Here is a 144179-nt window from a genome sequence, read left to right as displayed (position 1 = left end):
GCCATTTCCTCTATTTCCAGAGTAACAATCTGACAGATTCAGTACAAGAGGCAGATGGTGGGAACAGCAACTGGTGGAGGGAAATCCTGAGGGAAGGGGACAGGCAGACTTGTGGAGACAGACAGAGGCAGATGGATGCCTCATTCAACAGCCTGGGATACATTTCATCCAGGCTTAGAGACTTATCTACTTTTAATCCAATGTCTTCCGGTTCCACACACAAGTTACCACTATGGTCCTTAATTGGCCCTACTTTTTCCCCAGTTATCCTCTTATTCGTAATGTACTTGTAAAAAAAACTTTGGATTTTCCTTTATTTTACCTGCCAATGTTTTTTTCATGCCCCCTTTTTGCTCTCCTAGTTTCCTTTTCAAGTTCCCCTCTACACATTCAATACTCCTCTAGGGCTTCCGCAGTTTTGCACCCTCGGTATCTGCCATAAGCTTTCCTTTTTCTCTTTATCTGATCCTGTATATCCCTGTTCAGGGTTCCCTGAATTTCTTGGTCCCACCCTTTATCTTTATTGGAATATGTTGGCCCTGTACTCTCCCCATTTCCTTCTTGAATGAGTCCCACTGCTCTGACGCAGATTTACCTAAAAGTAGCTGCTCCCATTCCACTCTGGCCAAATCATATCTGATCTTATTAAAATCGGCCTTCCCCCAATTTAGAACTCTGATTTCTGGCACATCTTTGTCCTTTTCCATAACAACCTTGAATCTATCTGCAATCACTATCTGCAAAATGCTCCCCCAACTGATACCTCTACGACTTGCCCGGCTTCATTCCCTAAAATTAAGTCCAGGACCACCCCCTCTCTTTAGGACCTTCTACGTACTGGCTTAAAAAGCTCTCCTGGATGCATTTTTAAAAATTCATTTCCTCTAAACCTATCACAGTCTGACTAATCCAGTTCATGTTGGGGAAGTTGATATCCCACACTATTACTACTCTATTATTTTTACATTTCTCTGAAATTTGCCTACATATCTGCTCTTCTATTTCTCTCTGACTGTTTGGGGGCCTATAGTACATTCCCAACAAGGTGATTGCTCCTTTTTTGATTTTCTGTTCTACCCACATTCCTCCATTTGAGGAGCCTTCTAAAATGTCATCCCTCCTTACTGCTGTAATTGATCCCTTGATCAATATTGTGATACCCTTTCCTCTTTTACCTCCTTCCCTGTCTTGCCTGAATTCTCCATATCCTAGAATATTGAGCTGCCAATCCTGCCCCTTTCTCAACCATGTTTCTGTGACAGCAATGACATCATGCTTCCATGTGTTAATTTGTGCCCTCAACTCATCAGCCTTATTCGTCAGACTCCATGCATTAAAATAAACACCACCCAACCTTGCCAAAATCCCTTGTGCCTTAACTGGCCTACCATTTCTATGCCTTCCAGATTCACTTGCTCTGTCATCTAATTTTGGCTAAATTTGGTTATTACCATAGGCTGCATAAAGAATCTTTTTCCTCACATTCCCTTGCATCTCTTGCCCAAAACCTTAAACCTGTATCTCCAAGTCCTTGTGCCATCAGTTAAGGGTAACAGCTTTTCTTTGTCTACCTTATCTATGTATGTCACAATCTTTCACATCTCTGCCAGATCTCCCCTCAACCTCCTTTGGTCCAACGAAAAAAAAAACAGATTCTCTCACCTAACCTAAATCCCTGGAACCATTCTGGTAAATCTCCACCGCATCCTCCCAAGGACCTTTACATCCTTCCTAAAGTGTGGTGACCAGAACTGGAACACAATACACTCATTGTGACCTAACCAGTTCAGCAATACATCCCTGCTTTTTTACTCAATACCTTGATGATGAAGGCAAAGATCCCATATGCTTTTCTAACTGCTCTCCCAATATATCCTTCCAGCTTTGAAGATCTCTGCTGGTGAACCCCTAGGTCCCTCTGTCCCTGAACACTCTTTTGAACTGTGACATTTAGTCTATACTTCCTCTCCCTTTCCCTTCTGGAAAAATGCATCACCTCACACTTCTCTGTATTAAATTCCAAATGCCTCTTGCCTGCCCATTCTGCTAACCTTTCTATATCCTGTTGCAGTCAATTGGTATCATCCTCACTGTTTGCCACATCCTCAAAGTTTGGTAATATTTGCACATTTTTGCAATTTTACCCTATATTCCAATATCCACGTTATTTATACATATATATATATATATTCTATATCTAAAAAGCAGCAGTACTCGCACTGATCCTTGGGGAACAACACTACCCTCCTCCATTCTGAAAAACAACCATTTACCAAGACCTGTTTTGTTTACTATCCTTAAACCAATTTTTTATCCAAGCTTACAATGACCCTCCTACTCCATGAGCCTCAATATTTAACCAGCCTTTTATGTGCTACGTTGTCAAAGGCTTTCTTAAAATCCATATAGGCAACATCCACTGCATTCCCTTCATCAATCCTCTCTGCTATGCAACCAAAAGAATCAATTTGATTAGTCAAGCAGCAACTATTAAATAAGATTTAATCAGACAGGTGGGAAAGAGAGACAGAAATGTGAAGACAACCTGGCTAGACATACATAAGAAACAGCCAGAGGGATAGAAAGAGAGACCTGTGGATACAGATTGTGGGAAGATAGATGGGGGAGAAAGAAAGAAGCAGACTGGGAGTCAACTGGGGAGAGGCAGACTGGAAGCGAAAGCAGATGGAGGAGCTGGATGGGGGGACGTGGAGAGAGAGATGTGAGATATACTGGGGGTATGGGGGCAGAGTGAGTGAGAGGGATGGGTGGAGTCAAAGAGAAAGAGAAGCATGAATGGAGAGATAAGTATTTGGGGGCCATATGATGGGGAGACAGATGGAGGATATACATCGCCAGGGAAGATGGTTGAAAGATGGAGAGACAGACAAGGAAAGGATAGGGAGAGAGGTGCATGGGAGTGAAAGAGGGATATACAGATGAGCAAAGGGCAGAGAGAGGTGCAGAGGTACAGGGAGAGACAGAGAAATAGGGAGGCACATGTGGGGAGGGTAAGGCACAGACATGTGAGATAGACAAAGGATGAGACGGTGATAGAGACAGATGGGGAGAGAGACATGGCTGAGGTAAGACAGACATGGACATGGGAGACAGAGAGAGAGACAGATGAGGTAGACGGACAGAGAGGCGAATTGGGGAGACAGCGAACCAAGGGGCTGGTTTAGAGAGAGACAGAGAGATGGGGCACCAGGCAGGAAAAAGACAGCAAGAGAATAAAAGGGTAGATGGAGAGATACAGATGTGAGGAGAGAGATGAGGGGACTGAGCGAAAGTGACGGGCAGGGGAGAGAGAAAAAGAGAGAGAGAGGCAGACGTGGGCAGCTGGAGAAAGTGGTTAATGGTGCAAACTGATAGGGTGGGAAAGATGGGACAAAGAAGGAAAGTAAATCATATCATGGACACACAGGTGTAGACAGATGGGTGATATAGGGTATGAGCTGCAAGTGAGGATAACGTGGGGTGAGATACAGGAGGAGAGAGAGAGATGCAGACAGTGTGGGAGGCTGACGAGGAGACAGCACCACATGTACATGTGGGAGACAGAGAGTAAGACAGATCACCACAGACCGATACCACATGGACTGCAGTGATTCAGGAAAGCAGCTCACCACCACATTCTCAAGGGCAATTAGCGATCGGCAATAAATGCTGGCCTAGCCAGCAATGCCCACATCCCGTGAACGAATATAACCTTTTCTGCCGATTTACTCCTGAGAATTGGACTCTCTGTCCCTTCCTGTTTCAGCCTGTGTATTATTTCCCATATTAATAGCTGTCTCTCTTGTCTTGTCTCTACTCTTTAATTCACCACATCTTCTGAAATTTGATCCCTTGCCTCTACTATTCAGTATTAAATCCTCTCTACTTCCTTAGTTAGGCAGCTCACAAGGACACCTGCCCCAGCACAGTTCAGGTGTAGACCACCCCAACGGTACTGTTCCTACTTTCCCAAATACTGTTGTCAGTGCCCCACAATCCCCACTTCTCCCACACCAGTCTTTGAACCACACATTAGTTTCTTTAATCTTATTTGTCCTATGCCAATTTTAGAGAACAGGCCATCCTCGACTGGGTATTGTGTAATTAGAAAGGAATAATTGGCAATCAAGTTGTGCGAGGCCCCTTGGTGACGAGCGACCATAATATGATAGAATTCTTCATCAAGATGGAGAGCGACGTAGTTGATTCTGAAACTCGGGTCTTGAATCTTAATAAAGGAAACTACGATGGTATGAGATGCGAGTTGGCTATGATGGATTGGGAAACGTTACTTAAAGGGATGACGGTGGATAGGCAATGGCAAACGTTCAAAGATCGCATGGGTGAACTTCAACAATTGGTTTTTCCTGTCTGGCGCAAATGTAAAATAGTAAAGTTGGCCAATCCATGGCTTACAAGGGAAATTAGAGATAGCATTAGATCCAAGGAACAGGCATACAAATTGGGCAGAATAAACAACAGACTTTAGGTTTGGGAGCAGTTTAGAATTCAGCAAAGGAGGACCAAAGGATTGATTAAGAAGAGAAAAATGGAGTACGAGAGTAAACTTGCGGGGAACATAAAAACTGACTGTACAACTTTCTATAGGTATGTGAAGAGAAAAAGATTGGTGAAGACAAATGTAGGTCCCCGACAGTCAAAAACACCGGAATTTAGAATAGGTAACAAAGAAATGGCTGACCAACTAAATACATACTTTGGCTGTCTTCACAAAGGAGGACACAAATAACATACCAGAAATGTTGGGGAACACAGGGTTTAGTGAGAGGGTGGAACTGAAATAAATCAGTGTGAGTAGGGAAATGGTGTTGGAGAAATTGATGGGATTGAAGGCCGATAAATCCCTAGGGCCTGATAATCTATATCCCAGAGTACTTAAGGAAATGGCCCTAGAAATAATGGAAGAGAGGACTCACCTCGACCTCAGGACCCACCTCGACCTCAGGACCCACCTCGACCTCAGGACACCCCCCCTCCACAGCCCCGGACCCACCTCGACTTCAGAACCCCCCTCTCCCCCCCACTTTCCCGGACCCACCTTGACCTCAGGACCCACCTCGACCTGAGAACCCACCTCCACCTCAGGACCCACCTCGACCTCAGGACCCACCGCGACCTCAGGATCCATCTCGACCATTGGACACACCCCCGCCCCAAACATCGGACTTCACCCCCCGATCTCTGCATGCCACAAATGTCAATCCCCACCCCCTGATCTTCAGACACCCCCACCCATCCCGACCTACGGAACACCGTCCCCCCTCCCCCCCTCCCCTTCCCCCTCCTCACCCACCCCCGTACGTATCACAACTCTGACCGACCAACGCCTGGAATCCCCTCCAACCTCCGATACCCTCCCTGACCTCCCAAGACCCAGAACCAGCCTTTGGACGCCCTCCACCCTCCACGACTCTGGTCCCTCCCCCAAAAATAAGACCCGTCAGTCGTCCAGAACCCCCCCCCCCAGCCACACACCCCACGACGTCGGACACCCCAAACCCCAAAGCTCCCCACCCCACCAACACCGGAAACCTCCACCCACCGCACTCCCCCCCCACACGCACCCACACCCCCGGCATCCTGATGCCTCACCACCACTCCCCGACCTCTGCGTACCCCCGCCCCCCACCCCCTGGACAATTCCAAACCCTACTACACCCGGGCACTGCCAACCTGCACCCCCCTCAGACACCCTCAAACCCCCCTCAGACACCACCAAAACCCACACCAGGCACCCCCATGACTCAACCACTACAACCAACCTCCAGACGACCTCAACCCCAACCACCCCCAGATACCCTGAACCCCCAACCCCAGACACGGCTGAACCCCACCCCCAGAATCCGGACACCCCCAACACCCAGCCTCCCACGGAGACCCGAAATTCCCAACCTCACCTCGGACACCGTAATGCCCGACCCCTCAACCTCCAGACACCCCAATCCCCCAAGTCCCCACAGGCACACCCACCTACCCAGACACCCCCAATTCCCCAAATCCTTTCAGGCAACCCCCACCCACACAGACACACCCAATCCCCCAAATCCCCACAGGGAACCCCGACCGACCCAGACACCCACAAACCCCCAAATCCGCACAGGCAACACCCACCCACCCAGCCACCCCCATTCCCCCAAATCCCCACAGACACCCCCCACCCACACAGACACCCCCAATCCCCCAAGTCCCCACAGATAACCCCCATCCACCCAGGCACCCCAAATCCCCCAATTCCCCTCAGGCAACCCCCATCCACCCAGACACCCCCAATACCCCAAATCCCACAGGCAACACCCACCCACACAGACATCTCCAATCCCCCAAATCCCCACAAGCAACTCCCACCCACCCAGACACCCCCAATCCCCCAAATCCCCACAGGCAACACCCACCTACCCAGACACCTCCAATCCCCCAAATCCCCACAGGCAAACACCACCCACACAGACACCCCCAATCCCCCAAATCCCACAGGCAACTCCCACCCACCCAGACACCCCCAATCCCCCAAATCCCCACAGGCAACTCCCACCCACACAGACACCCCACACGGTAGAGTTGCGAGCAAAATGAATTTAAAAAAAAACATTATCCGTGTTAAGTTCTCCATTAAGCTCAGGACTGATGAGGCTCGCAATCTACTATTGCAAATTTAAAAAAAATATATATTTCCTACCCAATGAATTAGTGTTGGATTAATAGTTACTAAAGTTAGAAAACTACTAACCATTTATCCAATACTTACAAAACTGAGTAACGTTTCCCTCGGATGGAACGTCCTGCGTCCTAGATACAAATGAGTTGAAAATCCTGATACAAAGTGACATGGAGCATAACGAGATTGAGACTTGAGTCCTGATATCTCATTAAATACAAGATGATCCTATGTAAAAAATGTTGGGTATAAGGAAGAGGCTGACAAATATTCATGTTCACGTACATAACATGCATTAATTGCGTGTCTAAGGAAACTTGATATTAATTTCAAAATCTCCGTAAAAAAAAAAATCAAATAACTTTCATCGGTTAATTCCCGGGGAGATGTGAGATCTTTTATTCTCCTCATTTTTCAGCGTGCAGTTGATACTTATTATAACCATAATTATAATCTCAAAGCCAATATTGATCTATCTCGATTTAAGTTTACTATTTGCAAAATTTACAGGAATTCCCAGAAGTCCAAAGCTGAAAACACGATTTAAAATCTTTCCGCTCATTACAACTCACATCAGTCACACAGCACTACCGCTGACGAATACAGTTTTGAAAAATGTGCGCGTTATTTCAGTCGGCAGCAACTGCAGGTTTTACTGGGTTTCTACAGTCAGTGAGTGAACTTCCATCCCAGAATGTGATACATGCTATTCTAAGAGTGACGGCGCTCTGCTTCGAGCAGGTTGGCCTTAACAAGATTTGCAATTACACTCTGCTCTGTCTACAAGAGCCGCAGGGGTGAAATTAAACTAACCCTCTCGTTTATTGAGTTGGATTCTGGATGAAATTTAAATTTGATATGAATATTGTCGTGATGTCAAACTTTTTGTTCAGCAGATGGAAGCTGCACAATACACGTCACAATTGTAAATCGAATTGGATAAAATAATTGTTCTATTAAAAGCCAAATGAACCGAAAATAAAACAGACCATAATATGTCTTCAATGAAATGTCTAGAAATTAAATAAGCCCTTTCAAATTTCGCTCCGCCTGAGACAACCTGTTCCAAATTTGAACAGAACAGGCCTGCTTGTGTAATTTGAACTTAATCTGCGTTGGGTCTGTGAAAATCCGTCTGGCTAACATCAGTCTCCTTTCTACCCTGTGCAGAAAATGGTCATTAAATTACCGATACAATCAGGGTTTCCGAATTTAGACATTTTTTTCTGTATCTTTTCTCATTAAAGGAAATAGCCAATGTAAATGATTTCCGGTAAATAAAATAGTTATCTGATAACAGAGCTGGAACGTATTCCCTGTCAGTGAAACAAAATTGATTTTTGAATCTTCGAACTAGAAAGCAGCAAAAAAAAATTGCACGTCCCGCTGCAAGGAGATCGAAAAAAATCATAATCCCCTTGATCCCCTTAACACCACACGACTCTGTGTAAAAGTTATCGGCAATGTGGAAGGAGGAGGAGAAATCATGATCATTTCCTTGAATCTGTACATGTAAAATCAATGAAGTCAAAGCACCAACTTCATATCAAATTGTCCTAGTTATGAAGAAAATTGAAGCTAATCCAAACTCAGAGCAAATAAATATAAACAAAAAGAACTAATTTACCTGTGTTAATATTTTGGGATTGCAGTCAGTAATTTTACTGATGATAAATATTATTGCAAACCATATTGATGCTGAGAATGCTTAATATTTTATCATACTATATTCCAAAATTCTAGCCCGCCCTCTAATGCAGAATAAATTATTTAATTGTTTCTTTGTTTCGCTGTATCATCAGGAGGGTTGACAACATTTCCATTGAGACATCTGACTGATAGAAACATCTGCATTGGTTCATTCTGCAGCTCTGACTAATATTCTGTACTCCGTGAGTTAATTATCCCCCAGATCTGATACTCTCCATTATAACAGCGATGGGCTCGGCTCCTTATTTGCTGAATTTAATTAACCAGTTTAGAATGCAATGTTCACCCTTCTGTTCATGGACAAGAGGCGCAGAGGTCAAGAAAAAAAAACTGCTGGGAGTGTGCTCACTTTCGACCTTACGTCACCACGTCTCAGTTGCAATTGGAAATACATTAAACAGCTGTAAAAAATAAATAAATCCCAGTTTACGGACAACAAATTCACTGGAGAAAATTTAGCGGTTTGTACTTGATGAATTTAAAATTAAACAAATGTGCAAAGCATCTGCTAACTCAGAATTCCACACAATTAAACTAACTATTTCAAAACGCACTTCACGCAATCCCAATTAGTAGCAAATTTATGGAAAGAATATTCCAGTTTTCCGCAAAAACATTATGTTTACTCCTGGATTTCTGATAATAATTTGTGGACCAATTTACATTATGTGCCTCCAGCAGTTCTTTGATTTACAAGATATTTTCCTTATATCAGCGGCAATACCAGGCGATTACTATGCATTCATTACTTTTTAAAAAGTAAACAGATTGATGGAACCATATGCACTTTACCTTGTACCTGGCAACTTTGCAGCGAGGTTTTCCCAGTCAGTAAACCAACATATGTGATTGCAAATTAGATATTTATACAGCAATGGAAAAACACATGCTGGAAGCAGCAAAAAAGCTGAACCAAGGCATCGACATGAAACTCAGCAAATAATATTGGGCAGCTGCAAGGAAATGCAGGAATAAGTTTCGATATCTCAATTACCACCTCATTGGAGCGTGAAAGAAGTTAGAATATGGAATAAATTTCAGCCAATTAACTGATGACATGATTCTTCAAAAGCAAATAATTTAATGCAATATGTACGCAAATTATGGAATAACATTGATAAAGAAAATTCCCCAAAGATTAAATAAATTGAAATGCCAATATATTTGGAGAATGCACTTAATCATAACAAAACATTATAATATTAATTGTGTTCTTTATTCTTAACGTTAATGTACACAATTTAACGAACTTGCAAAACACTCAGGCAGAGAAAGATGTTATTAATGCTTTCGTGCCTGTCTCTATATTAGATGAAATTCAGACGGAAGTTCGACGAAACTGTGCTTGAGGAAGAGAAGCAGGGTCCTCAATAAATTCATCTGCTGTGGGAATTATGTTCAATTTCGGATTTTAATGTCTCTGATGTAAATATCAAGTGGACATTGAAACTATCATAATAAGATGTAATATGTTCTATATATAATTCAAAATGATCGATTTCGAAAGATATTGAACTGCCTAATAGAGTCATAAAACAAGATTTCAGCTCAGTAAACTTGCCAGTTCAATCTTCAATTCATACGATATGAATAAAGGACGTAACTAAATGTATAACTCCCGTTTTCAATAAATAACGCCCCGACTCCAATACTATCTGGCGGGGAAGCCCTCTGAACGTAGTTTCCTCAGCCGGGATGACTTTCAACTCCTGTCGAACCAGCCGGCACAGGAATATCAGGTCGCTGCCGATAGAGAATGTGGACCTTAGTTCACGGGCGAAGCCATCGCAATTTACAGCACAGAATGAGGGCCTCTGATCAAACGAGCCTGCGAGGGTCGAAAAATAGCTTCCGCCTAATCCCACTTCCCAGTTTTGACTCCTTGCCTTGTGAGCTGCTGCACTTTCAATGCGCAACCGAACATGTTATAAATGTGCTGAGCTCCCATCCTCTCACTCTATATTATTATCCATCAATATTCCACGAGACACCAGGCAGAAGAGCGAATATTGAAAACAAGTCCACAACTGCCTTCGATAACATCCCAATATTTTAAGTAGTAAATACCAATCCCTGTCTTGATATTGTTAATTGTTTAATATTATTGGAAGCCTTAACAGAGAACATAATACTGATCATTGGTAATCACTCAACGTGAGTCAGGAAGGACCGCAGCAGCCTCCCGGCAGTGCGTTCCGGCGATGGGAATTGAGCATTAACCGAATGCGGTGCACTGATGCTTGGCTCTCCTTCCAACACCTTCCGAAAACTCGGCTGAGGCGGCAGTTAATTTCTTGAAAACAGTTTGTACAGAGGTGACTTCTTTCTTCCAATTAACCGATAGATGTTGTCATGTAAGAGCTCTAAAATGCCGCCTAGCAAATCACAGTAATGCGATTGAAACGGCCCATTAATGGATACAATCTATCCATGTACCATTCCTACGCTTCTTTCCTGTGAGGAAGGAAAGGAAATGAGTCACCAAACTGTACGGGATCATTGAATCATTGACACTTACAGCAGAAGCTTACAAAAGCAATGGGCTCTTACACCTGCTGCGTCACAACTGTTGTTTTTCCTCCATAAGTCTGAAAATGAGCCGTCTTGTAGTACGTGCCCAATTGCCCTCCAAAAATCCAAGGAATATGATTACACCCTTATTTCTAATAGTGCATTCCAGATCTTAAAAAAGTTGCTGTTTGAAGAGCTTTCTGTTCAGCAACCATGTTGACAATTATTTTATGTTCATACCATCTAGCTAATGACACACAGCCAGTTGGAATACTTATTCCTACTCGTCCATCTATAAAGTTCAAGAATATAAACGATTTCCACCAACCTCTTTATCTGCGTGTGTGTGTTGATGTATGTTTTTCTGTGTTTCGCTCAGCCTGCCTTGCTCCTGGCTTACTCTCTGTGATTCATTGTCTGTATTTCTCTCCGACGTTCTCTCCAACTATTTGCTTGTTTTCAGGACTTTCTCGTGCAATAGTAGAAAAGAAACAAAAAATGTGCGGCTGGAGATGTGAATTAAAAAAGCCAGAATAATTTGCAATCATTTCATTATCTTTGGCAGGAATCGAGTCACGTTTCATGTCGACATGACCTTTCAACAAAATCAGTTCTGGGACACATGTCAGGTCACTGCGACCTCAAACGTTAACAAATTGGTTACTGAGGGCTTTCGGATGATAAAGAAAATTCACTTGAAAATTAACAGACATTGTAAGACAAAGAGGATTATCGTATCCAGCTGGAAGTGGGTTTTAAAATGGAGAAGAAAATGCCTGCAGGCAATAATACATGGAAAGAATGAACACCATGAATTAAACGGGGTAAATTTTCTTCATCATTCTAAATATCAGAATCAAGGTGAGCAGCTCATTATTCTCATGATTGATATTCGGTTTTGTTTGATTGTTGTAAGGTTTTATATATTAAACTTAGTGTGATGTACTCTCTGCAATCTCACTTTAATCTATGTTTGAGCGAGAAGAGCGTGCAGGAACTTGTGCCGTATGTTCAACAATTTAATAAACAGATGGAACAATAAAAAAATACTTGTCACACCGGTACATTTTCTCTAGAGGCCTTGTCACCTGGGGAAAGCGATAGGCACAATCCACTCAAACATATATTTCCAACTTCTCTTTCCAAGGTGCAAGGCAGAAGGACCCAGTTTAAAAGGTTCTCAGGTAAATAACTCTGCGTGCATTTTTGGCGCTGTGTGTTTGTACTCTTTTTTTTTGTGGCTACATAGTATATGAATTATTGCACTGTCTGTAGTCCCAAAACCAGAATAATTTGTCAACGATGTCGAGGGGAATTTGAAGATGACTCTATGTAAGGAAATTTTGGAAACATTTAAGATTCAAACAGCTGAACTGAGGGATAAAGCAAACTATTGATATTGAAATAACCCTAAATCTAAGCATATTGTGAATCTTCATTGGCTAAATTTATTGGGGTTCATTATTGTCACACTTTGTCAAATGCTTAATTTAAGAGTCAGTTGCTTGATTACCAATATCACCAATAACAGAGACCACCATTATTACTTGTGCAATTTTCCCCGAACGTGCATCTCGGAAAAAGGCCGCTCAGGAATCATTCCCTAAATACAGCAGAAATGCACTTGCACCTGTTTCAGTAAACATTGCCAATCATTTGAATTGAATAATGTTGCCATCATTCAGCGCGATTCTTGGAGAGAAGTAGAGCCCACAGAAATGTTTGTTGTAAAAATATGTGTTTTCTAAAGATGAGCAATTAGTATTGAAGATGGCTGTGTGCAAACTCAAAGCAGCTCGCAGCCTGTAGAATCACAGAGCGCTCGCTGTTTGTTTTGCTGTTCTGCTGAGCAGACAGGACACACCTGTCGTTCTGGTTATGCCTGCACACGCATCTTAGTAGCTGCTCGCTTCTAATGTTGACTTAATGCTACTGGGCATTGAACATGTCCAAGCCATTGAATCGGGCCAGTACATCTGCGTAACATCACTAATTCACGCGAAGAAAACCAACATAACAGAATGTCGCCAGCAAATAATCGTAACCAGTATCATAAATAGTTGGTCAGGGACCAAAATGTCGGTAATCTGTCGAGAGAATCCGACGTGTGAAACACACATCACGTCTACCTTGGTGGGTTTAACAAACTATTGTATTTTCTGAGGATGTGGAAATCTACAGCCATAACATGGGAAGTTTCCAACTCCACCACCCACAACACCAAACCCCTCACACCAGCCTCCACGCCCCACCGCCCTCGAACCACTGACTGTTTAGGATCCTGTTGAAATACAGAAATTTTCCAGTAAAGGCAGACTCCACAGAGCAGTCCTGGGCACCCCTTTACAAAGAGTATTTGGATCCGGGCTAAAAACACCTCGGATAATGAGCATGTCTATTTTGTTTTGATGCTGGATATTTTTAATGATTGTGGCTCAGCGTATATGTGTTCTGTCAGTTTTAATTCTAATAGATGGCTAGATATGATGACAAGTGAAAAAAACTGGGGTATTTCTGAGATGTTAGGTCAGTTTCAGAGCACTAGGTTAGCTTTATCTACATTGTATTCATATATTAGTGAGGGGTGAGTTGATGGAACCTGGTCACTTTGTTAAGTGATGAATTCTAAATCAGTTCCTGGGTGCTCAGAAAATTGAAGATTTGGATACTGAGCTGAATTTTTGTGGCGTGTGAGGTATTATTAATATCTTATATGCTGGTTATTGTAGCAGTCGTGTGTGCGTCGAGTCATTTTATGGATGTTGATTCGGCAATGATTCATTGTTATTATATGTTATTTGCATATCCCGGTTGGTGTATCTTTCTAAACAAAAACAGAATTACCTGGAAAAACTCAGCAAGTCTGGCAGCATCGGTGGAGAAGAAATCAGTTAACGTTTCGAGCCTTCATGGCCCTTCGGCAGAACTGCAGCATAGTTTCAACAAGGGAGAAATATAAATTGGTTTAAGGTGGGTGGGGGGTGGGGGGGGGAAGAGACACATTGAGGGTGTGGTGTGAGCAGATAATCAAAAGATGTCACAGACAAAAGGGTCAAAGAGGTGTTGAAGGTGGTGGTCTTTGTCTGAGAAAAGTGCTAATTAAGAATGCAAGACAGGATATTCAAAGTACAGCTCTAGTGGGGGTGGGGTGGAAAGACTAAAGGTTTTAGTTTTAGATTTAAAAATAATGGAAATAGGTGGGGAAAGAAGAATCTATATAAATTATTGAAAAAAAAGGGGGTGGGGGGGAAAAGAAACGGGGTGGGAATGGGGGGAGGGGGAGTTTAAGATCTAAAGTTGTTGAATTCAATATTCAGAGGGCTGTAAAGTGCCTAGTCGGAAGATGAGGTGCTGTTCCTCCAGTTTGCGTTGGGCTTCACTGGAACAATGCAGCAAGCCAAGGACAGACATGTTGGCAAGAGAACATGGTGGAGTGTTAAAATGGCAAGCGACAGGGAGGTTTGGGTCTTTCTTGCGGACAGACCGCAGGTGTTCCGCAAAACGGTCGCCCAGTTTGCGTTTGGTCTCTCCAATGTAGAGGAGACCGCATTGGGAGCAACGAATGCAGTAGACTAAGTTAGGGGAAATGCAAGTGAAATGCTGCTTCACTTGAAAGGAGTGTTTGGGCCATTGGACGGTGAGGAGAGAGGAAGTGAAGGGGCAGGTGTTGCATCTTCTGCGTGGGCATTGGGAGGTGCCATAAGTGGGGGTTGAGGAGTAGGGGGTGATGGAGGAGTGGACCAGGGTGTCCCGGAGGGAATGATCCCTACGGAATGCCGTCAAGGGGGGTGAAGGGAAGATGTGTTTGATGATGGCATCATGCTGGAGTTGGCGGAAATGGCGGAGGATGATCCTTTGAATGCGGAGGCTGGTGGGGTGATGTGAGGACAAGGGGGACCCTATCATGTTTCTGGGAAGGAGGAGAAGGCGTGAGGGAGGATGCGCGGGATATGGGCCGGACACGGTTGAGGGCCCTGTCAACGACCGTGGATGGAAAACCCCGCTTAAGGAAGAAGGAGGACATGTCAGGGGAGCTGTTTTCGAAGGTAGCGTCATCAGAACAGATGCGACGGAGGCGAAGGAATTGAGAGAATGGGATGGAGTCTTTACAGGAAGCGGGGTGTGAGGAGCTGTAGTCGAGGTAGCTGTGGGAGTCGGTAGGCTTGTAATGGATATTGGTGGACAGTCTATCATCAGAAATTTCGACAGAGAGGTCAAGGAAGGGAAGAGAAGTGTCAGAGATGGACCATGTGAAAATGATGGAGGGGTGGAGATTGGAAGCAAAATTAATAAATTTTTCCAGGTCCCGACGAGAGCATGAAGCAGTACCGAAGTAATCATCGATGTACCGGAGAAAGAGTTGTGGGAGGGGGCCGGAGTAGGACTGGAACAAGGAATGTTCCACATACCTCATAAAGAGACAGGCATAGCTGGGGCCCATGCGGGTACCCATAGCCACACCTTTTATTTGGAGGAAGTGAGAGGAGTTAAAGGAGAAATTGTTCAGTGTGAGAACAAGTTCAGCCAGACGGAGGAGAGTAGTGGTGGATGGGGATTGTTGGGGCCTCTGTTCAAGGAAGAAGCTAAGGGCCCTCAGACCATCCTGGTGGGGGATGGAGGTGTAGAGGGATTGGACATCCATGGTGAAGAGGAAGCGGTTGGGGCCAGGGAACTGGAAATTGTTGATGTGACGTAAGGTGTCAGAGGAATCACGGATGTAGGTGGGAAGGGACTGGACAAGGGGAGAGAGAAGGGAGTCAGGATAACGAGAAATGAGTTCCGTGGGGCAGGAACAGGCTGACACGATCGGTCTGCCAGGACAATTCTGTTTGTGGATTTTGGGTAGGAGGTAGAAGCGGGCCGTCCGAGGTTGGGCGACTATCAAGTTGGAAGCTGTGGGAGGAAGATCTCCAGAGGAGATGAGGTCAGTGACAGTCCTGGAAACAATGGCTTGATGTTCTGTCGTGGGGTCATGGTCCAGGGAGAGGTAGGAGGAAACGTCTGCGAGTTTCTGTATCTTCCTGTTTGGCACCTATGAATATAGCATCAAAATGTATCACATAGAATACCCCCAAGCAAGATTACATTTGCTATTTTTTGTTTTGCTTGATCAGTGTTCCTACATAATGCTGAAGGATTTAATGTTTCACTTCTGATGACGGCTGTAATTCCGAAATATGAGAAAGTTCCCCAGTCACACACACATTCGGAGCAGTAATGTATTGCTGCTTCCCCTAAAAATCAACCACCAATCATTATCACTCCCTGCCTTCTGTACCCCTGGCGGATTTTAGATCAGGTGATATTGCTACTTTGAGGACTATGTGGCGTTTAGAGACCCAATTTATCAATGTTGTTTCATAATCAATGTCGCCAATTGCTACTCATTTAATCCCACTTTAGCAAACATCTGTTCCTCAATAGAGCCACATGCAAAGTACTAGTTTAGTACAACAATGATGCCCTCTGCCGACAATGGAATGTCTCTTTATTAGTCCCGAAACATCTTGAACCACACTTCAAAGGCCATTAAATGAATGTGACTAATGATCAAACCACTTTCTCCTTACTCCTCAATAGTCCCGAACTTTCGGTTGAAGACACGCAATGACTTTGCCTGATGTGCATACCGTTTTCTAATTGGTCCACAATTGTCCCCGGCTTTCCTTCGAAGGCTATGCAACAACCTTGCCTTTGTTGACACAGTTTTAGCTTGTTTTTTGAATTGGCGGTTGATGATTCAAAATGCTGACGCAGAGCATTCATACGTCCGTCTCATTGGTGTGAGTCAGTCTGTAGAAAATGAGTAAGATTAATGAGAGAGCCTATTCAGTTACTGGGTTCATATCAAACCCATGGATTGATTTATTATATTACTGATACATAGATCTGAGTGCTATTTGAGTACTCAATGTTACCGGATATTTTAGAGGGTCTTTATTATTTTTTTCAGCTCAATGAGTCATATAATGAACCCTAAGTTTGTATTAAGTGATTATTCGCTATATTGGAATAGTTCAGTTAATTGATCACATCACTCAGCAGGATTTTTTAAATTTCATTTTTAAATGAGTACAAGATTAAGTACATTGGCAGGGGGTCGGGTTGATATTCTTGAGTCACTTTGTTGTTTTTGGTTCAGTTTGCCATTGTTCATAGGCTTAAGGCGCTAACAAGTTACCTGGAACAGTGTCAGTTTACGGGTGTTCCGTAACGTCACTGGTTCATATTGCAGGTTCACAATATGTGAGTTGAGCCAGTGCAGCTTGATTTTAATAGTAGTGCTTAATTTTTTTATTTCAACAGATAAGAATGTGCCTTTATGGATTATTTTGTGCTGGAAGAACGAGATTTACACTTTTTAGATTGCTCGAAATTAATGTTGTTTTATTGGTTTAAAGAGGGCTCGTTTGTGGGGAATTTTCTCTATTTGCCGAGTGAGGCAGTTAATTGTCAGCGGGTTAGTTCAATGGCAGTCGGGTAGCAAATGTCTCTGTGTTAGTTTGGAGGTGATCGAAAAGTTTAAATGCAGTTCTTAAAATGGGGCAGCGCATCAGCAGTCCGACCATTTCTGGCTCTTCAATCATCTTGCGACGTGGATAATCTTTTTGTTTTTGTTTGCTTTGCAAAAACATGACCAAAACGTTAGTATTGCGCAGGTGTGAAGGTTTTGGATCACTTTGGGGGATGATTACTTATTTGCCAAGTGTCCGGTTACTTTCTAATCACAATGTTACTTTATACATCATGATGCCAGCTTATGGCCGAGTGTTACTGTATAGTCAAACCGGCAGTTAATTGAGTTTTGGCTTTTCTATGAGCTTGGATTATAATCACAAACTAAATCAACTTGTAGGTTTTTTTTGTGTTCAGTCATTTACAATAACACATTATCCATAAAATGACAAAGTTGACGCACTCAATATGGCGTACGTGTCTGGCATAGGCATCAACCTTGCAGAATCTGAGCACCAACTCTCAGACATTTCTTATACACCCCATCTGGACCATAACCACATCAAGAGGTACAATCAAGTCGTAGATTCCAGGCCTTCCACCGAACTCAAATCCAAAGAAGACCTTCCCCCTACAGCCTCCAAACTTATGGTGCCCCAACTCTGTACAGCCCACATTTCGCTTCTTAATATAATCCTCTCAAAAAGGACTGTCCTGTTATACCCACTAACTCCACCTTTGCCTCCCCCGGTGAAATTATTTCTTCATATTTGTCTTGATCTTTCTCCCCATGGTGTAGAAGCCTCCTACCCAGCTTCGTGATAACTCTGTCGCCCTCAATCTCGTCATTAATTTCCAGTTGCCTGGCCCTAATCGTCACACTTCACAATGTACATCCTATCTCTCCAGACCTCCATCCGCCACACTGGCGCTTTGAAGGCTCTCAATTTCTTCAATGAACAGAGGGCCGATCAGTCCACATCCACCCACGTCCATCACAGCCTGGCTGAAGTTTATCTCTCATTGAGAAAACAAACGTTAAATTGTTTTTACTTTCCTTTCGTCAAATAAGAATCACAGAGCCACACAGCTGAAACATTGCATTGAAGAACATTCGGCCCATCTTGACTGCTTCGGCACTCTGGGCATTTTATTTTAGCGTAAACCTGCTGTCTATTCCCCGTAAACCTTCACGTTTGAGAAGGTCCCTCAGGGAAGACCAGTAGTGAAGGTAACGTCGCACAGGATCAGAGTTCAGCTGGCAAGATGGATACAGAATTGGGTCGGTCATAGAAGGCAGACTGTAGCAGTGGAAGGGTGCTTATATGAATGGAGAACGGTGACTAGTGGTGTTCCGAAGGAATTGTTTCTGGGACCTATGCTTTTTGCAGTATACGTAAATGATTTGAAGGAAACTGTAACTGGGCTAATTAGTAAGGTTGCGACGACACTAAGTTTGGAGGAATTGCAGATAGTGAAGAGGTTTGTCAAAGGATTCTGCAGGATATAGATCGGTTGGAGACATGGGCAGAGAAAAGGCAGATGGAGTTTAGTCCGTGCAATTGTGAGGTGATGCATTTTGGAAGGACTGATACGGCTAGGAATTATAAAGCAAATGGCAGAAAACTTGAGTGCATCGACGGGCAGAGGGATCTGGTTTTACTGGTCCACAGGTCACTGAAAGTGGCAACGCAGGTCCACAAGTTAGTTCGGAAGGCATATGCCATTCTTACCTTCATTGGCAGGGGTATTGAGTATTAAGGCTGGAAAGTCATGCTGCAGATGTATAGAACCTTGATCAGGCCACTCTTGGCATAATGCGCGCAATTCTGGTCGCCACATTACCAGAAAGATATGGAGGCGTTGGAGAAGCTGCATAGTAGGTTTGCCAGGATGATGCTGGCCTGGGGATTACTAACTATGAGGAGAGGTTGTAGAAACTCGGATTGTTCTCACTAGAGCGACGGAGATTGAGGGGCGACTTGATGGAAGTTTATACAACTCTGAGTGGCATGGACAGAGCAGATAGTCAGAAGCTTTTTCCCAGCGTGAATGATTCAATTAATAGGGCACATGGGTTTAGGGGGAGAGGAGGATACTATAGAGGATACGTGCGAGGCAAGTTTTTTTTACGCAGAGGGTAGTGAATGTCTGGAATGCACTGCCAGAGCAGGTGGTGGAAGCAGGTACGCAAGTGGTGTTTAAGAGGCAGCTTGGAAAATACACGAATAGGATGGAAATAGAGGGATACAGAAACCAGAAATGCTAAATGTTTTAGTTTGACAGGCAATATGACGGACGCAAGGTTGGAAGGACGAAGGGCCTGTTCTCTGTGGCGCTTTTCTTTTTTTTTGTTCTTTGCGGTTTCAATTGAAATAAACATCCAATAACGTCTTGAACGCCTCAACGGAAGCTTCCTACACAAAACTTCCAAGCAGTGCATTCAAAACCCTAACTTTTCACTATTTTAAAAAGCTTTTTTTCTCACCACACATTTGCACTCACATAGGTGGGGGTATAGGTGGCAGCATGGACCAGAATTACATCTGACTTTTTCGTGGGGGGGGTGGTGGGGGGTCATGTTAGACGTTTCTAAATAAAGTTCTAATCAGTCCCTATCCCAGGCTTGATTCTTTTTTCCGGAACATTGATGACCGTTTTGCTGCGACTTCATGCTTTCCCATGGTTAAAATAAAAACAATCAAAAGTGCTTCCAATTGCGGAGCTTTCTCACCTTCACATGATCCAACTCCGATTCTTCCCTTCCGTGGCTTCTCTGTCTCAATTGCTGGCGATCGGCTGTGTACTAATATTATATGCAAACCCACCGATTTCCACAGCTGCCTCGGCTGCACATCCTCACATCCTGCTTTCCGTAAGGACTATATTCCAATATCCAACATTCCTGCCTCTAATATATGTCATGATATTAGTTTTCACATTTAAAATCCCAAAATAACTTCCTTCTTCCCCAGCCAAGCAAGCTCCCACCTTTTGGCCCCTCGACCGTGTCCGATGCATATCCAGAACTTCTGCATTCATTATTTCCCCTCCCATCCTGAAGCCAGGATGTGGTTCCCCTCGCCCTCCTTCTCCACGTTAGCAGCCTGCGTCACTTACACGAAATGTAGCTTGAGGTCAGGAGCAAACTTATCATCCCTTCTCTAATCTGGCATCATTCCAAAGGAACATTTCTCTCTGTGACCACTTGGACCAACCCGCAAACACCGCTAAACCAGCATTGCCGTTCAACCGCACTCTCACTTTCAATAGCTGGAGGTGTAATACCTACAACTTTACGTCTTACCTCTTTACCATTAAAGCCTCAAGTAATCCCTCCAGGTGAAGCCGTGATTTACTTGTACTTCTTTCAATGTAGTCTACTATATTCACTGCACACAACGCTGTGTCTACATTGGGAAGGCCGAAATCAGAGTGAGTGTACTCTTTGCGAAAATAAATCAATGTTCTATGTCAGACATGAACCTTACCTTCCTGACGCTTGCTATGTCACTTCACCAGCTTTGCTCTCATGCTCAAACTTCCATCCTCAGTTTCTGGGAATGTTTTAATGAAGGCCAATGCAGGCTGGAAGGACAACATCTTCAGTTGCAGTTAGGCAGCTGAAAGCCTGTTGAACTCAGCATTGAATTTAACATCTTCAGGCAATGAATTTTGTTCATTTTTTCTGATTTAATTCTACACACGTGCAAGTCTGTAACTTGTTTTGTTGTTGTTGTTGTTGTTGGTGTTGCTTTCAGACAGAGCTAGCGCGTTTGTTCCGCCATTTCCTGCTAATTCGTTACTCTGGCTCATGTGCTATCGGCACCTGGTCTAGAACTAATTATTAAACTTCAGCATTTCCTTGTCGTTCCCTTTGTCTTGTGTTTCAGTACATCTTTCTAATGATATTTCTCCTGCCCTCTCACATGTCCCTGACCTCTCAATTTGCGCTCCTGTCCCTTCTTTGTTTTATTAAAACAACATTAAACTGATCAGATTTCCACATCTCTCCTGTTCCTACGAAATAAGTAATATTGGACTCCTAATTTTATCTATGTTTCCCCCTTCACAGATGCTGACCAACCATCAGGTATCTTTTCACGTATTTTCAGTTTTTATTAAAATTGCAATATGATATACTCTTCATTATTTTCACAGATGACGAGATATAAGTTAACCATAAAACGAAGTAGCTTATCTGTTTCATCTGTGATAACAGTGGTTGGGTCATATTTTGAAAGATGCTTTCTGAAGTTATGTTGATCGCATGATAGCAGGAGTAGATCGAATTGTCGCTCTGATGTAACACTCGCTCGGCAATGGTGAAGTGATGAAAATCTGAGATGGACAAGCGAGCAATATTTGAGGAGTCGAGAGATCTCTGCCAATGTTTTTTTTTTGTAGCAGGTGGCGGCCAAAATGAAATAAGGCCACATGTAGGAAACAGCTTCATTCAGAGAAAGACCTGTATAGAAGAGAGAATAGACAGAAGGAGAAGGAGGCAGTGGCGTAGATGGCTATTTTTCAGTCTTTCTGATGCAGCCTTCCTCCACAGGGAGGACTTCTCCTCATTCATGGAAACAAGCGCCCACCTCCGGCAGCACTCACACAGTTAAATATTACCAACACAGAGATATCTCTCCACACAGATCAGCCACCTCTCCCACTCTTACACAGAAACAGCCACAGGCTGAGTTTCTTCAGCAATAACAGACTCCGCACACATGCAAATTCGAAGCAAGAATATGTCATCGGACAATCTAGATCATCGCTGATGTTACTGTGGACTCTACTCCACATTTGACCTACCCCCGATCAACTTCGGCTCCCTTGTTAGTTATGTATGCATTTACACCTGCCTTAAAAATAAATTACACAGGCCCTGATGCCACTGCTCGTTGGACAAGAGAGAGCGAAACGTTCACGAAGATCTGAGAGAAACATTCGTCACACCTGCGTCTTAAATGTGAGAATCCATGTTTTTTTACTGATACACCAAGTTCTAGGCTCTCCGAAGAGGAGAGACGTCCATTCACCATTCACCCTGTCAAGTCCTGTCAGGATCTTATATGTGTATGTCCACTCATCTCTCGTTCTTCGAAATTGGATCCTGCCCAAGACTGTGCAAACTTTCTACGTAAGATAACTTGCATTTCCCCATTCCCTCAAAAAACAATTAACGTATCAATGTTAGTTGCCTTCTTTTCAAAGTGTGCGGTAATGGCAGAAAATTGGGTGCACAACACATCATTTCAAAATTTGACAATGACATAAAGGTTTGAAGTGATTACTTTGTTAAAACGATTGAGGTCAGTTTATTGAGAATCATGTGTATATTTTAAAGAGGGTCCGAGGCAGAGAGGGCTGCTTTGTTCCCATAAATATGTGAAGCTGACAGACTATGATGTTAAAGCATACAGTCCTTCTGTTTTATAGCAAGAGAGGTGAAGCTTAAGGGCAAAACAGTCATGACAAACACGTGAGCAGCAATAATTCAGCATCAGCTGCAGTGCTTTGCACAGTGTTGAACAGAACACGATAGGAATGACATGAAGGTATTACAGAGGAAGCACAGACGGTGGTTCAAAGTGGAAGAATTCAATTACCTGATTAGGTGGGTGAAATTTGATCTGCTCTCCTTGAAGAGGAGGCGATTAATTGGAGTTATGATATTGGTGTTCATAACAATGTGGATCCTGTGCAGGCTGTACAGGAAGAAAGTGTTCTCCTTCGTTAAGTTTATAGACACTGGGAATAAAGCAAGGGCGAGCACTTCTGATCTGCAACACAATCCCTGAGATTCAATCATCTCCAAGTAACCAGTCCGGAGTGTGATGGTGTACTCTACATTTGCCTGTGTCAGTGTAAGTCTAACAAAATTCGAGAAACTTGGCAACATACAGGACAAAGCAGGCAGCTCTTTGTTTGCCTTTTCCACGAACATTCATTACATCCACCATCGACGCAAATTGGCAGCCGTGTGTACCATCAACAGGAAGGACTGCAGGCTCCACAAACCTCCTTGCACAGCACCTTAGAATCTCATGCCCACTACCGCCTACAAGTGCAAGGGTAGCAGGCAGATTGGAAGACCGCCACCTCCATTTTCCCCAGCACGACACACCATAATGACATGGAAATAAACCGCCATTTAATGACTTTCGCTGCGTCAAATTCCTGGAATTCTCCCTCACCGCACTGTAGATGTAACTACACAACATGGAATTCAGCGGTTGTAGAAGGCAGCTCAGCACAAACGTCTCAAGGACAATTAGGAATATGCAGTAACTGTTGGCGTTGCCAGCGACACACAAAGCCTATGGATGAATAAATGGTTAACAGAGAGCACTGTGGACACAAAAACCCCTACTTCACAGCATCACCATTAACATAAATGGAACAGTCCACTCACAGAACAACCCCACTTTCACACGACCCGCCCACCACTGACTAAGCTGTTAGAGGATCAAGTAGCAGCTCAAGCTTTACCCACCGCCCCCCAAACCTCCTCCCCAACACTCCGATCCACCTTGCTGAGTTTGCTCTTCTGTGATGATGATTCAGTCAGTCACCACCATCACCATCACCAGGCTCCAGTGTAGTTGGGCGAGGATCTCACACTGCTGGATGGCCATCGTTCGAATCGAATTTTCGCCCTTTTTGGATTAAGGTTGAGGGGGCGTTTTACATCGTTCAACAACTCCTCTCTGATTTAATCCGGGTAAGAATGTGAATACACGTGTTGGTGCAATTATTGTGACGCTGCAGAATTACTGCTCTGATTTCTGTTATATTAACAGTTTGTGGAAATTCGGATAATTGCTATAAAGAAGGTAGAATGCCGTTAACAGAATTAAACTGCCAGAAATTCGGAAAATTAAAATGATGGAATTCCTTCGGCTCACCAGCTCTAGTTCCTAGCGATCCTCTTTCTTATTGCAGCTCTGGAGGCTTCGTTGGATTCTACTGGAAACCACAATATGTCTGATCATTGGGAGATTGAGAAGCAAAATCGGAAGAACATCAAATATAAGGATGATGTGGGTGAAGTAACAATACATTATCAAGTTTACATATTGGTTCCCGTATAAAGTCCCATGAGACCATTTTAAAGCAGCCACCACGCTCACTGTTCCAAAAACCACAGCTTCAGTTTTCTCGGTCCAATACTTTGTTCTCACTTTTTCACAACAAATGGCCACAAATCGGTCAAAGTTGAAAGCGACTGTGAACCATATGGAAAGTCTGTTGCTTCAAAGGACAAGGTGATTATGAGGTAGCACACAGGAGTAATTTTCAGGAAGTAATATAGGAAATAAAGCGCCCCTTTCCATCGCAATATCTCTTCAGGTAGAACGATAGGGAGATCGGTCACAGCCTTTCCCAGCTGGTGCCCAGTGAGACATTTGGGCAGAACGCATTTTCCCCGGGAAAGGATCTCAATCGCCGCCAAGTTAACTCGGAGAGGGGGAAAGATAAAGCATAGCAGTTATTGTTAAGATGTGGGGCCACAGCAGGAGGTGGCACCATCTGTGGTGGTAGTTAATACTTTATCGCAGCATCATCCGATTCACACTGTTTTTTTGAACCTTTGATTGGGTTTTATTTTTAAAAACAACAATGATTCATGAAATCTTGATAAAATTTGTATCAATGTTATCGATTCCCCAGAAAGGACAGAGTGACTCTGCAGTGCAGTGCCAGCCGAGAGGCGGAAGGCATTTTACACAGGCGGAATCCAACGTCTGAAATTGTCATTTGTGCTGGGTTCGAACGGGACGGAATTCCTTGCGACAACGTTTATTACAGCTGGTTTGTTCTACTGGTACAAGCGAATCAATCAGTGCTTTGCTCAAACAGTCTTTAAAATAAAATAAATAAACTCACACCAGAGTGAGTTGAAGGTTCTGGATACCATTGGAAGAGTGATTTGGAGGCCTAGACTGTGAATGATATATTTAGGAAGAGAGAGGAAATGTCATGTCCGAGCTGGAAGGAAGACTGGAGCTGATGGATTTGGCAGTTGGATAAACTGATTAAAATCAGAGTAGGATGAGATAAAAAGGGATATCTTTCAGCAGAATAATAGTGCAAACATATCTTTAACAGTTCAGTTAGCGCAATAAAGCATCATTACCTGTGCCCATTTGTGTTATGGAACCAGTAAGCTGGGAACAATAATTTTGTGATCAATTCCCTCAGCACATTTTCTTGAGCACTAAATTTAATTATGTTTTTGAAATCATGTTTTTTTCAACCAAATTGTCAGATGGTATTTAAATCACGATGGTGAAGCTGTCAATTGTCATCATGGAAATGAAAACATGACCCTATTATGCCTAGCCTGCAGTAAGGAAGGAAAATGAAGCTTCAAAAAAAAACTCTCTTGAAGGCTTGACAGTTTTACCTCACACCGAGCAGATCCACCATGAATCCTCACTATATGTGGCACCATCATTTGTGCAACTTAAAATCAGTTTTGTCTCAATAATTGTTGTGAGCATATCAGCCGTCCAACCTTGTGCATGTTTCACACTGATGATAGCTTTAAGTTATTTTGTCCTCTCTCTCTCTCCAACCCTCTCCTCTCTTTTTTCAACGATGAATTTAGCCATTACATCCTGCTTCTCCATTCTATTAGCCAGCCAGATTTCAAACGTTAGTATTCACAATCTGTGCTGTTCAGCCGCGGTGAGCAGTTTAACATTTTGAGCAACAACGCATGTCTCCAACTGTTTATATCATATACAATGCACAGAAAAATAATTCATGAACGTTCCAAGCAGACCTCACAAAAAACTAAATAAAAGCATTATCTTGCAATTGTAAAGTACAATGCTGGATTGTTCCACGATTCAATTAGCCGGAAGTCAATTTCATCTATGCTCCCGATAAGTTCACACTTAACTGGAAGGAACCATCGCCGGACAGAAGCCGCGAACATCCCTACAAAAACAGTGAACATTATACAACGCCCCATCAAAGTGCATCACTTTTCAGCATGGTCCCGTTACAGTGAAATCATCCGAAATGCATTTGCGAGAAAATATGAAAGAGCGAGCAGAGAGTTCAATCGTAAACCTGAAGCTGTGCCGTAATGAAACAACATTCAACAGTGAGAAAATAAACAAAAGAAAAACATTGGAATCAAAGCTAAAACGGAAGAATGCAATTGGAGATAGAGGAATTTCAGCTGCTTGTTTTAGAAATGGAAACTGTGATCAGCCTAATTCTAAAGCACTGGAAAAACGCTTATCAATATAACCCAAGACATGTAGCCCCATAATAAGACATTGTTCACACCTCCCCGTGGCCTCATTCGTGCTGTTAGCCCAGAAGCACGTTCCCCATACAATGATACAAAAATTAATCAGCATTCATAACTTTTCAAAGCATTTTCAATTATGAATGCAGTGAAACCCCTGCTTGCACACGAACAAGGAGAGATCAAATCCACAGTGGGGCAAATCCAGCTTGGGTATTGGCAATTTGGTGCACAGTGGGAATTCGATGTGTAGGGGGCGGCCTGTTCTTTGTATTTTTTGCCAAATTCTTAAATTTTCAGAGGGAGGGTTTTGCCATACTGCATCAGTAGAGACTATCATGGAAAGAAATCAGTGGTAAGTAGTGGGTAAGTTATTTACTATTTTAACCTCTGATAGTTTAAGGTGTTTTTGTTGTTTTTAGTTTGTATATTCTGTAGTAACGAAGATCAGGAAAGAAGGGCCCAAGAGTAATTGACTTAAAATGTTTAAATTAAAAGGATTAGGCATGGCAGGAGCCGTGGTGCCGTCCTCGTGCTCCATGTGGGAAGCCGGGGATATTTACAGTGCCCGGGAGCAGCATATGTGAAGGAGGTGAGTCCTCCTGCAGCTCCAGGAAGTGCGGGTTTCATAGCTGGAACTTTGTCTGGAGCCACTGAGGAGCATCCGCGAGGATGAGAGCATCATCGACAGCACGGTTAGAGTGGTCGTCACACCGAAGATGAAAGGACTTGAGGATGGAAGGGATGGGTGACCGCCAGGCAGTCCAAGAGAAGCAGGCAGGTAGTTAAGGATCCCCTGGGGTCCCGCTCGCAAATCGGTATTCCATTTTGGAGGCTGAAAAGGTCGCTGGGTCGCCCAGGGCGTGCAGACAGAGCCAAGCTTCTGGCGCCACAGGCAGCCTGTCTGAACAGGAGGGGGGAAGGGAGGAAGTAACATTTTAATAGACGATTCTTATGTCAGGGCAACAGATAGGCGCTACTGTGGCCGTCAAGGTGGCTCCAGGACGGTGCCAGGGTCCGGGATGTCAATGAACGGCTGCAGGGAATCCTGAAGAGGGGGAGTGAAAAGGCAGTGTTTTTGGTACAATTTGGTAACAATCACATAGGTAGAAAGAGGGATGAGGTCTTGCATCAAGAATTCAGGGAATAAGGCAGTAGACTAAAAAGCAAGACTTCTCGGGTTGTAATCTCAAGTTGGCTACCAGTGCCACGTGCTATCGAGCTCAGATAAGGAGAATAACGCAGATGAATACGTGGCTTTAGCGTTTGCGCAGGAGGGAGTTTTTAGATTCTGGGAACACTGCAACCCTTTCTAGGGAACTTGGAATCTGTACAACGGGACAGACTACATCTGAACCAGAGCGGGAATAACAACTTTACGGGTGGGTTTCCTAGTGCTGTTGTCAGGATTTCAAACTAATTCGGCAGGGGGATGGGACACAGCGTTATCAGGATAAGGACACATCATAATACAGTACAGAAATAAAGTCAGAGGAAATACAGATGCATTAAGCTTTCAAGGGAGTAAGGCAAGGCTAGATGGCCTCTACTTTAATGCCAGGAGTATTACAGGTAAAACGGATGAGTGAAGGGTGAGGATTGAAAAGTGCAATTGTGATATAGTAGCCATCATTGAAACGTAGTTGAGGGAAGGGCAGGTTTTCCAGTTCAACATTCAGGGATATGGAATGTTCAGGCGAGACAGGGGAGGGTTTAATTGAGGAGGAGGTATTGCATTATTAGGTAAGGAGTCAGTTACTGCAGTAAGGAGATATGATATCTTGGAGGGGGCATCGAGTGAAGCTTTGCAGTTAGAGCTGAGGAATAAAAAATGGGCAGCCACATTGTTAGGTGTTTATTATAGACTCCGAGATATTCAGCGCGAAATTGAGGAGCAAATATGTGCAAAATTTGCAGAGATGTGTAAAAGCAATAAGAAAAGGTTAATTACATTAGGTGATTTCAACATTCCTAGATTTCAACGATGGAACAGGAGAAAAGTTGATGCACAGAAGGAGGCCATTCGGCCCATCTTGTCCATGCCAGCGCGAGGACATCCACGTTCTCTTTCTAAACCCACCTCACGCCACGAGTCGCATAGCCCTGCAACTAACAGCACTTTACATGCAGATCCAGGTGCTTTTTAAAATAGTTTAAATATATGAGCAACAAAGGGACCTTGGCGGGCGTTTCCATAGATCTCTGAAGGCAGAGGGTCATATTAGTGGAGTAATGAAAAATGCATACAAAACACTTGCCCTTATCAATCGATGAATAGAATGCAAATGCCGGGAGCACATGCTGGAGTTCTATCGAACCGTATGTGGGCCACAGCTTTGGCATTGTCTGCAGTTCTGGTTGCCACATTATAGGAAAGATGTGATTATACTGGAGTGGGGGCAAAGGAGATTCACCGCGATGTTGCCTTGGAATAAATATTCAGGTTATGAACAGAGGTTGGGCAGTCTTAGGTATTTTTCCTTGGAGCAAAGAAGACTGAGGGGCGACAAGATCGAAGTGTACAATATTATGATGGGCATGGACATGGTAGATAGTGAGCAACTGTTCCCCATAGTTGTAGGGTAATTCACAAAGGGGCCTCTGTTCAACGTGAGGGGCAGCTGGTTTAGGGGGTAATGAGGAAAAAACTATTTTTAACCAGGTGACGGTCTGGAATGCATTGCCATTACAAAGTATCTGGATGAGCACTTGGCAGACCATAACTTAAAAGTCTATGGGCCAAATGCTGGTAAATGGAATTAGATAGGTAGGTCAGCAGTTTCTCACCTGTCGGTGCCGCCTCGATGGGCCGAATGGCCTCTTCTCGATTTCTGCTGGTCTGGAAACGGCACCTCAAGAAGGAACTCTGAAGGAAACTATTCAAGTGGCCCCCGATTAATACGCGGGATGAGTTCCCACCAAGAGAAATATGTTTGATTGTTGCTCGAAGTCACATTCACTTAAACAAACACATTCATTCAGCAGCTTTGAATTATTTCATTCAAGGCAGACATTTCGAAATACAGGACACTACCTAATTCAGAACTATCCTGGCAAGAAATTCATAAGTCTGCACATTAAGGGCTGATCCCAAAAAAGGAACAGGCACTTAGAATTTTGTTTCATTTTTGGATCCTTTTCGCTCCTTCAGTACTAATTATAAATATGACTGGTATCGCTGTATTACACTAAGTCATAGAGCAGTGGAACCAATAACTGTGTGTCCCTGACACGGGGACATGTAAATATAATATTTAGGATCCCAACCAAGAGTTTGTTTTGAAAGATATTATGCGCAGGCAATGACATTGTCCCAGTGACATACCCTTTCTTGCTGCTTCGCTGCAGAGTTTTTCTTCTTCTCCTTGATCAGAAAATTATCCAAGCAAAATTAGAAGTGTCCTTTTTACCAATGACCAACCATCCAAACTTTATCTTCTGTCAACAGGTCCCGCACCAACGAGGTTCCGCTCCCTCACGACCCTTCCTCTCAATCACCCAATCTTTGTAATTTCCACTGCCATACTGGACTAGGGCTACAATCCCAAGAAGGGTTTCGCCTTTCCCCACCTTGACCCTCGTTCCTAAGCCTGTGGCAAACCTGCTTTGATCTCTCCAAAAAACAGAACAATGCATTATTTGGGTGGGGTTTAATGAACATTATGTCCTGTGGCGTCAGCGTCTCTGGCAGGTTGAGCCCTGCAGTTCACAGGTTGTCATCAAGAACTGATTACCTCCTTAGCCTGCCGCCCAACTCAAACCCCCCCGCTCTTCCCCCCTACACAAAATAAAACACACACACGCACACACACACACATACAGACGCAAACACACACACAAACAAAATTCGCTCCCCTCCCAAAAAGTAAAGTTTCACTCACTCTGCATTCACGGCCTTGGCTTCCTGCGGGGACCGCCCCTAATGTTCGCTACTCCCAACTCCCAGCCTCCGAGCCAAGTGGTATAATTTAAATTCCGCCTCCCTTGTTTGAACCTCCCTTTGCTTAACTGCTACCTGCCTATTGAACCCAGTCCATTTTTATCTCTTTCCAAATCTCCATTCCCCATAACTTGAAAAAGTGCACGAAAAGCTCTACCTGTGTGAAAACTCAACAGAGTTTTGTAACTGTCGGAAAAGCTTTAGGAGGCTGGATGTTATTCCCTTAATATACAAAGTTGTGCGGTGGTGTGCTGGATTTCTTCAGCATTCTGGGTAAATCATGCATATTGGTGGATGTTGAGGCTCTCGGGTCGACCTCATATTCAGCTAATAGTTGTTAGGGTACATCTAGTATTCTGATTTGGAAATTCACTTCCAGTTTCCGTTACTCGGGAATGATGTAAAGTTATGAGAAAAAAACAGGCAATGCTGGAAAAGTTCAGCACGCCTAGCAGCATCTGTGGAGAGAGAAACAGAGTCATCGCTTCGAGCCCGTATGACTCTTCTTCAGAGCTGAAGAGAAGTGGGACCATGATGAAATTAAAGCTGTTTAAGGGGATTTTGGCACGTGAATCGGGATAGAAGGCCAGCGATAGGTGGGGTCAAAGGACAGATTGACAACAGTGTCAGAGCTACAAGGACACAAGGCATCTTAATTGTAGTAGTACAGCAAACAGCGGTGCTCATTGTAGCAAAAATATAAGAAATCAGAATGTGATAATAGCAGGGAAAGAGTAGCATTGAGTGAAAGAACAACATGTAACAAGTAACAAATGACGCCTTTGGGGATGGTGTTGGGGGAAGGGGCAGTGGTGCGGGAAAGGGATAGATAATGGGAAAGAAGGGTGATAAAAAAAGTTTTACAACCATGGCCAAATGACGAAAATAAGTAGAAGAAATAAAAGTGAGTGTAAAAAAAGGGGATTATACATGTGGGTAAATTTAATGGGCAGAAGTTGTGAACTTAATCTGAAGTTCAAACAGCATAAGGTGCCTAGTCAGGAGATGAGGTACTGTTCCTCCAGTTTGCTATGGGTTTCAGTGAAGCATTGCAGGAGGCAAAGAACGGACTTGTGGGCATGAGAGCAGAATGGGGTGTTGAAATGGCAAGTGGCTGCGTTATGCTTGTAGACAGAATGGAGGTGTATTTCAAAGCGGTCATCCAGCCTGGATTTGGTATACGTTGTGTAAAGGAGATCACATTTGGAGCAATGAATGCAGCAGACCAAATTGAAGGAGGTGCAATGGAAACGCTGTTTCACCTGCAAGCATTGTTTGGGCGCTTGGATGGTGGTGAGGGAGAAGGGAAAGTGTCAGATGTTGCAACTTCTGAAATGCAATGGAAAGTGCTGTGGGAGCGGGACGAAGTGTTTAGGGTGATGGAGGAGTTTACAAGAGTATCGCAGAATGAATTATTCCGATGTGATGTTGACAAGGGGATGCATGGTAACTGTGTCAGGTGTGTTCATCATGCTGGAGCTGGCAGAAATGGCGCTGAAAGATTATTTGAATGTGAAGAGAGTATGGTGAAAATTGAGGACCAAGGGAGTTCCATCATGGCTCTGGCAGGGAGAGGATGGAGTGAGGGCAGAAGCACGGGAGGTGGTGAGGGCCTGGTTAAAGGCCCAGTCAACCACAGTGCCTGAGGCACTTCGGTTAAAGAAGAAGGGGCACGTGCCCGAACTTCCGATTTTTATTGTGGAATCAAGGGAACAGGTGTGAAATAGTCGAAAAAACTGGGAGAATGGGATGCAGACATTACACGAAGCAGGGTGCGGTTTAGAATGTGTGGAGGATTCTTTGAGAGTCGTTGGGCTTGTCATGAATATTGGTGAGCATTCTATCAACAAAAATGAAGACAGAGGAGTTAAATAAGGGTCGGGAATGCCGGAGATGGAGCATGGGAGACGATGAGTGGAAGCAGTGGAGTGAAGATCTCAAGAGGATAAAAGGTAAGTGACAGTCCTGGAATCAACGGCTTCATGTTCCGTGGTGGGACCATGCTACAAGCGGAGATAGGTAGCATTTTCTCCGAGTTGGCGCTCAGCTTCTGTGAGGTAGTGGCCAGTGTGCCTGATAACAATATACCACCCTTGCTGGCAGGTTTGCGAACACAGTTAGGCTTGGACGTAAAACAACGGAAAGTAGCAAGTTCAGAAGGAGACAGCCTAGTGTGTATGAAAGGACCAGATAAATTGAGTTGGCTGATTTCGCACTGATGATCTCAATGAAAAGATCAAGAGCAGGTAATATACCAGAGACAGTTCACATGGTGAAGGGAGGATACTCGAGGCGGTAGAAGGTGTCCATGCAATGGGTGGCGTACTCCTTGCCCAAAGAAGTGAACACAGAGTCGAAGGTAGAAGAAGAAGAGTTCAGCATGGGGCCGAGCCCAAAATAAATTGTGGTAAGTAGGTTAGGTCATGCAACTGAGTCATTTGCTGGGTACTGAAAGTTCAGTGTCACAGAGGGGAAAGCCAGAGAATATTGTGAATGCATGGCAAGGGCTGGGATTATGAGACGGGATGGGGTCAGAGGGACAGGACGGGTGTGGTTTCTGGTTATCAAGTACTTGTTGGAGCTTGTGTTCCTTAACACCTGAAAAGAAGCTAAAAATATTCCTCTTAACTTGTCAGATCAGACGAAAAATAAAATCAATCAGGGGCCAGGGCAGTTTTGAGTTAGGATGAGTCGATGCTGATGGGGCGGGAGAGCACGTGTATAGATATGGCAGCACAGGACACTGATTGTTGAGCTTTGGATGCGGACAGAAGTGCATTCCGGGCAGCGTTGTATGTCCTGGATATACCTGTAATACTGAGTGGTTTCGGAACATGAGGAATGAAAGTCCAGGTGGAATACACATGGAGAAAGATGGAGGTAGACACGCTCGCTGAAGAAGGAAATGTGGCTGTGAAGGCGACATTTGTTAAACAACTTATCAAACAAAAGGAGGGAAATAGAAATCATTGGAGGAGATCAGAGAAAATTTGACAAACAGGAGGCCTGTCGGAGGGAAGATCAGCACTTTGTTAAGGAAGGCATTTCTGGAAAAGCATTGCTAGTGATTTAAACACTGAGTCCTAAGCAAATCACTGCGGGTGCTTGAAATCTGAAACAAAAACAGAACAGACTGGAAAAACGCAGCCGAACTTAGAGCATCTGTGGGGTGGGGGGGGTGGGGGGGGGGTGGGGGGGGGGGGGGGGGGGGGGGGGGGGGGGGGGGGGGGGGGGTGGGGGTAAGCTGAAGTTTCGAGTTTGCATCTCTCTTGTTCGGAGCTAAAGCGAAGTAGAAATATCAGGCCATTTAGATTGTTCAAAGTGGGTGGAGCAGGTAAAGCTGGATAGAAGGCCAGCGATAGGTGAGGGCAAAGGAGAGACTGATAATGATGTCATGAACAAAAGGACAAAGGGAATGTTAATGTTACTGTTACGTGCAAGAAATGTACTAATATTGGCAACGCTCAGAAGGCACTTTGAACTGCTCATCGTCTTTCCAGCAAGTAACAATAATTACGACAGTTTAGGATTCTGGTAGAAACAAACCAAGTCATTTATTCATTCTCCAGGGACTTTCTGATCCAGCGAAGCAGCAAATTGTTAGACCTTCCATTAATTAGATTAGTGTAAGTTCACCTATTTTATCTGCTTCACGCAAAGTTTTTTAAAGTAATAGCTCGTGGATTTGCCGAGACTTCAATAGGTAACATCACCCATTGTGCAATGGACATGGGGTTCATTGAAAGCCAAAATATTCTTGAAATCTCTTGCCATTAACATTCTTCTCCACTACCACACTTGACACTGTTATTTCTTGACAAGCATACACCGATATATTTGATTGTTCCTGTTACCTTTTTTTGTAAATACACTTGAAGGGCGATTGGAATGGAATTCCTAACAGCGCCAGTACACAGAAGGGTGCGGACCGCGCGATTGCGAGCAATTGAACTCATCGAGAGTCGGGAGATCACCATTGGTATCTCGCACTGTGAAGAGGTCATAAGGACCAGTTTGCGGCAGAAAGCAACCACCTGACAATCAATGGCTTCGTTATGAACATCACAATAATTCCCCGGATGATGACCTGGGATCAAATAGAAATTTATACTGAAACCAAATGCTAACACTGAGCCATCCGGAATCCAGTTATGAAGTGCAAATCTGTCAGGGATTTGCAGGTCGCAAAATATGATCAATTTTGGCCTTTAGGTAAAGTGAGATCCGAACGGTTAGGGAATATTGGACTGTGCCTTGTGTTGATGGGTTACCTTCAGATTCCTAGTCATAGGATACTTACTGAATCACCAACCAAACTGCTCACGCACCTCCTATTTTCCTCCCTTAGAGCCCAGGGAATGTTTAGATTAGAATAAAAACAGGAAATTCTGGAGAGATTCAGAAGGTCTGCCAACATCTGTGGAGAGAGAGAAACAGCTCCTCTCCTTCCAGTGCTTGGCCTGATCTCCAGCCGAGACGCAACACATAATCAGTCAGAGATCCACAGCACAGCTTTCACCACAGATAACAAGTTTCGGCAAATTAACTCTGGATGGTGCAGATCCACGAATGTTATCTTCAACTTGTGGAAACAGATGCAGCAACAAGTGATCAGCTTGTGGATCTGCCCTCCTCCTCTGCGTGTCTGTGCTGCAGAACTGAACTCGTCAAATGTTACTGGATGTTTGTGCGAGAGTTATAATAGCCTGAGCCAGTTTCCTTTTGCCTGGATGGTTTGTTTTCACCCTAAGTTGCAATTTTTGTTTCCTCATGAACTGGGAGAGTTTACTTTCCTTTCTTTGCTGCCATTTGAACCTCTCTCTTCAGTGCCTGATCTGATCACGGGTCTGCCTCAAAAAACAAAACCTTGGCATCTCTGCATTTGATCATACTCTCTAATTTATTTATTTATATATATATATGTATATATAAATACAAATATAAATACATACCACAACCCATACAGATTCTCCAATCCATACTGTAACTAACATAGAGAAACAAAAGCTGCACCTTCAAAGGATACACATCATCCAACTGGTACCTATTCTCCGACCGGTAGGTGAGTTGCAGGCTATCCGTGAGTTCCAGGCTATCTATCGCCAGGCGTCCCTAACTACACTGACACTTCAACATTTATGGAGTCTGCAAACAACGCAGATTCTCCAAACAAGAACTATCCCCCAGCCGATCCAAACTCGACAACAGACTAAGAAACATCAAACATTGAAGAACCTCCAAAAATCTCAAAAATTTCAAATGATAGTCCTCGTTCAACAAATCGACAAATTGCAACTGAGACAATCCTCCAACTCATACAGACCCTCCAGCTTACACAGAACATCGAAGTAACACATCCCAATGAATAGAAACAGTTCCTGAAGCTGTCACAAAGCCTCCAACATATACAGCTGATTAAAACAATACAAACACTCCAACTAAAACAGACCCGACACCCATCGCCGAACCTGCAACCATTGCAGGTATTCTAACAGAGGAAAACACTAAAATTGATAGAGACACTCTAAACAAGGGAGATCCTCAAACTGTTACTGCCGCTGCACTGCTAAATTCACACGAAGGCCGTGAATGAAGTCGCTAGTGAGAAAGTTGATATACTGGTTTCAATTTTCCAAACTCCATAGATTCTGTGAAAGTTAAATTAGGTTGTATAATAGCGCATTCTCGATTTCCTTTTGGCTTTCATTCTCTCTGCTTTTCTCTCTCTTCCCCATTTCACTACCAGTCTCCCTGACGCTGTGCCTCTGCTTTCCTTTAACTTGTCCTCCAACATTCCCTTCCACTCTTTTTCGTTTTTTGACACGCACTTGTTACTTTGTGCTCGAACATACTCTTCCGCTCTTTTCTCTTCTCTGTTTGTAGATATTATCCTGACACATCCAACTCGCTCAGTCTCTCCCTCCAACAATCATCTCCCTCCCTTTATCACCTAACTGTCTATCTCGACCCCGACCCTAGCCTCTGTCTTCATCCTCTGTTTCTCCTTTGACCTGTATTTTTCATCACTTACAAGGAGTAGGAGTGAGGCATTCGGCTCCTCGACCCTACTCCGCCACTCAATCAGACCGTGGCTGACATCTAATTAACTTCAGCTTCTATTTCCTTTCCATACCTTGTCTTCCCCTCACTCCGGTTTTCGTCTGTCCCTGTTTCTCATCTCCTCTCCTCCCCTGTCGTCTCCACTCCGCTCCTCTCCTCTACTTTTCTCTCTCATCTCATCTCCTCTCTTCTCTGCTCCTCTCCTCTCTTCTCCTTTTTTTTCTCCTTTTCTGCGTTCTCTCTCCTTCTCCTTGTGTTTCTCAGTCTCTTTGCCCCCCGCTGCATCCCCAGTACAGGTTCACAGTTGTTATTGCTCAAGAGGTTTCTCTCCCTCTCTCTCTTTCTCTCTTTCTCTCTCTCTCTCTCTCTCTCTCTTTCTCTCTCTTTCTTACACTCTATCTATCTCTCTCTCTGCCTCTCTCACTCTGTCTACCCCCCTCTCTCTCTCTCTCTGTCCCTCTCTCTCTATCTGTCCCTCTCTCTCTCATTCTCTCTCTGTCTCATTGTCTCTCTGTCTCTCTTCTTTCTCTCTCTCTCTCTTTCCCTCACAGTCTGTCTCCATTTCTCTCTCTTTCTCTTTCTCTCTTTCTCTCTGTCTCTGTCTCTCTTTCTCTCTCTCTCTCTATCTCTCTCTGTCTCTGTCTGTCTCCCTTTCTCTCTCTCTCTCTCGCTGTCTCTCTCACTCTAATCTCTCTCTCTCTCTCTTTCTCTCTCTTTCTCCATCTCCCTCTTTTCCTCACTCAATCTCTCCCCCCTCCATTTGTCTGTCCACACACCGACCCTCCTACATTCCTCCCTCAATCCGGCCAAACCTACACAATTACCGATGTCATTGATCGCTCGGGTATTGCTGGAGTTGTGGGGTGGGACACGCTTTCGAGTAAGTATGCTTCCTTCTTCTGCAAGAAGATGAATGAGGCCCAGCCATGGGTAACATTTGTGAAGCTGAACCACTCGAATATCGGTTTGGCAAATGTCAATTCAGGCTTGGAACTCTCGGCAATGCATTCCATAACCTCCAAATTACTGAAACTTTCTCCTTGTCAACTTAGAGGCGTCATATTCTTTCTGATAAAAAAAAAAAACACTTCTTTGACCTGCGCCTTTCACCCAACAAGACAACTCAAAAAGTTTTACTGGCAATGAGGCATTTATCGAAAGTGCTGATTTGATTGTACTGTAGGAAAACCAGAACCCAATTTGGAATGAACAAAATCCCTCAAACAGCAATGTGACATTGTGATATCATCTGTTTTCCGTGCAACTAGTTAATGGATACATGTTAGACTGAGGATCATTGGGGGGAGCTCGACTGCTCTTCTTCTGTTTAGAGCTGCAGATTCTTTCAGTCAAGCTGACGGCGTAAACTCTGTTTCAGTTTCATAATTATTCTATAGATAAAACTGCAAGAGTGCTGTGCTGCATTTTACTGATCTTCTGATATCACCGCCTTACTTCAGTACATAAAATACAGCAGTTCAACACTCTTTCAATCCGGATGCTCAGTGTATCCAACGGTCATTGAGCATTGAGCATCCAACAGTCCAAACATCTCCCAACAATCTCTTTCTGACAGCGCTGAACGTGCTCAATAATGGGATACAGGAAATGCAGCACTCATAGTGCTGAACGACCGGCTTTGCGATCTCGCTCGGTTCTGAGATTAAAGTGAAACACTGTGCGTGCTTGAAACATAAAATTTTAAAAAAAATAGGAAATGCTGGAAATTTTCATCAGTTCTAGCAGCATATGCGGATAGAGAAACAGAGTTAACGTTTTAAATTCGTATGACTCTTCTAATACCTAACTAACGATCTAATTAGCTAATTAACTAACTAATTCTATGAATGAATGAGTGGATGGATGTAACAATGAATGAAGGAATGCATGAATGAAAGCATGAATGAATGAATGAATGAATGAGTGGATGGATGCAATAATTAAAGGATGAATGAAAGATTGAATGAATGCGTGGATGAAAGAATGAACAAAGGAACGAACGAATTACAGTTAAACGTGTCATTGAATAAAGCATCAATTATCCTGCTCAAAATTGAGGTGATTGAAACGTGAAGAGGAAATCATCAATTAACAGCCAAAATGCTGCGGATGGTGGAAGTCTGAAGCAAAAAAAATGGGAAAACTCAGCAGTCCTGACAGCAAATGTGGAGAAAAAGACAGAGTTAACGTTTCGAATCTGAATGACCCTTCTTCAAGTCATTAATTTTCGCACTGGAACTAAACACTAAGAAAATTTGTTGTATCTATTGGAGGTAGGGCGGTGGGGGGGTGGTGGGGGGGGGGGTCATCTCAGCCAAGGACATCGCCTTAGGTTATTGTCAACTAAATCCAGCCAAACCATCTTCAAATGCTTCATCAAATGTCTTCACGACAACCTAAGGAAATTATGAGGATTTTCACTGATAATTGCTTTTTTCAGTAACATCATTCAGCATAAAAGGAAATGCCAGTCAATGGCAACAACAGATTTGTGTTCAATATTGCACCTCAATGACGTTCAGTCTTACTCGCTCAACCGCACACCACAGGAGCACATTGATATCACTGTTTTCCCCCTAAGGATGCTCTGCATCAAATCGCCTGGGCTATTTGGAAAGATCCTTCCAAAGCCAGGATGCTGAAGTTAGGGATTTCGAAAGTGGTAATAACGTTAAGCAGCAAAGAGAGCTGTTTAGATATTTTTTTCTTTGTAAATGGTCATTGCAGACAATTATGTGGCGTTAATATCACTTGCTAGTTATCAGCCCAAAACTGAATGCTCTTCAGGTCTTGTTTCATGAGGACAACGAACGCTTTTGCATCTGACGAGCAATGAATGAATCTTAACTCCACGGAATTAGCCGCGTGCTTAACAATTATGCGATTCCCCACTTGCCCCTTTCAGCCACCATTCCTCGTTCTTCTGCAAACTCTCTCTTTCCCCTTCTCCCCCTTTGTGCCCTACCCACTCTGACATGGTATCTCAGAAGTTGGGCGGATTGTCGTCCTTCTGTCTCATAATGCCTCCCCGAATCACATTTTCCTTCTCCCCTTCCCTCGCACAAATAGTCTTTCTCCTCGTTCATTACCCCATTGAAGCTTATGTCCATATCGCAGAACGCTTGCTACCAAGCCAGTAGACCGGAATGGTTCCTCAGTCAAAATCCAATGGCAAATCACGAATAACTAAGACATCATTGGGTGAACATTTTTTTTTTGTTGTTGATTAAAGCTTCTTGTTACATTCAGCAGGTTTTTCCCTCTTGCATTGTATTTCAGGGCCTTATATCTGCATATCAAGTTCAATAGAATGTGTTAGCAAATTGGAGATTAATGTTTAGATTTTCATAACGTGCTACCAAGCATTTACGACACAGTAACAGTCAGTTCGTCAAAGCAGGCCCAGGCTAATCTTTATTCTTCACAGCAGCTAATTATTTCCTCTCTGCATATCACCCCATCAACGTATATTTCTATTTATATCATCCTCATCAAAGAATGGTAAAACACCGCGATGTGGAACTGTTTTAAAATATAGTTCCTTGGATGTATACATCAATGGCTGGACAAGCAATTATCCCCCATTCTAAATCTCCCTTCTTCAGAGGGGATTTTTAAGAGTCAGCCATAAAATTTTGCTCCTGGAGTCAGATGTTGGACGTAGCAAGTGGCAACAGCAGATTTCCTTCCCTAAGTGACACGAATGAACCAGGTGTGTGTTTACGACAATCAACATTTTCTGGAATGTACTGAAAACACACTGGTATCAGCCTCTTTTTAGAATGATCTGTTTCTGTCATTATAATACTTTGTTCCCCTGTAACACCTGTAACTACAGATCCGTAAGAAATTATCGTCAGAGTGCCCTCAGCATGGCTGATTGTAGAGGGTTACCTGCGGCTCGTTACTTTACACAGCTTATCTAACTTATGTACAACAATGTGTCAGAGTATTGTTGAGAAATAAACATTGACCAGGAACAGGTGCAGCCAATAAATCACGTGGTTTAAGAGCAACTCAGAACCTAGAGTTTCTGCAGAAAATAACTTCCCAAAGAGTCCGAAAAACAATGTTCCAAAATCTGCAAAGCTCAAGTCAGGAGTGTGATGGATTGTCCCCCAAATCCTATTTAAGTCCAGCTTGAAAGAAACGCAAGAATTTCCCCAAGAAGAATTACAAAACAGCCTGGGTCAGCACTACGCTAAACACTGCTAGAAAAAAGCTGTGGCCCCGCAACCATGTCATCTTCAATGCAGCCTGTACCTCCGACAAAATTATGTTCATCAAGATGCCAAACATACTTGGAAAGCAAATTAAAAACCCAAGATGTTGACGTCCGAAAAGGACAAAAACAGCAGCTGTATGCGGACACTAATAGCTGCTATCTCCCGTCCAAGGCATGTACCTTCTACACCTGGAAATTAATCAGTCTTTTAAACATTGAAGCTGGGCAAAAAATCCCGGCAGCTCACTTTCCCGTCAACATTTCCAATGGTATACCCAGATCACTTGGACTGTAGCGGTTAAATAAGTGGGCCATTTGCGATGATCAATACATTCTGGCTCTTCCATATTCTTTCCACTAAGGATGAGGTAAATAATGGAACATTGATAGACAGATAGTTAGACTGAAGCAGGCAGGTTTATAACTAGAGCAATTAAATTCTCTGTAAGCATTGCTGTTGAGAAGTGAATAATCAAGAACCTTGGAAACGAGTCACAATCAGGGACTTTTGCTGATCACAAATTATTCCACAAAAACGCAGGTCTAACTGTAGAAAATCCAATTGCCTTTGCTGCATTTAACTCCATAATTGAGATTGCTGATCATGCCATGCAGTACATGTGTCTTTCAATCTAACTGTGTCCTTTCACATTGTAATAGTCACCATCAATTTGCAAAACGTGCACCTTCAATTTTAACAGTACAAAAACCAAATCATGAAGAGTGGGCTTTTTTTGTCAATGCTGATTGTAGCAGCAACAAATCTACCCACCATGCACCGCCCAGAGATGTCGTCCTTCCCCCACCGTCTCCTTTCTCGTCGCAATTTTTTTCACACCTAATTTTTCCCTGTTTCTCTACCTTCTCTATCTCTCTCTCTCTCTCTGTTTCTCTCTCTCTCTCTCTCTCCCACCACTCTCCCCTTCACCGCCCGCCTCTCCCTCTGTCTCTACCAATATTCCTCCCCAAACCGAAGTTTTCTCTGCGGGAAGGGGTCAGTCTCCTTTCCTCTGTTATTCTATTCGAGTTTCAGTCAGCTCAGACCATGGAGTGAACACAACGCTGTTCATGAAAGCACAAGTATTAGAACCTGGAATGTCTGGCCTTTTCCGAAAGGAGATGAATAGATTTGTTGTGATGATCTGTAATGTACACCCTAAAAAGGCGATGGAAACAAATTCCGCGGAATTTAAGAGTAAGGAAGCCAGTCAGTCCAGCTCTTTGTCGGTTTTTATTCTCCCTAAGAATATTCAACAACAGGGGTCGTACAACATATTTTCCATTCTTGTTCAATGTATAGGATATGACTTCAGGAATATTGAGCTAGAATGATTCGAAAAACCTATCTATTCTACTAGTGTACTTTCACATTCCTGGTGACTGTGTTACAGGAAGAACGTGATCAAATGAGAAAGCGGACGGAGGAGGGAAATGGGCGATTTTGTCACAAATATAAAATGATATCTATGTGGAAAGATTTCATGTGTTGGGGCTGTTAAAACATCACAGACTATGTGAAGGTTTAATTGAGCTCTACCAAACTATGATGAAGTTTTATTGTGGCAGATATAGTGGAGAGGAAGCCCATATTTCTCATTGAAACATTGTCAATAACGAGGGGGCGTATACATAAATCAAAACATAATGAACGAATTAGAATTTAGTTGAGGTGAACTACTTTCTGCCACAGGTTGGTGAGTATCCGGAATGCGCTGCCTGGATTTATTCTCGACGCATAACTTATCATCGCATAACAAAAAAAATCATCTGAACTATCGAAACCTTGGGGCTAAGGATGAGTGTTGAAAATTAAATTATGTTCCATAGCTCCATTCTGGCCAATAAAAATCATGGTTGGAATGACTCCCGACTGTGATGTACTTTTTATGTTATTATTTTTAATATTTGTATGAGAAATAGTGGAAATAGAATTCGATGCGGTAGTCGTATTATTGCTGTTACGATGATGATGATAATAATTGTTATCATCATCGTTATTATTATTATCATTGTTATAATTATTACTATTAGTATTATTATTATTAATTGTATTAGTAGCATTAGTAGTGGTATTAGTAGAACTAGTAGTAGTATTAGCAGTAGTAGAATTAGTGGTAGCAATAGGAATAGGATGTATAAACTCTAAGGATCTGAGCTTCGCTAGAAACTCCGCCATTTTTTGTCCACACCTGACTGCAATTTCGAAGGTTGACCACATTGATGTACCCCATTAAGTGTAACTATGGTGCACTCTCAGTGATTTAAGGGAGTATTCTCAAAGATGTTGGTGCAGTGACAATGAAGACATGGTAATATGTACACTAGTGATGATGCTGTGCGCCTTCGAGCGCAACATGCAGCTAGTTGTGGACTCATGTTTCTGCTGCCCTTGAGGTAATTGTCGAGGGTCTCCATGCATCCTGTGGATGGCACTCCTTGCTGTCAGTGTACGCAGGCGGTGGAGAATGAGAATGCTTAATGTAGTGAGTAAGGCACGCTTTGATTCCAATCCTCTCGAGCTTGTTATGTGTTGCTTGAGCTTGGCTGATCTAGGAAAGTCGGAATTAGTCCATGGAAATGAACAGTTCCTACTTATTGATGGTTGAGCAAGCATTGGGGATGAAGGTGATGAATTACTCGCCACAGTATATTCAAGCACTTACCTGGACTTCCGAGCACAATATTCATATTGCTCGCCGGTTATGGAGCTACATATTAACATTCCTTAGCATATTTTAGGTAGAAGATTTGTTGGTGTTGATGTCACTGAAATGTAAGAGGAGATGTTTCGAATTAATTTTGTTGGAAATTACCTGGAACCGGCATGGTGAAATAGTCTGTTGCCACCTATCAGTCAAAGCGGGAAAGTTGTCCAGACATTGTTTTATATTGGAATGGATGGCTTCAGAGCCTGTTGAGACAGGAATATTGCTGAATATTGTCCAGCCTTCGGCGGAAATCAAGACTGATAGCTTTGTGTTGGAGGGACGATATTTATAAAGGACCAAACGATGTTTGGGCCTAGGAGACAAATGTGTCCAATTACATAAACGCTGCCCTGGGGTTCAGAGGGTTGTCCACCGTAAACAGAAAGGACGCTGGTTTTTGTGTGAGGTGCGACTAAATCCCGTGCAGAGTGCGCAACACCATCCCACAGCCTCACTTCGTATAAATATCCCACCAAACTCCACGCCGTCGACTGAATGTTTTGACTGAGATTTAAAGAATGTCCGAAGCTAATTATTCAGAGAAAACTTTTGGCAAAATCAATGATCACATCGCATGTACCTTGCTTTCAGAGGAGAACTCGTATCTACGACAATTATTTAAAATATTTGTTTCCAGGCAAGCATTTGTGATGCGAGGGGGCTTCTGGAGGAAGATAGGATCAAATGCTTCATCACTGTCATTTAATAATCCTGGAAGTGGATTGGTCAGCGTGGACGAGCCTCAGAATGTTAGTTGTTTTATTACCTACGACCATTCTCGATAGATGTGGCAGGCCTACAGAGTTTTGAGCTGATCCATTGGCTTTGGCATAGCTTAGCTCTGCACATTTCATGCTGATTCCGCAATTCAGCATACAAGGAGACATGTGCTGTCACTTCACCGTGTTGGCAGCTCCATTTTAGTTGTATGTGGCTGCTCATGACTCATGTCGTTGAATCATGAACATTTTCCTTTGAACGATTGGTAGAGTGAAGTAGATTTCGAGGCTGCATGTTCGAAAAATGTGGATGAATACTATTCTGCTGTCGTGATGATTTATATAACCTAATTGATGTCCCAGTACTGAGCTGTCATATCTGCACTGAGGAAGAAATAGGAGAAGGTGTAAGCCACTCTGACCTTCGGGACCTCCCGCCAACCAATGAAATAGTGGGTGATATTCGCATTCAACACGATTTTCCTGCATTTTCTTGTATCCCTTGATTAACTTTAGAAACCTATTGACATCGGTCCGTTGAATACGCATTGACTGAGCCTCCACAGCCCTCTAGGGCAGAGAATTCTAAAGATTCTCCACGCTCTCCTTTCAGAACTGCCTCCTCATACCTGTCCTAAATGGCCTGTTCTTAATTGAGATAATGCCTCCCCTGTTTCTCGACTCGCGATCCAGGTGAACAATCCTTCCAGCATCAGCCTTGCCTAACATTGTTAGATTTTATTTTGTTTGAATGCGATCGCCTCACACCTTCTAAACTCTGGATATTAAATGTATTTTTTATTTAATATTTCCTCATATGACAATCCCTCCATTTAATGAATTAATTTGGTGAAACTTCGTTGCCATTCCTATTCTGCAAATATAACGATTAAATTATATAAATAAATATTTTACCTTGCACTCAATTTTTTTCCTTCAAAAGCCAATGTGCTATTTAGCTCCTTAACTGCTGGATGTGCCTCCATGTTAGCTTTCAGTGATTCATGAACAAGTATACCCAATGGCACACTTCCCACTCTCTGAACATTTTAGCAACACACGGTATTTCTCTTTTTTTCCGATGAAGGTGGATAACATCGTATTTCTGCACATGGTATTCCATCTGCGGTACCTACACCCACTCGCTTAGCTTCTGCAAACCACATTGCATCCATCTCAAAATTGCGATTCCGACCTTGTTTTGTGTCATCTGTAAATTTGGAAATATTGCCTTTAATCCACAGATCCGAATCATTGATATTGATTTTAAATAACTGGATCCCAGGGAATTAATCTTGCAGTTCCAAATTAGTCACAGCCTGCCGACCTGAAAATATTTAATTATTCCTGGTCTCTGTTTTGTGACTCTTAACCAGTTCACAATGCAGGCTTTAATACCACACCCCCTCCAACCCCCACCATCGCCCCACCCCCGCAATTTCATGCATCTAATTTTGCTTACCAGCCTCGCGTGTGGGAACTTACTAAAGCCTTTCTGAAATTCTAAACATTCCACTTGCAGAGCATGACCGTGACCTGTTCTGCTTGGGCACATTCTCAGAAAATTCCATCAAATTTATTAATCGCGATTTCCCTGTTATAATTCAATGCTGACTCGGGCTAACCCTCCGATTATTTCCTCGGTCTATAAAGTTCACATTCTCCATTAGGAATACTAGAATTTTCCTTACTACTGATGTCAGGCTAACACCTGTAGTTCGCCATTTACTCTCTCCTAATTATCTTAAATAACTTGGTTACATTTGGCACATTCCGATCAGCAGATTTCATTCCAGAATCTATCAAATTTGAATGATGATCGCCATTGCATCTCCTATCTCTAAACTTCATCTTTCAATTTATTTGGATGCAGAACTTCAACTCAAAGGGAACCATTTTTTTTAAAGGCCAGTAATTTCTCCAGTTTTATTTTCAAGACGAATATTAATATCATGAATTTCCTCGCTAAGAGTAGTCCCCCGCTCCTCCAGTGTTTCTTGGAGGTTTTAATATTTTCCTCCATAAAGACATGCACAATATATTTGTATAGCTTCTGGGTCATTTCCTTATTCTGCATTATAAATTCTCAATAATCCTTAGGTAATGGGCCCATATTTGACGTTTATTCACAAGTATTTTCCTTTATGCTTGCCTGTAGGATGTTTAACAATCTATATTTTAATGTTTGCCGCTACTTTTGCCTTATAATCTTTTCCCCTTAATTAAGCCAGGTGTTGCTCACGTACCAGTGCAGATTCGATTGGCCGAATTGCCTCTTCTGCACTGTGTTATTCTGTGATTCTGTGAAGATTCTCTCTGTTTTTGTTTCCCCTTTGCGGAATTTAAAATGCTTCCAATTCTCAAGCTTACCATTTTTGCAAATTTGTACGCTTCTTCCTTTGACTCAATGTAATCCTATATTTAATAAATTAGCCACGGCTGAAACACATTCCTTGATTGGCCTTATTGCATTAAATGAATGTATTTTTCTGGTAAACTATGCACGCGTTCCTTAAGTGTTAGCTATTGACTGTCTATAATCATGCCTTTTAACAAAGCTTTGCAATAACAAAGTCAACTTGAAGATCGTGCAATCACATATTCCTTTGCCTTTTAGACGAATATCCCATTGAACAAAAACACGTTGTGAATCAAGGCGTTGTTTTTTTGCGATTTATGTTCTCTCTTTCCTAAAGGGTAGTTACAAACAGAAGTATTAATTCGGACCATTAATTGCACGATACTAGATCTAAAATTGCCAGTTGTCGAGTTGGTTCTTCAACGTGCAAGTTCGGGAAACCACCTTACATACACCCCAATATATCTACCTACACAACATTAGTACAGATTAGCATTTCCCAGTTTATTAGACCTCGAACATCCTCATGGTTATTGATATAAGCCAGGAAAGAACAGGCCAGTGAGTCTCAGGTCAGTGATAGGGAAACTGTTGGAGAAAGTTCTGAAGGAGAGTCCCTGTTTCCACTTGGAAAGGCAAGGTTTGCTCAGGGATAGTCAGCATGGCTTTGTCAGAGTGAGGTCATGCCTAACAAGTTTGATTGAGTTTTTTGAGGAGGTGACTAGATGTGTAGCTGATGGTGGTGTAGTTGAAATAGTTTAAATGGATTTCAGCAAAGCTTGTGACAAGGTCCCACATGGGAGACTTATAAAGAATGCAAATGCACATAGGATTCAGGGTTATTTGATAAGGTGGATTCAAAATTGGTTAAGTTGAAGGAGGCAGAACGTGATGACATAAGGATGCTTTAGTGGCTGGAAGCCAGGTCCACCCAGTGGCGTACCTCAGGGATGTGTGCTCGGTCCACTATTTTTTGTAAATAATATGAACGACATAATTGATTTTGCGGGGCTTAGGATTAGTAATTTTGCGTATGACACAAAGATTGGCCGGGTGGTTAACAGTGAGGTTCAGTATCTTGTGGTACAGTAAGATATAGATGGGATGGTCAAATGGGCAGATAAGAAACAGATGGAATTTAACCATGAAAAGTGTGAGGTTATACACATTGGAAAGATGACTTTGTCAAGGAAGTATTCAATGAACAAAATGTCACTAGGAAGTTCTGAGGAAGAAAGGAACCTTGGCGTATGTTTCCATAGTTCCCTGAAGGCAGAGAGGCACGTTATTGGGACTGTGAGAAAGGCATATGGGAGACTTGCCTTTATTAAACAAGGCATAGATTAGAAAAGGAGGGAGGACATGTTGGAGTTTTATAGAACATTGTTGAGACCACAGCTGGAGTACTATGTGCAGTTCTGGTCGCCACATTATAGGAAGGATGTGTTTGCACTGGAGATGGTGCAAAGGAGATTCACCAGGATGTTGCCTGGGATGAAACATTTAAGCTCTGTAGAGAGGTTGGATAGACTTGTGTTGTTTTCGTTGGGGCAGAGAAGACTAAGGGACGACATGATCGAGGTGTACAAGGTTATAAGGGGCATGGGCAGGTTGGATAGGGAATAGATGTTCCCCTAGTTGAAGTCTCAAGAGGGCATACGTTAAAGGTGAGGGATAGGAAGTTTAGGGGGGGTGTGAGGAAAAACTTTATTTTTACCAGCGGGTGGTGTCGGTCTGTAATGTGCTGTCTGGAAGGGTGGTGGTGGCGTGTTGCCTCACGTACTTTAAAAAGGACCTGGATGAACATTTGGCACGTCATAACATTCAAGGCTATGGGCCATTTCTGGGAAATAGAATTAGGCTGTTAGTTCTGGTTGTAATCGTGTGTCGTTGCAGACTCAATGGGCCGAATGGCCTCTTCTGCGCTAAGATGCTGTGATTCCGATTCTGTGATTCCGTGATTATGGTATTATTCTTGTTACACGCACTAAAAATATCCTGATTTATTTTATGATTTACATTACAGTTGCTGTTTCATGCATCGTTTTTGGAGCTTGCTGGTTGTTAATTCCACCTCAGTTAATTCCATGCATTTATGTTCGGATCCAAGGTTATCTCTCACTATAGTATTAATACTGTTTTATTAACTGTGCTATCCACTACATCTGCCTGTTCTACCTGAGTGTTCAATGCCATTCGATAATCAGGTCCCAGCCTTTCTTTCCTTGTAGCCACGTCACTGCAGATTTTATATACGAGCTGGAAAACGTCAAACACAAACAGGTAGTAGTGGGGACAGGAAAGAATATAATTACTGTCACAATTTGGATAACAGACAATGGAAACTATTCATTACTTCAGTTTTACAAAAAAAGATATGTACCTTATAAACAAAATATGCCCCTTCAGTGACTCCTGCAATTTGACATACATAGCAGCACAGTTCAATTTCTTTTAATGCATTGCCGTGTCTCAGGCAGCCTTGAAAACCAATTATGTTCATAGTTCTTACTTCATATCAAACATTAGTTTGCACTTTGCAATACAGCGACCAAGTAGAGGGCACAACAGAACAGGTAGCAAGATGCCACCTTCATTTAAACAACAGAACATGTTCGAATAATTTCCGTAGTTCTGGCAGCATCTGTTCAGATAATAAGAACTCCGTTTTTTTTCGCACTCTGAATTCCAAAGAAGAAACATGTTGGATGGCAACGTTAACTCTGTTCCTCTCTCCACGGAAGCTGCCAGTCCTGCTGAGCTTTTCCAGCATGTTTTGTACTTATTACAGGCCTCCACTGACTGCACTAAATTGCTTTTAAATTCCATACATAATTTGCCACGTTGCTGAGTGACAGATCAGTACAACGTCTAACTTTGATACAAAATGGCTCATTAGTGAGTTGTAGTAATATCCGCATGTTCAATGAATGCAGTATAGGAAAGCAGAAGCAGTACCACCAACATGACTACTTCACCAGGATGGAATTGTTGTTGCCCTGAAAAATGAAAAGTGAACAGGGAAAGAGTGTTCTGCATGTACCGCATGTGGATGAAATATATTATTCCTCTACGGGGGGCTCTGCAGTTTCATACAGAAATAAAGCTGAGTCCCGGAGGAAAAACGGTCCACTTATGATTAGCGAAAGAGAGCAGGCGACAAAGAAAGTGCATTTCCTGACGTAGTAGGTGCAAATTGCAAAGACAATAAAATAATTGATCTTTAGGGTTGTGGAAAGTGGGTATAAATGGGAGTCTAGCATGATGCTGATGTAGAGGAGCAGGTCGAGGGCGGAAGTGCAGGATATGGGACCGTCATGGTCGAGATCCCTGTGTGCCCCAATGAAGCGGACTTATGGGGAGAGCAGGGAGGAAGGAATTTCTATAGTAGCGCTGTGGAACATGGCCCAATTAATACAGATGTGATGAAGGCGGAGGAATGTGAAAAATCAACTGAGAAATTACAGGAAGCAGAATGGCAGGAGTTATGATAAAGATTGGTGTGCATGGTGGTAGCATTGTAGCATGCACTGCAAGCAGTCTATCCCCAGAAATGGAAATAAGAAGTCGAGGGAGGAAGCGGGAGGCCTCACAGATGAGTCATGCATAGGGAGTACAGGAATTGAATTACTTTATATAATAGATAGGTGGTCTATTCCCAGTCAACACCAGTAAAGTAAAGGCAGAATAACATAGCAATCAAAACATCAGAAATAACGTTCCCTTCACGTAAACACAGGGATAGCTAGGACTCTTAAGAATTTCAATATAATTATTCTGATTTCGTTGGAGAAATGCTGTAGACGCAAAGGTGATTTTTCCAATGAGAGTACAGTTTCGACAGATGAAGTTTGCTGCTGTTACAAGGCAATTATTTGGACGGACGTATATGAATAAAAAAGATGGGTCGTATGCGTGGCGGGGATGGGAGCAGCGGTGAAGCAATCCACAGAATTCCTAGTAAGGTTGGAGGGCAAATATCCACTTGTAATCTTGGTGAATAATAATGAATAGGGATGTGGGGGAGATTGATGCTACCTGTTCCGAGAAGAGACAGAGGTGTATTCTGTCAAAATGGCTTCTCCAAGTATTGTGCTGCACTGGATATGAACGGAAAGCTGAGAGATCGTGGTCGTGGGGCACGTGCCAGGCTGTCCTTAACAGAAGCTGAGGTGTTAGAGGGAATGGATTTCCAACTGAGTGATAGAGTTATAGAGCGACTTAGTGTATTGGTGAGGGATGAACTTGCAGAAGGATTGATTGTTCCGATGTGGTCTGGAGAGGTAGAGGGAATGGATGTCATAGAACAAAGAAAAGTACAGCACAGGAACAGGCCCTTCGGCCCTCCAAGCCTGCGCCGATCATATTGCCCGTCAACTAAAACATTTTGCTCTTCCGGTGTCCGTATCCCTCTATTCCCATCCTAATCATGCATTTGTCAAGCTGCGTTTTCAACACCTCTATCGTACCTGAGCCTGTGGAGTTCGCTGCTTCATGAATTAGTACAGGCCAAAACATTGCATGTTTTAAAGGAAGAGTTGATATAGCTCTTGGGGTGAAATGGATCAAAGGATATTGGGATAAAGCTGGAGCAGGATATTGAGCTGGATGATCAGCAATGATCATAATGAATGGCGGAGCAGGCTCGAAGGGCCGTATGGCCCACTCCTGCTCCTAATTTCTATATTTCTATGTTCCTATGTTTCACTTAAACTCTCTCCCTATCTCTCTATCTCTCTCTCACATGAGCAAAGAAACACACACTCACACAAACACACATATAAATACACACAAAGTCAGAACACGCACACACACACAAAAAGTCACAAAAACGCACAAATGCACAGACATACATATGAATGCACACATAGTCACACAAAAAAGGATGCACACATGCTCACAAAATTACTTTCACAAGCAGAGGTACTCATGCTCACCCACAAGATCTCACAAGCAGCCCCTGACACACAAACACACAGAAAAGCACACACGCACAAACTAACAGCAATACACATAAATCAGGTACATAAACACATGTGAATTTTCACATTCGCAGAAATTTTAAGACAAACGCACGTTCTCACACACAGTAATATAGACAGGAATAAACACACACGCCTCTCCCTCTCTCTACCACACACACATTCATGAACACACAAATGAACATACACACGCATGCACACGCAGGCACATACACACACATTAACTCACGCACACAGCCAATGAATCAACCAAGGACTTTCAGGCACCAATATGCAGGATGATCCGCCAATGCACATCACCGTGTCTATACAATCAGATGGCTCCGCGAGCACCTATCCTCTGCGAATCCTCACTTCCTGTGACCTCAGCAGCCCCAGCTCCACATGCCGAGGAGGGTATCACTGCCACATAGCAGGACCACTAAAGCAGGCCGGGCACCTCCAGGTCTCGGCCCTCCAGAGGCCGCCCGTCAAGGTAAAGACAATCAACAGGCTGTGTCCACCTCTGATCTGGATTTTCGGGTCTACCAATACGTATGGGCAGAGTTTGGGAGGTTAGGGAAATGGACTTGCACAGCCTGGGCAAGTGTGTTATTCCCTTCTACTTCACTAGTGTAAATTACCTCCCTAGAATGTGCCTTCCCTGTGTCTCCTTGTTATGATGAGCAATGTTTGTGTCACTCGGATGTGAAATTGGATTGTCTGTATAATTGCAGCAAGAAATCCCCCCTCCTTTACTCGAATCCTCCAGCTACGAAGGCCAACACACCATCCAGCTCCCCCACCGACCACTGCACTCGCATGCTTACCCTCAGCGAACGGTGCACAAGGCCACCCATACCTCATTGCACACTCCCCTCACTCAATTCAAAGCCATTCAGATAACGATCTGCCCTCACATCCCTGCGACCAGAGTGGACAAACTCACAACCATCGCCAGAAGACTGCTTCTGGCATGCAGCTGCCCACCCACTCACCCTGTCCAAATCACACCGAAGCATCTCTGCATCCTCCACACTGCTCAGCCTCGCAACCAGCACCATTTGCAAATTCAGAGACACCACGCCCAGCTCCCTCATCCAAATCATCGACACGCACCGTGAATAACTGGGATCGCAGCAATGACCCCCACAGCACCGTTGTATTCACTGCCTGCCATTCGGTAAAAGACCTGCTCATGACCGCTCCCTGATTCTTGTCTGCCAACCAGTCTTCTGTCCATCTCTGACTCTGTCCGATTCTGCCACTGCTTCCCAAGGGCTCAGCTAACAAATATTCCAAAACGGAATCGTGAATTCTCCACAGCACCGATGTCAGGTCGACTGGTCTACAACTCCCCGCCTTCTCTCTAAGTCCCCTTGCAAATTTTGCCGTTCCGTTAGGTAAACTCCAACCCGCAATAACTATACCCAACACTATAGAATCTCGGAAGATGACCACCAGGGCATCCACCACTTAAAGGGCGACCTCCCCAATGACACTGGGACGTAGATCATCAGGCCCCGGGATTCCACGGCTCCTCAATCCCATCAATCCCCCCAACACCAATTCCGTGCCCATACTGGTCCCATACAGCTCCTCCCTCTCACTCTATACCCTGCTCCCCAACATTTCTGGCACGCCACCTGCGTCCTCATTTGTGAAGTCAGAACCAAAATATCCATCTAGTTGGTCAGCCACCCCTCCGTTCCCAATCATAAATCCCCTGCTTCTGACTGTAAGAGACCTGCACGTGTATCCACCAACCCTTCCCTCCTCTGTAGAAGCGTTAACAGACAGCTGATATGTTCCTGCAAGCCTACTCTCACACTCCACCCTCGCCTAATTAATCAATACCCTGGTCTTCCCCTGATGAACTCTAAAGTGCTCCAAATCCTCATGACTTTTTCTTTTTTTCCCCCCAACTTGTCTGCCTCTTCCTTGGAACCAACACTATCCCCAATTTCCCCTGTAAGCCATGGTTCGGACAACATTTCTATCTCTCCCTTGTGCCAGACATGAACAAACTACTGTTACAGCCAACAGAAGCGTCCCTCAATATCCGTCACTGCCCATCCACCGTCATCCCTCCAAACAACGTTTCCAAATCCAGCATAGGCAGGCCGCACCCCATACCATCGTCGCCTCCTCCATTAACTTTCAGGGCCCTTGTTTCAGAATCAAATACGTCACTCTCTATCATCATGAAGAACTCCACCATCTCATAGTCGCTCATCCTCACTGTTGAAGAGTGAAAGTGTAGAAGGACTGGATGTCCGCGGAAGGAGAAATGTAGAGGGACCGGATGCCAGGGGTGAATGAGGTGGCCTGGACAGGCTAGATGTCCGACTGAGTAATGGGAATGCAGACTTACTGTGTGCCTGGCTGAGGGATGAAAGTTTAGAGGGAAAGTGCATGCTGTTGAGCGTCGGATGTGCAGAATAACTGCATGCCCTGGTGATGGATGGAGGTGAAAAGTGACTGCCGGTCGTATTGTGGGATGGAGGTGAAGTGAGATTGGTCTTCCAGGTGAAGATGAAGGGGTAGAGGTTCTGAATACCCTGCTGGTAGACGGAGGTGCAGAGGGAGTGAATTTCCTCGTGAGGCATGGAGAGGTGGAAGGACTGTGTGCCCTGGAGAGGGATGGAGATGTGGAGGGGTTTGATTTCCTGCTGGGGAATTGAGGTGTAGAGGAACATGATATCCTGGTGAGGGTATGTTGCACAGAGGCACTGCAAGTCCTGGCGAGTGATGGAGGTAAAGAAGGACTGAATGTCTTTCTGAGGGATGTTGGCATAGTGAAACTGGATGTGTTGTTGAACAATGCATGTTCAGAGGGACCAGTTGTATCTCTGAGGTATGTGTGTGTAGACGAACTGGATGTCCTGATGATGGATGGATTTGCAGGGGGACTGAATGTCGTCGTGATGGATGAGGCTTAGAGGGATTGGGAGACCTGGTGAAGATAGAGTTGTAGGGGGATTGGCTGTTCTGCTGAGGGAAGAATGCATCACTTTTTTATTCTTTCGTGGTATGCGGGAGTCAGTGGTAAATTCAGCATTTGTTGCTGATTCCTAATTGCCCTTTAATTATAGTGTTGTAAGGAAGGGAATTCCAGGACCCTAAACCATCGACAATGAAGGAACGGTGATACAGATGTAGTTCAATGTCCTGGTTGTTGTAAGGGAACTGGATGTCCATTGTGAAACATAATTAGTGAAGGCCAGGATACTGGATAAAAACAAAAAAACTGCAGATGCTGGAAATCCAAAACAAAAACAGAATTATCTGGAAAAACTCAGCAGGTCTGGCAGCAGCGGAAAAGCCAGGATACTGGAAATGGTTAAACATGTTGCGTAATGTCGGAAGAGAATTTTAAATGTCTTTCCAAAGATTAGTGATAGGAAGAAGTGGGAATGATGTGTCGGACAGCGACACCATTTTTATAAAGGCATTTGCGTGGTCTTGCATCACTAGCTAGGCCACTATATCCTGCCCATTGCCAATTGCCCTGATATTTATGGTGGGAGCCAAATTCCTGTGGTGTAGATACATTCTCTGTGCGGCTCGGAGGGATTTCCAGTATTTTTGCCCATTGGCAGTAAAAGAACGAAGAGCGTCTTGAGTGTTACGGAAATTTGGAAGGATGCGGAATATGCTCGAGTACAGTGTGGCGTGAGGGTGAATTAGTTTTTTGTGAGCATAACTCCAGCGTACATGGCGTGTCGAGAGTGTCTGGGGAAGGATGGCTTGATGTCAACTGTTGGTGTCTCGCTACAGGTGAAGACTTGGACGAAATTCCAAACTGCTGGTGATTCCGATCCGGCAGCTGGAAGATTGGTCTAAAACACCAAGTGCAATTATTTTTCCACCAGCCTTTCAGAGAAGGAAGAATTTTGGCCCTGAGCGTACAGAGCACAGCAAGTTCACAGGGACAGAACACAGAGTGCTAGAGCTGAGGTTTTACTTAATCACTACGGCGCATGACCCTTTCACAGACAGGAAAGATGAGCATTGTTTCTCTCTCAGTCTATGTTATCTCATTATTTGAACATTTTTTCTCTATTTTGTGCTGTATTTATTATAATGGTGGCCCTCAGCATGTCGTCATGCCTGATACAATGGCCAACCTCATGGAACTATAATAACTGCTGCTGGGGATAGTGCACGGTGATTTGTTTCTCCTGAGTCAGTTAGTACTGAGCTCCAATGATGGGTAACTGAATAGTTATTTTTTAGAAATAAAGTATTGGAGACATACTGAATTCTGATTGTTTTCCTGCCTCCCTCCAGACTCGATAACCCGAGAGTTATATGTTGTGCTGTCAAGCAACATCGTGTTGTTTTGAGCTGCTTTGAGAATGCAGCTCTCTGTGTACCCAATATGTGGCAGTCTAGAGAGAAAGTACATTAAATGGATGGAAAACAGATATTCCATTTATTTCTCTGTTCTAATCCTTCTTTTTAAGGCATTTGGGAAAAAAAACAAATCTTAGAAAATGGAGCTGAAAATAACTTGTAATGATAGTCATCGGTTCTTCGATTCTCTTGATGGGTTGTATTGTCGATACAGCGGAGTGTGGTACAGTTTGAATATATACATGAAAATGCGCGAAAAAAATCCCTTTGTCCTACAATTCTGATTAGACAGTATTTATTCATACTTTTTAAGATAAATTATAGATTTAAGAAACGAATCTAGATGTCTCCACACAAGGTAACGTTCGCTTTTTTTCTCATAACATGTTTATGTCGGAAAGGTAAGCATCTTCGAGATGGATGTATTTTTTGAAAACTTAAGGGCGTTCCCTCAGATTCTACACAGCGAGTCACACGCCTGGGGCTTCGCATCCTCGATTTGTCGATGTATTTTACCTGAAAGATGGGTTAAAATAGTATTGCTTTAGAGTGAGTGATGCAACTATGTCTACCATCATCGAAATGAAGGCCATGCATTCATTTTCTTCTTCAGAATATTTCCAAATCAACTAGATTTTTGTTGTTGTTGTTGTTTCTAGAGAAACAAAAAACAGCAAGTTCTCATTGATAATTTCAGCATCATTAAAAGCATCAGAACAACTCCATGTAATGAGATGGTAAAAACCAGAGAGGGCTGCATACTCCCCAACTATGCGGAACAAGCTTGTAGCCGGTAATGAAGCATTGGCTTTACCAGTTTAATGTATATGTTGTAAAGTTTGAGCAACACCCTCACTGCTTTCTGGGGACAGATTGGGTGGGCTTGTGAAGGTTTCACAGAGGACATTGCCAATCATATCAGGAATGGGAGGGGCCGATAAGGCGTGATCAAAAATAACCTGAGTGTTATGCACTTAGGATGAACATATTATTGGTTAGTAAAGGGCTGAGAGCGGGTGCATTTCCGGTGCCTGGTGTGTGTGTGTGCGCACGAGTGAGCATGTGCGTGGGTGTGTGACAGCAGCATGAAGAGGTTAGAATTTATTTATTCATGAGTGAAAGAGAAATGGTGTTTATTTTTGCCCGGGCTGTGTTGTGCCGCTGTGAGGCAACAGACGACGTCCTGCAAAGTCCGATGTTTCATGTTAAGCACTCGACGTATTGCCGCTTGGGGTCTGAACAAGTGAGAAAATCACACCCAACAGCATTAATTTTATTAACGAATAAAGCCAACTCGAGCCCAATCAGTCTAGTCTCCATCATCAGTAAAATCAGAAGCGTCTCATGCTTAGCAATCTCCTGCTCAGTGACGATCAGTATGGGTTTTGACGGGGTCACTGAGCTTCATTATTATTTTCGGCCTTAGATCAAACATGGACAACAAATCTGAACTGCCAAGGTGAGGGGACAGTGACTGCCTTTGAAATCAAGGCGTTATGTGACCGAGCGTAGCCCGAGCAAAACTGGAGTCTTTGGGATCCAAGGGAATGAAAAAACAAACTCGCCGTTGCTTGGAGTAATATATACCACAGAGGAAGATGGCTGTGGTTTTTGGAGGCCATGCATCTCAGTTATAGGGCACCACTGCAGGAGTCCCTCAGAGTAGTGCCCTCGGCCCAGTCATCTTCAACTGCTTCATGAATGACCTTCCTTTCATCAGAAGGTGAGAGGATGGGTTGTTCGCTGTAGATTGCACAATGATCATCACCATTCACAACAGCTCAGGTTCTGAAATTGTCCATGACTAAATGCAGCACAATTTACACAATATCCACTCTTGGGGTGACATGCGACAAGTAGCATTCACTCCACCAAGGTGCCAGACAATTACGATATCCCACGAGAGAGAATCTAACCAACACCCCTTGACATTTAATGGCATGCTCATCTCTGAATCCTGCTATCAAAATCTTGGGGCTTACAATTGACCATCAATTGAACTGGAATAGCCAGGTAAACACTTTGACTACAAGAGCATGTCAGATGCTGGAACTCTGAGGCGAGCAACTCAACTCCTGACTCCAGAGAACCTGTACATAATCGACAAGGCACAAGTCAGGAGCCTAATGGAATAGTCTCCACTTGACTGGACGATTGCACCACTAACAACACCCAAGAAGCTCGTCAACGTACAGAACTAGGAACTCTGCTTGATTGATAACCCTTCCACAAACATTCCCTCCCATCACATCGACGAATAGTAGCATCAATGCGCACCATCTGTAGGAGGCACTGCAGAATCTCACTAACGCCCCTGTGGCAGCACCTTCTGAGCGCCGGACCAGGGCCATTTAGCACGACACGGGTGTAGCATACATGAGATCACCAACATTTGTAATGTCCCTTCAAGTCACAAGCCTTTCTGACTTGGAAATTTATCGCCTTTCCTTCTGTGTCGCTGGCTCAGAATCCTGGAATCCTGTGTCCAACAGCACTGAGCAGGTACCTACAATAGCGGGGCTACAAAGAAGGAAGCTCACCACAACCTTCGCAAAGACAATTGTGTTTGGGCAATAAATGCTGGCCAAGCCAGCGACGCCCATATCCAATAAATTAATGAAATAAATGGTATCACCTCAAGAGGAGCATACACCAAACAAATGTTTGTTCCATCGCCAATATGAATGAACTTTAAAACAGATCCAGTTCATTCCGCAAATGTGAGCAGGTGAGGGAAGGAATACTCAGAAGTAATCATCTGCTCCGAAGTCAGTGGCGGGAGGTGGAGGAGGCCGATTTCTCCCAGAAGGAGGAGGAAAATCAATTCAGGGATGTTTCCAACGCATCCCTGAAGATACACAACTAACCCCGTGACTTATCTGAGAACGCTGTTGGCCGCAATCCAACAATCACAAACGTGCATATACTAAGTCGAGATGATGGATGGAGCGCACAACCCTTCGAACAACCTGTCTACCCAACCTTTCAAGCAGCGCGTATCCCGTTAGTGAGAGACTCCGCAGATCATCCAATGGACTATCAGGCATTTCAGAACCGATATAAGCAGAGAGTAAGAAAGTCACCAACAATACAGAGGACAGGCTGAGGAGATAAATAAATCTCTATCTCACCCAGAATTCACATATCACCGCCGGCACTTTCCCGTGTGAAGAAATCATCATGAACACGGTCCAGCAGCAAGTGATCGCCCTTACAATCATTGTCTGTAGTCTTAGCATCGTCGTAATCGCGGAGAGCTGGGAGGAACAAACGACTTTCATTGAGATTAATTGCTAACAATGAACAGTTAGAATAACATTGAGATTTGTCAACAAAACAATCAGAAGAGAGGACAGTGGTTCTATTGCGCTAACAGGGGAGGGAGCTTAAAGTGTGGAGAATTTTTGGAACCATTCGCGTCACAGTATTTTTATTTTATGTTTTGATGTCACGTGTCTCACTGACCCAATGTTCTCGACAGCCTGCGTGCGTATTTCACATTTCACAGATTACTGGGCCTTGTGATGAAACTAACAAGTTGATATGTACTCTAAATGAAACTATTTCATGCCTTTATATTATTGAGTACAATCACGTGATCTTGATATGATATTGTATCAGCCTGAAAGTATTTTAGAAGCGTTTTTATCTAAAGTCACTGTAATAGCTGATATCATCGTCCGTGCAACTTAACTTGTATTCGTTCTTTTTAATAATTCATATTCGATTGTAGATCTTACTGAGTGTGAAGGATGAAAACCAGATGGTCGGAAGTAAAAGTTTACCCACCCTGAATACTGGAGGAGTTCTCGTCAGGATTTTGCGATCCAAGACTTTTGAAATGCAAAACATGGCTGGTGTAATATTCGATATGATTGAGCGAATCAATGGAAGCAGAAACTGTTAAAGAAAGGGGAAAAAAATACTTTGGTTCTTGGAGGAATTATTTATGTCATTATAGTGTCATCACGGTACAGATGTAAACAGCCCTTTGGAGTAGAGGTTAAAATAAGTAACCCCCTCCCCAAAACTCCGCTTTCCATTTCATTATCAGAGACGTTAAATCCGTCCTATTTGAGGGAGGAGAAAGGAACTCATGGGCAATGGAACCAAAAAGAGACCAACAAGCATTTTTTGATCCTTATTTTCAGCATTTTTGGATTCCTTTTGCTCCTAACACGGTTTCCATTCTTGTAAAGTGCTTTGAGCCTCATCAACTACTCCTCTATATCTTTAAAAATATGCTGACCAGAACCATAAATTATACTCCAAATTCCCTCTAACTAATGTTCGATCGAGGTTCAACAGAATAATATTGTTATTTAAGCACATCTATCCAGAAATAAAAGATAGTGTTTGTTTTGGCTTTTTACAGCCTGATCATTCTCCATCGATTTACTTTCTTTATTTATTTCCCTGAACCCCTGCATTCCACGATTTTAACATTTAATTCGGATTCATTGTTACAGACCGAAAATTAATTCTTAGTTTATATACTAGATTGTAATTCCCCATAATTACTTATGTAGATATTCATTTGCCAATCGTATGTGCTTTGCCGCAAATTTAATAATGTATGTTTTTAAAATGCTTTCACTACCCCCAGCCCAACACAATTTGTTCAATAGTTATATTTAGAGAAAATATCATTTTTATCCAAAGTCTGAATCGTTCAGATTAATTTAGAACAACAGTAATCCCAGCAGAGACGCGTTTTAAATACCCATTCCCACTTTCCTTCCTCAACATAACTACCTTGTGTACCACTCTCTGTTTCCTGTCTTGCAGGCAGCAGTCTACCCGTTCTCATAGGTGTCACTTTACTGCATATAAATGTGATGAATACGAGCAAACAGTGATTTCAAGATCGCCAGATGTCCAAAGCTTTTTACAGCTAATGGATACTTGTGATGTATCATCACTATTTAAATATGGGAAATGCAACAGACAATTTGTACACAAAAAACTTTCCACAGGCAATCACAGCGATGTGCTAATTAGCAGATAATCTGACTTTGTGATTTTGCTGAAGAGATACATATTTGTCAGTATCCCAAGGGCTGGTCTAAATTCTCCAGGAGAAGACATTTTGGTCACCACTTAAACAACGACTCTGAAAGAGAACAGGGCCAAGAAGGCATCAGCCGCTCATTTGTGCACCACAGTGTCAGCGTTGAAATTTCTGATCAAGTACTGGAGTGGAACTGGATGCCGGAGGATATTGATTCAGAGGCAAGATTGACACCCACTGGGCAATAGCTGAGAGGTTAGCACTTGTCTTATCCATCGAAATATTAAGTGCACAGTTCCAAAATTATTTATCAAATCCACAGATTTTATGTCCTCACTGCTAACCTTATCTATGCTGTTAACTTTTTCAGCATTTTGCTGAAGTTGCTAATGTGACAGTTCCCATTATGGAGTATTTGCTGACTGCGCTTTTGGTTGTTTGATGCGAATTTGGACCCTTTTCCTCCTTTGTATCAATTTAATTAGTTTTTCTCCCACCAACGTTCAGATAAAGGATCATTCTTCCCTGGAAATTTTCCTTCTCCATATTTAATTGTACATTTAATATTAATTATCTGCCAGGATCGTGGCACTACCACTGCTTGAAATTAATTGGTTAATCACTGTAATTGTGCCTCTGCTATCTTATAATATTTTTCCATAATGATTGGATGCAAATTGTTATGACCCGTGCTTTTTTGGTAAGATTTTTTTTAACTTTCTTTTTAAGTTGATTTTAAATGAAATTTTGTCACTCCTAACCTAATTTTCCAAAGTCATGCCCTCTTACCCCTGGTGAATACTAAAATAATGTTATTGATTAATATTTCTGATATTTCATGAATGCTGCTATATTCTTTCAGTTCCTTTTTGGAACACGGTCATACCATACTGACCGACCATTTCTTTGTGCCGTTAAATATTATACTAACTTGCTAGACGGTCAACGATCATTTCATTGATTAGTCATTATTATCACCGTAATTACATTTGTCGTCTTTCTTCGTTTTCTCCCTTATGCTGCTTTGCCACCACGCCGCTTCCCACCATTGTTCTGCTTCGCTATTTTATCATCATTTCTTTTTTTCTGTGTGCTCTTGTTCCCAATGGTTTGCCCCAGTATTTATCATATTCTTATTAGTTATTGAAATATGATCCCCTGGATTCGGTTGAAAGTAGTTTGAATGTATTTTCTTTTTCATTATAGATATTCATAATGTTGGATCAATTAATCCCGAATGTGATTCCCGGCCCCTGAGATCAGCGGCCCTGTAGACTATCATAGTTGGGGAGAGTGGATTGCATTTTCTGTTCAATAATCCTCTCTTTGTATAATTTAGTCAGTCAGCTACCTAATGGAGGCAGTGAGCAGTCCCTTGGGAAGTTGGAAACACCGATCTGCTCCCTATTTTCTGCCAAACGGCAAAACACCCTTTGAGCAACACAGAATTTTGGGAAATTTGAGGAGCTCATCACTCTTCTCACATAACAGAAGCACACGGAGATCGGAAACTTTCGCATGAGTAAAGTGAGCGGAATGCCTGTCGGGCCCATTCATTGCCCTGACTTTTAAAATGGGTAAACGGAAATGGAATCCCCCAGTGCGGATTGGCTTTGCAATGGAAGTTACAAACCTGAGCCACGGGTCAGAGCGGGATCCTTGACAGGCGGAATATCTTCAATTTCTTCATAAATTGCTTGGTACAAATCAATTGGTGTACCCCAACTGCCAGTGACATAACCTGATGGAGACAATGCGGAGGGATTAACAATTTCGTTTTACCTTTGTTTAATAATAAAAGTGTTTGCAAATATTAACACAAAACTGATGGCGAAAGTGAATGCAGAAAGTCAGTGAGCTGGCTATGAAGGATCTTTTGTTAAGTAGTTTTTTTTACGAGAGAGCACGTATCCATACGTGTGTGTGAGAGAGATAGAGAGAGATAGACGCTATGTGCGTATGGCTGTGTCTGTGTGGGCGTGTGCGTGTGTGGGTAACCGCATGGACGCGTGTTCAACTCCACCAGACTATGGAAAATGTAATTAAGGTCGGAAAAGACGAAACTAGGCGTTTTCGGGAGAAATGAATTCCAGCTGAAAACTCTGTTGTGAGACCCAAGGGGATATAGCTGAAGAGAAGCTGGGGAAAATGACTGAATTCTGCTGACAGCATCAGGTTGGAAAGACGAGTGAGGAGCTGACGTTTCTTTTATGTATCGCAACAGTATTAAAATTAATTTGCTGTGCGCATCGAACAGGAGTGTTATGGTTGTTCAGATCAGAGTAGTTAGTTAAGTCAGGGTACACAATATTCATAAACTGGTGCTTAAAATCCCATCAAAGTCTCCTGCCTCAAAAGTGTGGATCGATTCTGGCTATGGAGCTCGAGATTGGGCATCTGGGCAGGGAAACGGAAGGACTGGACGGACACTTATTGGATAGACTTCGATTGACGGAAACATCATGACTGGGCGCTAAGTCTAAAATGCTACAAATAACCTTCAGATCGATGGCTACAACAATTGATTGACCTTCAGACACAGTAGCGGTGGAACAATTAGGACTGTGAATGTGGACACTCAAGTGCCTCTTCCATTTAAATGACACATTTCACTATTTTACCGAGTACTTTGAACGAGAATACTCGCTAAATCGGTTAACATTAGTTTCCAACATGACAAGTGACATTCAATGGAAAAGGGCAATAAAGTGAGTTCTCGTCGGCGTATCAAGCATGAAGGCGCCTGAAAAAAAAACTGGAGCCAATAGGATTCAGGGGGAAATCTTCGCTGCTTGAAGTCAGAGTGAGCACAAAACAAGGGAATTGTGGTTGTTGGAGGTCAATCATCTTTCAGTAAATGCACATTAATACAGGTGCTCCTCAGCATAGCGTGCTAGGACCAACGATCTTCACCTGTTTCATCAATGACCATCTCTTCATCTGAAGGTCATGAGTGGGTATGTCCGCTGATTATGGCACAATGTTTATTACCAGTCTCGAATCCTCAGCTACTGCAGCAGGCCATGTCCACATCTAGTCAGACATGGACCATATCCAGGCCTGACGTTCATAGTGGTGAGTAAAATGTGCGCCTCACTAGTGCCAGGAAATTGCCATCTACAACAAGGTGTGATCTAACTGTCAGCCTTTGACAATCAGTGGCATCACCATCACTGATTCCCCCGCTGACAACATCCCGGGGGTTTCCATTGACCAGAAACTGAACTGGGCTTGTGATATGAATGATGTGGTGACAAAAGCAGGTCAGAGGCAAGGAACGCTTCTGAGGAACTCAACTCCAGACTAGGCAAATCGTTTCCATCATCTACAAGGGACAATCAGGAGTGTTCCTGAATATTCTCCATTTGCCTGTTTGAGTGCAGCTACAACAAAACTCTAGAAGTTTGCCCCAATCCAGAATAATGTTTTCCGCTTTATTGGCACGATATCCACAACCAATCACTCTCTTCACCATCGACTTATAGTGGCAGGAGTGTGTACTGTTTACAAGATGCACTTGAAGAATCCAGCAAGTCTACTTAGACAAGACCTTCCAAAACCACATAAACAACCAAGGATAAGGACAAGGGAAGCAGAGACATGGGAAAACAACTTCCTGGAAGTCACCCTCCAAGTCTCTCACCATTCTTATTTGCATATTTGTCGCCATTCCGGCATGGTCGCTGGGTCAAATCCTTACACTCCCTCTGTAAAAGCACTGTGGGTGTACCTACGCAACATGGATTGCAACGGATCAAGAAGACATCTCATCACCACTTTCTCAAGGGCAATTATGGATGGGCCATGAATGCAGGGCTGCCAGCGAGGCTCATTTATCATTCATGAATTGAAATAAAAAATAAAAATATCCGAGAATTAATGTGAAGTCAGTGGTAATATTTGAGCTCACCTTTCCTTGATGATTGTCTCCGCATTACCACAATTAGTGCGATGAACTCACAGATCAACAGGATCCCGATTGTTATACCGATCACAAGAGGGATGGAAGTGATATTGTCTTCATGTTCTTAATGAAATGTTAAAGAAAGATTCAACTGGGACACAGGATGCTATGTATTGATAAATAGTCCAACATTCTGAAACACTAAGATTAACTTCAGAATTTTTTTATAAAACAAGCAAATGTCAATCATATCAGATCATTCTGGACATTAGCCTTGACATGAATACTACTTATTCATAAGACCAACCTGCGGGTGTGAATGGAGAAGCAGCCGACGACAATTCGGGACCTATGGGTTATTATGCAAAAAAAGATAGAACTTTAATTTAGAAAGTGATCTGTTGTTCATCGTTTACGAATTCATGAGACATATTGAGCGAACATTCACCAACCGCCAATCTCCCGGCCCCAACCCGCCCCGTTCTGCACTACCCTTACCGGAACAAATCACACTGGCGTCTTCCTTGTGATCACAGTCAGGCTGAGCAGACGCTGAAGAAGGACAATCGGAGAGAAAGGATTCGCTTCCGGTACACCTCACCTCATCAAACCACATGTCACCTCCACCCTGGCCAAAAGCGGCCCCTCCTGCGGCAAGTAGAGCAGAGCCACAACCCAGCTGTCTGCAGACAACATTGGCATCGGCCATATCCCAGGAGTCATCACACACCGTGCCCCTGGTGTTTTTGTACAGTATCTCCACTCGTCCGGAGCATCTGCTGTTACCTCCAATCAGGTGCAAACCTACACCCGAATCTGTCAATGATAATCAATCACTATTATTTCTGCACAAAAATACAGGTATACAACTCAGATAATTGATATAATAAAGCCGATAGATCACCTGATTGTCGAGCAGAATCCTTTTCACTTTCGGGTTGGTCCTTCGTTATCTTTCCTCCTGTTGGGGAAGGAAACGTGCTGACTCATTTGGACATCAATGAATGAAATAAAACTCTCACATTAGAAGGTTTGTTTTGTTACCTGAACATAAAACGCCTGCATCTTCTCTGTGATTACAGTTGTGTTGTCCCCACGGGTCTGTCCGACACTGCCAAATGGTCGACTCGTGTGAAATACATTCTATCTCATCGAGCCAAATACGTCCTGATCCTTCTCCGAATGACCGAGCGCTATACTCAATAGAAGCGAGAGGGCCGCACTGTAGCTGTTTACAAATCACCTCAGCATCATGGCGATTCAGTGATTCCGAGCACACTGTTCCCCAGGTCCCATTGTAGAACACTTCCGCCCTCCCCTGACAGCGATGCTTTCCATTCACCAGCCGCAGCTCCTTGTGTTCTATCAACGAAATAAGAAATCTCCAGATGTTTCCAGTGATAAATTGAATCAAGTCAACAGTGCCCCCTTAACCCAAGTTGCGCCAGATGTGCTCACCGAATAGAGATAATTATTCCAAAAATGTAACAGTGATGCATGTACAATCCAATTATACAATCAAGGATAATCAACGCAGATTTCAAAAGAGCGAACTCTATATCTTCCAATTAATTGAATTACTTGAAGAAGTTTCAGAAAGATTATGTGGAGATAATAATATCTGTGTAATCCACATGGATTTTGAAAACAATAACTTTCGAAAAATTTTCAAACAGCAGAATTAAGGCTGAGATCAGGGAAAATGAAATTATCGGCACAGTATTAAAAGAAGAGCCATCAAACAACAACGCAGGATTTCACATAGAATAGCAGAAGATGGAGCCTGCTGTGCACATGGATTAATGCTGGGGGTCACATCTGTTTAAGATTAACATACTACACTTGGTATTTGGAATTGAAGTAAATGTTCAAAATGCACTAGGATTTGCAGTTAATACCAAGACAGACTCCACTAACTGCAGGAAGACGTTCAGAGACGGCAGGATAGGCGTGTCAATGCCGAAATTATTTCAGTGCTGATTAGAATAAAGTCGTGCTTTTTTTGGACGAAGAAACACAAGAGCCAAAAAAATTGCGATTTCAGCTTTTTTTTTCACCCTCTATTACCCAGATAGAAGGAGAATGTGGAACATGGAACATGTACGTTTGGTGGGGCGAATTGTGGTGATGCCTTGAATGTGACGTTTGATAAAGACACGAGAGGAAAATGCAGAGTGGAATTCAGCTCATGCCAGATGAAATGATGTAAGATTATGAGCAGAATAAGCAGCTGTCAGACGCGTTGAGCAGAATAAACCGTTGATGTGCAGTTTCTGCGCTATTCAGTAAAATACCAACTGTGTGAATCTTCTTGTATAAAGGAAATGAGTTCATTTAGCTCACCCGTACCTGAGCACATAATCTTCACATCTTCTTTATGAGAACAGTCGTGGGAACCCCAATATGCAGAGGGACATTGCCAGAGATACGATTCCTCCCCTGAACACTCCAAGCCTTCCAGCCAAACTGGACCTGAGCCTGGTCCACAAGAGGCAGGAAGTGTCACGTCCAATGCCTTTCCGCAATGCAGCTGTTTGCAAACTACGTCAGCGTCTGTCAGATCCCAGGAATCATCACAAACTGAGCCCCAGGTCCCGTTGTAATAAATCTCCACTCGTCCTGCACATGGGCTTCCACCATCTGACAGCCTTAACTGTATGTGTTCTGAACCAAAAAATACAGTATTTATCAAGAGGATTCGATTACGCATTTATGTCATAACCCAATTGAAACTATTGAATATTATCCAGCAAAAGTAATTTAAAAAATATTTGACTTGACTATGACAGGTAACTGTTTCTATAGTTGAAACCATGTATCTCTAATTATTTGAAATTTATAGTGTGGAATGCACAACTATTTCAAATATTCCCACACCTGACTCCTACGATATTTTGGATTGCAGTTCACATATTGTGTGCTCAATGCTGTGTGCCCTGTTTCAACCTCAATTAAACTTTTTTGTATTCATCGTTGCACACAAACTACTAATGAACTTCAATTGTACACAGTTTATTTTTCCCTGCACGCATCTCGAACCCTTATTTCACTCGATTTCTGAATATCTCGCTATTTTATATTGATTATATTGAAAGAAATGCTGTAACTCCTCAGGAGGTCTGGCAGCATCAGTGGAAAAAGAAACCAAGTTGACTTTTAAGAAAGACATTTCACAGAAGCTCAGCCTTCTGCTGCTGAAAGGCCTGTAAGTACCTGTGTTTTTCAAGGATGGAATAATCCAGAAATCCCATGAGCGGCCTCTTGCCCTGACCAGTATGTGAACTGCAATTCTATGAAAACGTTGTTAAATTAACACAATTTCGCACCAAGCTGTAAGGCTCCTCCCGACACCACCTCACCTCCGCCTCACAACACCCCCCGACCCGCGCTAACAACACACTCTCCCAACCGTGCAGTCAGAATTTCCTGTCTGAGAGATAATTGAGAATTCGGTCGTTAATAAATGCACAGCTAACATGCAAGTGCTGTTTGCTGATCAGTTCTGTCCGTGCCCACTCTCTCCACGTTAGCCCTCCAGTGTTAAGCAGTTAGGTTAAAAGAACTCGAGGAACAAGTGACGTATATTCACACCACACTCCTTACTAGATATTTCTATGTATGTTCCTGTAAAATTGAACTATTTATTCACCTGAACACAGAACTCCGACGCCGACACTCTCATTGAGAGAAGAATTCATTGCAAATGAGCTGCAGTTGCGGAGATGCAATTCGTTTCCTCCACACTGGACATCATTCACCCACACAGGCACTTCACTCTCTCCATAATTTGAAAAGATATAAGCGGCAAATGCGACACCACATCCTAGTTGCCTGCAGACCACGTTAGCATCATTTATTTCCCAGAGGCTGTCCTGCACTCTGCCCCAGCGACCGTTATGGTAAATTTCCACCTGACCATCACAGCGGCTTCCCCCATTTGTCAATTTCAATGACCAACTTTCATCTACAAGAAGAAAGCCGTTGAGAGCAAGGGTTAACGTTCAAAAAAAGAAAAATGCACATTTGATTCAACATAACCGGGGCAATAATTATTCAAGTAAATGTTGTGACCGTGGTGCCAAGGTGAGGCAGATCACTGGGACCCTGCTGAGCCCTCTGATGCGGGAGGGTGAGCAGTGGCATTCGTGCTCCGTTAGTGGAGCAATTTCAGAGGTAGGAAGAGGGGTGTAGTCCTGCAGATGATTTTTAAGGATATTGCAAAGAATCTAGTAAATTGCCATCAACGGAATAATATCCTAATAATATTAAAATATCCCAGCACAACGCACGAGCGATAGAACTGATGAACGTCGCCGGATAAACGGTGCATGAGAGCGCTAATGAAGCTCATGTGACTTTGTGATCTGCTCTCATGGACTCATAGACTCAGTTCTGTGAAGAAAGGGCCAATGGATGTTTTCATGTGTTTCAGATGAAAAAGTCCGAGGGCAATGTCCGTCTGGTTTGTTTGTTGGACAGTTCAGAACTAATTTGGCTGGGATTTGGGAACGGGCAGATAATGTTAGAGAGAAAAACCAAACTGCACAGAAAACTAGAAAAGAAAGATTGCAATAACGGAGGAAATAATGTGGTGTTATTCAGGATAAGAGCAATAGGGGTTGTATAAGGGTTTCAATTATATTTACCATTCAGGTGTGTGTACATACATTGTAATAAATGATTTCCGTGACGTGCAGGCTCTTTTGCAGGTGCAAAAATGGAAAATTGACTTAGACACGTGCAGGACGATGCAAAAACTCCAAGGCTCCCTGGCTGATTAAAGAGGTGGGGATTAAGGTGATGCAGAACAAAATATATGCATAGGATATTGAATTTGGATAATGCAAGTGAGATCCAAGATTAATGTACAATATCCAGACCGTATAAGAGTGTCCCACTAACATAAAACGTGATCTTACAGTCTTATATAGGCACAAAACCGACACCAGGAAGTACATCGGTATATAAAGGCTGATGTTTTGGCTCAGCTGCTGAGTGAGCATTTTGAGTATGTTTGTGCCAAGGAAGAAAACGCTGCTCAATGGTGGACAAAGAATAGGTAGAAGAAAAAAAAATGGAATGGCTAGATATTTATAAAGAGGACGAATTGGCTTGGGTAACTGATGTTGAATTTGACACGACACATGGATTGGATGAGATGTATTCGAGGGGCATGACCTGAACTGAAATCGCCAGATAATGGTCATAATGTTCCCATCCTTCTTCAATGCCGATAACTGATGTTTCCAAATATTATACCCTTGTTCAAGAAAGGGTGTAAGGATAAATGCAGTAAATTCAGACCAGTAAGTTTAATATTGTCTTTGGGAAAGCTTTCTTTCCTTGGAAAATATCCCTTGGGGCAGAAGTAACAGCAAGTTGAAAAAATGTGGATTCATTAACAAACTAGGGCGGATTTGGTAAGAGACATCGATTTGCACAGACTTGCTAGAGTAAATAAATGTGGTTACAGAGAGTGTTAATGAGGGTCATGGGGTGGATGTGGTTTTGATGGACTTTCAAATGACCTTTGGCAAAGGGCCACGAATGATGCTTGGCAGAAATGTTAGCGCCTGTGGAATAAAAGGCTAAAATGGCTGCTTGGAGATGGAATTGCTCTTTGAAAGGGACAGGATGTCGTGTTCAAGATTTCTTCTTTTCCAGGCCAGAGGAAAAGAACATTCCACCCGGATAGCAACCCTAATTTTCCAGTAATATATATAATATATATTATTCCAGTAATATATATTATTGGTTGTAAGAGGAACAATTTATTGTTTTTTTTTTCACGGAATTTTTAAGTGTTGTAAAATGTTGAAAGGATTAAATTCAATCGAACACAGACAAGCTGTTAGAACGGGCCGGAAAGTTCCAGATGAAAATTAGCTGAGGGAAGCATTGGTTGGCTCACTTTTGTCGGAAGTAAATAAATGTATATTTAAAGTTGATAAGTGTTTTTTTCAAAACTACCGGATGTCTCAACGCAAGTTACAGGCATTTATTTGCATTGTGTAATGTCGACACTGTTGCAATTTAAGGAACGCCGCAGCCATAATGGGCGCAGTAAAATCGCACAAACAGTCATGTGATAATGACCAGATGAGCTACATTGTTTGATGTTGATCAAGGGATAACTTTAGAAAGGACACCGGGGAAGACTCCCTCGTTTCCCTCAAAGTAGAGCCATGGTTCACATTTTTATTAACATCCACTGATGCAGATATGGCATCGATTACCCCTCTTACCTGGAACACGAAATATTATAGAGGGCAGCATTCCCACAGCACTGCACTTCATTCACAGACTTGACTGCTCTGGTAAATAACTTGAGTCATTCTTGTACCTGGCCTTGTGCTTTAGAAGTGAGAGTGTTTTTAAGTGAAGTAATGCTGGCAGACGAAGGACGAGTAGAAGGAGCAATAAAGAACGGGATCATTTCTAAATGAGTTTCAGCAGCTGATGAATCTCGGGTGCATTTCTACAAACAATTGTACTTGACAGCGCAGGTTGGGAAAAGGCTACTAAAGTTTTGAGTTCTTTGGTGTATAACTGAGGCACTGAGTACATGGCAGGGAAGACGTGATGATTCATGTCGGCCTCATCTGGAGTAATCCTTCCATTTTTGGGCTACAAACTTTAGGGAGGGTCTGAAGGCATTAGAAAAGATGCAGAAATGCTTCATAAGATCATTATGGTGATGATAAACTTACTTTTTCTACATAGTTTTAGGGAGCTACGAATATTCTAATTGGAGAGGGAATGCTCAAAACCTCCGGGATCTGGACAATGTGACACAGAAAAATTATTGCCAATGGCGGAAGGATCATGAATGATCAGTACAGATTTATGGTGCTGGACAAATTGGAAATGGTGACGTAAGGATGCTAATTTTGCATGGTGCAATTAATCAGGTCCTGAAATGCACTGCCTGTGAATGTGGAGGACGAGGATCTGCAATGCACTGACTGAAATTGTAGTGAATGCGGAAATGCAATGCAATGTCTGAGAAAATGCTGGATTACGATCTGCAATGCACTGTCTTAGATTGTGATGGATGAGGATCTGCAATGCATTGACTGAGAATGTGGGTGATGAGGACCCGGGATGCAATGTACGAGAATGTGGTGGATGACAATCTGCAATACACTGTCTGAGATTGTAGTGCCTGAGGATCTGCAATGCACTGTCTGAGAATGTGGTGGATGATGGTCTACAATGCACTGGCTGAGAATGTGGTACGTGAGGATCTGCTTCACGCTATCTGACAAAGTGGTGGATTAGAATTTGAAATGCACTTTCCGAGAATGTGGGGGGTGAGGATATGAAATGCACTTTCTGAGATTGTGGCCTATGTGGATCTGCAATTCACTGCCCGAGATTGTGGGGGATGTGGATCTGCAATGCACTGCCTGAGAATGTGGGGGAATGGAGATCTGCAATGCACTGTCTAAGAATGTGGGTGTTTGATGTTCTGCAATGTACTGTTCGAGAATGTGGATGATGAGGGTCTGCAATGCACTGCCTGAGAAAGCGGAGGATGAGGACCTGAAATGCACTCTCTGAAAATGATGATGATGAGGATCTGCAATTCATTGTCGGAAAATATGGTGCTTGAAGATATGAAAAGCACCGTCTAAGCATGTGGCGGCGAGGATCTGAAATGCACTGCCTGAAGATGTGGTGGATGAATCTCAATCGGAGATTTTAAAATATATGTGGTCAGATAATTGCATGGAAAATAATACCGGATTATTGTAAATTACATGGGTGTGTGAGTGGGTGAGATACTTTTGCAGAGAACGTGCACGGACAGAACATGCTGAAAGGCCCCTTTCAGTTCTGCAGGGAGATTATTTTAATCCATGATTACATCGACTGAGAGGACTCACCCGAACAGATGACACTCGCGTCATTTCCATGTGAGCAGTTAAAATCTTCCCCGGATGTAATCGGACAATCTGTCAATCGGGATTCATTCCCGCGGCACCTGTAATTTTCCATCCACACGGGGCCAGTTCCCTGCCCAAAGTAAGAACCCCTCGGGATTGCCTTTACAGCCCCGCACTGAAGGTGCTCACACACCACACTGGCGTCTTGTAAACCAAAGTGAATATCACACAGCGTCCCCCACTGCCCTCCGTGCAGCACTTCCACCCGGCCGGAGCACCTGTTCTCACCACCAACCAATCGGGGTCCATGCTTCCCTGTTTTTAATAAAAATAAGGACGAAAACATTTTGTAAATCCACATTTGAATATAGACATGGCGAAAGGTAAAAAAGGAAAAGATGAAAATGGATAAGTGTGTGTTACACTGCACTGTTTACACATCTTATTCTTTGAAACTCACCAGACTACGAAAGCCTATAAACGAACGTGTCTATTTGCTCAAAGTAGAGAGTTCATCCAACAAAAGCTAATGGAATTTTGGACTTTGTCACAACAGCTTTGAAATACCAAAGACAGGACGTAACGTTTCAGTCATACCCAGTATTGGCCAGAACCAACCTGTATAACATATGTCAGATTTGGACAGGGCACTCCGGAAGAAAATATTCGTCTTGGAGGTAATAAAGCGTTGATATGAAAGATGTATAATGTAATTAAGCATTGTATTATGATCCCAGTTTGAACAAAGATGACTTGAAGCTATTTAATCTGGAAGAATTAGGGCTGATAAAACTATGTTAAAAATCTTATATTGATTTCAAAGATTTGATAAAGAGTCACGGGTGCAGTAATCCAGACCAAGGCCACTCAAAGGATGAATTTGCTGTTGCTGGGGATAGGAATATATTTGACAAGGTTTGCATTTATTACTGGTTCCTACACTCCCCTGCAAAAGCGATTGAAATCCATTCTCTTGAACTGCTGATGTGGGCAGATTGAAAGTAGACTTGCAATGCTGCTACTGATTTAATCCCACTATTTTGAGCGAGAAACCAGAAAGGAAATTTTCTCCTAATTATTTACCTCATTTGGGTCAATTCATTGAAACGCCTCTCTAAAATAACGCAACCACAGTTAATTAATGATTCGCCTACGTTTGTAATTAATGAAGTCTACCTCAGGTTTGGCAAACAGAACACGACTTGAGAGTTCTTTCGATAATGGGTGTTCTGGCAAATGTGAATGAAGAACCTATGCATGGTGCAAGCATTAATTTAGCAATAATAATGTGCTATTTTCAGATAACGTAGAAGTTACCGACTTACACATAATTGTGTTATTCCAGAATCATAAAAAAGCGACAGTGAACTATAAAGAAGTGCTTGGGAATGATCATGAAAGAAGGAAATATCAATGGCTTTTTCTCCGTTTCTGAAAAGTTCACCAGAAAACTTTTTATGTCATTCGGATTCGTTTTACTCACCGGAACAGCTCACACTGACATCGTTCATGTGGGTGCAGTCGTTTTTAATTACTGGAGAGTTAGGACAGTCTGTCAGGCTTGTCTCATTGCCTTTACATTCAAATTTATCGCTCCGTTGAAGTCCAGTGCCCTTTCCAAAATAAGCCCCTTTTGCCACGGACACAGCGACTCCACACTGAAGCTGATCACAAACCACACTGGCGTCATTCCAATCCCAGTGAAGATCACACACTGTTCCCCAGGTTTGGTCGAACTGTATTTCCAGTCTGCCCGAGCATTGGGAATTCCCGGAAACGAGTCTGGGAAACCTGTGATCTGAGGAAGAACAATTCATGATAGTCGCAATCATTTTCAATTTTGTGCATATCTGTTTAAGCAAAACCTGTCATGATGACTCCTGATAAAATTTTCATTCTGGCATAATCGCGATTAAGCTAAACCCTACATTGCTCCAGAAGTTATTGCTTGCAAAGTGGCCATATGCAACCTTTAACATACTTATTGCTACCTCAGTACGGTGTTACAAACACGCACTATATCTACAGAGGGAACTTAGCTAAGCATATACTGAAAGAGATGTGCACTTTGACGTCAAACAATGTCTACTCTACCCGCAGCCAACTTTCTTCAATCCCAAACCAAAATAAAATAGTTCCTTAGCACTTGAGAGAAAGAGAAAAAGTTTCTTGTTGAGGCGACGGATGAGGCGAAGAATAAAATGAAACTGGGGGCACGCGCTTTTTGTTTTTCTTCAATCCCATATCGCTCTTATCCCGATTCCCGCCCTGAAACTATAGACCGAAATGCAGCCTATGAAGAACAATGAAATTCTGTCTACACTAAATGACAAAAAGATAATACTACCCTTTCCCTCCAACCATACCATCTTTCACCCCAACACACGTGCACACCTTCGAGGTGCAGTCGATAGATCTCATTAATGAAGACCACCCAGAATTCGACTTTTCACAGCTGGTATTACATTGGCACTAATTTGCAAATATAAACTACATCAAGTTGCATCCAGGCACCTCCCCTCCCCAGCCCCATCTATCCCTGCGGGAAAACATCTGATCACCAAAAAAAATCCCTTTCCCTTCCATTCTGTATATTCTATCGGGTTGTATTTAATAATTTTAATACAAATCTATTCTCAAAGTCCCAATTTATCTACTTTTACTACCTCTGGCCCCTCACGTTTCAATCCCTTCTCTTGAAATTATAAGATGTTCTCTTCACAACATCTACTTATATGGAAGCGACAACAGCTTTCTCTTCATAATACTTTCAGGGAGTAACTCTTCCCTGGCACCTATTGCACATACCGTGAAAGGCAAGAAAATTAGTCGGATAAATCCAGGAACCCTGACTTGTCCTCGAGTGTTTAGAGTCCCCCATTTGATCTGCTGGCGTTTGTCATTTCGTCAATGGAGCACATTGACGAACACAGACACGAAATAACCTCAAACATTAACTGTTTGATTCCACACTACCTTCCTAGTGAAAAGTTCCGAACACTGGAAGCGCAAAGCAATGTTAAGAGCCCTTTTGAATCTGTCAGTAAAATGTAACGGTCACATACAAGGGGAAATAAATGGCTCGTGCTATTTTAGCATTTTTAACATATTGACAGCTAGAATCAAAAGGAACCAATCACCGGATAACCATGTACAGTTCTGGGAACCAAGCCTTGGTTTGAATACGCTGATCATGTAAGGAGTGCATTTAGAGCTCCCCAGAATGTTCCTCGTCTTTCAAGTGTAAACTTGAAAGGACAGCTTATGTCGATTGGTTCTTGTTCCCTTACATCACCTTTTGATTCCCGAAGCTTTAGGGAGCCTCTTAAGGCTATGATCGACGAGCAAATAAATGGGGAGACAGTGATAGTCCAACAATATTCTCTCTCATCGTCGCTCGGCCCTCACATCTAGTTTAATCAGGACAGTGAGAGGCGATGAAGAAGCAAACTCATTGCAACCGAATAGTCTTCACGGGCCTTGGCAATTAATGTCCAGTAACCTTCCATCACGTAGCCTAAATTACATCGTATAATGTAGGGGAGAAGAGATAAAAACAAAAATGACCATCAATAATTAAGGGTCATTTGATCCAGGACAGCAATTGCACTGCCGGATGCATTCAAACGTTTGGATAACAGAGTATCAGATCGCTGCCTTCTATAATGGTTACCAACGTTGTTTATGGATCGTTTGGCCATTAACGAATGTCGTCTCTGAATATCGTTTCCACAGTTTTAGTGCCAAAAGCTACTGGTGTTAAACGAGAACATTGTCTCTCCACAGGAACCTCTTACTCAAATCATTGGTTTTGGCATCTTCTGTTTTTTTTTTAATAATTACATCGTTTCCTTTACATTTAACAGTAGATTTTCTGTACTGTCGTGCAATAGAGAGAAAAAAAACAAGCTAATTCCGTGAGAGACGATGTGGAGCTAGCGGACAGCGAGCAGAATTAATTCCAAACTGCATAGCAAACAGAAATCAATGATTAGGGATTGAGGGTAGATATTCAGACCAGTACAAAGGTAGTACATTGTGTTCCAGCAGGACGGATGCCAGGAACAATATTGTTTACCGTTTACAGAAACAGATTATCCACAGGAAACAGTTCAAAATTAGTCTGTGAAGTCAAATTCGAAGCTCAGTTGAAACTCAGGAAATCTGTGAGGAGGTACTTACAGGGACAGAATAAACAGTAAATGCAATAAATTCACAAAATGTGCACTTAGTTTGCAAATGAATGTTATAATAGTGAAGGGCAATGCAGTACTTTTGTTAGAATTAATTCAGAGCTCAAGTATTCATTGGAAAATGAAAGTGCAAATTAGTTAGATGCGCCATCGGATGGATCTCAGTCTCGGCCTTCATTTTTGGAGGGAAGAAATTAAAAATCTTGATAGTTTCATTATATTTCGGTCAGCCCACTCTTGCGCTCCTGGCATATTATAGTCCCGCCGAAGTCAATGGACATTTGAATAGCTCACCGCCATTTACACCCACGGCACCGTCGCAACGGGGCAGTCAAATTCTAAGAGATGCGAGAAAAGTTGAAAGTTATTTAATTGGATTTTGACAGTTCTACGAGGAAGGTCGGGGGAAATGAAATTAATTGCTTGGGTACATTTGTTTTCACTAGGGAAGGTAGCCCGAACACTGAAATGATAAAGATCTTTATGACGATTGAACGAATTGACAGGATAGATGATCGTTAACTGTGGTCTATGGCCAAACTTGCAAACATAAAAAAACTACTAAAATTTGCAAATGCATTCAGAAGAAATGTTTTTTTACCAAACGGTTGTTAGAATGTGGAACTCCTGGCCACAGAAGATGAGGTGGTTGACATGGATTTATTTATGACTGATGAACAGATGGGGGAGAATGGAACCTCACGTTATATTGATGGAGATAGAAAACGTGGTGTTGATTTGGCGGGAGGGTAAATTGGTTGGGGAGCGGGGCAGGCTCGATTAGATCATTAACCCTGAGATTGACCGGTTGTCCTATGGAGTAAGTAGCTTTATCGTCGAAAATGTGTGATTCTGTGTAATGTTTCCAACAGATTTACAGATGTGAACTTCGCTAACACGACCTGTATTAAGTGTCCATCCAAGTTTGCTTGAGAAGATTATTTTGTGTTTCATAAAATAAGCTGCCTTGTGTGTGGTGAACGGGCTACCACATTGCTGTTAGATTGGGAGTTCATGGAATTTGAACCAGCGAGAAGAAGGCCGTTTCTTTGAGAGATGGAGAAGAGAATGTTTTTAGAGGGGCTGCCGTTCCCCCTGCACATAATTAAGAAATCAGTCTTATTACCCCACTGAGGAAGACAATGGTGGTTGATGGCGGTGATTAAACACCCAGTCAAAGAGAAAACTTCGTCTGGGGATGGGAAGTCTCCTGAACAGTGCCTCAGCAGCGCCTATACAGGTCAAGTGCAGTTTCCACAATGAGCAATGATTCGGGAAATAAGAAACTCTGGTGAGACAGTTGAAGACCGAAACTCACAAAACATTCAGCCTCTGGCCTGCTGAAGACGCCACAGCATTGGCATTCGGTATTGCAAATGAAAGTTCAGTCAACGGTTTTCCCGGAGTTTAAGATGGTGATGGACTGTTTGATAGTAAAGCAATTGAATGTTAATTGGAATCTCTCATTCTTTGCTGTCGTTAGCCGTTTGCAGACACCCGTGTGGTGCACTTATTAATTGTCATTTATCATTTGAGGCATGGATGTTGTGCAGGATTTGCTCTGTGTGCTCCTGGGCTGCTTCCTAATTTGATGAATTGCGAATGGAGCCGTGCACTGAGTAGTCATGACCAAACAACTCGTCTCCTGAACATATAACGTTAAGAAAGACATGACTGAAGCAGTTGAAAAAAGTTCGACATCGATCAGTAACTTAGAAAATGCAGTTTCCGTTTAATCTCCATTGAGTTTAGTTTTAAAAGACTGATTCAGTTTTATAATTGCTGCCCTTTGCAACAAAATCCTACAAAGTGTTAAATTGCTAATGAATCTGTTCTGAGGATGGCCAGGTTAGGTCCATGTGGTCGGATTTCTTGGGTGCGGTGATGGTGAACTTTCCCCTTTCTTCCAGTACTATAACGCTGTTAAGATTATTCACTGCAATTGTGCCGTGCACTGCACTTAACATATTTGTTTGAAATGCAGCACTTCTTCCGATCTCAATATAAATTACATATTGAAACGAGTGGACTGTGCAGTTAACATCGGGAATCTGTTTGCAGATTAGACCCGTGCTGCCCCATGACTTAGACTCTCCCTACGCACAGAAACCTTCCTCCCCAATTCCCGTTTAACAACCTGTAAAATATCAGCCCAAATATTCCGTACTAGTGACTCTCGGAAACCTAAGGAATGGCAGAGATGAGCATGCGGCCCCTGCGGAAGTATTGGCGCCTTGAACTATGTGTGAACAGCCCGGGAAGTTTCAACTTCATCTGGGGAATTCCCCTGCTCTCTGGGAGACTCCGCAATGGAGCTGAATGAAAGACACGTGCGCGCTCCGATGTTCTCCCCAGGGTCGTTACACCAGGGAATTTATACAGGGAGGGAGAACATAAATCAATGATCTAACAGCCGGGCAACTGAACAACTGGACTCTGCAATCGCTCTCATTCATTCCCCCAAGAGCATCCCGAACCATCCGGGCGAGTGGCGAGGGAGAGGGTAGAATGCGTGCGGGATTTTCCGGACATTCTTCCCTATCCTCGGATGGTCCGGGTCACCTCACAGCAAGAAGCCAGCAGTGATATAAAGCGGGGTGCAACCTGCCATTCCGGTGTGAGCTTATTTTTTTTTTAAATTAACACAATTATTGACATGAATTTATGACACACAATGACTCTGATTGAATATAACATTAACTCCAAGTGGAATATCCTGCCCTAAGTCTCATTCTTCAGAAATCGGCTGTCCGAAAATAACATCTCCACCTTTATTCCAGGGGGAAAAAATCAGACCCGGCGGGCGATGAGAAGCAGAAGAAATATTTGTACCTGAGCAGATCGCGCTGGCATCATTGTCGTGTGGCCAGGAATAGTGACCCCAGGAATATGATTTACAGTCTCGCAGGGCGGCCTCGTTCCCGCTGCACTGAACATTCTGCGTCACAATGGGCCCGGAGCCTTCCCCAAAGTGAGCCCGGCCCGGTGCAGAGTCCGCGGTCCCGCAGCCCAGCTCCCGACACACAACGGCGGCGTCCTGCAGGTCCCAACTGTTACCATACACAGTCCCCCACTGTCCCCTGTAGTGAATCTCCAATCTTCCTGCGCACCGACTGCCCCCATTCGCCAGTCTCAGTTTCACCGCCTCTGTAAAATACAATAATAAGCGCAGAATTACAATCCATTAAATCCGCGAGACCCAGCTAACCGGTCTCCACTTTCTGCAGTTCAGAGCAGAAGAATTTGGAATATTGGCCTGTGCCCAATCTCCCATTGAATCCCGATTTAAAAATAAAACCTCTCAAACACAAGGGTATAATTGTATTCAACCCTTTAAACGAGCCGGTTATAAGTGGGAGAGATGCCCCTTCTGGGGCAGTTGGTCGATACGTTCAGAATATATCCAGTCCCCGGAGATCAGGAGATGGACGTGACTATAACAGCGAACTCACTGACTGGCGGAGACTGAGGTCCATTCAGAGCACCAGAGCACAAATGCAATCTCCTTCTCCAAGCCAGCCCTTCCCTACCCCGCCCACCGGAACTGGAACGTCATGTAACCTCTATCTCTGTCTGGATGGGATCGGCAGCAGTATCAGTGGTGATTGACATTCCCATCTCCGGGACCCAAGTCATGGTCGCTCTGCATTAGGCAGCAATTGTCCCTCAACAGTGTTTAAATATGTTCATTGTCAGAGTGCAGGAAAAATCCCATTCCTCCCTGACAGGCACATGGAGAGCGAGTTAATCAATGATCAAATCGGTACCGCAATTTTCTCCTACAGTTAGTTTTAATTCACGTAGATTGGACAGGAAAATATCAGATAATATGAAAATTAAGAGTTATTACCTGATGGATCAGCCTGACTGCTCCCAGTTCTGCCTGAAATGAAATGTTGAGAATTAAAGTTTCATGGGTTAAGAGGACGATGAAACGGCCAGAAACGTTATTTGTTCAAAGCAACTGCGAGAATATTTTGTCATTTTTTGAACACAATGTTTTCAGGAACTTTATGATAAAAAAATTCAACAAACACCCACGTTTCCATCATTATCTGAAGGTAGATTTACCGTCGCTTTTAGGAAGAAATAATCCAGCGGTTTGTGATTTCATCTGTTTTCCACTCCTAATGAAGCATCCAGTACAGGCTCAGGAGCAAGTTCATGTTATTAACTGGTCAACGTTTACCCAGGAGATCCCGAGAATACCCCATTGCACAGATCACCTTCTCACCATCTAAAGTCCCTCTAACATACTATCGATGGTATGTTTACCTCACTCACGCTCGGTGCTCGAAGACATGGTGGCCTGCATGTTTATTGGTCACTTTCCATTTGTTGGTTTCACACCATTGACTTTGCGTTAACATTTTCCAAAATTGGCTCGGGTTTTTATTTTAACCAGGAGGATATCCTGGTATCTCTATATTCCCTGTTTGACGTGTTATAGAACATCTTACATTGATTCCCACCCTCAGTTGGATTTCTGCAACCCCTTACATGATTTCTGCCAGTCCTGCACAAAGCGTGCACCTACCTAGAAAATATTACTCAGGAGTTTGTTGGAATTGTCTGTGATTGTCTGGGTAATGGAAGTCGCAACAATACTCAACAAGTTGCGCACCAGCAAGTTCATAGCAACCCCCTTGAGCGTCAGCCCAAACATGTCCTCTTTAAGTACCTCATGTACAAGGTGCACAAGATATAAATGCGACCTAAAGCCTGATACAAAGCGACATAAAGGAATGCAAGTTTGAGAGTTGAGATCTGATATCTCATTAGCTACAACATGATCTATTATAAAAACATATGAAGCATGTGGAACAGGCTGACAAACATTCAGGTTCACAAAAATAATATACACATAAATTTCTGCCTTAGGAAAGTGATTTAATTAAAACAGATTTCAGGCCCCCAAAAAGATACAAATAATCAAGCATGTTTACAGGTTAATTCCCGGTAAAATGTGAAATCATATGCTCTCCTCACCTATCAGCGTGCAATTAATACTCATTTTACCATAATTATCCTATCACAACCAACGTTGATCGATCGCAATTTACAATTTAAATTTGAAAAAAAAAAGTCATTGTCCATCATTCCAAAGTTGAAAATAGTATTTGAAATCGTTCAGCTCATGAAAGCACACAACAGTCACAAAGCTCTACCACTGATAAACATATGTTTGAAAAATATGTGCAAGGGTTCAGTTGACAGTAACTGCAACTTTAACATGGTTGGTACAGTCAGTCATTGACCTTACATCCCAGAATGGGATTCATGCTTCTCCAAGAGTAAATGCGCTCTGCTTCTAGCACTCTGGGATACCGGCTCAGTTCATAGCACCCTCGCCTTTGAATCAGAGGGTTGTGGGTTCATGTCCCACTCCCGGAAAACCAAGAACTGTGATTGTACTCGAAAGAGTTGTGACTGTTGATAACTCGAAAGAGTTTGAATAGTTACGGAGCAGTCACTCTTGGTGGTACAGCAATAGATAGGAGCTGTGGCTCAGTTCATAGCACCCTCGCCTTTGAATCAGAGGGTTGTGGGTTCATGTCCCACTCCCGGAAACCAAGAACTGTGATTGTACTCGAAAGAGTTGCAATCTGTGACTGTTGATAACTGGAAAGAATACCGGCTAGCTCAGTCGGTAGAGCATGAGACACTTAATTTCAGGGTCGTGAGTTCGAGTCCCACGCTGGGCGCAATAATATATATACTCTGGGATTAAAAAGATTTGCAATCGACTCTGCTTTGCCTGTGCAAGAGCCGCAGGGGAGAAATTAAAACTAACTGCCTCGTTTTTGGAGATGTATTCTGGATTAAATCGAAATGTGATATCTATTTGTTCAGGTATTCAAAGTTTATGTTAAGCAGATGCAAGTTAATATTTAGATGTCACAGTTATTAATAGAATTGGATAAATTAATTTCCCTGTTTGATGTCGAATGAACGGAAAATAATACAGTCCATAATATGCACTCAATGACATTTCCACAATGTAACTAAACAATTTCAAATCTCGCTCCATCTAATCGCACGCATTTTAAATTTTAACAACATTGGCCCTCTTTTGGGGATTTAAACCTGATCTGCGCTTGGTTTGTGAAAATGATTCTGAATAATATTAATTTTGTCTTCTGTCTCCTTTCTGCGCTGTGCAGGGAATGTTCGTTAAATTAGCGACACAATTAGAATTTTAGAATTTAAACTTTTAAAAATATTACTTTTTTTAAGAATTAAATTAAATAGCCAATGTAAATATATTTCGGTAAATGAAAAATGTATCTGATAACTATTCTCGAATTTATTCCCTGACAGTAAAACACAATTTATTTTAGTTCTTTTTACTGACAAAGCAGCAAAAGAAAAATAATCCTCGCCCCGATGCAAAGTAATTAAAAAAAAAAATCCAGAGATCCCCTTAACTCTACTTAAAAGTTATCGGGAACGTGGAAGGAGGCGGAGAAAACTTGATAATTTCGTGAATCTGTACATAGAAAATGAGCGAAGCAGAAAATACAACTTCATATCAAACAGCCATAATATTGATGAAAGTAAAAGCTAAACAAAATTCTGAGCAAATACGTAAATATAAGAACGTTTTTAGCTAATTTATTGTTTGTAGATTGCAGTTAATAATTATACATATGGTAACAGATAATTAAAGCAATGTTGATGCTGACAATGATTAATATTTTATTATACTCTATTCAAAAATCGTGTCCAACACTCTACTGCTGAATAAAGCATTTGCATGTTTCTTATTTCAAAGTATCACAAGTAGGTTTGACCGCATTTCTTCTGAGGAAAGTCAGTTACTGGAAATCTGCATTGGTTCATTCACCAGTGAGTGCTGCCCTGACCAGGATTCTGTACTCATTGAGTTAATTTACATTCCAGAATTTGATCCGCTCCTTTCTAACAGCGACGTTTTACGCTCCTTATCCACTAAATTTAAATAACCAGGTTCGAATTGCATGTTCAGTCTGCGGTTTCTGTACAAGAGGGGCAGAGGTCAAGATAAAAGCAAACTGCTGGGACTATGGTCACTTTAGACCTTTTGACATCCAAGTCTCAGTTGCAATTGGAAATAAGTAAAACATGTTAGCCCAGATAACGGCCACCAAAAGCAATGGTCAACATTTGGCCTTTTGAACTTGGCGGATTTAAAATGAAACAAATGAGCAAAGAGACTACTAGCTCAGAATTCAACACAATTAAATTAACTATTTCATCCCAAATTAATTACCAATTTAAGGAAAAATATTCCAATTTTCGACAAAGAATTTTGTTCATTCCGGGATTTGTGAAAATATTTTCCGGAGCAATATATAATACATGCATCCAGCAGTTCTTTGATTTAGAAGACATGTTCCTCAAATAAATTACTATGCCTGGAGTTTAGTGTCAGTCATTTATTTCTAAATAATTAGAAACTGATTGAGAGAGCCATGTGCCTTTTACCGTGCACCTGACAAGAATGCAGCGGGGTTTCCCTGTCACTAAGGCAGCATTTCCTATTTCAAATAAGAGATTTAGAATTGTAAATGAAGACACGCACTGGAAGCAGCAACAAATTTCAACCAAGGCATCGACATAAAACTGAACAATAATATCAGGCTGGTGGAAGGAAGTAAAGGCACAAGTCTCGATACCTCATTAAACAGCACATGGGACCTTGAAAAACAATGAGAATTCGGAATAAATTTGAGCCAACGTACTTATCACATAACCCGTGAAAACAAATAGTTCAATGGGAATTTTAAACTTCATACAATGTGGTCATAACTTGGAAGGATGTATTAACAAATTAAGCAAGAACATTGATAAGTACCATTTCCCATGAGTTAAAGAAGTTGCAGTAACTATATATTTGGAGAATGCAATTAATCGCCAAAAGAAAACATTATAATATTAATTGTGCTCCTTCTTCTTATTTCAATATAAACTATTTATCGAACTTGCAAAACACTCGAAGGCAGAACCAACTGTTATGCATGCTTTACTGTTTGCCCCTATATCACACATAATTCACGCGGAACGTCGACTGAGAAATACCCCTGAGAGTACTATGTGTGGAGGCTCACACGTTAGTAGGTGCAGTTTCATACTCAGTTAATTGACATAAACCAGGACTCCGCTCCATGATATTCTAACAGTGACGGCTTTCGACGTCGTACCAGCTCTGCTGAAATTGTCTGATCTGAGTGTTAATCTTAATAAGCTGTGTGTGAGGAAGAGTAGCAGGGGACTCAGTAAATTCAGCTGCTGTGTTATTTCTGTTCTCTTTCGGATTTAAATCGTTCTGACCTAAATATCACATTTAAAACAATCACCAACCAGGTGCAAAACCTTTCAAATATGATTCAAAATCATATATTTTTAAATCAATTGAAATGCCTAAAATATTAACTGGATAAAATTTCGGCAAATAAACTCGACTCATCAATCCTCAGTTCATACGATCTTAATGAAGCGCAGAAATAAATGTAAAAAAGTCCGTGTTCAATAAATAAAGCCCAGACTGGACTATTCTCTCTCGGCAAATCCATCTGTTTTATATTTGTACAACTGTCTCAGTTGGGAATGTTTTCAACTCCAAACTAGCCAGCCGGTTAAGGGAATTCAGGTGAACGCTGATAGAGAACAGGGACCTATGCACACGGGTAAAGCCATAGCAATTTGAGGCTCAGAATTAGAGCCTTCGGTTGAATGGGCCTGCGCGGGTCGAAAAATCGGATACCGCCTAGTCCCACTTTCCAGTTTTGGCCGCTTGTTTTGTGCGCTACCATAATTTAAATGCGCAACCGAATATGTTTTAAACGTGATGAGGGTTCCTGCATTCACCGGCCTTTCAGGTAGCGAGCGTCCTTCGACCTGCGTATTATTATGCAGCAATATCCCATTACACAATGGGCAAACGTGTTAATATTTGAATACAAATCCAAAATTTACCTTACAAAATAGCTCAATGTTTTCTGCAGTAAATATCAATATCTGTATTGATAAGATTCATTGTTGAATAACAGTGGAAGCCGCAATGTAGAACAGGATAATATTAATTTTAAAAACTTACATTTCAGAAGTTGCAGTGCAGTTAGAGTCAGAAAGGACCGCAGCATCTTCCCGGCACTGGGATCCTGCGCTGGGAATTGAGCTTTAACCGAATGCTGTACACAGATGCCGGGTTCTCCTTCGAACACCTTCCGAAAACCCGGCTGAGGCGGCAATTAAGTGTTTGAAAACAGTTTGAACAGAGTTGACTCTTCCTTCCAAATAACATAGAGATATTATCATGTGAGAGCTCTAGAGTGCCGTCTGGTAACAGACCAATGAGAATGAACTTGCCCATTAATGGATAAAACGAACCGAGGGCCCATCCACCGCCTTTTCCTGTTAGAATGGAAAGGAAATGAGTCAACAACACTGTATCAGATCATTCAATCATTGAAATTTACAGCAGGAACTTACAAAGCAGTGGGCTCTTACACCTGCTGTGTCACAACTGCTGTTATCCCTATATACATTTGCAAATGAGTTCTCTTAAAGCACATGTCCAATTGCCTTCTAAAGAATCCTGTGGAATATCATTACACCATTATGTTTTATGGTGTATTCCAGATCTTAGTCAGCTTCTGTGTGATTAAATTTCTGTTCAATAACAATGTTGTCAATTTATTTAAGTTCATAACATCCAGTTAATGACACAAAAGCTAATTGGAATACTTTTCCCCACTCTCCCTGAGATATATCTCTTTATGTGTGTTTGTGTGTGTGTCTGTATGAATGTTTGTGTTTCTCTGTATCTGCCTTATTCCTGGCTTACTCTCTCTAACTCAGTCTCTGTCTTTCTAACCACCAGACTCTCTAACTGTCTCTCTGTTTCTTTGCTCCTATTACATGGCTTTCCTGTTCAGTACAAAAAACAGGGGGAAAAAATGTGAGGCTGTTGATGTAAAATACAAACAAAACAGAACGCTAGAATGTACAGCCAGTGATGCATCAACTCCGGAAAGAAACGGTTATCGTTTCATGTCTAGATGACCTGTCATTTCAACCAGTTCCCAACCACATGGAAGGTCATTTCAACATGAATCGTTAACTCTATTCGTTACTGATGGCTTTGGGATGAGATATGAAATTCACTTGAAATTCAACAGGCATTGCAAGAAAAAAATATGATTTTTCTTTCCAGCTAGAAGTCGGGTATAAAAAGAAGAACATTCCTTCAGACTGTAACAAAGAATGTAAGGAACAACAAAGTGTTTATGTACTCATTTATCATTATTATTCTAAAATCAAAATCAGAGTGGCCAACTCAGGAGCCTCATGAGAGCTATTCGGTTATGTTTGACAGCTTTAAGGTTCTAATTTTTAAGATTAGTGTGATGTATTTTCTGCATCCTGATTATAATCTGTGTTTGAGCTGGGGAGCGTGTGGTTTACAGGTTTCAATGTTAGACAGACTGCAGCTTAATTCTTACATTTATTAAACGTGTTAAACAATTAAATAAATGCTTTTCACACTGGGACACTTAATCGAGAGGCCTTTTCACCATAGGATAGCGAAGACACAATCAACGCAAACATCTATTTACAAACTCTCTTCCTCAGGTCCAAGGCCGAAGGACCCAGTTTAAAGCTTTGCAGATAAGTAATTCTGTGTATATTGATGACACTGTGTGTTTGCTCTTGATTATTTTGTGGCTACTACTTATATATTTCAGTGGGTTGTCTGCAGTCCCATATCGAGTTTAATTTGTCAAATTTGTGGAGGAGAATTTGGCGGAGATTCCAAATAGGGTGATAGTGAAAACATTAGAAATTCAAGCAGCTAAACTTGGCGGTTTAGCTAACTATTGAGAATGAAATAACCTGAAAACTGAAAACCGGCTTCATCTCCATTGACTTCTAAATTATTGGTGCCCATTGTTGTTAAACTTATAGGAAATGCTTCATTTCAAGGGCAGTTGCTTGATTTCCATTATCACCAATAACAGAAGTGTAGAGACCACCATTATTTCTTGGATGGTTTTCACAATTTACCCAGTCGGATCTATGCCGCTCCTAAATTATTCTCTATAAACTGCCGAAATGTACTTGCACCTTCTTTGGGAAATATTGCCAATCATTTGAATAAATGTTTTTCCATTAATCAGCGCTAGTCTTGGAGAGAAGTAGAGCCAACAGGGATATTTGTTGCGACATGAAATGTGTTTTTACTTTAAGATGAGTAATTACTACCGAAAATGTCTGTGTGTAATCCCACAGCAGCTCGTAGTGAGCAGATTCACAGAGCACTCGCTGTATGTTTTGTTGTTGTGCAGAACTGACAGGAAACACCTGGCGTTGTGGTGATGTCTGCACAGCAACTTCGTCGCTGCTCCCTTACAATATTGACATAAGGCTTGTGAACATTGAACATGTCCAGGCCAATGAGTCGTGGCAGTATATCTGGGTACCGGCACCAATTCACGGGAAAAACATGACAGAATGTCACCTGCAAATAGTCCAAACCAGTGTCATTAATAGTTGTTCATGGAATAAGATGTCGGTAAACTGTCGAGACAGTCTGGCGTGTGCAACAAACAATACGTCTAGTTTGGCGGCTTTAATCGACTATTGTCATTGCTAAGGCTGTGAAAGTCTACAACCGGCATGTCGGCATTTATCACCGCTCCCACCGCGCCTCCAAATCCCTCCCTAACGTCACCCTCCTCAACAACTCCGCCTTCAAGCTACTGGCGGGCAGGATTTCTGCTGAATAAAATAAATGATTCGGTGTAGCCAAACTCCCCAGAGCAGTCCAGGGGCAGCACTTTACGGATAGGATTTCGATGAGGGCTAAAAATTACCTCGGATAACGAGTATGCCTCTTTTTGTTTGGGTGCTGAATATTTTGAATGGTTTTTGGCCAGTCTGCAGTGTATCACTTTACATTGTAATGGATGGTTTGTTAATATGAAAAGTGATAAACACTGGAGAATTTCTGAGATGCTAGGTCAGTTTCAGAGCACTTGGTTACCATTTCTACATTGTACTCGTTTATTAGCGAGGGATGAATTGATGGGTCGTGGTAACTTTGTTAAGTGAGGATTTCGAAATCAGTTGCTTGGTAATCAGTAAAATGAATATTTGTAAGTTGAGGTGATTGTTGTAGCAGGTGAGGTAAAATTCTTGTAGCAGGTTCTATTTTTTAAACAGTCGTGTGCTTCGAGTCATTTTATTGATGTTGAATCAGCAAGGGATACTTATTTTTATATATTATTTGCAATGTCTCGGTTTATATAAATTATATTTTGCCAACTGTCAATTTACCTCAAAATGTATCACATAGCAAACGCCAATGCAAGATTTAATTTGTTATTTGCTGTCTTGCTTGATCACTGCTTATATACAGTGCTGAAGAATTTAATGTTTCACTTCTGATGATGACTGTAATGCCTAAATGTGAGAAAGTACCCCTAACACATACACGTTCGGGGCAGTATTGGACTGATGCTTCATGTAAAATCAACGACCATTCAGTATCGCTCCCTGCTTTCTGTCCCCCTGGCAGATTTTCGGCCAGTTGATTTTGCTGCTTTGATTAATGCCTGGAGTTTACCTATATCCAATATGTGAATGTGTTTCAAATTCAAGGTCGCCAATTTGTTCTCTCTACCAGTTAGGAAAATTCTACTCTCCAGCACAGGCAGATTCAAAGTAGGTGTTTAGTACAAAAATCATGCGCTCTACCGACAATGGAAGTTTTATTTTTTAGTCCCAAATCATCCCGAGCCATTATTTAAAGCCAGTTAATGAATTAAGCTAATGTGCGAACCATTTTCACATTAGTCCCAAATAATCCCGGGCCTCCATTCGAAGGCCACGCAATGCCTCTGCCTCATGTTCAAACCGGTTTGAATTTGGCCCACCCTCGTCCCCGGCCTTCCGGCGAAGGCCGTGCAACGACCTTGCCTGTGTTCACACAGTTTTCGCCTGTTTTTTGAATTGGTAGTTGATGATTCAATTTCCTGATGTCGGGCATTCATACACCCAGCTGATTGATGTGAGTCAATCTACTGAAATTGAGTAAGGTTTAATCAGGAAGCTCATACAGTTAATGGTTAAGTTCAGGTTAAACCAGTGGTTGAATTACTTCATTATTGATATTTCTTTATGAGCGCTACTTGAATACTCAATGCTACTTCACCATGTTACTGTGCCTGCATTTTCAATAAGCTCAATGTGTCATGTAATTTTACATACGTTTCTAATTAGAGAGTATTCGCTTTATTGGAATAGTTCAGTTAATTGATAGTGCATTGCTTTTCAGTTTTTTTTTATATTAAATGAATACACGATTAACTACATAGACAGTGGTACGGTTAGATATTGTTGTTTTTGTATCGGTCTGCCATTGCCCATAGGTTTATGGCGCTCAGTAAGTTAACAGGCGTAGTATCAGTTCACGGGTGTTCCGTCAGATTATTGGCGAATATTGCAGGGCCCCAACATGGGAGTTGCGTCAGTACAGCTTGTTTTTATCATTGCTGCTTCATCTTCTATTTCAACACATCAGACAGAGGCTTTGTTGACTTTTTGCGTTGTTAGGCCGAGAGTGGTAGTTTTTGGACTGGTCGATGTTAATGTTATTTTATAGGTTGGACGAGGGTTGACTTGTGGGGAGCTTGTCCTTTTGGAGGAGTGAGGGAGTTTATGGGTAGCGAGTTAGTTAAATGACAGTTGGGTATATAATATCTCATCGCTAGTTTGGAGGTAATCGAACGGCTTAAATTCACATGATTACTTGCTAATCATTGGGACAGTGTATCTGCAAGGCGTCGATTTCTAACTCCTCAAATCCTTTGCGACACGGATAATCTCTTGGTTTTTGTTTGTTTTGCTAAAAGTGAGTAAATATGTTATTATTGCTCAGGATTGAAGACAATGGGTCACTTTGAGGTGATTACTAATTTTCCATCGTTCTGGTTACTTTATATTCACAATGTCAGTTTATAAGTCATTATGCCAGTTAATGGCCGAGTGTCACTATAGAGTCATAACGGCAGATAAATTAGCTTTGGCTTTTCTATGAGCTTGGCTCAGAATCACAGTCTTCATCAACATCTAGTTCTGTGTGACTGTGTGTTCAGTCATTGACATTGATACAATGTACAAAAAAGCAAAGTTGATAAACTCAATTTGGTGCGCATGTTGTCTGGCACACCGTCCTCTACCTTGCAGAGTCTGTGGATCTAAACTCAGACACTTCTTCTGCACCACATCTGGAACAAAACCCCATCAACAAACATCAAGCTATAGTTTGCAAGCCTGCGACTGATGTCAACTCCAAAGTAGACCTTCCCTCTAAAGTCTCCAGCCTCATGGTGCCCCAACTCTGCAGCCCACTTGTACCAACTTTATATATATACTCCCAAAAAGGACTTTCCTATTATACCCATTGTCTCCACCAGTGCCTACCCCAATGGAATTATTTCTTCATATTAGGCTTTATTTTTCCCCCTACTGTGCTTAAACATCCTACCTAACTTTGTGATTATTAAGATCCCCTACATCACCTCAAAACTTTCCAGTTACATTGCCCTGATCGGCACTCTTCACTATGTACATCCAATCCCTCTAAACCTCCCTACTCCACATGGGCGTGTTGAGGGCTCTCGGTTTGTTTAATGAACATAGGCCCGGACATTCCTCATCCACAACCACACACCACAGCTTAGCACAACTCGTTCTCTCATTGAGGAAACAAACATTAACTTGTTTTTATTTTACTTCCGCAAAATAAGAATCACAGAATCAAAGAACGGTAAAGGTGTAGAAGGGCGGCATTAGGCACATCGCGTCTACATCAGCTCGCTGGACATTTTAAATCCGTGTCAATCTCCTGCCTTTTCCCTGAAGCCCTGCACATTTGTTTCAATTTAAATAATCATCCAGTGGCATTTTGAATGCCTCTATTGAACCTGCCTCCACCACGATTCCAGGCATGGCATTCCAAACCCCAACTACTCACTGCGTGAAAAAACTTTTTTCTCATGTGACATTTGCACTCACATCGGTGTGGGTATGGCTGCCAGCATGGACCCCAGTTACATATGCCTTTTTTGTGTGTGGTCATGTTCGACATTCCAGAATATAGTCCGACTTAGGCCCACTCACAGGGTTCATTCTTTTTTTTTCTGGAACATCGAAGTCTGTTTTGGTGCAAAATCATGCTTTTGCCTGAATGTCTGGAGACAAATATAATTCAGCAAGTTTTCTTCCAATTATAAACTTTTTTTCACCATCACACGATCCTTCTCCGATACCTCCAATGCGTGACTTTCCTGTCTCAATTGCTGACATTAGGCAGTCCACAAACATTTTTTGCAAACCCACTGATTTCCACAAACTTCTGGGTTATAAATCTTCACATCATTATTTCGGTAAGGAGTCTCTAATATTCCAAAATTTCTTGCCTTCCGCAGATCTGATTATGTTATCTTTCACAATTAACATCCGGAGAATCCTCCCTTCTTCCCCAGCCCAGCAAACCCTGCTCGTTGGCCCCTGAACAGTATCCGACGCATATCCAGCACTTCTGCACACATCTTTTCTGAAACTAGGACGTGGTTCACCACGAACTCATTCACCACCTCAGCAGCCTACGCCTCTTCCACGAATTGTAGCATGATACCAGCAGCAAACACATCGCCCCCTCACTAGCCTGTCAGAATTACAATGAAACAGTTCCCTCTGTGACACCTTGGTTCAATCCACTATCTACCCCAACACTTTATTGCCTTTACAGGGCACTCTCACTTGCAATCGAATGAGCTGTAACATCTGCACCTTTACCTCATCCCCCTTGGCCTTCAAAGCCTCAAGCAATCCCTCCAGGTCAAGCAGCGATTTACTAGTACTTCAGTCAATGTATTCTACTGTATTCGCTGCTCACGATGCAGTCTCGTTTTCATTGCGGAGACCGGAAGCAGACTTGGTTGTCTCGCGACAGAGCGGGCGTGTTTATTCTGCCATTTTCTGCGAACCATTTATTTTGTTTCAGACAGTGCTGACATTGATTGTACTATCGACATCTGGCCCAGACAAAAGTATCAAACTTTAGCAACGTGATTGTCATTCCCTTTGTCCTGTGTTCAATTGCATCTTTCTGATGTAGTCTCTCCATCCCTCCGGCATATCCCTGACCTCTTAATTTGTTGCACTACCCCTTTCTTTTTTTTTGCAACAGCTTTAAGCTCATCAGAATTCCACTTCTCTCCAGTTCCTAAGAAATAATAATTATTGGACTCACAGTTTTGTTTTTTTCTGTTTCCCTCTCCACAGATGCTACCAGACGAGCAGAGTTGTTTTCAGGCATTTTCAGTTTTTTTTTTAAATTACAATTTTGCATCTTCTTCTTCATTTTCCGAGAATACAGGTTATAGGTTGAACTTAAAATGAAGTAATTTAACTAGCTTTCATCTCCGATAACGGTGGTTGAGGTATATTTAGAATGATACTCTGTGAAGTTTCATTGGTTGCACTACAGCAGGAGGAGATATGGCTGTTGGTCATATGTAACCCTCGCTCCTCAATAGTGAAGTGATGAAAATTTTAGAGAGACAAGGGAGCAGAATTTGAATAGTTGAGAGATCTCGGGCAGTGCTTTTATTTTGGAAATCGAACCCGGTATGAAATGAGGCCAGAGGAAGATAACAGAGAAAGACGTGCACAGGACAGTGAGTAGACAGATGTAGGAGGACACTGCTGTTTTCATCGCTATTTTCCATTCTTGCTGATGCAGCCTTGCTCCACAGAGAGGACTTCTCCCCATTCACGCACACTAGCGCCCCAGCAGACACCATCCATACAGAGAAACATCATAAACACAGAGATCTCTCTCCACACAGAACTACCCCCTCTCGCATTCTCAAACGGAAATTGCAGCAAGCAGACGTTCGTCAGCAATAACTAATTCCCCACACACACTAACTAGGAGCAACAGAAGGTCATTCTGCCATTAGAGCCTGTTCCTCCATTCAATAAGATCATGACTGATATTCTTTTGGCCTCAACCCCATATTTAATCTACCCACGATGAAATTCGACCCCCTTGTTAATCAAGTGTGCTTCTACATTCACGTTTAAAATGTGCACTGGCCCTGCTGTCACTGCTCTTTGGACAAGAGACATTCAAAGTTTCAAGATCACCTGAGAAAAAATTCTTCTCACCCGCGACTGAAGTGGGAGGAAACTTAGCTTTTAAGCCCTGCGATCCAGTTCTAGACTGTTCCACGAGTCGAAACATCCATACAGCCGTCACCATGTCAATCTCCATCAGGACCTTTCAAGTGTAAAAATAAAATCATCTCTCATTATTCCAAATGGGATCCTCCACAAGTCTGACCAAGCTTTCCACGTACGATAACTCCCAATCCGCCATCACCTCGCTAACCAATTAACATATCAACGTTAATCGCCTGCTTTTACTAGTATGTAGTAATGGCAGATAATTGACTGCAAACACACGATTTCAAAGTTTGCCAATGACACGAAGGTATGAGGTGATTAACTTGGTAAGTACCTGGAGGCGAGAATATAGAAAATACTGAGTAGTTTACATATGTGGTTTCGAGGCAGAGAGGGCTGCTATATTTCCATGAATTACATAATCTGATAGAGTATGATGATAAAGCATACAGGTTTTGTGCTTTATGAAGAGAGACATGGATTTCAAGAGAAAATCATTCATGATAAAATGTAAACAACATTAGTGCAGATTAAACTGTAGTGATCTTGGCGTAATAGTACATAGGTAACTGAAAGCAGCATTTCAAGCAGACAAGATTGGATAGAAGCCGTATGAAATGCTCTCCTTGATTGGCAGAGGTATAGAACATAAAAGTAAGGATAAATGGTTGGAATTGTATGAAACATTGGTAAGGCCTCAACTGGAGTATTGTATGCAGTTCAGGTGACTGCATTAGAGGAAGGTCGGAATAGCTTTAGAGAGAGTGCAGAGGTGTTTTACAAGATTGTTTCCAGATTTTAAAAAGCGTAGCTACAAGGAGAGATTGGATAGGTTGGGGTTATTTTGCTTAGAACAAAGAAGGCTGAGAGGTAACTTGATTGAAGTGTACAAAGTTATAAGGGGAATAGATAGAGTGGACCGGATAAAATTGTATCCCTTGACGGAGAATTCTAAAACCAGGGGACATAGGTTCAAGACAATTGGCAGAAGGTGTAGGGGTGAAATGGGTAAGATTTCTTTTTATACAGCGTCTAGTGGATGACTGGAATTCGCATTCCATGTTTGTGATAGAGGCAGAAACTTTAAACACTTTTAAAAAGCACCTGGATGCGCACCTAAAGTGTTGTAAACAGCAGGGATATGGGCCGGGTGAAGGAAGGTGGATTAGAATGGGCTCCTTGGTTTCCTCGGGATGGCATGGAGAAGATGGGCTGAATGGTCTCCTTATGTTCTGTAATTGTTCTATGATTATGTGTTACAAGCGCTGTTGGATTATTTCATAACCTATTCAGCTCCAACAGGGAAAAAAAACAATTTCACCAATCTCTCCACATAACAACATTCTCCCGCCCATAAGATACTCCGGGAATGGAAGAGGCCATATGCCTCAGCAAGCCTTCTCTGCTGTTCAATATGATCATTGTTGATCTGATTTGAGCCAGAAATCCATGTCTCTGCCACAACCCTTCAAAATAACACAGCCTCTTTGAGGATCAAATGCTTTGTCTTTCTCAAACTGACAAAACTTCAATGCCCATCAACCTCCGTGCAAGGAGCTTTCAAAGACTAACATCGTTCTGAAATAAGACATTCCTGCTCATCTGCCACTTGTTTGAGAGATCCTATATTTTTGAATATCGCTCCCTATTTCTAGGACTTCATGCGAGAAGGACGCCTTCCCAATATCTACATTGTGAGGCCAACCCCAGAATGTTGTTGGTTTATCTTCATGATGTTATTTAGTTGTCATCGTGCCTTCCTAACAACTTTTTCTGTACCTTCTGCAGGACCTTCACATCCTTCCGCCATTACAGTGACTAAAATTGTGCGCCATATGCCATCTGAATAATAGCAATTAATTTACAAATGTATTAAATGATTCATTAGATTTCAATTGAGTACCCAAATTTACCAAACCAGTACAGAGTATGTTTCATTTGCCCCAATCTCCACGCCGCTTTCAAGTAATCATAGGCATGCACATCATCGTAATTGTGTTCATTTCCCCCTTCAAAGTAGTTACATTTATACTTTGATGCCACAAGACGGAATGTTTCCCATGATGCATTGCGTCTCACAAAAGCACAAAAAATTCAAGCAGCCACGCGTCTGGCCACTTTACCACTTTGCCTGTGTCCGTCTTATTTCTGTTGCTAATATGTTCATGATTTTGCAACATTATAAAGTGTTGTAACCAGTTTCTTTCTGTACCTAAACTTATCTTAATATTTTAAACACATGTGTAAAAAAAAGATGAATAGTACTATACTCGATGCCTAAGCAGAACACACTCTTCCTACTCGGATGAAAATTCATTTACGACTATTTTCATCCGCCTCCCTTTTCGTCAACCAAACAAGCAAGCTAACAATGTTCTTTCATGCAATGCACTTGGACTGACTGTGAAAATCTGCAAAGAGTTTGTTTGACAAAATTGAAAGCCCACGTCATACATATCGATAGCATGCCCTTCCTCGCAATGTCTGTTAATTCATCAGATAACTCACAGATTATTCAGACATGATTGGCTTTAACAAATGGTCTGGTTGACATTGTTAATCCATTTCCCAAGTGAGAATTATTTTCTCCTTGATGAGGTCTCTCCAATGTCAAAGATGTTATAAAGATGAGTCCGCTATTCCAAGAGTTGCCATCTGCCCCTTCATGTACAACACCATAACATTTGCACTAATTCATTTCTCGAGCAGCAGTTCAATTCCCAAAGAAGTTTGAAACATTTTCCTCAAACTTCTGAACTTTATTATTGTTCCTTCGTCATGGAAATATTTTGGCTGGTTACATAACTGTTTCTACTTTGAATGTAGACGATTTATAATCTTCCCTTCATCAATTGCATAAAAAATCACCGAATTATTATTTTGAACCTTGAAATTTTGGTATAATAATTATTATACACACACGCACATATATATATATATATATCTATACATTATTTCACCGCATTCTATCGTCTGAAACACAGAACATTTTTGCGAATTCTTTCAGCAAAACTATATCGAAAATTTGAACCTTCTTCACTGTCCTTCCAACAAATTCATTAAGCAGATTCTATTCGAGAAAATTTAGTGATCTTTCGCCCTCTTTGCCTTTTCTTATCATGTTCCCCAGCCTGTACATGGTAAGTGAAAACGCTCGATATTGTTGCCCTTTAATTTCACATGTCACTAAAGTTTGCTGATAATTTCAATCGCGAATCTGCTGTGTGTTATTTGATAATCACTAAAAGACGTCGAACTACTTTACATTGCTCTTTCTGTTTATCTGACCAAAATGATTTAGGCTATCAATGCTATGCTGTTCTGCACTCCTGTAGAATTCTCATCTATTTCCTGAACAATATTGCCTCCAACCTCATTTATCTCAACTATATCCGCTCAGTGTTTACTGCAGACAAAGGCGCCCGGTTCCCATCATTTCCCAAGTATTCTGTTTTATTCTCATTATCATCAACTCATGTAGCACCTTCTGTAGCAAACTTGTCAATCGATTCTGGAAAATTCCCTAACTTGACAGCCAGCTATTCCAAAATACCCTACACACCTTTAATATTTTTTTAAAACTGTTGTTGCTGCTCTTACGTCTCCATTCCTTGTCGTGTTGCTGCTCCTTCACTCATTTGCTGGGTCCTGGTGTCCAATTACACTCATGCATTTTAGACTGTGGCCCACAACAATATTTAAATGCATTGTCGTAGCCCTGATCGGGGGCAAGATCCACAGATTATCAATATTAATCTTGTCTCTTCCCTCTTGTCGAGATTATCCTAGGCACCTGAAGCTATTTCTCGTCCATCATGTGCGGAACCTCGCATTCATCTGCACTATCTTCTTGGTTCAGTATTTCTCAGCATGCAGCTCTGGGATGAATCTACAGATAATGAACTGTGATGTCCGGTTTTCACAGTTTCTCGTTGATGAAAATTTGTAATACTGAGCTGTGTCAATTCTCTAGCTATGTCATCTGTCCCAAATTGGACCACGCCTTCTACTCGTCTCGCCTTTCCAGAATTCACTGCACCCATTCAACTGCATTTTTTTCTCTGTTACGAGGAGGGTGTGTGTGTGGGGGTGGGGTGGGGGGTGGGGGGTGGGGGGGAGGTGGAGGGAGGGGGGCGGGGTGGTGTGGTTAGGGGGGCGGGTGGAGAAATGCAAAATGTGCGAACTTGACAGGAGGAATAACATTCCACTCCGCTTAATATCAAATCCCCAATAACTTCTACATTGATGCACGTTGTCGACCCATGCTGTGCAGCCCATCCCCGAACAGGGTCTAGGAATGGTTCCTGTCTGCACTTCAACCTAGTCTCATTGCGCTGAGTTATAGACAACGCTGACCATCAATTTTAAAACGTGAAAATTGAGACAATCGAGGAAGAAGTGATTTAATATCGCATGATATATAATTTTGAATTGTGAAAAGATCTATTGATCACAATTAATGATCACATTGTCTTAGTTAGAGGTGAAGGGATTGAATCTCATCACATGTTTGTTACACTGCATGAATTTAGTCATGTAAGGAAATGAAATGGACAAGGTTAGAGTGATGAAATAAAGGCTGTCAAATGCATTCAAATATACTTTATTCCTGACCCAAGGGCGGTGCACAGAGGAGCGGTGCTTAAAACTTAAACCATTCTCCATTCTGTACTACCACCTGGATAGCTATTCACAAAACAGGATTCTACCGTTTCAGGCAGGCACGAACATTTATGTTCGCACCATGAAGGCAGCTTCCATCGTGTGGTCACGATAGTAACTGCTCCTATCCTGTCCTCGCTGAGCAGAGCTTCAGCATTCCACTGTTAATTTTAAAAGTGTCCATGACTGTTTTATGCACTGGACTGCACAGCAGCCGAGAGCAGAACTAAAGATAACCACCCTTTACTTTTTGGTCAATTTCATTTCAGATGGTTAAAAAGAGGAAGCAAATAATCTTTACCTAAGTTCCATTCTGCGTCCCGACGTTACACCTGCTACGTGTTTCCTGGCCTGTAAAATATCTGCAAAGGGAGCAATGGGATTGACCAGTATGGAGAAAAAAAAAACGACTTTGTCACAACTACAGCCCTCACCCTACCGAGTACTAAAATAAAAGGAGCCCTTAACTCCACTAAACATTTCCAATGAATATTGGTTATCATTCCACATTCTGTGCAACTCCATTCAAAGGCTTGAAACAAATCAAGGCAAATGAATCCATGCATTATATTAACGTTATCACTTTTCTCATGGAAATAATTATTTGAAGCTCAGACATGTTGGCAATTTGAGAGACTGTTTTTCACTTATGTCCGAATAGATTAATATACAATAGCTTAAAGCACGGTTACCTTTTAAATCTCGGTTTCACGTGTTTGTGTTAGGTGAGTTGACATGTGAATTACACTTTTTGGTGTCAGTCACAAACCGCATGCTCATTAACAGAACATTACACAGACTCATTAATTCACGGATAGAACTTAGCTGAACAATTCCAAACTGAAACATACACCCTCTGTCTTATAATGACCAGTTCAAAAGGAGTCCATGCAAACATTTGAGAATGTATTATCGTAATGCATTTGTTATAGATTTCATCTGCATAATTATTACATAATTCCCTGTCCTTACCCCAATCCCAAACACATTCTAGCAATGAAGCATTCGGTAATATGATGATTATCATGGTAAATTTCTCCAGAGGTAATCAATAGATTATAGTTAATATTTCTGCGAGTATAAAAAGTCTATCTGGAGCCTTAGTTAAGAGAGTGAATGTCAGCTGAAATTAAATCTGTTTAAATTTGCTGTTCGGAACAGCCAATTCTTTTGCCCACTGATACTAGCTTTTTGTAGTAAAAACCTTTTGGGAGATTTTGGCAAAATATTTTGGTTCCTACAATTTAATCTATTTGGTTACAGCTGTTAGATTGTGAAGGACAGGTCAGACGTACAGCCTCACCCCAATGGAACATTTGTTTTTCTCACCTGTGATGGCATGGGATTGTCCCATAGAGAGAAGAGCGGAAATTCAGGGTGTTGGAGGACAGGTTGGAAGTGTTAATTTGAAGTAATGAAAGGGAAGGGGCGGGAACGATTTATCTAGTGTAGATCACTAGAACACGAATAAAATCTTCATGGAACTCAGACACTTGGGGACATAAAGATGCTGGAGGGGGAGAGCAGCTTCCCCATTTCTGTCAAGAATAATATACCCTAAGAATCTGATGAACACAGTTACCTGGATTAAATTTTCCACAATCCTCCTCTCTTGAGGATGCTATGCCAAACTCCCAACTTCTCTGTTTCTCTAACTTCCATTTTGGCAATGCAAGCTTCCAAAGGTTGCTTCGGATATGATTTATCTTTTCCTCAATTGTGGGCTCACGGACTCAATGGTTGCTGTCCGTCAAAAATGCGTGTTCCATTTCAAAGAGTTCAGGTGACGCTCGTCTCCATTATTGTTTACACCATGGTGAAAACTGCTCCTCGACATTCACTCCAAAAACCTACAAATTCAGGCCTCAGGCTTTGCCATTTCCGCCACATTCTATGGAAAGCTACCATAAAACCTATCCAAGCTACCTCTCGATTTATTTTATTTAATTACACAGTTACATTCCCTAAAATGTCCCTGGTCCATTATTGCTTCACCAAGGATACCCACTCTTCTTTTAATGGCACCTTCCCCTATAGTTGGTGGATGTGCAGCAGCTTTCCATTCATGTCCTCTCATTCAATATGAAGAGCCATATTCACTCCTTCCAAAGTGAAAGGGTTGAGTGTTCATTAACCCCAATATTTTTCTGCTTACATTCGAGAGACAAAGCAAACATTATGTCATTGTTTTGCTGAAAATTACCGTGAAGTCCTCAAGCGTGACAATCACCTTCAAGTAAGTTTCCAATGTAATGTTTTTCTCCCACCTCAGCCAGGCTATTCTCTCTTCAGCCCCGGGACCTATTTCAATGGATTTTAACTGAATTTTCTACAAATGAACCTTATTTCCCTCCTTCACACATTGCATCTTCCCAAGCTCAGAACCGAGTTAAATATAAATCATGTCAAAATTGTTTTTCTAAAATATTGCTTACAAATGGAGCTGGAAAAGATTATGCCCTCCGTTTAGGCACCTCTGCCGTTCTCAGTATGATATAGATTTACTTGAGTTCTTTAAACAATTTTCCCCCTTCCCACTTTCAAAGTGCCTGTTCCTACTGGAACTATGACGACACAACATTTACTATTTTTAACAAAAGGACACTTGGCTGAATGATGAAGATTATTTTTCTCCTTACAGCTGTTGCTTGGAATTCTAAATATTTCAAGGTTTTTTGGTCATATTTCAGTCTCACAGCATCTATAGCATACTGCCATTAAAAAAGAGATTCTAAGGACACCTAAAGATTTCGGGGTGCAATGGACGGGAAATAACATGCTACAGAGAAAGTATTAAACAACTCTAGAAACACTGGCAAATTGTATTAAAATGGATTATCATAGTCGCCTTCTTGGTTGAAGTCTCAGTCAAATGCAACGTTGGAATCATGGCACTTCACGTCCATTACCATTATCAATGCAGCCAGCAATGAAGGCAACACATTTTAAAATCATAAATTTGCTGCATGTGCACATTGTAGAGATTTCAGACCTTCTGAACTGTAGACTTAGTATTGCTGCTGCATTGCACACCATATGTGTGTTGTGTAGTTGCATAGGGCAACTTTCCAAATAGTTGAGGAAACATGATCACTCGAAGAGACTTCAGGAGAGAATAATAAAAAAAATATAAAGAATTACCGAAAACAGGGAACAAAATTAAATTCCACATTCAATGGTCTCTATCAGGGGAGACGTAATTGAGTTCCCTCTAAACAGGAAGGGATGTGCTTTATAGAAGGCGAGCTCTTGGAAACGATGGGGGCATTCATGTCCCCCAACGCATTAAACGCAACTCGCAGCCTGCAGAGACTCACAACAGTCACTGCGCGTTTTGCTGTCCTGTGGACTAACAAGAAGCACTTGGCGTTGTGGTGGCTTCTCTGCTCGTGTTATGTTTGCAGTTCACCTCCAATGTGGACATAATGTGCCTGGAATTTTCCCTCGGAACTTGAATTTGAGCTGTATAAATAAAGTCTGTAAAAAGGCAACAAGTATTTTTTCTGAGCAAGTTGATGTATTGACTGAAACTACAGAACAGTTTAGTGCCTGCAGATATTTTTTTCCCTGATCACAAAAGAGCATCATCGTACCAAGTTACCGTAATCTGTGCACACTTTCCCAAATGTGTAACACAACAAATCCACAGGTCAGGATCAATGTCTCCGATTCCAAATCAATCAGTAAATTCATGTATAGATGGAACCACAATCCTCCCTGTACCTTTGAAGTGAAATAGAAGAAATTGGTAAGATTTTAGAGTTCATTATTAAGGATGATATTTCAGAATACTTGGAAGTGCATGGTAAAACCGGGCAAAGGCAGCATGGTTTCATCAAGGGGACGTCATGCCTGACACATCTGTTAGAATTTTTTTGAGAATTTAACGAGTAGTTTAGACAAAGGAGAGCCAATGGATGTTATCTACTTGGACTTCCAGAAGGCATTTGACAAGATGCAGCACAGGAGGATCCTCAGTAAGATACGAGCCCATGGTGTTAGAGGCAAGGTGCTAGCATAGATAGATGATTGGCTGTCTGGCAGGAGGCAGAGAGTGGGGATAAGGGGATCCTTCTCAGGATGGCGGCCTGTGACTAGTAGAGTTCCGCAGGGGTCAGTGTTGGGAAAACAACGTTTCAATTTATACATTACTGATCAAGATGAAGGAACTGAGGGCATCCTGGCTAACTTTGCAGATGATACAAAGATAAGTAGAGGGACAGGTAGTATGAGGAAGTGGGCTGGCTACAGAAGGATTTGGACAGGTTAGGAGAATGGGCAAATAAGTGGCGGATGGAATACTACGTTGGGAATTGTGAGGTTGTGCACTTTGGTAGGAAGAATAGAGGCATAGTCTATTTTCTAAATGGGGAGAGAATTCAGAATCCTGGAGTGCAATGGGACTTGGGAGTCCTAGTCCAGGATTCTCTTAAGGTTAATATGCAAGTTGACGCGGTAGTTAGGAAGGCAAATGCAATGTTGGCATTTATTTCGAGAGGACTAGAATATAAAATCAGGGATGTGCTGCTGAGGCTTTATAAGGTTCTGGTCAGACCACATTTAGAATATTGTGAGCAATTTTGGGCCCCATATCTGAAGAGGGATGTGCTGGCCCTGGAGAGAGTCCAGAGGAGGTGCACGATAATGATCCCAGGAATGAAAGGCTTAACATATGAGGTACGTTTGAGGACTCTTGGTCTTTACTCGATGGAGTTTAGAAGTATGAGGGGTTGGGGGTGGGAGGGGGGGGGGGATCTAACTGAATCTTAGAGTACTGAAAGACCTGGATAGAGTGGACTTGGGGAAGATGTTTCCATTAGTAGGAGGGACTAGGACCCGAGGATACAGCCTCAGAGTAAAGGTAGGACATTTTAGAACAGAGATGAGGAGAAAATTCTTTAGCCAGAGAGTGGTGAATCTATGGAATTCAGAAGGCTGTGGAGGCCAGGTCTTTGAGTGTATTTAAGACCGAGATAGATTGGATCAAAGGTTACGAGGAGAAGGCGGGAAAATGGGGTTGACATACTTCTCAGCCCTGATTGAATGGCCGAGCAGACACGATGGGCCGAATGGCCTAATTTCTGCTCCTATGTCTTATGGTCTAAGCCATTGAAAATGAGGCACTATTTCTGCACTAATTTCCAGGCCAGTGTAGCATTAATATTGTTGTTTATCAAAAGCAAACAGATAGATTGAGTATGTGTAAATGCAAAACCTTGACTTGCTGTTATCCAGTGACGAGAATGCACCTTGAAAATAAGTCAGTTGGTTACTTGCTTCGAATCAACCTAAATAGTCATATTTTACCGTCAGCCTGAAATCTCGGGGACTAAAGGTTTATCTGGATAATTATAGGTGTCTGAATATTTAATGAAGATCAATGTCCGAACACAGAAGTGGTGCAGTTATAAAGTTACAGTTTTTATCAAAAGCCATTCATCGGATGGCACATTTACCGGACGCTATTTAGAATGAAAACAATCTCAGCAGACATAGACATTTACAAAGCTATTTCTTTAAATCGATTGTCAACGGTGATGAAAATGAATTGAAACAGAATATTTCCGTCGAAAACTTTGCCACGCAGTCATCTGTTTCCACTGATGTATCTGGTTCAACACAAACTGATTCACTCTGACAACTTTTCAGACAACAAACATGAGCATGGAACATGAATATAGACAGCAAGAAGGTTCCTCAGCAGCTTTAAATACTCGCACAGAATTGTGGAGCTGGCAGATCTTTGAGTTGCTGCCGTGTATCTGAGTGGACTCAGTGACAGTGACATATATCAATATTTTGCACTTACAAACGGACATCCTGGAAATTTCAACAGGATATATTTGGCTACGAATAATCATTTTAGAATCAAGGATTCGAAGCATGGAATCCGTGCTACTCATGTTACAGCTGCTGCATATTCTCATAACCCTCCATGAATGTGAATTCTGGGAATACCCCTGCAAGCACTGTAACTCGCTCGGAACCCCGTTATTATTATAAGTAAATAAAGGCCCATTCGGCCCTTCTGTTTCCTTCCACCATTCAAAATAAGCATGGATAATCTGACTATGGAATCAACACCACCGCCCTGCCTGTCCATCATAACCCTCTGCCTAAAAAAATAAATCTTCCAAATCTGCCTGGAGTGCATTGCATAACAAATGCTACATTTAACAAATAAATTAAATAATGGCTGAATCCTGATCTCCTGAAATCCCTTTGACATTCATAAGGGCTTCTAAACGCACTCCAGAACTGCCTTCAAATTTTGTGAAATACGTGAACTAATTGTACATATCGACAAACAAACGAACAGCCCCCCACAAACCAAGAATAGACATATCAACATGTATATGCTGACAGTTACCCAGGGTATTGTAAAACAATTGTTGAACATTCTCATTCATTGTTATTAGAACAGCGCCCCCAAGGAACCACATGTCCACACGACATGTAACTCAGGGTGTTATGGCTTCATGGAAACGGATGGGGACGCTGCACTGTCAGATCGACGCTCAGTGTCTCATCACAGGGAAAATGGCAGTAACGAGGCGGTATTTCATTAAAAAGTTGACCTTAGAGTACACAGTTGGATATCAAGCCTTACCAAGAACACAACCAGCAACCGTTAAGGAAGAAGTCAACTCCCAGACACCCAGATATCTCAATTCCTAAAAACGGTGCATGTAATTTGATTGTACGAGTTTATATTCTTCCATAATGATGTTCTGAAATGCTACTCAAACCTCCTCTACACTTCAGGGACCCTGTCAACTAACAGATATAGAGCTGATGTTCTCACGGACAGGGAGAAAGAGTTAAATTGTTACGAAGTTGTCAATAATAACAGATTTAAACAATCTAGAGACTCAATCACGATTCAAGGGAACTACAGTAGTTACATCATTTATCAAACAAGTTCAGCAATCCATGGTTGTCCTGACACTTTGTGACCCGTAACTCCTAATATTGTTAACCAGATACATTGTGAACGGAAATTGTAAAAAAAAATCAAGGTCCAGATTTAAAATTCGCTAACTATTCCAATGGCGAAAACTGCACAAACGAATGATGCAATTAGAGAAACGATGTGCATCATTGCCGAAGGGTGTTGTGGGGTTCAAAGGTATCATGTTGATTGGAATGCAATTTGCATTTGTGAAAACAGTAGTGCAGTGTTCACCTTCACAGAGCAATGATGAACATTGAATAATTTGTGTCATAATGAATATAATAATGGTTCCCTACTGTAGAACACTGCCCGTTGCGCTAGCGAATTTTATGGAGCAATTTCCTCCTTCTCTTTCGATCACTAGAATGTACTTTGGTCACATTTATACCATAATGCCCACCTCCACCTTTAGAAAGCCTTCATAAGCTAAGCCAGCGGTTCCTAGTGGTGCAACATGTACGTTTCTCTGCAAAGGTTCCTGCCAAATGCGTTATTTTAGCTGTTTCAAGATCAAGAAAGACTTTTAAGCAAAGCTCACATTGTGACTCAAACAATCAATTGGCAGAAAAACAGAAATTGAAAGAGTTTTCAATACTTGACCTTTTGCAAACAGGCTGAAGCCAAACATAAATCAGCACCATCAATAAAATTATGGGCCGGCCCTTGATTGAACAACATGTAAAGATTTATACGTTAAAGCGAGACTATACTATAACATGATAAAATTTCGTGCACTACCGTGCAACCTTGCAAACAGTTTCGGAATCCGTCGTCGGTATGTATGCAGAATTGATTTGCCAGTGTCAATTTCACAGAGTGTTTGTTGCGAAACCAAGTTGAGCTCCTGACCCCAGTGTCCATGCCTTACTTAGATGATATGTCAGTGCAGAGTTGAAATGAGTGTTAGCAATGACCAGAGTTGAAATACCTGACACCAGTGACCATTGGCTAATGGGAGGCTCTGTCGGTGTAGACTTGTGCCAATTGAGAGAATAAAGCAGGCTTTATTCTGAAATCGTTAATTTAGCTTACTGATCTCTCCACTCCATGGAAATGTTCTATATTTAAGACAATTTAAAATGTGTCAATTGGAGGAAGTTTCATGTTTGTTAAAAATGGTTAGTGATAAGTGTATCAAGGTAAATCTATCGTTGACATTGTCCCTTATTGAACTCCTGCAGAGGATGATGCTGCTTATTTAAGTACAAGTTTCTGGAACTATCCCGGTATTCCCTTTTTATGATAATTAACATGCGGACATAGGAACGAACAATAACAAAAAGAATGCGAAATTGAGCAGGAGTAGACCACTCTGCCCCTCGTTCTTGCACCATCATTCTTTAAGAACATGGCTGATCTGAAATAACCTCTGGCTTCCTATCGTACCTTTCACCCACTTGTTTTAAAACTATTTATCATCCTATGCCTCTGCCTTAAATACATACTCATATGTCACTGATTCCAATGCCTTTTGAGGAAGACGAATTCAATTCTCACTACTCTCTGTGGAAAAAAAAAATACATGTTCTCACATCTCGATCTATAAGAGGTGGATCCCTAAATTTTAAACAGTGACTCTTAGTTCCAGATGCTCTCTCAAGAGGAAACATATTCTGCATATCCACCCTGTGGTGACCGCTCAGGATCTTAAGCGTCGCAATCAAGTCATCTCTTGCTCTTCTAAATTCCAATGGATACAAGCAAACACTGTCGAATCGCTCCCCAGAAAGGCAGCCAGCCCATTTCTGTCATTAGTCTATTAAACCTTCTCTTAACTGTTTCTAAGGCATTTCCATCTTTCTTTAAATAAGCAGGCCGATACTGTACATAATTCCCCAGTTTTGTCTCACTAGTGTCCTGAGGAGGTGAAGCATAAGCTCCCATCATTAGTATCCAGTTCTTCTAACAATAACCGATAACCTTCTGTTCGCTTTCATAATTACTTCCTCTACCACAATGCAGTACATTCGCCTTTTCCACTTTTCCACAGCACATGTTACTTCTACAAAATAGTCAGTATTGTATCAGCTTTCTGCCTAGCATGTCTTTCAGATTCTGTATTAGTTTAAGTTTTCAATGCATATTCAAAAGTAACTCGCTTTCGTTAGTTCCTGTCATTTCATTCAATGTCCACAGATACAGAGGTCAGTCACCAAGGTGCAGGAGAACATGCATGGAAGAGACACCGGGCGATTTTGAATTAGATCACTGAATGCCCAAAGTCGAGCTAGGGGCATTAATGAAAGAGTATGAGATGCAGCAAATGGAGTGATGATTCATTTTCTCCCTTTCCTATCAGAATTCAGCTTCCATTCTTAAGTTATTAAAATATTGCGCTTTGAAATGTACAATTTGCTTTCAGTGCAAAGTTTAATTAAGAAGAGGGTTTTGGGTAGTTGTTGTAATGCATTTGTACATTTTAATAAAAAGTGAAAAAATGTTACATCCCCAAAATCCTATGGAGATTCCACATGATATATGTTAATGGCTCTGGGAATGATTCACCTCAGAGATTAATGCAGAGGAATTGTCTGCAGCAGAAAGGGGAAGGAAAATTTAAGTTAGAAAAGGCATCTTCCAATTGAACATGTGCAGAAAATATGTTTCATGATACATGCAATTATTGAGCACCAGGGAAGTCACTATCCCCATTGAGTATGTAACTTTTTGTGCAAACTGGGCTCTTCTTTCTTCTCAGCGATTGAAAATGTCACAGGGTCATCCAATGAGCACTATTTCAAAGTCAATATCATTAAAATTACATTGCTGGTTAAGGAGAATATCACAGCTGTACAAGAGGAGGAGACTTCGGTGGGCTCATGCAGCGAGGCAATATAGGCAGAGCTCCGGGATAGGTGCAGTCACAATGTTGGGTTTAACTATTGGTCTCCCAACTGCCGCGTGGAGATTGAGGAACAGTTTTGCAGACAGATTTGGAAAGATGTATAAGCAATAGGGTTGTTATGGTGAGTGATTTTAAGTTTCCTTATATTGACTAGCAATCAGTTAGTGCTAGAAGTTTGGATGGTGCAGAATTTGTATGGTGCATCCAGGAGGGCTTCCTGAGACAATGTGTAGATTTTCCAACTAGGGAAGGGGCAATACTGGTCCTGGTATTAGGGAATGAACCAGGCCAGGTGGTCGAAATTACAGTAGGGGAGCATTTCGGGAAAAGTGACCATAATTCAGTAAGTTTAAAGGTGCTGGTGGATGAGGATAATAGGAGTCCTCGGTTTAAGGTGCTTAATTGAGGGAAGGCTAATTGTAATAATATTAGATGGGAACTGAGGAATCGAGATTGGAGGCGGATGTTTGAGGGCAAATCAACAATGGCCATGTGGGGGGCTTTCAAACGTCAATTGATTAGAATTCGGGATCGGCATGTTCCTGCGAGGATGAAGGATACGTATGGCAAGTTTCAGGAACCTTCGATAGCGAAGGATATTGTGATATTAGTCAAAACGAAAAGGGAAGAATTCGTAAGGTCAAGAAGGCTAGGAACAGATGAAGCCCGTGGAGAATATAAAGAAAGTAGGAAGGAATTTATGCAATTGTCTGGAGGGCTAAAAGGGGTCATGAAAAGTCACTGGCAATCAGGATTAAGGAAATCTCAAGTCGCTTTATACATATGTAAAAAGCAGGAGCCTGGGAAAGGGTAGGCCCAGTCAGGGACAGAGGTGGGAATTTATGTGTGGAGCCAGAAGAAATGGGAGAGATGCTAAATGAGTACTTCTCATCTGTATTTACCAAAGAGTAGGACTTAGCCGTCGATTTGTCTAGGGAAGAGTGTGTACATAGCCTGGATCATGTTGAGATCAAAAAAGAGTAGCTTTTAGGCGTCTTGAAGAATATTACGGTCGATAATTCCCTTGGATTGGATGGGATCTACCTCAGAGTACTGAGGGAGGCAAGGGAGACGATTTCTGGGGCCATGACATAAACCTTTGTATCCTCACTGGCTACTTTTGAGATCCCAGAGGACTGGAGAAATGCAAATGTTGTTCCATTGTTTAAGAAATGTAGCAGGGATAACCGAGCAAATTACAGGCCGGTGAGCCTTACATCAGTGGCAGGGGAATTATTGGAGAAGATTCTTCGTGAGAGGATTTACTAACATTTGGAATCAAATGGGTGTATTAGTGAGAGGCAGCATGGGTTTGTGAAAGGGAGTTTATGTCTCTCCAAATTGACCTAATTTTTAAAGGAAGAGACAAAGATGATCGAGGATGGAAGGGCAGTGGATGTTATCCACATGGATTTCAGTAAGGCCATTGACAAGGTCCATCAAGGCAGACTGTTACAGAAGGCAACGTCGTACAGGATCAGAGGTGATCTGGCAAGATAGATGTAGGATTGGCTTGGTCATAGAAGACAGAGGGAAGCAGTGGAAGGGTGCTTTTCTGAATGGAGAGCTGTGACTAGTGGAGTTCCGCAGGGATCAGTGCTGGGACCTTTGCTGTTTGTAGTATATGTAAATGATTTGGAAGAAAATGTAACTGGGTTAATATGTAAGTTTGCAGACGACACAATGGTTGAAGGAGTTGCAGATTGTGAAGAGGATTGTTAAAGGAATCAACGGGATATAGATCGGTTGGAGACTTGGGCGGAGAAATCGCAGGTGGGGTTTTATCGGACAAATGCGAGGTAATAATTTTTGGAAGATCTAATACAGGCAGGAATTATACAGTAAATGGCAGAACCCTTAAGTGCATCGATGGGCAGAGGGACCTTGGTCTACAGGTCCACAGGTCACTGAAAGTGGCAACCCGGTCGGAAAAGCTAGTCAGGAAGGCATATGGCATTCGTGCCTTCATCGGCAGTGGTATTGAGTATAAAAGCGGGGAAATCACGCTGCAGCTATGTAGAACCTTGTTTAGGCCACACTTGGAATATTGCGTGCAATTCTGGTCGCCACATTACCAGAAGGATATGGAGGTGTTGGAGAGGGTGCAGACGAGGTTTACCAGGATGCTACCTGGTCTGGAAGTTATTAGGTATGAGGAGAGGTTGGAGAAACTCGGATTGTTCTCACTGGAGCGACGGAGATTGAGGGGCGACTTGATAGAAGTTTACAAAATTATGAGTGGCATGGACAGATTAGATAGTCAGAAGCTTTTTCCCTGAGTGGAAGAGTCAATTACTAGGGTACATCGACTTAAGGTGAGAGGAGAAAATTTTAGAGGAGATGTGCGGAGTAAGTTTTTTGCGCAGAGGGTAGTGAATGTCTGGAATTCGGTGCCAGAGGAGTTGGGGAAGCACGTACGATAGTGGTGTTTAAGAGGGAACTTTACAAATACATGAATAGGTTGAGAATAGAGGGATACGGACCCCGGAAGTGCAAAGTTTTTATTTGACGGGCAATATGAACGGCGCAGACTTGGGTGGCCGAAGGGCCTGTTCCTGTGCTGTATTTTTCTTTGTTCTTTGTTGTTCTTTGTATATATTTTTTAATTCCACCGAATGTTTTCGTCTGAAACACGAAAAATTTGTGCGACTTCATTACGTAGAACTGCATTGAACATTTGATCATTCCTCAAGCTGCTTCTAACTTATTGATTAAGCAGCTTATATTCAAGAGAATTTAGGAATCCTTCACCCTCCTTTCCTTTGTTTGTGACGTTCCCCACTCTGTACTTGTTAAATTAAAGCGCCCGGCATTGTTTCCGGTTAATGATTCATGTCACTGAAGTTTGATGATAAATTAACTCCATAATATGCTGCGTGTTATCCTGGAATCTATAAAACCGGCCGAACTACTTTACATTGCTATTTCTGCTTATATGACTATATTGACTTAGCCGATCATTGCTCTGCGAAATTGCTCTCCTGTGGAATTGTCATCATACCCCGAACAACATCGCCTCCAACTTTATTTTTCTTTTCCCTATCCTTCCAGAGTTCACTGCAGACAGAGACGTCTTTTTCCCTTCACTGCGCACGTATTCTGTTAGATTCAATATATCAAGTCATGCGGCACCCTCTGCAGAAAACTCATCAATCCTTTACGGATGATTCTTTGAATTGATTTGCGTATTCCATTACAACCTTGAAGCCGGTTTTTTTTCATTCACTTGCTGCTCTTACGCAATCATTCCATGTAGTGTTACTGTTCCAGAAACTTCCAGAAACCAAGACCTGCCACAGATATCTCAATTCCTAAAACATTGCATGCAATTTCAATGTTCATATTTATATTATTTCATAATGTTGTTCTGAAATGCTTCTGAAATCTCCTGTTCTCCGCAGGGAACATGTCATCTATCAGGTACAGAGCTGATATTCACAGGGACATTGTAGGAGAGTTAAATTTCCACGAAGTCCTTATTAATAACAGAGATAAGCCATCGAGAGAAGTAATCACGAATCATGGCGAACGGCAATTGTTACATTATTAATCAAACATGTTCAGCCACGCAGGTTTGCCCGAACACTTTAAAATTCTATCACTTAATTTTATTAACTGGACACATTGTCGAGGGAAATTGAAACATTTCAAGGCCCAGATTTTAAGTTCATTAACTATTCCACTGGCGATAAACGGCACGACGGATAGAGGCAGTAATAGAAAATATGTCCATCTTTGCCTATGGGTATTGTGCGGTCCAAGTCTAACATGAAGATGCTACTGTCTGCATGCTTTTGTGAATACAATAGTGATATGTTCACCTTTATACAACAATGATGAACATTGAATATTTCGACTCGCAGTTGATACAGGAATGGTTCCCTTCACTGGTGAGTATTGTAGAATGCTAGCCCCGTGTACTGTAAACTTTAAATTCCTCCTTCTCATTTGCTCACTGGGATGTACATTGGTCATGTTTATTTGATAGCGCCGACCTGCAGACGTAGAATTCACTCCATAAACTAAGTCTACGGCAGCAACTGGTACAATGTTTATATTTCTCTACAAGGTCCCTGATAGACCCAAAATTTCCAGCTGTTTCAAGATCAAGCCAAAAAATTCCGTATGGCCCATAGCATGACTCATCAAGTGGCCGAAAACTACAAAGTGAAATAGTTTTCAACAGTTGACGTCTTGCAAAGAGACTGAGAACAGACAGAAATCGGCAGCATCAATAAAATGATGGGCCACTCCTTTACTGATCAACACATGGAAGATTTATAACTTCACGCAAGACTATATTATAATATAATCAAATTTCGTGCACTGCCCTGGAATCTTACAATCAGTGATAGAATACGTTGTGCATATGTATGTAGTAATTATTTACCACTGTCAATTTTACTGAGTGTTTGTCACGAAACAGACTTGTGCACCTGACCCCAGTTGCCATGCCTTACTGGGAATATATATCAGTGCGGAGTTGCAATGAGGGCTATCACTAATCAGATTTTAATACCTTACACCAGCGATCATGAATCAATGGGAGTTTCTGTCCGTTTAGAGTTGTGCAAGCTGAAAGAAAGAAGGAGGTTTTTTTCCTGAAATCGTTATTTTAGTATACTGATATTTCTTTGCTTAAGACATTTTAACATGCAACAACCTGAGGAAGTTTTACGTTTGTTAAAAATGTTTGGTGATAATTGTATAAAGGTAAATGGATCGATCGACATTGTTCCTTGTGGTACCCCTCAAGCGGAAGTTGATTCCGACTATTTACTTACTGGATCTGAAACTGTACCGTTATTCCATTCCTTCGTTAATTAACAATAACAAACGAGCATGCGTACGAACAATTAGAATAAAAATTAACTGAAATGTAGCAGGAGTTGGCCACTCTGCCCCTCGATCCTTCTACGACATTCAGTAAGGTCACTGCTGATCTGAATTAACCTCGGGCTTACTGCCGTTAACAGTTCACCCCCAACTTCAGCAAGCATTTATCTAACTCAGCATTAACAAATGTCGAAAATACACTGCTTCCACTCTCTCTTGAGGAAGGGGAGTAAAGGTCTCACTTGCCCTGAGAGAAGATAAAACGTTTTCTTCATCTCTATCTTTACCGAGTGTTCCCTTTAACTTAAACTGTGGCCCCTAGTTCTAGATACTCCAACAAGAGGAATGATCACCTCCACATCCATCCTGTCAACACTGTTCTGGACCTTAAATATTTCAATCAAACCACCTATTACGCATTAAGCTCCAGTGGATGCAGCCAAGTCTGTCAAATGTTGCCTCAGAAGGCAACCTGCCCATTCCTGGCATTAACCTATTTAGCCGTTTCTTAACTGCTTCCAGCACATGTACATCCTTCCAAAAATAAGGAGGCCAATAGTGTACAGAATACTGTAGTTGTGGCCTCACCAGCTCCCTGCACAAATGGAGCATACTTACATTAGTATTAAATTCTCACAGTATTAACCGATAACATTCTGTTAGCTTTCATAACTAATTGTTGCACTAAAGTACGGTGCATCCACCGTGCACCTTTATACGCAGCACATGTCTTGAAAATAATCCACTTATTTTTGTTAAAGAGGATTTCCGATCTACTTAACTATGATGAATCCGCCTGTTTGCATTGTTTATTTGTTAAGTGCGCTGTCATAACATATTTCCTCTAGTTAATCTAACTGTCCTTTATTTCCCTGCTTCCTGCACTGCCTTCCCCCCACCATAAATCACGCCCCCCGCAACCTATGTAATTAACGAGTTCCAATCCCTATTTTCAAATCGAATGGAAAGTTACATTATCATCGGCATTTTGAACTAAATAAAACCAACGCATAAATTATCTGCCTCGCCACTTATTGTAGGGACGCAGGAGATTAAGTTCATCTGGACCTGGCGCTTGTCAGGACGCAGCCCCCAACATTTGCTCAGAGACACAACTCTGCCATTCTGCTCCCTGATTTACAGGTATTTCTGGAATGTTGCGTGCATCATCTGTAGTGATGAGCAATACAAATCACTTGTTCAGTTACTTTGCCGGCTCCGTTATTTTCAATTCATAATTTCCCAGGCTTCCTTTTCATAGTACCAACGCTTACTGAGTTAATTATTTTCTTATTGGAAATCTATAGAATTTCTTACCACGCTCTGTATGTCTCCAACTTGGTTTCCCCCATATTTTAATGTTTCCACCCTTATTCATCTGTTTTCCCATTCCTTCATGTTCTGTACAATCTCTCCAATCTCCGGACATCCCACCAGCATTTGCACCGTTAAGTGCTTTAGTTTTTCATCCCGTTAAGGTTGATATTGTCTTTATTTTTTTTTATTAGTTAGCCACGTTTGGTGGGCCCACGTCTTGATTTTTTTCTTTTTTCCTTTCTTGTCGGAAAGTAGGTATTCTGTGTATTCTGAAATATCCCTTTAACTGTATGTTGCTGCATTTCTATTGACCTATTCATTAACCTCATTTAACAGTTCGCTTTAGCAGCATCTGCACTCATGCTCTCATCATTGTGCTTACCTACGTTTAAAATGCTAGTTTGGTACAACATTTATTCCATCAAACTGAGTGTTAAATTCAGTAATGTTTTGATCAAGTCTACCTAGGGCGCCTTGATAATGAACTATTTAATTAATACTGTCTTATTACAAAGTACCAGGTTGAGCGCTGCACTATAGTTGGATCCCGAACGTCCAATGCTGCTATCCGGAAACCATTCTATGAATCCTTCAGCTGCGCCCCATTTGTTGATCAGATCGTTACAGTTTATGTAGATGAGTATCCTCCATGAATTACGCTCGGCCTTTCAGATATGAACTCATTATTTGACGTTTAGTACTTTGCCCTACCCATTACTGCTCAGATTCTGAACACAACTTCCAAAAGTGAATTCTTCACCTTATCATTTTTACTTCTTCCCAAACGCGTTCCAAATACTGATTTCCCTCTTTGTCTTGTTATCATCGTCGGTAATCAACAGAGACACTCCTCCATCATATGTCTGTCAAACTCGGTACGTATGGCAGATTTTCTTCCCTGAAGGACATTAATGAACCAAATGCGATTTTGAAACATTTGATTACATTTTAATCATCATCATTTCTGAGACTAGTTTTAAATTCCACATTTTATGAACTGAATTTTCCACCACACCATGCCCCATTCGAACTCGAATCCCCAAATCATTAACATGGGATTCTGGATAACTGGTCCACTAATATTATCACTTGGCCACGGCCTTATTTTAATTCCGTCTTCTGAGATTGTTTTGAGATTTTGTATCAGCTTATTGCCTATATTATCATTCGGGTTCTGCATTAGTTTAAGTTTGGAATGCATAGTCACAAGTAACGCACTTTAGTTAGTTTTTGCCATTTCACTGAAAGTCCCATTTTTAAAAATGATAGCCACAGCACAAGGTGCTGGAAACCATGCATGGGGGAGATGACGGACAATTTCGAATACAATTTTTTGAGTGTGTCGCTATTTTATTCCCCTTGTCAAGTTGTGTCACTCCATTTCTCTAACTCCCTCTCAGATTCTGACTTTGGAGGCGTCGACTGGTTGGTGGGATCAAGTCCCTTCCTTCTCTTCGTCTTGGCTGACATCTTTACATTTTCTCCCTTCTGCTATTGTTCTCCACTTTGTTTAAACTGACGTAAGTGTGGTTAAAAAATGAACACTGGAGCCCTTCCGTTCTTGCAAGCTATCATATAACCAATATTTACCACACCTCACTTGATAAGCCTTCTGAAATACTCACATCTCCCAAACCCGGTACTTCCCCGAGCGCGACGTTTTATGCCTCAAATGACAAGTCCATACCAGTCAGATTGCAGAAACAGACCGTGACCTTATTCTTTTTGGGGAAATTATCACTTATCTTTCTCCATTTTAGAGGATGGTATTGAGGATGGAATAAGATTTACGTTGAACAACATTTTCAAGGCCATTACAGCCTGGGGTTGGAATTGAACCTGGGACTCACCTGTTCAATGAAAGGGGTTTTACCAACTGAGCCACAAGATCGCAAACAAATGCATGAACAATTTGTTATAACTGCCCAACCGTAAGTTGATGTGGTAACATTCAGCCTCACTATGCGATGAGTAAATTGAAGCGAAAGTTTATCAACAAGCGGAAATCTCACAGGTGAGATCGGTATGAAGTTACACACTTGTGTTTCGAGTTAATGGGTGCCTATACTTTCATAATTTTCAACAGGCTAAAAAACCAAATCATAGAATTGAAGTGTATTAAGAGCACGGAGGCAGGTGGCTGTTCTCATCACGCCGTTTCCAGATGCCCATATCGAGAAATTCCAAGGAAGATGGAAGAAGACCATTGGAAGGGTTTCCGAACACTTCGACTACAGTCGAAAATTTGTTCGTCACAAGCTCCAGATGTCAGCATCCATTGGGTCATTTGTTCACTGGATAGTTGAACAGCTCTCAAATCTCATGTGCTGTTTGCTTGTCAGGTCTATTTTCCCCAGGTATCACATAAAATCTGTTGCTCCTTAATAGGCTACCTTAAAATCAATCCTGATTGTTTCGAATGCCATTGAAGGAAAGCTATGATTTCTGATCCTTAAAGCTTGCTAACTGCAGTCAGGAGTATGAGCACAAATGTCGATATGTCAAAGGTTATAGAATTAAGAAGCAAGAGAAATAAGACCTAATTGAGCAGTTGAAGATTAGATCCCATGAGCAAACAAGAGTTCAATGGTAAAGTAAAATTGGAAAGTCGGTGAGTGAGTAATGTCCCAAAAGAGGAGCCTTCAAAATGCCTGTCCGAAATCAAAAATTGAATTTTCAAAGAAATATTTAGTGCTCGATAAAAACAATATCAGGCCAGCATAATATTCAAATTAAAGATTCCTGTTCTTAGTGACAGAGTTTTCTTCCGAATGATTTTATCTGGGAAGGATCAAAAAATCATATCGATTGGAGGGGAAAGAAAATACACAGACAATGATAATTATAGATTGAGCAGGCCTAGGGAGCTACTTAGCATTATTTTAGCATCATGGGAAATAGTTTGCTTTAATTTCTTGTTCTTATATTTTAATCTCAAAGAAAGTAAAGCACTCATGTAAAATTATAAGGTGGATCATTGATAGGTGTGGTCTCAAAGTGTTTATTACTAAGTCTGCTTGACAGAGGCCAAGGTTCACGTTGCAACGCGAACGAATTTCGGATTTTCTGCAGCTTATTCGAACGTAGGCCGCATGCGCTGCATCATCCGCAGTCATTGGCGTGATGAAATGCCTAACGAAGCCCACACAGTATTTTAGAAAATTTCTTTGTTTTTGAAAAACAAAGAAAGTGAATGGGGTCCACCCAATTGTTGATAGGATATTAGAAGATCAGAAATATAAACAGGAGTAGACCAATCGGGCTCGCCAGACTGCCCCACCATTCAGTCCTATCATGGCTGAGGCAATGCGTTCTTAAATCCACATCTGTGACAAGTCCCCAGAATGCTTAAAATTATTCTCCTTCGAAATCGTGTCTACATCTACATTGAATATACTTAGTGACCCAGCCTCCGCTGCCCGTTGCGGGAGAAAATTTCAAACACCAGCAATGCTGCGATTAAACGGAACACATACCTCCTCTTCTCCCACTTAATTGGAAAACTCGTTAATTTTTAAACAGCGCAACTTGAGCAACGGCCAAATAAATCCCATTCAGAATCTTATATTTAACAGAAACTTTACATTTCGGTCCTCTAAACTTCAATGCTTTCCACATCGCATGCTCAGCCTTCCCTCAAAAAATACCCCCTTATCACAGGAATCGGTCCCCTGATTCATCCCTGAGCTGCCTCTAATGCAATTAAATGGTTCTTTAAATAAGCTAATCAAAACTGCGCGATGTATTCTAGCTGTGGTCTCAGCGATATTTTGTTCTGTTGCCTTGCAATGGAGAGCACTATTGCCTTTCCCTTCTGAGTTTGCTCCAGACGCACGCTGAAATTTTAACGTTCATGTACTTGGATACCGGTGTCCCTTTTATCAAATTATCTTACCGTTAATCTTCATTTTGACATCATTCTGATTTTATATTCTTCCAGCCCCTGGAAAACCTCATGTTTTCGCACATTATACTTCATTTCTCAAATTTTGGCCACTGACTTAACCAAACTATATTCATTTTCATATGTTTTGCATCCTCCTCAGAACTTGCTTCGCTCCATATCTTGGCACCGTTCACAGAATGGGTTATAATGCGGGCTGCCCGTTCATACAAAACACTAATGTTGAGCATAAATACCTAAGGCCATATCAACGATTCTTTCCACTTTAGAGAGTTTGCTTGAAGAGTAGTTATTAAAGTTGGAAAGGCTTTGTGAAGTGAATTCCTGCCAGGGCCGATGAGATCAGTTGTTAGATAATGGAGCTATCTGAGACCCGTGTTTGCTTCTTTATCTGTCTAACACATGTTACTTATTGCATTATTTCTGTAAATGTTTAACAGTTTGCAGGGGGAAACATATTCACCTGCCACTCGCAAACCTCTAGCATTCAGTGCTGGAATAAACTATTTCAAAACAAATATTGTTTGACTGAATGATTCTCAGTCTTAAAAACCTAGATCCTAAAAACAAAATGTTCCATTTTAAGTACAACTCTAAAAAAAACACCAACTTATTTGTAAATTGAGAAAGTTATAAGATGCCAACTGGCATAAGAGGCGTCATTCAAAGGCAGAAAGCAGAGCTGCACTTAAAATCATCTCTCACTTTATACAGTCATAGGCTGGCACTGACACAGCACATGCACATGTACCGAAACTGCCCCGCATGTATTTTGAGATGCAAGGAAACACGTAATTATTGTTTACACGCGTCTGAAAAGGTGGGAAAAGTTCCACTTTCCACCTTTCATCCAGTAGATGCTGTGATTGGCGACAGCGATTCACTGTTCGTTTGTACCAACCAATTTATAATGAGATTGAAAATATTCCACCTGGCGAGGAGCCGACTCAGGCAACTAGATCAAGTATAAATTTTCCTTTCGCACCGAATATTGACTGGGTAAATGTCGCTTTACTTTCCTTTGTTTTCTTTTTAAGTGACAATGAACTGAATGAACTCGATCAGCATTCCCCTCTTTGTACTCATTTACAGGAATCAGATTCCGGTGGTTGTGCCTTTCTCCTTCTGTGCTGTGAAATGAGACATGAGTTTGGAAAGATTCTCCTTACTATTTATCATTCAAATAATGTTTCTTTTTGCCCTGTTTTGGCGTAAAGTGCCAGCAGATATCAAGGTTTCTGTTTCCCGCTCGGCTGCAGACTACGAATTTCAGGTATCCGGATGGGCCTAGAGGACCTCATCCGTTGATTGTCTGAAAACAATCGAATCATGCTAACGGTGGCAAACTGCAGCTGAACTAAAAATTGGAGGGAGGTTGAATGATAATCATACAATCATTTCGAGCAATTAGTTAAGTAAACCATAGATGAATAATCATGGGTAAATGTCAACTACCACGAAATTAAAAGGCTGATGAGTTTGGCAACGATGTTGAGGGCACGGATATCAACAAGGCTTACAGTAAAACTTCCAACCCATTATGCAAGAAACACAATCTATCTGTACTTGATAGAGAGCATAACTTTGGAAATAAGAGGATTATAATGATCATAGTATATTGGACTTTAAGTTAATAGCAAGAAATGACAAAGATCTTTGCAATAGATTGGGGAGCACAACCAAATTTGAATGAGTGGAATAAAAATTGTTAAAAAATTGCAATATTGGCAAATACTTATGTATGCCAACAATGAGAAAGGTTTATATAATTCTTAAAGAGTCCAGGAAATATATTGCCTGACAAAATATATGATCCATTGAAACACAAGTGAGACACTGTGGCTGAAGAAAGGTACAAGGAACAAATGGAACAATGTTTAAATTGAACAGGCACTCCGTCATTTCGCGCTGAAACACCCGTCATAAGTTGGCACTGAAGTGGCCGCCTTACTTCTCATTCGCAATTTAGCTCCATTTCCAATCTTCAATTGTCACTGTCACTGTCAGCGATATATGGCCAGAATTTTAAAGCAAAATATGTCACTGTGAAAACTGCTGCAGTGACCATAACAGCGGTCTCTGTGCTGATCTATTGGGAGAATTTGCCATTTTGATTTGCTCAGGAACACAAATGTTCATTTCTCAGCAACTGAACAAACTGCAAAAACGGGTGATCAACAAACTGATCATTAACAATGTTCACTCGGGTTACCGCCCTGGCGCGGATTTTTTTCCATCGTCTTCCGGGGTAGCGGAATTTTCGGATGTATTTTATCTCCATTTCTCAATTTTATTTTATATTTTATTATTTAATTGTTTGACAATCAGGCACATGTTAACATCTACCAGAGACCGCAGGGGACTCCGGGCTCAAAACAGCAAGAATCAGAATGACACAGAGGTGGAAAACAGAATCAAACCCTTTATTTGCCTGTTCACTGTATCAGGCAGTTTTATGATGCTGTGGTTGACAGCTGCTGTCTGTTCTGCAACTATCAGCTTAGCCGTTAATTACCGACCCGATTTTACATCCCTGACATACATCGCCTCTCAAACTAGTTATATGTTGATTTATTTGAGTTCCTGTCCAAAAACTTGCGTCTATGCAGCCACACAAGCTGTTACTATCCTTTCACGCAGATAAACCCCCTCCATATGAATGAAAGCAAACCGCCTTAATGCTCATGAGCTGAAAATCCTGCTTTTCATCCCAAACATTTCAGGTTCTTTGTTAAAATACATTTCAACCAGTTTCCTGAACACCTGTTTTTGCTGTTCGTTCCGTTTCTAGCAAATCTACATTATCTAATTGATCTGCGTAAATTATTTGTGTTTCAAAGTTTCGGGTCAATGGGTTTAATTTAATGCATTCTCAAGTCAGGGAACTGATGGCAGAAGATAATCATTTTAATCATGGGGAGGCTGCGTGCGGTGTTTGAACCTTCCCTCCGAACCGCATACACAACACTCATGCACAACACCTTAACCACTCGGTCACCACAGCAAGACAAATGCAGCCTTATTCCATGTCGGTACAAAATGTCAGGCATAATGTAATGTACAAAACATCAGACAATTGTCTGGAATCATTCACTCATCACCTTCACCCTCATGAGCCCTTTTCTAATCTCCCAGCCCATGTCGAAATGAAATTCCTGAATCGCGGAATCCTATCTTTCAGAAGGAAGCCTGTCGGCCCATCGAGTCTGTCCATGCTCTTTGATAGATCTGTAAATACTGTTCCACAAACCAGCTTTTCCCCATTACCCTGTAAATTAGTTCCATTGAAATCCCGATTGAATCTGATTTCACCTTCCTTTCAGGTGAAAAACAAAGTCGCGTGAAAACTGGCAATATGAAAATAATCAGAACTGCCAAAGAAAGAAATGCAACATAAGTTTGCGATGCCTCTTTGTGGACAGTGAAGGCGGCTGTGGGATGCAAGTGAAACGAAGCCCGGGTCCCGCCTTCGGTAGAGCATCAGACTTTTATCCTGAGGGTCCAGGTTTCCATCGCTGTTTGGGCGTTGCCTTTTTGGCTCAAAGTGTTCACTCCCAGCAAAACGGCAACAAAACGAGTCATGGAGGTTGAATTCTTCAAGAAGAACTGAAGAAACGGAGAACCCTTTAGTTTGAAGAAAAATACCCACCGTCTCGTAATTGTGGTAGCTTCGATCGATTTTAGAATTGTTTCCGGATTTCCAGTTACTCTAAGTGTGAAAAGTGCTTCCTGATTTTTCCTTGGTTGGCACGATCGCTGTGGATCAGAGGCAAAAACATGTCAAGATTCAACCCCATTCTTACTGGCGGGAGAAACAGTTTCTCCGTGTTTAACCTAACAAATCACTTTAACAGGTTTAAACCTTCATTCTTCTATACTCAAGGAAATAGAAAAGTTTGGAAGCCCCGAAAAGGGGGGGTGGGGGTGGGGGGGGGATGTTATGCAGGGATCAGGAAAAAGGCGAAGGATTGACACTAGGTGAAGTTCTCCTTCTGAAAGCCAGCACAGACAGGATGGGCCAAATGGCCTTCTGTATTGTGCCCATTCTATGATTATGTTCTCTCTGTCAGTGTGTAGGCAATGAGTTGAGGTCACAATGAGATTCTTTCAACTGAGACTTGGACACGACCCCAGGTTAGGGTTGCCGTGAGGCTTGGAATACATCGACAGCTTTTACTATTTTTCGTTCTTGGGTGAGAGAATTGCTGGCAAGGCCAACATTTATTTGTGGAGCCTTCTTCTCCATTATAGATGTTTAATTCTCCACCATCATTCGCCACTGTACGTGCAAGCTCTGTGCAGCTTAAATCTGCTCCTTTGATTGTGGGATCACATCGAAAGCGATTGTCTGTGAGGACAGGAGGCAATAGGCACAAAAACCAAGTGTTGTAATGGGAATGAGATGCACAGGATTTGGAGAAGGCACTAGTTGAGTCTCAGTTGTTGTATCAGGTCTGGCTCTGGGCGCTGCTCTTTATGAACGATGTGGTGATGTGGAGGATGTTGGAAAGAGGGCAGGAAAGATTCACGAGAATACTCCTGGAATGAGGAACTTCAGTTATGATGGTAGATTGGAGAAGTTAGGACTGTTTTCCTGGGAGAAAAGAAGGCTGAGAGTCGATTTGATAGAAGGATTGAAAATCACGAGGTGCCTGGTCAGAAGAGACAGGGAGGAAGTGTTAGCGTTCGTGAAATGTTCAAGACTTCGAGGGTAGAAATTTAAAGTAGTTCGTTAAAAAAAAGCAAAAGTGACACGAGGAAAAACTTTACTTTCCCTGCAAAAAGTGGTTAAGGCCTGGAATGCACTGCCCGAGAGTGTGCTGGCGGCAGGTTCAAAGGAAGCATTAAAAAGAGAGCAACACTGTTGTCTGGCTTTAAATCCGTGCCTGCGGCCCTGGGTCCTAGGGTACAATCCATTGGAAATAACTTTTTTAAAAAATTACCAAATTCCTCCTGCAATCATGAGTATGGGTTTCGGTAAAGGGGCTGTCACTCGGTAAAATGTTGGGACTGAGCTTTGGTTTAGTGTCTGGATTTGAAGAGGGTTAGGAGGGAGTTCAAGAAGTAAACAAAGTTCCAGAGGGGGAAAACTGAAAGATTGGCGAGGAGGAAAAGCGAGGAATATGAATGGCGTTCTCCATCTTTCAAATTTTACTCAATGAAGAACCCAAAGGGAAAAGCATCCCCGTGCCAAGCAGCTGCTGATTAGTGCAGTGAGCGGCAAATAGAACTGAAATTAGCAGAATTCTGGTGTTTACTGAGGGAGGGTAAACGCGGTAAGCAAGGAAACAAAAGATGGTGGATTCTGAATAGCTGCCGTCAAAAAGCAAAGGAAATGAAGGAAAAAAGTAAATTTTAAAAATGAACAAAATGGTGGCAGAGATTAAAGTGTAAATTACTCTGTCATGTTGCGGTCACAGTTTACAAGATGCACGTTTATTGTCAGATTATTAATGAACTCTGCGTGTATATTCATTCCCAAATTGAGCATAGCCCGGCTCCTCTCGGTTTTAAAGTATCTTGAATCAGCAAACTGTCCTCGATTCAATCTACCAAACCACTAATTTCACAGAAATTCCGATTCAGCCCAATTGAGGTGAAGGAGCCAGTTTCTGTGTTAACGCGCACACGGAAATGTCGCCTGACTGTGTGGGTTCAGGGCCCTTCTTTTCAACGTGCGCTCATATTCCGGGATCTCTGAAAGCAACCGCAGATTCTTGACTCTGTTGATATACAATCTTTATCAGCATCTGTCTCCCATATACCTACCAAATTCAAATTCTGTTTCCAATTTCGCGTGCTTTCGCTGTATAAATACCACAGCTTTCGCCCCTTCAGGGAACTGAACCTCGATCTCCTGCGTAACAAATGGGGATACTAAACACTATGCTAACGAGTGAATTGAACTGCACGATGTGTACATGCTTAGATCTTCCATGCCTCTGACATGCACACACAAACTCATTTACAGCGCAGCAAAGCAATGATCATTGCGCTGTTGTAGAGGAGGTGCTTTCCGACTGATCTAAACGAGCATAATAATCGTCCTGGGTAAAGCAATCTATCATATATAAAGCCACAAAATGCAGTGGTGAACATGTGGTGTGTGTGTGTGTGTGTTATGCGGAGGTAATGATAGAGAGGTGGAGAGAGAGACAGAGAGAGAAAGAGCCAGTGAGGATGCCAGCTGACTTGAGGATTGAGAATGTTATATCCGTGTTGAAGAAAGTAGCGGTTGGAAATCTTCTCATTAGAATTTCTCCCGCATGTGTTTTAGGATCAAAATCTCACTTTAACGGATCAAAATAATCTCCGGGCTTGGCGTTTCTTATTTGAGAGGTTTAAAATTAAAAATAAAAAAAACAAAACATGCTGGAAAAGCTCAGCAGGTCTGGCAGCGTCTGTGGAGAGAGTAACCAAGTTAACGTTTCGAGTCGGCATGACTTCCTCAAACTGCGATTGGCGGGAATGGAACACGAATCAGCTGCGCGGAAGACAGATTATATCCCCCACTGCACCACTAACGCTGATGACAGGCCCTTCAATGCCGGGAAAATGCCAAGACACTTACCAAGAGCGTTATCATTAAATATTAAACGTCCGGTTGCTATGCAGCCATTCACCATCTCATCTGGACACATCCTTTGTTTTTTTTAATAGAACCATTACAATTCTGTTCAGCTTTTGTACCATGAAACCTTTTCTCTCCTCCACCCCAACAACCCACCGCCCCAACAAAAACCCTCACTCAGCTCTTTTGTTAACCCTGCGCCCTCCCGCTCTCCACTGGTTTAAACATTGTATTCTTCTAATTTCTTTTGTTCTGATGAAAAGCCATCGACCTAAACAGTTCACTGTGTTTGTCTACACTGATGCTCTGTGACCTCCTAAACATTTTTGGGTCCTTTTTTGTTTCTGTTTTTTTTTCACTTTTCCAGTGACTACACCGTTTCCCTTTTCCATTTGAAAGGTTTGCGAAAAAAAGTTGCGAACAATATTTATATTCCTCGCTCTTGCTCCTTGCTAATCTTCTAGTTGTCTTCCTCCATAGATCTGTTTGTCTCGTGAACTCCCTCCCAACGCTCCTCAATTCCTGACACTAAACCACAGCTCAGTCCCTATGCTGAAGCCACTGACTGCCCCAGTAATGAAGTCCCCCTTCCTGATTTCTGCAGTGATTTGACACAAGCTTACCAGATGCTAAGGGAAACAGATCAGTCAGTCGAAGAGCCTATTTCGATTGGCTGGTAATCTCGGAGTGTAAACATTAAAACCAGAGATTCCGGCATGGAAATTAGGAAACAATTCTACACACAAAGCGAGCTAGAACTTCAGGGTCACATTCTGTGAACGGAATCTAATGTTTGATTGATTGTTATATTTTCAATCTGAAATTGATCGAGTTTTGTTAACGGAGGGTATTAATGAATCTGAGGCAAAGGCGAGCAGATGGAGTTAGTAACAAATTAGACGCAACATCATTGAACATATTCCAGGGGCTAACTCGCCTCAGCAACAGCAAACTTCGAGGGAAACAACTCACCTACAGCCTTCTGGGCTCAACATTCAGTTCAAGAAATTTACACCATAACATCTGCCTCTATGTTGGTTCTTGCGCCTATTTTTATTTTCCTGGTTTGGTTTTGTCACGATTCTTTCTTTCTAAATCATGTGACATTTAGGTGGTTGCTATGCTGCCACTCAGAACTTCATCTGGACACATTTTTTTATTCTTTACTGTACCCACAGGAATACAGAAATGTTACAGCGCAGCAGAAGGTCACTCAGACCACCCTGTCTGCAGCAGATCTCCGAGTGAGACATTCCCTGGCTTCTCCCCCTAGCCCTGCACAATGTGCCATGAAAAATGTTGTCTCCTGCCTCACAGGCAATCACATTCGAAACGACGGCACTACCACTGGATCAGATCTAAGCTCTGCAGTCCTGCCACATCGAGTCATGCATGGTGGTGGACAATTAAACAGCTAACTGGAAGGGGAAGCTGCGTGAATAAATGAAGGCCTGTTCACACAGCATTGTAAATGCGTCCTCCTGGCCTGCACATGCCTTGCTTGGTTTGAGTGCATCAACAGTCGGTGTTGCACTTGGAACCTTTAAGCTTCGTTGACCAGCGAAGCTCATTTAACACTTATGTCTATCCTTAAGTATTTCTTTGATGTTATTCATTTTGGGCTTGTCTTGCAAGTCTTGATGGAATGTGTCTATGTGATTAACAAATGGCCAATTCTGCCGACTATTTCTGCACCAGAAAAATCATACGATGGACCCCTTTCTCTGCATCTGCTTATGAAGTTGTCCATGGGTTCGGTCTGTGGTGGAAATGACATGACATGTTGATGATGAATTCTGAAGTTGAACGTGATTCTGAACCGGTCTTCCAATATAACCCATATCTTTGAGCATCCTTTAGCTCTTCTGCTGTTAATCCTGACATGTTCAGCCTGCGTAGACCTTCATTCACAAATTTAGGCGAATTTTAATGGCTTGCTTGTCTGGCTCAGGCACACCTGAATCAAGAAACCATAGCTCTGTTCAAACTTTTTGAATTCGGGAGGTAGTTCAGCTGCATCCGAATTCAATCTGGGGAATTTTGTGGACATTTTGACAAAGTCCCTTTGACCTTCCTTCTTCTGTAGTACCTGGAATGACTGTCACTGTGGCTGCTTTTGCTGACTTATCCAAAGTTGTGCCAATATAATCGCAGCCTTCTCTGGCCTGATGTTTATGCAGTTTTGTTTATTTATTTTCATTCTTTGACTCTCCCTCGCTCACTATCAATCCGGTCCACGCCCTGGTCAGTCGCCTTTCTTGACTGACCTAATCTGGAGCTGGTCCTTTTGATACCCTCTCCCACTCACTGAACTCACAGGCCATGCACTGCAATCTCACCATGAGGGATCCGTCTGCTTCCCTGCGCTTCATTTGAACACTATCTGACTCTGTTTTACAAGCTTTTCTGTACAGTCAGCGCGCTGTCTTCTTAGTGCTTTCCGAACTTCGGCTCTCTTTAGGTCTGATCAAAACTTCAAGAGTCGCCTCATGCCATGTAGCAAAACCTGACACTGTTCACCAATCGGATCTGTAGTTAATCTTAATGCCAGGCTGTCTGATCACCGCTGAACACCATTTTCTGTTGTTATAATGATGGAGGCGCCAACCACCATTCAAATATATGGCTAATGCTTTGAGATACTTTGCCCCATCAATTGCATGTCGTCAGCTGTGGTGTCCTGGTAGTGAGCATAGCTGCTTTTCAAGCAGTTGTTCTGAGTTCTATTCCCAACAATCGCAATTTGTACATTTTAGATTTCTGAGTTCAGGGGCTCCAAGCAGGAGTTGATTCTGATGAGATGAGATTTTGTTCCGAAAACAGACGCGGCTGTAATTCAAGTGAAGCGATTTCCAAGGTCCACTTATATAAGGGAGGAACATAGTCATGTAGGGATTTGAAATTGAGAATGAGAATTTTATAATGGAGACATTGGCGGGTCAGGAGCGAGTTTTCTAGGTCAGCAAATGCGGGGTGATTGGTGAGGTTTCATATATTTAGATTAGGGACACATAAATACTTGTCCAGAGGTATAACGCTTCAAGACATCACAGCTGTGCCTTGTTCTGCTCACAGGCAGCAGTGAAACAAAGACTGGATTGCACGGCCCATTTCCCTTCTAGTAAGTCATGCTGCTGTCCCTGAAAGGCAAATTACAAAACCCAAGTGCATTTTACCCTAGAATAAGCAGGATTTCAGTCTGATTTCTCAGGATATGACCTACATCACTTCAGATAAAACATAAATACGCAAGGAACTGAGCACAGCCTTGAAATTTTCACAGGAAACATTGAGTTGGGAAAGAGGTGAAATATTGTAAGAACTCATCTCAAAAAATTGAAAAATGCAGGAAAAATTCGGCTGCTCTGATAGTTTCGGTTTAGGGGGTCAATTATTGAAACCTTCGATAGACCTGAAATATTTACTAACCTTCCTCTTTGGGAGCTGATTGTAGCACCTTTGTTATTATTTCAGATTCCCAGCGTGAGCAGTCTGTCCCTTTCTGAACAATAAAACAATCTCTGTGCTGGAATCGACATTCAAATAAAGAATTAGGAAGCAGCAGAGGGAAAACGTTCAGTGAATTAGTGAATTTTACTGAATCCGAGTAATCCTATCGCAGCACCACACTAAAGTTCAGGGAAAACCTTCATTATCAGCGATGAGGAACAAGCCTGAGTTATGTTTTAAATGGAAGATAAGTGAAGGTTGAAAACCTTTTTATTAGAATTACACCTGCGCGTGATTTCCGTGCAAGATCTCACCGAAACGGATCAAATAAAGATCCGAGTGTTGGGTTTCTGATTTGAGATTTTTAAAAAATCAACAAACTGCGATGTTAGGGAATTGAACCAGAGTCAACTGCTAGAAAAGCAAAGCCACTCACCACTATACCACCATCACTGAACTCGGTACTTTTGCAGCTGCAAAGTCTCCCAAGACACTTAAGAGGAGCGTTATCGTTAAAAAAATAAGCTGATGCTCAGCTAAGAAAGGAGAAATTAGGTCTGGTGACAAAAGTTTTGTCAGAGAGGTAGACTTTAAGGAGCTTCCTAAAGATGAGAGGGAGCTGGAGAAGTGGAGGGGTTTAAGGAGGGAGTCCAGAATTTTAGACCAGGATAGCTGAGTGCACGGTTGTCAATGCTGTAGAGATTAAAACCCGGAATGCACAAGATGGCAGAAGAGCAGGAATCTGGAAGTTTTGTTGGGCTGGAGGAGGTTACGGAGAAATGAAGAGGTGAAGTCATGGAGAGATTTTAAAGTAAGGATGAGGGTATTAAAATTGAAGCATTGCCGGGGGAGGAGCCAGTGTCGGTCAACAAACACGGGGGTGATGAGTCAACTGGACTAGATTCAGGTGAAGTTCCAGGCAGCAGAATTTTGGATGAGCACAGGTATGTCTGGGGTGGAAGATGGGAGGCCGGCCAGGGGAACACTGGAATAGTCAAGCCGAGAGTAAACAAAGGCATGGATGAGGGTTTCAGCAGCAGATGAGCTGAGGCAGGTTCACAGTTGGCCGATGTTTAGGATGTTCAAGTACTGAGTGTTCATCTGATAACAGCCTGTCAGTCTGTCTAATATCATATAGTTATATCAGAGACATTAGGGGTAAAATGGATACAGCGTCAGCCATTATTGTTCAATATTAAGATTGTTACTGTGTCTGTATCTCTGGAACATTATGTCGCTGCGGGACTTTTCACATTTCACTGCAATCAGAAGCTGAACAAAATGTCCCAGACTGTGGCCAAGGACTGAGACCCTTTAAAGCTGACATTTGCCCCATTAAGTCGCTCAACTGGGATAATTCCCTGCAGGATATTAGCTGTTCATGAACCATTAATATGAATAATTCCTGTCACTGGGTTCATTGAGAGGGATGGAGAGTCAGTGAACAGAGCGGAGTGTCACAGTTGTTCTGTTCCTGACTCTCCCCCTCCCAGTAGTTTAATGAGGACTCGGTCTCCCAGGGAATGTGTTGTCTCGAATTCGGCCCGATTCCCGTCTTTTAACACTGAGTGAACTGACAGTTGTCAGTAACTCCAGTATGGGGGGTTGGGGGGGCGGGGGTGGGGCGGAGGGCGGGGGGGTGGGGGGGGGCGGATGCGGGGATGTTCCACGTGAATTTCACTACATTCAATGGCAGAATCTCTATTGACACAAATCTGTTTTCAGGCGCCTCAAACAATTCATCATAATGTGCAGGGACCCGGCAATCACACACTGTAGAGGAAGCTGCTGATTTGTGGAGTGCAGCATGGGACAGAGAATTCTTCCCCAGCTTGTCACACAGAGGACATGCTCGTACCTTGGCCCAGCTGTTCAATTGAGCCCGAGGTCTATCGTTCTCTACACACAGGATAACATTCTCCTGTCTCACGGCTTTCATTTCAGCCTGTCACACTCAGTAGCTGAACTCTAGTATGTATGGAGGTGGATAAAGTGATGTTCGATCTGCGATGCTCGACTGCGCATGTGCATTACCCAACCATGTAAGTTCAGCTGTTACCAAGTGAAGTCCAGCAGAATGTGGCTGTGAAAGCAGCTGGTGAGGGGCTCTGTGTCTCAGTGTCCTGATGTGGCTGTTTTCATTCTGACTGGAGGCTAAACGTTGAGTCTCAGCCTCCTGCTGCCTTTCCTCCTTCCCTCTGGCTGCCTCACTCGGCTCCTTTCCGCTGTCACTGTACAGAGTGTCGGTTTTCACTAATGCTGAGCACTGCTCGGTGCCACAGGTGGAGGTTCACACGGTCCTGGTGGGAGATGGTTCCTCCTCCCCTCATCCTCCAGCTTGGCCATTATCCCTGCAAACAGGAGTCGGCTAGTCTCCAACCCAGGCCCGGGTGAATGACACTGTTTTCCCTGTCTCTGTGGAGACCCACTCCCATTGCCATGGTGACCAGCGGCAGGAGACTGCACACTGACCTTGGTCTTCACTTTTTCACCTTCTGTGCACTCGCTTCTGCAGCCCGGTCAGCAGCAGGGTCCAGCTACAGATCAACAGTGTGCTGGGCGGCCTTCAGCTCCTTCTTTAACTCTGCAAAAGGAATATCTGAATGTCTCCGAAATCAGTCAATTCGCAATGAATAGGATTGAATAAAAGGGTTCTTTGTTTATTGCAGCTATTAGTATCTGCCTCTGTAAATCCACCAGCGGCAAAGCGCCCAGGAAGCAGCTGCCACCAAGGCAGCCCGGAAATGTCCCTCCACTGGCGAAGTGAAGAAATCTCATCGCTACAGGCCGGGTACAGTCGCGCTCCGAGAAATCCACCGATACCAGAATTCTACCGAATTGCTTATCCACAAACTGTCCTTCCAGCGCCTGGTGAGGGAAATTGCCCAGGGCTTCGAAACTATCCTGAGGTTTCAGAGTGCGGCAATTGGAGCATTTCAGGAAGCCAGTGAGGCCTACTTGGTTGGCCTGTTTGAGGACACCAACCTGTGTGCCATCCATGCCAAAAGAGTGACCGTAATGCCCAAAGACACCCAGATTGCACGACGGAACCGGGGGCAGCGTGCTTAAACTCTTTGCTTCATCACATTTCCTCCAGACTATTTTGAAGTCACATTTAAACATTTTCTAAAACATTATTGGACCGTAGGTTTGTCTTCTTGTGGGGGCTGGGCCTTTATTTTGTATTTTTGTTAGTTTTGAGTATTGATTGTGACTTAATGAGGAAATAGCGAAAGATTTTGTAAACATTCCTTCGAACTCTTGGCTCAGGTTGCAAAATAAACATTAGTATCTTTACAAAAAATGAAATGGTCGAGTTTGACCTATACATGTATGTCTAATCGGAGGTATTGAAGAAATGATTGTGCAGAGTGATTTTTTAAGCAGTTTTCTGGCTAGTTTTACACTCTACGTTGTTCGCCATGACCCCAGGCCTATTCAATAACCTCACTTTTCCCTGTCACTGCGGCCTTCTCGATGTTACAGTCGGAGAAAATAAAGAACAAATCTTACCGCTTAATCTCAAAATTTTCCCCAAGACCTTCCCTCGCCCCTTCTATTTGACAGTGCGCGCCCCCACCTTCCTCTCGATCCTTCTTGTCGCTCACCGCAGACAGCGGCTCGATTCTGGTCAGCAGCTCCGCGATCCAGAAAACCAGACATAACTTTCGTGTCGCTGCGGCTGGATCTGCCGGGGACGCCGAGTGCTCGGCAGCAATAAGGTCACTGATGTCCAGATGGCCGAAAGGGATTGTAATAATAGTGGGCAAAGCCTGATAGGAACCTGCTGATGGAGTGAGAATGGTCAATGGTCAGAATGGCAGCAATGGTCAGAAAAGACTGAAAATTAGTGGCGGGAAGCAAAAAGATCTGGGGACAGTTTATGACAAGGATTGGTGACTATACCAATCTAGAGATTTGTTTGATCTCTATTGGAATGCAGATGTTTCTAGACCATTTTCATTTGGGTGTAATTATTAAACCTCAAGTGGACATTTTGTCCACTCTAAACTAAGTTGAAGAAAACATCTCCCAATGCGGGGATGGCACTGAGAAAGGGTGGAAACTGAAACAATTTTTGAATGAAGCATGAGCGGCAGATGAAGAGAGTTCCGTGCTTGAGATAAACAAGTAGCGAGGATCATGTCCCGAATGTGCTGGAGGTTTTGCAAGTCCCCTTGTGGTGAGGACTGGCCTGCGGTCATTGTTTCTCTGCTCTCCATCCCGAAAGCAGGAAGTCCAATTTCTAGCCCAGGGTGCACCATGCGGGCTGACTCAGCACAGGGCCGAGTGCTGCATTACTAGCGGCCTCATCATGTGGAGGAAGTTTCAAACTGCAGCAGGAATGTGCCCCATCTCCCTAAAGATCACATTCGGAGGATGAAGCAGAGAATTCTCCCAATGTCACAGCCCTTACACGCAGAAAGATTAGGTTAACGGGCCATTTATTTCAAAGAATATCCGAAAAAAATCAGGGTAGTTGTTTCAAGCCAGTTCTTCCCCCCTCTCACCCGCCTCCCCCACTAAAAACAACTCCATGCCGGTCATGCTTCCCTCCTCCCACCCTCTATCACCATGCCGTCCTGGATTCCCCTCCCCCGTCTCCATGCTGGCCTGACTCCCCCTCCCCCGTCTCCATGCTGGCCTGACTCCCCCTCCCCCGTCTCCATGCCGCCCTGACTCCCCCTCCCCCGCCTCCATGCTGGCCTGACTCCCCCTCCCCAATATCACAATAATTGTTTGCATTCGCCACTCCCCCCTCTCTCGGGATCCACCTGGTTCCGGCCTCGCCCTTCACCCGCGCCCAATTTAAAACGTTGCGGCCTCTCCCGGCTCCAAACTGTCGCATTCTCGGTCCTGCTCACTCCTGACCCACATGGAACTTCTTCACTTACCGATCACAAGTAGAAAAGGGGGCACCGGCCAGCACAGGAAGTGGAAATGCCCCTGGGAGCAGCAGGTACTGGGGGAGTGGCCTCTGGACCACACAAAGGATTTTTAATGTGACCACTTCTGTATGTCTGCGAGGTGCAGAGGCCATTCCTCTAATACTGACCGTCCCAGTTCCCACTTCCTGTCCCGGAGCAAGAGGGGATTATTTATGCTTGGAGAATTAACAATGTGCGGGGTTGCGGGGAGAAGGCAGGTGAATTACACCTGGTGAAATGTTCATGTTTTAAAATCCTGTATAAATTGTGGTTCGTTCTGCTGTCGCTTTCAAAAATTACCGGCGGGAATAACTCTCCGTTCACAACATTCTAAAAGTGACAAATGAGACTTCAACATGCGGCAAGGCTGCAAAGTAAGTACGACGCAATTGTAGGTCGGAAAGTAAGTTGTGAAGAGGGCGTAAACATCTAGATATGTTACGTGATTGGACAAAGACATGGCAAATGGAGCAGAAAGTAGTAAAACGTCAGGTTGTCCATTTTGACAGGACCGGCAAAAAAGAGGCACATAATCCAACCGGTGAGAGATTGCAGAGCTCTGAGATGCAAAGGAGTTTGGGTGTCCTAGTGCATGAATCATTTGGTTTCTGTGTGCTGCTAAACTCTCCAATACCATTGAAAATAGGACAGTCCAGAGTCCCAAGCTAGATCCTTCCTGTCTCAGACCAGGATGGTTGCTTTTGAAAAGGTCTCATTCGCTGAAAAAGCCTCAGTCTCGACTTAAACCTCTTTTATTGCTGCTGCGATCGCACTCTCACCCATTCGCTGACATGTTCTCTACTTTCCTACTGAAATCATAAAATCAACTAAATCTTTCCGTTTAATTCTCACTTCAGAGGTGAGTAAGTATTAACTATTGCACAGTCCCAGCAAACTCGCTAGCCCCCTCACTCCTCCTATGTTTCTGCAGGATTGCTTTGTGAAGATGGGATCATAAACAGCAAATGCCCTGTGGGGAATGATCCCAAATTGAGCTTTCTAAAAGGACAAGTCCGATTTTTCATTGTTCTCTGACCGTTTCCCCATCTCCAGTTTTTATGTTTAGATGCTGATCAAAGTGAATTGCAGAAAATGTTGATTTCAGTTACTGATTTGCAGCGTAAGACCACGCATGAGGTATTTAGTCCCACACCGAACACTGCTTGTTCGTGAGTCGGAGACGGATAGATACAGAATCAATCCCACACTCACAGCTAGTAACAGAGATTGATATTTACAGAATCAATCCCACACCCACCGATGGTACCAAAGACTGATGTTCATCGAATCAATTCCACACTCGCAGATAGTGCCAGGTGCTGAAATTGATCGAATCAATCCCACAATTACAGACATTATCAGAGAGTGATATTTACAGAATCAATTCCACACTCGCAGATAGTGCCAGGGGCTGAAATTAATCGAATCAATCCCACAAGTACAGACAGTATCAGAGACTGATATTTACAGAATCAATCCCATACTCGCAGATAGTGCCAGGGACTGAAATTGATCGAATCAATCCCACAATTACAGACAGTATCAGAGACTGATATTTACAGAATCAATTCCACAATCGCAGACGGTACCAGAGACTTATTTATAGAATCCATGCGCACTCACTGGTATAGGAAAGCATTGCAGGGTTACGGGGAGTGGCATTGGGTGAATAGTTCATTTAGAGGGCCAGCACAGATTAGACTGCCCGAATAGCCTCTTTCAGTGATGTAGCCATTCTATGTTTCTAATGGAAAATACTGGGAGAACTGAGTAGCTCCGGCAGTTTCAAAGCTTCGATAACGGGTCTATTCGTTAAATCTTCAATCAAGGTGAAATGTGAAACCCCATATCCTGTCTCCACAGATGCCGCAGGACCTGATGAGTTTTTCCAGCACCTTCTATTATTATTTCAGATTCGCAGCGTGAGCAGTCTGTCACTTTATGAACAATAAAACAATCCCTGCGCAGCAATCGATATTCAAATAAGAAATTGGAAACAGCAGAGTGAAAATATTCAGAGAATCGCTGAATTTTACAAATCCGACTAATTCTATCCCGGCTCTACACCGCAGCTCAGGGACAACATTCATTATCATAAAGAAGGAATACATCTGAGTTACATTTTAAATGGAAGATAAGTGGAGGTGGGAAATAATTATATTTCTGTTAAACCCGCCCGTGTGTTCGGAGCAAAATCTCACCGAAACGGATCAAATTCAGCTTCAAGCTTGGGGTTTCTGATTGAGAGGTTTAAAAACCAAAGAACTGCGACAGCCGGGAATCGAAGCCGGGTCAACTGTTTGGAAGGCAGCTATGCTCACCACTATACCACCATCGCTAACTGCCAGCATAAGTGCATAGCGATAAGTCACAAAACTCTTAACAAGAGGGTTATAATTACAAATGAAGCAAAAATGATGCTGAGCCACAGAAGGAGATATTAGATCAGATGACAAAAGCTTGGTCAAAGCGGAAGTTTTTAAATAACATCTTAAAGATCAGAAGGAGCAGGAGAAGTGGAGTAGTTTAGGGAGGGAATGCAGAATTTTAGACCAGGTCAGCATCAAGCACGGTTGTCAATGTGTAGAGAATAAAATCTCATCCCTAGTTGCCCTTGAGAAAGTGCTGCTGAGCTGCCTTGTCCATTCCACGTGGTGTAGGTACACCCACAGTGCCGTTAGCTGTGGGGGGAGGGGTATTTCTAGGGTATTGATCCAGAGGTAGTGAAGGAACGGCGATATATTTCCAGGTCAGAATGGTGTGAGGGTTGGAGGGGAACTCCCAAGTAGTGGCGTTCCTGTGCGTCTGCTGTCCTTCTTCTTCTAGATGGCAGTGTTCGTGGGTTTGGAATTTGCTGTCCAAGGAGCCTTGGTGAGTTCCTACAGTGCATCAGCTGGATGAAGAACACTGCTGCTACTGTACTCTTTTGGTGGAGGGATGTTGGGTGGATAGGGTGCCAGTCAAGCGGGTTAACTTCTCCTGGATGGTGTCAAGCTTCTGGAGTGTTGTTGCTGTACTCATCCAGGCCAGTGCAGAGTATTCAAACACACTCTTGACTTGTGCCATGTAGATGGAGGACAGTCTTTGGGGAGTCATCAGGTGAGTTACTCGCCGCAGGGTTCCTCGCCTCTAACCTGTCTTGCTGCCACTGCATTTGTATGGCTAGTCCAGTTCAGTTTCTGGTCAATGGTATCCCAGGATTTTGATCATGAGAGAATCAGTAATGACAATGCCATTGGACTCAAGGAGCAATGACTAGATCCTCTCTTGTTGGAGATGGTCATTGCCTGGCGCTTGTGCGGCACGAATGTTACTTGCTACTTGTCAACCCAAGCCTGGATATTGTCCTGGTCTTGATTCATTTGGACATGGACTGCTTCAGTGTGTGAGGATTTTCGAATGATGCTGAACATTGTGCCATCATCAGTGAACATCCGCACTTCTGGCCTTATGATGGAGGGAAAGTCATTGATGAAGCAGCTGAAGGTGTTTAGGCCGAGGTGTCTACCCTGAGGAACTCCTGCAGTGATGTCCTGTAACTTAGATGATTGACCTCCAACAGCAACTTACCTTTGTGATGGTTATGACTCCAACCAGCGGAGCGTTTTCTCCCTGCTTCCCATTAACTCCTGTTGTGCTCGGGATCCTAGACGTTGCACTCGGACGAAAGCTGTCTTGATGTCGAGGTCAGCCACTCTCATCTCACCTGTGAAGGGGAAAGTACTGAAGACAGACATAATGAAGAAGGAAAAATAAACTCTGTAAATCAAGGGAATAGGAAAAATTGAATCGCTGAAAAGAAAAAAAAAGTGTGCAGGGATCAGGGAAAAGGCGGGGAAATGATAGTAGAATTATTTCTCCTGCAAAGAGCCAGCACAGACACGATGGGCCAAACAGCCCATTCTATGATTCCACGAATCTAGGATAAGGAAACTTGAACTCCAAAAGTAAACTACTGAAATCCGGAATCCCACTGGTGAATCAGCATTGCTTCCACTCCAAATTCGATATAGCCCCGGTGTTTCCTCTGTGTGGTGTCTGTAAGAACATGAGAAATAGGAGCAGGTGTATCCTGTGTCTCCCGGCTTCTCAAACATTCCAGAACTTCCTGGCTGAATATCTGCCTTAATTTCCCTTCCTGAAAATTCTCAATTCTCGCTGCCACCCAGCCCCATAGCAGATGAAGAATTCCCAATGAGTTTACACCAAATAGTGGAATATGGTTCAAAACATCGCAGCCTGGTGTCGTTTATGACTTTGCGCTGTGGTTTGGTGCGTGATATCTTGTATCAGTAATGCAGGCAATGCTGAGTTCTAATTTCAATGGGGCTTTTGCTTTTTTTTCAAATTAACCAGGCAAAGAGCTGAACATTTTTAAGTCAGAGGGAAGCATTTAGACATGTGAATATAAAGAAGAACAATAGGATCGAAATTCCCTTTAAAGCGAGCGCGCACTGTTGCGCTGAAGCATCTCTTCCTCTTCAGATCATTCTAATGAACTAGCGGGTTTGTCTGGTTAATCGAATGATAAACGTTTCTGGGTTAGAGCAGAAGTTACAGAGGACGTCCGATTTTCTTTTGCTCTTTGACCTTGATCCGGCGCACACACCTTCACAAAGAGGGATATTACAGATTAATCCACGAATGTCTCAAGGGGTTTGAGAAGTAATTCTGGCAAAAAACCAAGGCTTTAAAGGCATCTCCATCAACTACAATTTATTTCAATAAAGTTTGTTCCCCTGTTTCATGCCAACTGGAAACTGTCCTTGACATGAATCTGAGTGAAACAGAGGGTGGCCTTGTGGTATCCGTCAAAGTGTCAAAGAAGCGGATTGGGCCACTATGGAACCCTTTCAACAGTGACTGGAATAGGACCCCGGGGTAGGATTGCTGCCATTCCCGGAATATATTGACAGTTTTTTTATTGTTGCTTCATGGATGTGAAAACTGCTGCTAAGGCCATCATTTATTTGTGGAGCTTCCTTGTCCAGTCAGTGTTTAATTGTCCACCACTATTCACAACTGGATGTGGAAGGCCTGCACAGCTTAGGTCTGATCCGATGTTTATGGGGTCACTTCGAAGGTGATTGTCTGAGCGGGCAGGAGGCAATGGATTTCACGGCACTAAAACTCAAAGAGTGTTGTAATGGGAATAAGATAAACAAGATATATAGAAGGCTCTGGTTCAGCCTCAGCTGGTGCATCCCGCCCGGTTCTGGGCGCTTCCCTTTTGGAAGGATGTGAAAATGTGAAGGATGTTGGAAGGAAGGCAGAAAATGTTCACGAGAATGTTTCCTAGGATGAGGAGCTTCAGTTGTGAAGATGGATTGGAGAAGTTAGGAATGGTTCCCTGGGAGAAAGGAAGGTTGAGCGGAGATTTGCTAGAGGGATTGAAGATCGCGAAAGGTCTGGAAAGGTTGGATGGGAAGCAAGTGTTCCCATCCGTGAAATGATCAAGTTCGAGCTAGCGCAGCTTTAAAGTAGTTGTTTGAAATAAAGCAAAAGAGACACGACGAAAAAAACATATTTTTTTCTCGCAGAAAGTGGTTAAGTTCTGGAATGCACCGCCTGACGCCTGACAATGTGGTGAAGGTAGGTTCGAGGGAAGCATAAAGAAGGGAGTGAGACTATTTTCTCGAAAGGAAGACCGTCCATACGGGGAGAAGGCGGGGAATGGCACTAAGTGAATTGCTCATTCAGACACGATGGATCGAATGACCTTCTCCTGCGTTGTAACATTTCCGAGTTTTTGTGGTTGTGGGAGTATAATAAGGAAAGAAAAGGTGTGTCCAGGTGATGGGAGTATAATAAGGAAAGAAAAGGTGTGTCCAGGTGAGGTGGGAGTGGCAGCATAGCAACGGCCCAAATGTAACATGGAGAATAAAGAAAGAAACGTCACAAACCAAACCGGCAATAAGAAAAATAATACACTCTCGAAACAACATTGAGGCAGATATTAGAATCTAAATTTGTTGAACTCAATGTTGAGAGCAGAAGGCTGCAGATTACCCAGTTGGAAGTTGATCTGTTGTCCCTCGAAGTTTGTTGCTGTTGAGGCCCTAGAACATGTTCAATGATGTTGTGGCTGATTGGTGACTATCACCATATGCTCGCCTTTGCCCCATAGCCCTTAATATCCTCTAACAAAGATCTTACATTCTTAGATTTAAAATACAACCATCGATCAAGCATTAATTTCCTTGTACTGTAGAGAGTTCTGAAGTTCTGGGAATCTTTGTGCATAGAATTGTTTCCTAATTTCCATGCTGGAATCCCTGCCTTGAATATTTTCACTGTGGACCTTAATCCGAGATTCCCAGGAAACTGAAATAGGTCTTGGATTGATTTTATGTTTACCTTAGCATTCCAAAATTTTGGATCAAATCAGTGCAATAATCACGGGGGCGGATTCGCTACAGGGATAGCCAGAGTGCTCAACATAGGGACTGAGCTGTGTTTTAGTGTCCGGAATTGAGGGGCGTTCGGACGAAGCTCAAGAGGCAAACAGAGTTGAGGAGCAAGAAAGCTGAAAGATTGGCGAAGAAGAAAGTGAGAGGATTATGAATGGCATTCAAGATTTTTTCCAAAATGCCTTCAGGTTGAAAAGGAAACTAGTACAGACACTGGAAAACCGAAATTAACAGAAAATTGTGGAAATATTCAGCAGTTCATAAAACATCTGTGGAGAAAATAGGCGAACTGTTCAGGTCGATGATTTTTTTTTTCAAAATGGAAGAAAGATGTATATGTGACAGGGGTCCAGTGGAGTGCGGGAGCAGGTGGGATGTACAAAAGACAATGACAATGAGGGTGGAAAGCAGGGAGAGAGTTTCCATGGTTACAAACAAATTGCAGTGGCTGTCGGAATGAAATAAAAAAAGAGGTGTCCATCTGAGTTTGTGAATTGCCGCTAAGCAACGGTCCGAATGTAACATGAAGGAGTAAAGAAAGAAACGTGACCGAACAATATTGAGGCAGATGTCCTGATCTAAAATTGTTGAACTCAGTGTTGAGTCCAGAATGCTCTATCATACCCAATTGCAAGGTCAGGGGCTGTTCCTCCACCTTTACTCTTGTTCAGACCCTTTATTCACTGGAGCATGTTCTGTTTTTCTGTTTGTTTGGTAACTACCTCCATATTTTGGCCTTTCCCTCATATTTCTTAATAACCTCATTTAAGAAAACTCTTTTAATCTCAGATTTCCAATAAACAACGGGTGAAACATTTATTGCCGAGTAGAGAAATTCCAGCTTCCTTTGTGTGTAGAATTATTTTCTAATTCCCCCTGGGAAATCTCTGGCTTTAATTCTTTGACTGTGACCCTGGGTCAGCGGCAATAGTTCATGGACTGATCCTACCCGTTCACAGTTATAAAATAAATGTACTGCATCCCTCCTGCCATCATGAGGAAATACTTCAGTAAAGGGACAGTCAGTGGATTAAATGTAGGGGCTGAGCTGCGGTTTAGTGACAGAAATTGAAGAGGTTTAGGAGAGAGTTCAAGGGGAAAACAGAGTTACAGTAAAAGAAAACGAAAGATTGGCGAGGAGGAAGAGAGCGGAATATGAATGGCATTCACCATCTTTCAGATTTTCACAGAATCACAGTGCAGAAGAGGCCCTTCGGCCCATCGAGTCTGCACCGACACGTGAGAAGCGCCTGACCTACCTACCTAACCGCATTTACCAGCACTTGGCCCATAGCTTTTTACCAAGGAAACCAAAGTAAAGAAACCTTGGGTTAACTTCTCACATTCACAAATGAAACTGAAGATGTGGTTCAATGTGGTACTGTCGGGGTGCCGCCTTCCTTCAGTTACCTCAGAGGCGAGGATGAAAGGATAACTTGTCTCAGTGAACTCACTGTGTTTCAATTCCAATCTGGATTTTTAATGCTTAATAACCCAAAAATTGACATAATTGTTGACTAATAGAAATTGAGTTGCCCCGTGGTCAGGACAATTATATCGTGAAGAATTCCTCGTGAGACTAGTGGCTTCATTTCTCAATTAGAAAATGTGCCGATAGTGAAAGCTGCGCATTTAATACTCACACTAAACTTCCGGGAAAGCTCCCAGTGTCGGCGATCGCCAGGATTCCGATTTATTTCTCTATTTCAATTTATTTATTTATTTCAGGATTATTGTTTGTTTAAGCTTCCCCACCATTGGCGTGAAACAGGCTGGCCGGCAATGGGCAGTTTAACATTTCTCCCATTTTTTTTGAATTTGGATGTAACATGTTCAATCCTCCACTTCTCTGGAACCAATGGGTGACTCTCTCTCTCTCTCACCAAATATCGATCGTTACCTGCCCTTCTCTCTCACACATTTTCACAATTGCACTTTGCGGTTTTATATATAATTGATTGTTTTTACAATTATTCTCCTTTGAGTGCGTCGGATTTATGAGAACACTATATATAATATAAATACGATGAATAACTGTATTATAGTTATGTAGATGAATGTTGCTTACAGTATTCCAGATGCGATTAATTTTGAGCTCGATATCTGTGTCAGGAGGGTACAGAACACATTCGTATGGCGGGCTGTCGGTGAGCTCCAGTCCAATGTTTGTGGCAGAAACTGTTTGTAGGGACTTCAGTCTGGCTCGAATTGTTTAGATGACAATTTACTTTTGATTTATTAGATTACTAATACAGTTGCATTACAAGAGAGAGATGCCATCCAATTGGCATAAGTCCTTGTCTCTCTGACCCACTGCTTGTGAGCATGTTCACGGGAAAGTCAGGGATGAGGGCATGATGTGACCTCTCAGTGTGACCTAAGTTCACATAACGGAGAGAAAGTTCCACAAGTACTCATCCCCTTTTCACCTTCAGGCCTGCTGTCGGACCCAGCATTACTCTTCAAGGGAGCGACAATGTGCCGCATGACCTGCAGCTTTCCAGGATTCACAGCTTCAATGGAAAGAGTAAAGTCACAGATTACACTCTATGTCTACCCAGAGGAATCGAAGGGCTATAAATTCAGCAGCTATGGGGAGGGGATGGTTAAAGTGGGGGCAGGAGGGATACACATTAATTGCATGACATCCAATTGCAAATCTCTACCTGGGTTAGGAGTGGTCAGTTCCAAGTTCACAGAACACCGTTTTCAGTCCCTCAAACAATACACCATACTGTGCAGCAATCACACACTGCAGTGGTGTGTCCTTATCCAACTGCTCCATCGAGACCGCCGCCTCTCTTCTCTGTAAGCAGGTTACCATTCTCCTGCCTCAGGGCTTCCATTTCACCCAGAGTCTCTCGTAGGGCCAAGTGTGCTTGTCCATCTGCCACACCTCGGAGTCTGACCCCTGGTATGTATGGAGATGGGTAAAGTGGTGTTGGATCTGTGATGCTGGGCGGTCCTTGTCCATTTCGCACCCATGTACGTTCAGTTGTTAACAAGTGACGCTCAGCCTTTTGTGGCTGTGAATGCAGCTGGTGAGCGGCTCTGTGTCTCATTGGCTTGATGTGGCTGTTTTCACACTGACTGGGGGTAAACGTTGAGCCTCAGCCTCATGCTGCCTTGCCCCCTTCCCTCTGGCTGGCTCACTAGGCTCCTTTCCACTGGCACTGTGTGCAGTGCCCGTTATCATCAATGCTGATCACTGCTCGGTTCCTCTGGTGGGTGTTGACACGGTTCTGGCTGTAGGTGGTTCCTCCTCCTCCTCATCCTCCAGCTTGGCCATTATCCCTGCAAACAGCAGTCGGCTAGTCTCCAACCTAGGCCCGGGTGAATGACACTGCTTTCCCTTTCCCTGTGGAGGGCCACTTCCATTGCCATGGTGACCAGCGGCAGGAGGCTGCACACTGCCCTTGGACTTCGCATTCTTCACCTACTCTGCGCTCGCTCCTGCATCCCGGTCAGCAGCAGCGCCCAGCTGCAGGTCAACAGCTCCTTCCTTAACTCTGCAAAATTAATATTGGAATGTCTCAGAAATCAGTCACCTTAGAATCAATATGATTGACTAAAAGATTCTTTGTATCACGCTTCTCACAGATATTAGTATCTGAATCTGTAATAGTGCAATGGTCACTGCCTTGGGCTGCGCTGTGCAGACAAAACATAAATCATGTGTCTGAGTTCATTACGAAATGATCAACTTTGAGCTGTAGACACTCGGCTAAACGGAAGTATTGAAGAAACAATTGTGCAGACTGAATTTTAAACAATTTTCTGGTCAGTTTTACATTCTAACTTGTTTGGTATGTTCCCAGGCCTATTCATTTGTTTAATTTCCCCCTGTCAAATGGGCTGAAGTTCACCTTCTCTTCACCTTCACCTTCTTACAACAGAAGAAAATACAAATCCTACCACCTACTTTCAAAATTTTCTCGATGAACTTCCCTTTTCCCTTCCATTAGTCAGGGCCCGTCCAACCTTCCTCTCGATCCTTCTGCTCGCTCACGGCAGACAGCGGATCAATCCTAGTCAGCAGCTCCGTGATCCAGAAAACCAGACAGAACTTTCGGGTCGCTGCGGCTGGATCTGCCGGGGGCGCCGAGTGTTC

The 144179-nt window shown here is 42.5% G+C and overlaps 2 protein-coding genes and 1 pseudogene across 2 annotated transcripts; 1 reads left to right on the top strand and 2 right to left on the bottom strand.

Moving 5' to 3' along the window:
- Window positions 1–56339: 56339 nt before the first annotated feature.
- LOC144692031 (scavenger receptor cysteine-rich domain-containing protein DMBT1-like) lies at window positions 56340–76457 on the bottom strand. Its single transcript, XM_078560588.1, has 11 exons — window positions 76430–76457; window positions 74292–74554; window positions 71362–71494; window positions 68517–68831; window positions 67217–67531; window positions 65912–66229; window positions 65772–65828; window positions 65366–65683; window positions 62597–62704; window positions 59084–59209; window positions 56340–56468 (listed from the first exon to the last, which is right to left on the bottom strand). The coding sequence occupies exons 1-10, from the start codon at window positions 76455–76457 to the stop codon at window positions 59091–59093; spliced, it is 1974 nt and encodes a 657-aa protein (XP_078416714.1). The 3' UTR covers window positions 56340–56468; window positions 59084–59090.
- A 792-nt stretch (window positions 76458–77249) lies between these two features.
- LOC144692030 (scavenger receptor cysteine-rich type 1 protein M130-like) lies at window positions 77250–94383 on the bottom strand. Its single transcript, XM_078560587.1, has 5 exons — window positions 94348–94383; window positions 86029–86170; window positions 80800–80832; window positions 79782–80096; window positions 77250–77287 (listed from the first exon to the last, which is right to left on the bottom strand). Exons 1-5 carry the CDS (start codon window positions 94381–94383, stop codon window positions 77250–77252), a joined length of 564 nt encoding a protein of 187 aa, XP_078416713.1.
- Window positions 94384–109202: 14819 nt separating this feature from the next.
- On the top strand, window positions 109203–131799 carry LOC144692029 (histone H3.3A-like; annotated as a pseudogene).
- Window positions 131800–144179: the final 12380 nt, after the last annotated feature.

The sequence above is a fragment of the Cetorhinus maximus genome, chromosome 16, assembly GCF_964194155.1.
Source record: "Cetorhinus maximus chromosome 16, sCetMax3.hap1.1, whole genome shotgun sequence".
Classification (NCBI taxonomy): domain Eukaryota; kingdom Metazoa; phylum Chordata; class Chondrichthyes; order Lamniformes; family Cetorhinidae; genus Cetorhinus; species Cetorhinus maximus.
Note: the sequence above shows the minus strand (reverse complement) of the source record. Positions and strands in the feature narration are given on the sequence as shown.

What these genes read in the sequence shown, in the direction of transcription:
- LOC144692031 (XM_078560588.1), bottom strand. Translation starts at nt 76,457, where the DNA reads ATGGCCAAACGATCCATAAACAACGTTG. An exon ending in CAGACTGTCCTAACTCTCCA is followed by an intron (nt 71,495 to 74,291) that starts GTAATTAAAAAC and finishes TAAAGTTTGTAG; the next exon opens with CCCAAAAATGGAAGGATTAC. An exon ending in CGCTCTGACCCGTGGCTCAG is followed by an intron (nt 59,210 to 62,596) that starts GTTTGTAACTTC and finishes TGTTCCTCCCAG; the next exon opens with CTCTCCGCGATTACGACGAT.
- LOC144692030 (XM_078560587.1), bottom strand. Translation starts at nt 94,383, where the DNA reads ATGGCGGATTGGGAGTTATCGTACGTGGAAAGCTTG. An exon ending in TATCGTACGTGGAAAGCTTG is followed by an intron (nt 86,171 to 94,347) that starts GTCAGACTTGTG and finishes TTGCCGCCTCAG; the next exon opens with CCGGGTTTTCGGAAGGTGTT. An exon ending in CAGTCAGGCTGATCCATCAG is followed by an intron (nt 80,097 to 80,799) that starts GTAATAACTCTT and finishes TGTATTTTACAG; the next exon opens with AGGCGGTGAAACTGAGACTG.